This window comes from Artemia franciscana, chromosome 3 (genome assembly GCF_032884065.1).
Source record: "Artemia franciscana chromosome 3, ASM3288406v1, whole genome shotgun sequence".
Lineage (NCBI taxonomy): Eukaryota > Metazoa > Arthropoda > Branchiopoda > Anostraca > Artemiidae > Artemia > Artemia franciscana.
In genome coordinates, this window is record NC_088865.1 from 87,126 (window position 1) to 188,901 (window position 101,776).

At 34.0% G+C, this 101,776-nt stretch overlaps 1 protein-coding gene across 1 annotated transcript; it reads left to right on the forward strand.

Annotated features, from left to right (window-relative positions):
- The first annotated feature begins 23,581 nt into the window (after nt 1-23,581).
- LOC136024714 (endoplasmic reticulum-Golgi intermediate compartment protein 1-like) lies at nt 23,582-80,454 on the forward strand. The gene is made up of 8 exons (XM_065700130.1): nt 23,582-23,645; nt 40,711-40,845; nt 43,261-43,352; nt 53,488-53,619; nt 59,356-59,511; nt 61,816-61,916; nt 67,300-67,422; nt 79,171-80,454. The coding sequence occupies exons 1-8, from the start codon at nt 23,626-23,628 to the stop codon at nt 79,276-79,278; spliced, it is 867 nt and encodes a 288-aa protein (XP_065556202.1). The 5' UTR covers nt 23,582-23,625; the 3' UTR covers nt 79,279-80,454.
- The last annotated feature ends 21,322 nt before the right edge of the window (nt 80,455-101,776 follow it).

A 101,776-nucleotide genomic window follows, 5' to 3' on the forward strand; every position in this document is an offset into this window, starting at 1 on the left:
AGAAACTAGCATATTTTCTACATGCTAACCTAATACCACCTTATCTATTAAATAAAAAGTTTAAAGAAAAATATCTACCAACTTTGATTCATTATAATTGCGCTTTTTTCTAGTGCTACTGGTGATACTACAATGCCAGCAGCATTAGTTTTATTAAAGTTGTTATAAAGCTGTTATTAAGAGTTGTTACTAAATTATATATGAGAATCACCCTATCACTTTCCGCCATTCCGACATAAATAGCTTTACTCCCCCTCCCCCCCCGAAAAAAAGTAATAAATTAGCTAAAGAATCTGATCAGGTTCCCAACTCAGGAAAATAAAACATGGTTTGTTAAATGTGAACGGAAATACTGACTATTAGAACCAACTTGACCAAAATGCACGAACAAAAGGTAGTAACATCAAAATAAATAACAAAAACAACAAAAGAGTTTCATGTTAGTAAGAAAGAAAGAAAGGCTTGTAATCTGTTTCACGGCTTGTTACCATAAACTGTTTCATCCAGATTTTGATTCATTTACACAAAGTTTGATTTGAATTTTATAATTCTGCTGGTTTTACGCTGCACTACAAGATGCACTTTGCACAAATGTCGCGCATTTTTATTTGACCAATATTAATTCATCACAATTCTCCTCTTATCATTATCTGTTATTTCTTTTTAGCAAAAGTATTTTTCAAAATCTAGCGGGGGAAGTGTTTTCTTCCACCTTTTTAATACAAATGCAAAAAAGGCAACATTCAATAGAAATACACTCTCCTGCCATAAAATAATTTTTTTAAATCTAGGGGAGGGTAAAAAAATCCAGCAGGACATGTGAAACCCCCCGCCCCCCAACTGAAGACACTGCATTTTGTAGCAATAAACGAAAAACAAATTGTATATACATATGTAGAGAGAGAGAGGCTTATTAAACAACTTTCGTAGCTCTTGGCTTTTTGGCAAAAGCATTAAAAACAAAAAATATTTACTGTTAAACATAGACGTAAAGAAAAGCCACAAATGGATTGTAATATCGGTTTATCCGTTCACACATAGGAATCAGTTTGGACTTCTGTCGCTATCTGATCTCAGGCGGGTAAGTTCTCGATGGGCTGGGTCTAAACAGCCTGTTCAATTTGAAAGTCATATTCACCACAAGTGTGGGAAGTGTATCCTACAAGCTTGATCACGGTTTCATTATGAAGATAATATGAAAAAAACTTCGTTTTCTTAAAGAGTTAAAGAGGCTGCGTCCCAAAGTCGAACCTTAAAACGTACAGGAATTAGAAGAGGCAGTTGGGGGCTGCCCCCCAAACCCCCAGCTTTTAAAGACTCTTTTGTACAGGTTTCACTCTTTTGTATCACGGTTTCATTATGAAGAGCTACTTTCTATTAATTCTTAAGCTATCAATTATTTTTCGAATAAAACATGCGCAATACCTTGTCTTAATTGGTTCAGAATACTGAACTCCTTTGGCCAGCTCCACTACACTCATGAGTGCTTTTTTTGCCGTCACACTTTCCAAAATCTTCTCCTCTTCTTTAAGCTGTTTTTCGTATGCACTTTCTTTTTTAGCTAAAATAAAAGGAAATTTCGGGAAGAAAAGACATGACATTTTAAATTACAACCAAAAGAAAAAGCTTATATAATCTTATTTTACATAAACATCCAGAAAACATAACAACATGCTACTCTGAAAACTCTATGTCTATAGAACAGGCAAGAGTTTCTGCATAGACTATGACAATCAGTTCAGAGTCATTTGCTTTCAACACTCACAAGAGAGTATAGATTTTTTTTTATGCCTATAGCCTAAAGACGAGCGGCTATATCTAATTATAGAGGTCGCAGTCAGTATGATTTATTAAAAATTATCAAATTAAATATTTAATTTTGATTAATATTGAATAATACATTATTTAAAATATAGATTAACTCAATTAATATTTAATTTATAAGTATACCTTGTATGTCTTGGGGCTCATGCAGCTCTCAGTGAAGTTCTTCTTCTCTAGGGTAAGTAAGGGGATTAGAATTTTGTGTTTCGGGTGTTTCGTGGAAGATGATAATACGAAACATTTTTTTTTTATGACTGACGGGCTTTTTTAATTTAATTTAGCCAAGAGGTACTTTCATATCAGTTTTTCAAAGCTTTATCGAATGGTAAAAACCGAAGAAAATCTCAAAAATCCACGAAAAAAGATATTAACAAAAGAGATATCCCAATTTTTATTTAAAAATAATAAAGAACAAGTAAAGAAAAGCTTCCCGGAGCGACGCTTTTTAGATTGATGAATGCGACGAAGCTTAGAAAGTTTAGGAAGCAATATGCTCCTCAGCATCGTCATTAGTCAGATGTAATTACGAATCTAACACACATAAACTCTTATGACCTCTTCAACAAGTTAGTCATCTACTTAATTCAAGCATCAAGAATCCCTAGGGGCTAAATATCCCTAGGGATATACACCTTTGGCTAGGTATCATAGGAATAGAAAGATTGTAATAGGAATAGAAAGATGTAAAAAACAGAGTCATAAACTGGGACATATATGATACAGTCCATATTCTTCAGGCTTGTTTTCCAATTCCTGTGACACATTTTAGCTAAGATTCCTATTGGTATAAATCAGGGCTTCTTAAACTATGGGTCGCGACGCCATTTGGGTCGCGTAGCAAAATTATGGGGTCGCGAGTGATAAAAATACAATTTAACAAAAATATTTTTTAACTTGTAAAATTATTGTTATAAAGAAAAATAAAAATCATCGTAGATAAATATATTATAAAATCTTCTGGTTTGGAAAGACTGTTTATACCAGCATTTCTATTCCTATCATTATGATATCGTGTATAAATTTACTATGAATCGGAAGGAATTTATTTTTGTCAATCTCTTAAAACCGAAATAATCCTGATAAATATTATCAAAAAAATTTCTAAGTGTTATTTCGAAGAAACTATATAAACATTTCGTGTTATTTTCATTTAGCCATTGTATGATTGTGAACGAAGTGCATGTTATTCCGGATTAGTCAGTTTAACCCTTTCGCGACCGACGGGGCCTTACAATCCAGGCATGTAAAAATCCTTTGGGCGTTTCTTAGTTGATTGATAGAACCAGAATTGAACGATATGCTTCAGGATGTTGTTAAGGTCATAAATTTTATTAAGAGCCATGCCCTTAACATTCGCTTATTTTCAAATCTTTGTAAGAATACGGATTCCAACTACACAACTTTGTTATTACATGCAGAAGTAAGATTGTTGTCAAGAGGTCAAAGTTTACAAAGATTATTGTTATTTAAGGACGAGATCAAAATATTTTTAACTGAACGAAAATGTGAATCTGCTACTTTTTTTCAAAATGACTTGTGGCTATCCAAGCTGTGTTATTTGTCAGATATTTTTGCGAAGTTAAACGATCTTAACTTGTCTCTTCAAGGAAAAAATTGCGATATGTTTACTTCAAACGATAAGATTAGAAGCTTTTTAAAGAGATCAGCATTCTACGAATAAAAATTCGTTCGAAATGTTTTCAAGTGTTGATAATTCTGTAATTGAGAAAATTCATTGTAAAACTTTTATTGCAGAAACCGAATAAATTTAATCTAACGAATAAAAATTTATTCTAACGAATAAAAATTCGTTCGAAATGTTTTCCAGTGTTGATAATTTTGTAATTGAGAAAATTCATTGTACAACTTTTATAGCAAAAACCGAATAAATTTAATCTAACGAATAAAAATTTATTCTAACGAATAAAAATTCGTTCGAAATGTTTTCCAGTGTTGATAATTTTATAATTGAGAAAATTCATTGTAAAACTTTTATTGCAAAAACCGAATAAATTTAATCTAACGAATAAAAATTTATTCTAACGAATAAAAATTCGTTCGGAATGTTTTCCAGTGTTGATAATTTTGTAATTGAGAAAATTCATTGTAAAACTTTTATTGCAAAAACCGAATAAATTTAATCTAACGAATAAAAATTTATTCGAACGAATTCATTTAACGCCACATATTTAAGTGAAATTACTTTCTCAGCTTTAACAAACATTAAATCCCAATATCGTTCAGCGATAAAGAATGTTGAAGAGGTCTTGTGTCCATCAGTTTCTAACATTACACCAAGATTTGATTTGTTATGCAATAAAAAACAGGCATATCCGTCTCATTAAATTTTTGACGTAAACTTTAATTTAATATTTACCACGCAACGACTTGGATATATTCGAGAGAATTAAGATGGTCGGAATCCACTTTTGTTTTTGAAACTATAATAAAAACATTTCTATAACACTTTGTGCAAAATTTCAATTTTAGATTTTTATATGTTTCAAAACGAATTCTAAATTTAAATATTTTCATATGCATATGTATATTGTTACATGATAAATATATCATCAAAAATATTAATTTATTTTTCTTTTATATTTGTTGGGGTCGTTAAGAAACTCGCAATCATAAATGGAGTCGGGAATTACGAAAGTTTAAGAAGCCCTGGTATAAATCATCATAGATACTAAAGACAGTAAAGACATGTGTAGGGAAAATAAAATTGTACATTTTATTGTGTTTTATGCACTAAAGCATAGAGCCTCTTGTATGTCATCTTAAAAGACGAGGAAGCTGTTTCTTATTCGAAAACATATAAATGTATCTATGGAAAGAAGTTGAAGTAGCGATTTCTCTTCCCAACAACAATAAAAGCATGTTAGTGGTGATACAAATATGTTACAATGTAACATACTGACAACGTTACATATGTTACAACGACAAAAGAATTACAACGATAAACGTATGTTAGAAGTACGCCAGTGATGATCAGGAAAAATTCAGTTTAGATGATTTTCTATAATATTATAACTAATTACATATTAGAATTACAAGGATAATGTATGTATATCCTGTATAATGTATCCTGATAAAGAATTACAACGATAAACGTATGTTAGAAGTACGCCAGTGATGATCAGGAAAAATTCAGTTTAGATGATTTTCTATAAGATTATAACGAACACATAATAGAATTACAACGATAATGTATGTATATCCTGTATAATGTATCCTGATAAAGAATTACAACGATAAACGGATGTTAGAAGTACGCCAGTGATGATCAGGAAAAATTCAGTTTAGATTATTTTCTATAAGATTATAACGAATTATATAATAGAATTACAACGATAATGTATGTATATCCTGTATAATGGATATACATCCATTACGGTAAGCTTGACAGCTTACCGTATTTGGTATTAATAAATAAATAAACAAATAATGTATCCTGATAAAGAATTACAACGATAAACGTATGTTAGAAGTACGCCAGTGATGATCAGGAAAAATTTCAGTTTATGAATGAAAATTCAGTTTAGATGATACCCGGCCCTTCTTTCCCAGTTAGTATCCGTGTATAAATCCTCTATTAAGCGTCTTTCTTTTTTTATCCTTTGCAGTTAACCATACTAAATTGGCACAAGATAAATGTTTTTCTTGTTTTTTTTTACTACGCGGGGAACTAGAATACTGCGTCCATATGAGTGGAAGAAAAGTAAAAAAAAACGCGAGATAAAAGAATCAACATAAGAAACGGAAAAAGAGGGAGCACAAAGGAATGAAAAAGAAATTCTTGAGATAATATATTTTTTTTACAGAAAAATTATAATTCATTTCCAAATCCAAGGTATTGGAATCTTTTTTTGACACACTTTTTTTTTCACATAATATACCAACTGTCATTGTAATTTGTTAGGATGAGTTAGGTTGCTGTGAACCAAACGGGTTAGTTTTGTTTATGATTGTAAGTCATAAATAGAAATAATACCACAACATGAATGTTCATATAATTCATCTAAAGCACCTCTTATGGAAATATGATGCCCTTCAGAAACCATCTAACCTAGTCTTATTCCATCGAATCTACGGTGTCCATTGTTTTATCATCCCCTTACCATCAACAACACATGTAAAAGGCTTTTCCAGCACAAGCATACTAAATTATGATAACGACAGCGGATGTATGAGCCTTGTCTACAAAGATGAGCCATGGGGGTCATCTCGTCCCCAGAGGCATAGTTAGTGGAACTTTCGACTATGCTAAACACTGGCTTGCACAAGGATATTTTTTCTAAGGGTTGATTTTTTTCAAGTCTTGTAGATAAATAATTAATGGACCTAAAGGGACCCTTGAGAAAAACAACTCCATTTTGTTCTCTGGTACTTAGGCCTTTTGTTTTCTAACCTTGTGCAATTTTTTTCAGCTCTGTATGTTGATCCAGAAGACTGACATTTGTTTTTCTTGCCAATGCCTGAGCATCATCCTCTGATATTGGTCCGTCAGTTTCACTTGATGATACTGCTGCTTTTGTTTCTTCAGAGCGTACCTAACAAAACACACAATGTCAAAAGTTAAAATATTTTTCAAAAATTACTAGTTAAGAAAGAAGACACGGTATTAGCTAAAACTGAATTGAAGCTGCTAAGACAATGTGGATTGTTTCAATAACTTTTTGTTGGCTTTGTTGCAGAAGTGTTGTAAAGTGTTGCAGTAGCAACATTTTGGCTGTTAACAAAATGCCATAATTTACAAACTCCTAAACACTCTATAATTATAAGCTCTAAAGGGTTTTGTCATAATTTGTGTCAAATTTTAGCTCTATCAGTTTAAACTCTTAAAAAAGAGCACTATAACTGCTAATTTCTAATGGAATAAGCACTCTCCTAAGTTACTTTTATGTCCGCATTTCTTTTAGAAGTCAAAGAAGTTTTTCTTTAAAAAAAAATGATGATACGTCAACTTTATTGTCTGTTATTTATAATAAACTTAAAATCAAGTTTATCGAGTATTTCTTGGCATCCTTTCAATGTTATTAGCTTTAAGACTAAAATTTCCAAGTCCCAAACGACGAAAACTCGCAATCGATTTCCAAAATTACAGCACATACAAAATAAAACTACGTTGCCTTGCCTCAAAACATGACTCATAGCCTCATCCAACATTTTTTATGGTAATTTTATCATCTTATTCTTAATGAAGGAACATTACGTTTCCTTGTCATAAAATCAAACAGTCCCATTTCAGAGCAAAAGGCTGGGCATATATGATCCTCACAGGGCGTTTGAGTCAAATTCTATACATCCTAATTTTTCGAATACCCCTGACAAAACCTGAAGGGTATAGCTCATTAAAACAGAATCTTATATTACATTAAAATAGGGGATCGGGTGAATTTCCCCAAAGCATGGGACATCCATATAAGCTGTTTATATGGCAAAATGAAACTTTTTATAAGCAAGCTGAAACTTGAAATCATATATTGAAGATCTCACATTTTTTTTTTTTTTTTTTTTTTTTTTTTTTTTTTTTTTTTTTTTTTTTTTTTTTTTTTTTTTTTTTTTTTTTTTTTTGCTGTTGCACTGATGATTTCTCTTTTCATTATATGTTAAAGGCATTTGTTTTAGATCTTACTCCCAAAACAAAGTTCTTATACAGAAGGCCTAGAAGAAATGTGATATTAAAATTATGAACGCCAATCTGAATAATCGTAGATTCGAGTGGGGTGACAACCCTACAAGGGTCATATACGCCCTTTTGCTCTGAAGAGTTGTTTCTGACTTTTTGCTTCGACAGTTTCCATAAATTGGTTAGGTCTCATGTAATGATTTGGTTTCTTCCCCCTTCCCTTTCTCCTGTACATAGCTCAATCACAGGTGGGCCTTATAATAGTTTACCTATATTTCATTTCATTTATTAACATCTTTAAATCTGACTCCAATAAACTTGAAATTGGACTAAAAAGAAACCATAAGCTTCTAGATAATTCAACAAGTATAGGAAATACTTTGAATGAAAATAGCCTGGAAAGTGATATATTTAAAACTAGGGGGAAAATATGTCACATGCCATTGAAACCTGTGGAAAAAATTGTGGGAAAATGGCCATCAACCAAAAGATCTAACCATAAGAGCTCGCATTAACTTTTTATCTAATTTAGAAAACCATATTATATTTAATTCCCTATATAAGAGTAAACACAACTCAACTATAGCTTTAGTTAAAAGAAATTCACCACGAAAAAAATATCAGTACCAAAAAAAAGATTATGCATTGTAACTCGGACATTGTAATTCCCTATTCTCTTGCTCAGAATTGATACCTTGTCCCCTACTATAATCTAAGGGCTTCATAAAACCTAGCATAAACTTCCAGATACTTCTCATCAAAACAAACTTTCCTTTCTCACAGCTAATTTACCTTCATCAGCAACAGACTCAGCAACAGCTAACCACTACCACACTTCCACACACTCCCTCATTTTTTCTTGCACCCTTTCCATCAAAGTTGTTGCTTTCAATATAATCTTTAGTTCATCAGTCACCTTCATAGATCTCTATATTTTTTTTGCTCTCCAGAGTCTTGCTTATCGTTATTACCTTCTTCTTTTCATTTTTTTTTTTTTTTTAGTTTTTGGCATATGGATATATCTGACTGCAATATTAAGGGCAACCGTACAGTAATGAATTAAACTAGTCCTACAAAGACCACGCCTACAATGCCAGCCAATTTACCTCAAGGTGAAGTACTAGTGATAGCAACTACTGGCCTTCCAGCTACTAAGAAAAGTAAACGTCCAACAACTACCCTTGGAAAACTCTGGGGATGTTGGTGTAGTGAACAACCCATTAACCATGTGACCGATGATGGATGTGGAGCCAAAAACTTCGTTTTTTTCATAAAATATGTCTTGTCTTAATGCTATCACTATCAACTCTTACAAAGAGTACTAAAACTGCCAACTCCCAACAGAATAAACCCTCTCCTAAGTTCTTTGTTGTTGTGTTGGTTCCTATGCTAGTTCCTCTGTTTTCTATGTGTTCATTCCTCTGTTCCTTCTTATGTTATTCACAGTGTCTGCTGCTGTATTCAAACGTTTCTGCGTTCTGTCGCTCCAGTTTCGGCTCTAGTCTTTGTGCCTGGCTTTGTTGATGTGTTCATTTGCTCATTAAGTCAGTGTATCTTTTTCTTTTTTTATTCCTTTCTCCCAGTGTTGCTTCGTTCTGAAGCTCCTACGTTTTTTCCTGTATTTGTTCCTCTATTTTTTCTTCAATAGACTTTCACCAAGACGTGATATCATCAACTGTTGGCGGTTTTGCTAAGAGAAGTATAGTTGAATTTTTACCCTATTTCACAGTAGCCTCCAAAACTGCAAAACTGTCCAAGGATCCAGCCCACCAAGAACCGGCTCAACCCTACAAGAACCCTACAGTTGGTTTTACATTCTTCTATGGAAACGGTTGTAAAAATTAGCGGCTTCTCGAGCTTCTAGAGTTAGCAGCTCTTGAAAAAAAAAAACATCTTTGTCTCTTCAAAAAAGGTCCTAAATTTCCCGAGTTGGAAAACTAGCACAGTTCACCAAGATTCTTCCCACATCAAAGGAAGCACAAAAATGTGCTTCCTACAGATTGAATTGGAAAATTCAAGAACTGTTTTACAAACTTGCCTAAATTTTAGAATGGAGTGAAAAACCGAAAATGAATTTTTGGGAAGAAATATAACTTTTAAAAAGCATGCAAATAGGCAATTACTATGGAAAATATATTTACAATCATGTAATTTAAGTGGGGGTATAGTGAGGTTTTAGTCAAGTCAAAATTCCACAGTTGTTAAATAAATGATGGTTTTAGTGAGATGGGGTTAAATGTAATGTTTAATTTTGAACAATTTTCATAAATAGAGCAGCCTTACACAGCATGCATATTTTGCAAAGATTAGAAAAGTTTGAATATTTCACAATACTATTTCTGGATATTTGTCAAGTTGGGAAACCAGAGGTGAAGGTAAAAAAAAACAAATTACTACTTTTGCTTCTATAGCTTTGCTTACATATTAGCTTCACATACCTGTGTAATTCTTCCAAGCTTTAGTAACTGTTGTTTCTTTCTCTCCTTTACTGGAATATAAGGAACATAATTATCCTCAGAATCGGAACCACTCGTACTATTTGATGTTTCTCTTGGTCTCTAGAAAATAAAACAATCAGTGAAATCGTTTTCTAATAAAGTTACTTGAATAAATTAGCAAATTTGACTGCCAGGTTTGCTTCGATATAAAATTTTAGAGAAAAAACAAAACAAAAGAAATAAAAAATCAACAGTTCCAGTTCCAAAAATTGTAGGGAGGTATATAGACTAACAACAAGTCCTTTCACCTCTTTGACTTCTTCTCCAGAAAAACTAGCCACTGGAAGCGCTAATCTCCTCCAGTCTGCAAACAATGAATATATGCAATTATGAACAATAATACACTGTTATTGATTGTGGGAAGTGTGAGTACCTGAGCTACCTGTCCCCAGTAGTTTAAGGCCACTAGGCCGGCCGGTACCAATACGGCTCTTCCTACTCATTCCCGCTCTCTTCTGCACAATCACAAACTAAATCACGTCCTTTTAAAAATTGACTTCTTCAAGCTTTAATCTTTATTAAACTATATTTCTCTTCTTTAAGGTATCAATTGCTGCCTTAAATATCTTACGAACAATTTCCCATGGCAGGTTAGAATCCAGGATAGCTGTATAAGTATTTGGAATCTTAGCCAAGGAGCAGAAACGCTTAAGAGCAACAGTCTCCTCACTCTGAGCCTGGCAATCAAATAATATATGCTGGATTGTTTCAGCTGCTGAAAAGCAGATTCGGCATGAAGGGGAAAGATGTAGCTTCCAATTAAATAACAAGTTTTTTAGAAGTAAGGCACCTGATTTCAGCTAATAATATAGCACTGTATTTAATCTTGTATGAAATGGAGATAACATTAATTTACTGTGATTCACTTTGGATCTTTGCCTGATAATATCTCATGAATTGAGGTCAGAGGAAAGACTAGGAAATAACATGGAAGCCTTTGCTGCTAGAGAATCAGCCATATCATTATATTTGATGCCTTTATGACTAGGAACATGTTGAAAATAAACTTCATTTTCTTTGATCTTAAGATTAAGAAGCTGTCTTCTAATATTATATAAATCCTTGTCATTAGCAATTCTATTAATATTTTGGATCAATAGTAATGCTGATTTAGAGTCGGAGAGACAGAGTATATTTTCAGATTCCATGTTATAATTTATAAGTACATCCAAGGCCAGGCGGATGGCACATAATTCAGCAGACAAGATAGAAGACCCCAATGGGAGAAGAGAATAGATATTCAAATTCAGGGATCAACAAACAAAACCAATCAATGAAATCATTTTCGGAGAAAATTGCTCAAGAAACTTAAATGAATGGATCTATGAAAGAGAAACACCCATTTAATAGTTCCAGAATTTTTTATTTTCATTCACATGAGTAGAAATAATCTACAGGTGCTGTTTTCTCATGAACAAGATTAGAAAAAAATGATCATGCATGCAAAACCATCCTTCACAAGAGCAACTGAAAATCGTAAATTTTATCAAATAGTTCATAATAATAAACTGTAAGCAAGGAGCAATTTCGCCAAGTAGTAGCCAAAACTCTAAAAACCAAAATTTTGGTTTTATTTGGTTAAATAGATTGGTTAGAAATTTGACTAAGTAGATGCATCAAGAAAAAAATTGGCTCTTTATGAAAATTCTAAATATATAAAATTCATCAAGTTTAATCACCCATCAAGACAAGTCTGAGAAAAGTTGACTGATTTTTGAAAAAAAAGGGGAAACACCAAAAAGTCAAGGAATCTTAATCCAATTGCAAAATTAGAATTAGTATATCAGAGAACCCTACTATAGCGGTTTCAAGCTTCCACCTACAAAATGAGGATTTTTGCATTTTTGGCCAGCGGAAAGATCATGAATGTGTGTCTATTAATTTTTTTCAGTGGTGATTGTATTGAACCAATGATCCTAGAAGATTGAGAAAGGTCTCATTTGAAAAGAAATTAAAATTTTTAGTGCCCTCTTTAAGTGATCACAAAAAGATTTGAGGGCAACTAGCTCCCCTCTCATGCCCCCTTTCCCCTAAAGTCGTCTAGTCAAAATTTGGAGAAAGCCAAAATTTTAAGGTGCATTAATTATCCCTCTAGGAATGACATGAACCACCACAACCCCTGGGGAAAGGGCTGTTAGATACTAAATTTGTCAATTTTTTTCATATTAGATTTGTTATAGGGGCACTTTTTGGAGGGGGGATTTCCATGAAAAGGTGAATTTTTAGGGTGAACTTACCAGAGAAAATTTTACATGCGTGGAATTTACCAGAATTCCCAAACATAATTCTTTTTATTCCTATTGTTATTTCTTTGGCAACTTAATTTTACATGTGGAGATGTTCTAGGGGAATCATCTGAGGGAAATTTTCAGTAGGACCAGAATAGACAGCGTGATTTTTATGTGGAGAAGGGGGATTTTCGTGGGAGAAATTCTCCATTTAGGAATTTAATGTGGGAGAAATGTTCCAATGGAGCAGGAAAGAGGAGAATATCCTTTAAAAAAATTTCCATGGAGGGGGGGGGATTTGACATGATTTTAAAAGCAACCAGTAATTAAATGCAAAAAAAAATCTTCTTGAAACGAAGGTACACTAAGAAGAATTTACAAATCCTAATTATTCAAATAATTTTTTAAGAGGATTTTCAGTGAGAACAGAATTGTCTTGGGGTGGGATTTTACACAGGATAAACTTTCCATGGAGGAAGTATTTCACGAAAGGGCTTTTGATTGAGGAGGGGTCACATTTTCCAGCATTTCTTGAAAAACTACTACAAATTTGTTGCAGCACCAAGCTGCCTAGGGCCAACACAACTATGAATGCTCCTCCTCCATCCTAATATATTCAAAGCCTCCATCTTTACACCCTCCCACCAAAAAGTTCAAATTTCTCTTAAATTGTTGTTTGTGATATCTTTCTATCATAACCACGGAAAACCTGATTTCTGTTTAGCCCTAGACGGTTGGCCAAAAAGGACAATTTTCGGCAATCTGTGGATCTTCCATCTGTGGAACATGCCCTAGTTGAAAAAACAATCAGAAATAAACACAAAAAACATGTTTTTCAGCTGAAAGAAAGAAGCAAATAAGCAAAAGAAAATTATTCTCTAAATGAGGGGGGCTATATCCTCCTCAATACCTTTCTCTTTATTCTAAAGTTTTGCTCTTTGTTACAGTTCTTTAAGAACAACTCCTGCAACATAAAGGTCATTTAATTAGATTAAGAGGTTTTTTTTAAGTTCTAACAACTTTGTCAAGAAGAGCAAAGAGGCAGGGCCAGTTTACTTTATTTGCAGAATAATTTCTGTTCCTTTTTTAAATTTTAATGTTGCTCTTTATTTTCAGTTGAAAAAGAAATTGGTTTTGTTTTACTGCTTCATGGCTTTAGGGTCAAATTGTATAATTTATGTATTATATGTATATATATATATATATATATATATATATATATATATATATATATATATATATATATATATATATATATATATATATATATATATATATATATATATATATAAATACATATTTTTCATGTTTTTTCGTAAGTTTTTTTGTACCCCCCCCCCCAAAAAAGCTACTAAAACCTGGAAACACCCTTCGTCCTAGGGTTATGATGTTTTAACATACTGCTTAACGGCTGCCCAATTACTGCTTAATGGCTTTAGGGTCACATTGTATAATTTTCACATAAACATATTTTTAACATATCTATCTATCTATCTATCTATATATATAAAAATAAGTTGTTTGTGTGTGTCTGTTGACTGACGTCATGTTTGTAGACTGACATCATTATTAGGATTGAGCTGTATGTTGTCATGAAGTTGTTTGTCAACTGATATCATGTTTGTCGACTGACAAAAAAACAGACTGGGACACAAATGACGAATGGGGTACCGGAACACAGGGAGTATAAATGACGACCAGGACACTCAAAGAGAAATTACAGACTGGGACACAAAAAACAACCGGGACATATAAATGACGACCAGGACACTCAAAGATAAATTACAGACCAGGACACCGGGACACAAATGACGACCGGGACACCGGACACAGGGAATATAAATGACGACCAGGATGCTTAAAGAGAAATTACAGACTGGGACACTAGGACACAAATGACTACCGGGATACTGGGAATATAAATGACGACCGGGACACAGGGACAAAACTAAAACGGGGACGCCAGGGGCACAGGGGGATATATAAATGACAACGGGGACACAGGGAATGTTTGATTAGCAATCACCATCAACAAAGCTCAAGGGCAATCATTAGAATAATGAGGTATAGATCTGAATACGGATTGTTTTTCCTATGAACAATTTTATGTTGCATGTTCAGGAGTTGGTAAACCTGACAATCTATTTATATGCACAAACAATGGGACATCAAAGAATGTTGTATATTCGCAAGTTTTACGTAGTTAAAAACATATATGTGTATATATATATATATATATATATATATATATATATATATATATATATATATATATATATATATATATATATATATATATATATATATATATATATATATATATATATATATATATATATATATATATATATATATTCACAGGTGGGACACAGGGACACAACTACAATGGCGCGTAACTAATATGGCGCGTAACTAATATGGCGCGTAACAACTTACGCGCACGGGGGGGCTTGGGGGGCGCGAAGCGCCCCCACCCACTAGGTGTTGGGGTGGCGCGAAGCGCCACCCCAACAGCTAGTAACAATATACATAAACAAATATAATCATATTTTCATTATTTTTGTAAAGTTCTTTTGTACCCCCCCCCCCCCCAAAAAAAAAACAACAACTAAAACTTGGATAAACCCTTGGTCCCAGCGCTCTGATGTTTTAACATGCTACTTAATGGCTGATTAATTACTACTTAATGGCTTTAAGCAAAATCACAAAAAAAAACTTTTAAAAACATACCTTTTATTGTTGGCTTTTTAACAAGTTGGAATAAAATTTGGGGGTGTGTGGGGGTTGGTTGAGCCCAGCAAATCTCCAACCCTGGATACAGCCTTGGTTAAACTAACCATTCCCACCTACACAAAAATTTACCAGCCTTCCTCCATAATAGCTTATGAAAGCCAGCAATGTCTTATGAAGGATTAAATATAAGATGCTTTAGTACTTTTAAATCCTATTCTAATAAACAACCCTTGTGTTTCAGGAGTTGCTCTTAAAAAAATGGAAAAGCAATCAAACTTTAGCATAAAGAGCAAGGAATTGAGAGGGCCCCCCTTCATATATGGGATAATTTATGTTATTTTTTAGATTTAATGTTGTTCCTCACTTTCAGTTGAAAAAAAACTTGTTTTCATTTTGAAAATAATATCAGTAAATCTAGTTCAACATCCATGACAAATTCCCTCCCCTCTTGAAAAACTCTTCTGTGGAAAGTTCCTCCCATGTCAAATAAACTTCCCCTGTAAAATTCCTTCCAGATAATTTCATCCTAGCTGAAATTCCCCCCTCAATAATTCCCAGATCTCCAAGGATAAAAAAAAAGGACAAAGAACCTCCAGAGCCATTGCTGGCACATAGGGTGTCAAATTGACATTTCAGTTGCTGGGTGTTTTTCACAGCAACAAGTAGCAAGCTTGTCTCCAAACATGCTGAAAATTTCCCAAGGACAATTCTCCCAGAACATTTCCACATGCAAAATTGAGTGGGCAAAGAGAAAATAAGGTAAATAAGGAAAAAAATGTCATATAGGAATTCTGCCAAATACCCTAACGTAATGTTTCCCCTGGAAATTTCATCCCAGAAATTTCCAGTTTAGGAACTTTTTGACTATGCTGAACAAAATAGTTATCTCAAATTTTTGATTGGAGAAATTTGAGGTAAAAGGGGTTTCAGATGGGGGCTAGTTGCCCTCCAATCTTTTGCTCACTTCAAAAGGGCACTAAAACTTTTAATATCTTCTCAGAACAGGATTCTCATATAAGTTGAATCTGATGGTGTGATTTTCATCAAGATTTTTTTACTTTTAGGGGTGTGTCCTCCCTTTTTAAAAATCAGGCAAATTTTTGCAGACTTATAGCTTTGGATGGGTAAAACTAACCTAATGAAACTTATGTATTTGGAATTAGCATAAGAAGCCAGTTCTTTTGATATGAAAATTCTGTTTTTAAAGTTTTGGTTACTTTTAAGCCATGTTACTTCTTATTTACAGTTTGTTACCAAAAACTGTTTGACATCTGCACTATTTGGAACTCCCCATACTTACAAATAAACAAACAAGGGTGTCTAGCTCTAGTCTGCAGAATTACATCCAAAAACATCCTTCCTGATATATTTGCCCACCCCTTGCATCACATGGCTAGAGGATATTTGAAGAAACTTCCAAACCAAGATTGTCCCAATAGAGAAAGAAGCCACTTCTTTAGCCAGAGAATTACAAACCTATTGAACCAGCTGTTATAGGACATAGTACATGTTGAACCAACTGGGAGGTATAAGCAGCAAAATGTCAGAAAGTTAAAAAGAGAAAAAGAAAAAAGAATAAAATAAAATTGGCATTAAAAAGGTTTAAAAGAGTTCTTTGGCACTGGTGATATGTGGGTTTTATGTTCATTTGCTTCTTTTGTTCCCTACCCCTTTTTATATGTTCTCTTTTAAACCTTTTTAATGCCAATTTTATTCTATTCTTTTTTAGTTTTTACCTTCTCAACTTTCTAATATATTGCTGCTTAATATTTTTGACTAATGAATGGTTCTGTTGTTCTGATACTGTTGTTTTTGGCATTGTTTTGCCAGTTTTTTACTTGTTGTAGTTTTTTATGATTTTTTGGCTTTACAACTCCAAAATGCAAAATTGGTCCTTCAAGGCTTGTGATAGACATTTTTAAAATCGATATCTTATCTTATCTCAGTACATCACTGAGGATGTACATTTTAGTCAATTTCCAAAAGCGTTTGACTTAGTTGACCACACTATCCTAATTCGTTTACTACATGATAACTTTGAAACTGACCCACTCTAGTAAATATTGTTATATTGTTCCTTTCAGACAGATCACAAGTTGTAAAATACAAAAATACCTTCTCTAACCCCTTCCCTAGGTACTGTGGAATACCTCAAGGAACCTTATTGGGACCACTATTATTTCTTGTCATGATTAACGAAATTGGCAAGGAATTCCCCCAAAGATGGAAACATGTTGATGACTTGTCGATCCTTGAAGTATGTCATAGGAATATTAAAAGTGACCCCATTGAAATCCTAACCCATTGTTTGGATGAATCCAAGAATCTAAATATGACAGTAAATCCCACTAAATCACAGATAATGACAATCAACTTCTTGAAATCTACTCCTGCTTTTTGCGATCCGATCCCAAGCGAAATGCTAGTAAAACATGTTAAGCTTCTTGGTGTCACAATTTCTAAAGATCTTAAGTGGGAAACACTTGTATCCAACATTGTTAAACAAGCAAATGTTTCAATATCCATTTTTAAGCTACTAAACAAATTTAATTGTCCTAAGATACATTCCCTCCGTGTTTACTTATCCTTTATCAGGCTGTTATTGGAATATACATGTCTGGTCTGGCATTTGCAACTTTCAAGTGAACTTAGTGACAAAATCGAGTCAGTCTAAAAGCATTCGCTCAGGATCATTTACAAAGAAGGCAAAATTCCATACTCCTTCCTCCTTAAAGCTACACGCATTACCACCTTAAAAGAAAGGAGGGAAAAAATTTGCCTGCTTTTCGCTAAATCAGTCATTTCCAATCCCTGTACTGAGGACTTACTCCCTGATTTTCACAATCCCATTAGACTCCAACTCCCCATGTCAGCCTCCTTAGCAATCCCAACTTACTCTCAAATCCATGCTGTTACAGAAATGTTTCGCAAAAGTTTTATACCCTTTATTCTGGAACACCTTAATAATAATTTGTGATTATGTAATTGCCAAATTCCCCTTTTCCTCTATTGCCATTTTTATTGTTTTTTTTTATTTACTGCAATGTTTTTGTAATTTAATTGTTAAGTTTACTGATTTGCCCTTTATCTTTGATGATTTTGCTTTTTTAATTCCTTTTAATTTTATGTGTTTGACTTAATGTACTATTTTGATTTTTTTTTTTTTCTTAGCTTTTAGTGACATATAAAGCAAATTCGGCTCTTTAGAGATTGTGATAGTCTTTTGCAATTAAATATTATCTTATTTACGCATTTTCATAGTTCAATAATTGTTTCTGGGGGGAATTTGTTTTAAGCCCTTAATGGGGCCCCAAAAGGTAAAACCCTCCATAGTAGCCAGAAGTTTAAAAACATGTTTTTAGAAAAATTGCCATTTGAAGCTGATTCAAGAATGGTAATTATTAGTTTCCTCACTTTCAATAGTAAAATGTAATGTAAAAAAAAAACATAGGAGCTTTTAAGAACTAGAAACCCATCAAAATGATGTTATAGCATAATTGACATCAATTTGAGGGGTTTCTAGTTCTTTTTAAAAGTTCCTGTAAATTAGTTTTTGAAATAGCATTTTACTACAAACACTAAGGACAATAAAAATTATGCTGAATCAGCTACAACAGGCAATTTTTTCTCACTAACCAATTTTGTTTTTGAAACATGCTTTCACACTTTTGGGTACAATGGGATGTTTTCAACCCTTTAAAGACTCACAACAGAATTTCCCCTCAATGCAATAATTGAAATATGAAAGAACATAATAAAAGGCATCCAGAAATGTATTGGCTTTCCTCCTGCTAAATAATCAATTAAATTAATGCTGTAAACTATAAATTTACTCACCTTCATTGGGTGTATTTTATATCCTAGATTCATTTCTGAAAAGTTTGGTTCACCCAAATCTGCTACCGGTAAATTTGGATCAGTTTAAATTAGGCCTGCCTACCAACCAAGGAATAACATGAACATACCACTCAAAAGCTTTTTGAGTGGTATCTCTCAATATAATATTTACTTTACTTACAAATTTAACAATAAGCCTATATAAAAGGTTAGAAACAACAATTCTTACTTCATTGTATGCATAATAATTTGGTCAATGTTGATATTACCTGAACAATTGTTTGGGGTCATAAAACTATTGGTAATAGATGCATTTTGACTTTTGGAACATCTTTTCTCTCTTGCAAAACTACCTAAAAACTCACCATTATCGAGTTATTCCAGTCCAAATATTCTTGTATTTATACATATAGAATTGCAATCATTTCTGTTCTCATTGATCAGATATTTGAAACTGTGAATCCGTAATAGTTTCAAAACAAATTTGGGCCATATATTTGCACATTAGGGGGGTGGGGATAAAGCATAGCATATATTAAATATGTAAACTAACCATTGCTATATTTAATATATGCTATGCTGTACCCCCTTCCCCCTAATGTGCAAATATATAATAACTTCATAATGGTGAGTTTGCAGTAGATTTGCAAGAGAGAAAAGATGTTCAAAAAGTCAAAATGTATCTATTAACAATTGTTTCATGACCCAAAACAATTGTTCAGGTAAAATCAACATTGACCAATAACTCCAGTTAATACATTTCTTAAGATTCTAGACAAGCTACTTTTCAGTAATTTTGAAAGTGGTTAGGTTATGACAATGAAACTTTAAGTAATAAATCCAGGGCCAAAAATACACCCTTGGGAGGTGTTGCCAAGCTAATATTCAAACCCTCTTGTGATTTCTATGTCTTAAAAATTTGCCTACTTGACAAGTTTATACCTATTACAATTTGGACAAAAATACATTAAACCTTAATTTTCAGTTTCTTTTTCTCTTGATTTACTTTTAAAATCTAATTCCTGTTGTGTGATTAGGATTTCAACAGTCAGGTCTTTTTTTCTAATTTTAGCAAGTTTATTTGTAGATCTTTGAGACATCATAAATTAGGATTAAGCAAAGCTGTAAAGCTGAAACACTTATTGTGTACTTTGTTTACACAGAAGACCTATTTTCCAAGGTTTAACTTTTGAACATATAGACATTTGAAGGTCAACAAATGTCAGTCCTGGGAAATAGCCTATGTTAGTCTGTAGATCCATGCCTGAAGGCTCCATTTTCCTACCCATTTTCTAAGATAGCCTAGTAAAGAGCAGCTTGGCTAGACTCTTATCATGATGCCAACAGAGGTACATAAGCATTATCTAAAATAAGAGAAAAGGGTATTATCTTTGAGCGTCCAAAAAGGGCTTATGTTGAAATTATGAGTAAACTGTTTAAGCATAAATAGGTATTGAGTGGTATGTTCAGCTATTTCCTAGATCAGAAATCTAAACAGCTCTAAGTTTACCCTGCAGCTTTATAAGTAGCATGAAGCCCTTCAACTAAAGCCCTACCAGTTTATCTTTCAGCCAAAAGATTAAATAAACACTTAACAAATTTAACAAAAGATTTGTTAACTTACCTTTGATGTAGATGCCATACTTTATTGTAAACTTCACTCAACAAACTTTTCTCTGATATTTTTTAGGACGCAATAACAATCTGTCCTCAAGTTAAGACAGCAATTAGCCTTATCCTATTTCTCAAATTTTAAGCATATTTCGTTGATTTAAATAGGCTTGCACAAATCTGCCGAACTGACATGGGCAGGGTCAAAGGGTTTTTCGCCGTTCAGACAAAAACTTTTAAGGTTTTTTTCCGCCGTTAGTAGAAACTGAATTGTTAGGTAACAAATTTTTTTTGTTACTAATACAAAGAAACATAATACTTGAGCTGGAAATGACTTTGATTACTTATGCCTTTGAATACTTGTGAGTGCGACTACCTTTGGTTTTGACAGCTTATGACTGCGACTGTAACTACTTGTTACTATTGCTACGTTACACTTATACGTTATACTATTTGTTATACTTATGCTACGAGCTTACGGGAGTATTTTCTGCAGAATGTTCCTCATCAAGTTCTCACGTGGAAAATCATCCCTGCTGAAAATTTCTCCTGAAACAAATCTAGTGTATTTTCTCGATACAAATATTGTGTGTGAACAATAATTAACTGCATAGTGTACAGCAGGACTAAGGAGCCGGTGTTATCCCCAAAGGCATTTTTATCGGATCTTTCAAGTATTCTTAATAAAATGTCTATCTCAAAATTTTTGTAGTATTGGATCAACGACGCTTCTTGACTACTATGGTCTCTGTGTCGGCCGTGCAGTGCGTTGCTACAGCCGAGTTTGATATCTGGGTTTGGTATTACCAACCTGATGTCAAACCAATTGCACCTCCATATGACTGAATTGACTGCTTTACTTCTAAACTTTTGGCTTTTAAATTTCCTGCCCAATTTTTTGGTTCCACAAATTGTTACTAAACAATTTTTGTCAGCCAATAATTCTATTTTTGTCATACTAACAAAAATTGTTAACTACCAAATGGATGTCCGAAAAAACCTATATTCAAGCAACCAAAACTTGAAATTTGGCATTATTCTTGTGAATTGAATAAAAATCTACATCACTGCGGATTTAGCCTTTTTAGATATTAGTGCTTTATTTCACAAAGCAAACACACTAATAAGCTCTTTTTCTAGATATAATGTTCTCTACTACAAGTTATTTTGCTACATGTTTCTGCTACAAGCCATGCTCTCATTAGCCCTTTGAATCCTAATATTATATGTATAAAGCGTTTAACAAAAAATTCATCTCTTATATAATAAGAAGAATAGATTATTACTTGAGAAGAGATTAAGAGAACTAAGAAAATAAATGATAATTCTAACCAATCGAGGCACACTTGATAATCCAAATGCAGAAAGGATATTTTTAATAAGTAAAGTTCATAACCAAACAAAGTGCAAGCAAAGCATTGTTATTTTCTTTAAAATAGGGAAGTGAAGCATTAGTTTCTTACTCTCAGTATAAAACGTAATGAGGTAATTGTTAAGTATACCTTACATAAATGATTTTGTTTTCCTGTGCCTATAATGGAGTCACTCTGAAACAAGCTTTGAAAATTATAATTATCGATGACTTTCCTCCAAGACCTCAAAATTAAACAAATTGAGAAAAAATACAGATTTTTTGGGTAAAGAAATAGAGAAATAGACCCTGATCTAAGTAATAAGATGTATAATGATTACATGAACACCCTTGACCTATTATTTAGGAAAGCAAAACAGAAATTTATTCGAGAAAGTATCATGTCTCATGGTAAGTGCATAGCACATTCAGAAGGAAGTGCTTTAGCAGCCAATAAAAATGTCCGAACTTGAAAGTACCAACCTAAAAGCGAAAGCGCTAATACCACTGATGATATATCGGAAAAACTTGCAAAATACTTCTTACTTTAGGACAGTATAATACAAAAGGAATCTGACCACAGTTACATGACTTATGTGTTTTTCATTACCTTTGTGACTTTGAATCTGAGGTTGCAATGTATTTGAAACACCTTTATGTATGAGCTGTTGAAGCATTTACCATAAATTCACTTCAAGTTAGTCACTTATGGAATGAAGAGCAACACCACCGGTAGCAATATTATATTATTTAGAAATGTCGAATTAATTCTGCCACTAATCCATCAGCCATTTCTGTCCCTAAATATTCAGAGCCAACATTATAGCATTGTATATAGTAAAGGCCATACGACTCCAATGTTTTATTATTTATTTTTTTCTTCCGAGGTTCTTTATACGGAAGGGGTCGTCGTATAAATTTGAGAGGGGCCTTATTCTATTTGGAATCGGAAGTTATAGTGTCCTTTTTAAGAATCAGAAGTGATCAGACGGAAACTAGCCCTTCCCACACCTTTTTCTTCAAATACATCCAATAAAAATGTTGAGATAGCCATTTCGTTAAAATATCATATAAAAAAAACTCTGGGGTCGACAAAACCCACAGGGCCCATGGTCAGGTGCCCTGGGGGCATATATATTTCTTTTAGAAAGGATGCTCGTATAAACTTCAGAGAAGACTCTTTTCATTAGAAATTAAAAGTTCTAGTTTACTTTTTAAGTCAAAAGAGATCAGAAGATATTTAATCCCCCTATAGCATTTTCCCCAAAACTCATCCGATAAAAATTTTGAGATAAGCATTTTGTTAAAAAATAGTTCAAACATCAGACAATAAAACTCCCGGGAGGACAAAGCACCCCCAGGGCTTGGAATAAACGTTGTAAGTTATGCCGGGGGGCATAGGTGGTTCTTATATAAGGGATACTCGTATAAACTTCAGAGAGGGCTTATTTAATTGGAACTCAAAAGTTTCTAGTTGACTTTGAAGTCAAAAGATATAAGAATTCAGCTAGCCTTCCCAAGCCCTTCTTCTCCAAATACATATGATAAAAACTTTGAGGTAGCCATTTTGTTGAAAATAGTTCAGACATTAGATAATAAGAACTTTAGGGTTGACAAAACCCCCAAGGGCCTCGGGGCAGTGTTTTAAGTTATGCCCTGTGTATATTTGGTTCTTATAAGAAGGATGCTCATATAAATTTATTTTATACTCATTTGATTGAAAATTGAAAGTTCTAGTTCACTTTCAAGAATCAAAAGGGATCAGAGAGCAACTGCCCTCCACGTTTCATTTTTATTTGAAAATACTAGTTTCTTTATTTAATGACCAATATATTTCGGTATTTCTTATTTACCGGCAACAGTGCATTTTCAGCAGAGAATTTAAATTTTTCTAAGTTTTCAAGCAGAGAGATGAAATTTGACGTTAAAAGGTAAGTGCACGCTATTCCAAAAGTATTTATTAAAAAAAAATTTTATGGGCTTATTACTATTACTTATAAAGTCAGGTTTGCAGATTAGTGTCTCTACAGAAAGGGACTTACTAAAATAAAAAGGGGTATTTTTAATTTGCCAATTGTATGCTTAAAGTTGTGCTATAAGCCTAGAAGTGGGGCTGTTAAAAAAGAAACATGGCTACATGTTTATAAATTAGGGGGTAAGTATGGTGGAGCTACAGTTAAAATATGTTAACTACAGTTAGGCCTACTCTGCATCTAGGCTATCATGTAGTAGGCTATCCTAAGAATTGTTATTGGTAAATGTTTAGTTTTGTCAAAAGCTGTTTAAAGTGCATATAACAAGATTCTGATGATTGCCTATTGTTTCTTTTTCATTATTAGAGAAGCACATCCATTTTGTAGCTTTCTAAAATACCTGTCCAATGAGACTAAAAACACAAAAAGTGGGCTTGTTAACAGCTGACATTACCTATAGAGCAAAGCTTATTAGTCCATGAGCCCTCTAGGCAGCAGGGCAAGGTCTGTATTCTATATCGGCTATATTCAACAAAGAGTGATAAAATTGAAATAGAACCTCAAACAAGGTTTATTAAAGAAATATAGAATGCAGGCCTTCCCCTCTGCCTGCAGGGCTCACAGACCAATATGCTTTGCCTTAAAGGTAATGTTACCTGTAAGCAAGCCCACTTTATGCATTTTTGGTTTGCCCCATGGAGGAGAAGGGTCAACCAGAAATGCATGTGTTCCTAGAATTAGAATTTCTAAGTACTATAGTATAGAAACTATGCTGCTTTGCAGCATAAATTCCAGTTTTGACAGCTTGCAATGAAACTAAACATTTAGGCAACCTTGTTTTTTTCAACAAATTTCCTTCTTAATAGCCCCTAATATAGGCTTATACCAGGAAATATATTAAGAACACAATTCTTACATCATAATATACACAGTAATTGTAGTTAATTCATTTTGCCTGCAATTTTGCTATACTTCTCCCCCCTCCTCTCCCTGTCTATTGTGCAATTATATACCAATGTCTAAATTATATATTTCCAATGTGTTGAAGAGGGAAACCAGAAATCTTGGAAAACACAGTGGAGAGATATTACAGGATGAAACTGAATGGGACTAATGTTACAATAGCAAACAAGAAGAGATGACAGGAACACTTGTATTTGCAGGTTTATCTTTATAATAATTGCCATTAAGTAAAGAACAGCAAAATAGATAACTCTGCCACCAAGTCTAGTTTTAGGTTCCAACCTTGTCACAGGTGCCATATGAGCTCTTGCTTAGTTGATGCATGCCTCCAAAAGAGTTAGGGATTTACCTTGATTTGTTGAGCCAGTTTATTTTCATAATTTGATTTTAATTTTTACTGTTATGTATAACAGGAGCAGATCCAGGATTTTCCTTAGGGAGGGGGCACATAATAGGCTGTTTCTGTAAACTTGTGAACAAAAAAAATATTCACAATTAAAAGAGAACGTCAACAATTCTGTGTTGTAGGTAGCTAGCAGAAATAGTCATAAATTTGATCTAAAATCTGGTGAGGGTTTAAGTTCTGCTGAAATTAAAATGGTATAGAAATATTGATACAAAAATAGTAAGTTATAAAAACCATCCTGCCATAAAAAAAATAATAAGCTGTTCACCTTCTATAAAAAAAATATATGACATTCAATATTTTCTGCAAAATAAGTGACTTGAGCTTTTTATTATAAAAAAAAAAATCTAATTGGTATTGTAGCATCTTTTATGGTCATTCACTCTTGTTGACAATTTGTATAGGTCAAAGTTAGGTGACCATTTACCATGTCACCTAACTTTATGGCATTGCTTAGTAACAATGATAGTGATGATAAAGAGTGGAAAATGAGGATAAAGATACAATTTGTATATTTGTAAAAAATATATTAGACATTAGATACTAGTTCTTTTAGAGGGTAAAAAGTAACAAGTAACAATGATACTTAGTAACAATGATAGTGATAAAGAGTGGAAAATGAGGATAAAGATACAATTTGTATATTTGTAAAAAATATATTAGACATTAGATACTAGTTCTTTTAGAGGGTAAAAAAAAAAAAACAGAACAAAGAAATAGAAATGTATAGGAGACATTTCAAATGAGGGTTTTAAGTATAGGCAATAAAACATCAACTAATCCATGTTTCTTTTTAAAAATAGTGTTTAATAAATGGTGTCAACTTTGACAAAATCTCGAAAATTTATTAGTTATAAATTTTATTAAATTTATTAAAATTTTACTTTTCATAACAATGAAGTGCATCTTTCTGCTTTTTAAAGTTCTATATATTTTGCTTAAATTACTGAATTAACAATTTCATAAGAAAAAGTCTCTGTTACTGTTCTACTCCCATCATATCTATTTATTAAATGGTTGATGTCTACCTCAATATTTTGGTGAACATTTATAATGGCCAGTACTGTCAGTCTAGTCCTGTCAGTTTAGAGCTCTTTGTTAGTATTTCCTCTTCTATTCATCCTAAAATATTCAAAAAAGACCAAATTCATCAAAAAAATAAGAACTCTATTAAAGATACATGTAGGTATGTGCTTCAAACTAAGTATATGAGTTGAAATACAAATAATTATGTGTTTACTATCTTTGTATTTGATAGGTATAGATTGGTGATTTAAATTCTCTGGGTTTCAAGCTGTTAAGATTTCTAATTATTATTGTTTTTTTTTTTTAATCTTGATATTTTCAGATTTTCAATTCAAACACTTAAATCTTGATGTGTCTGTTGAGCACAAAAATACAAATTTGAAATTTGACTCAGATTTAGCATTAAGTAAGAGAATTGTCCTCTAAAAATTTTGATTCATAAACAACTAATCATGGAAATGTGGTTGAATGGCATGTGCCAAAACAAGTATAAAAATCCTCAGTGGTATATATAGCAGTTTAGACAATTTTATGGACAAACATATTCAATTCCTTTACAAAACATAAATATATTTTGTGACTGGTTGGCATTGAGAAGATGAGAAATTCTGAGGTAATATTGCAGTTGTATTATGTGTCTGTGGTTAACCCAAGTTTTGTGAATTTCCCCTTTTTATCTTTTTTTTTTTTTAATGTTTGAGAAGAATCAATGCCATTCCACTGATCCAGACTGAGAATTCAAAGACCAATCTATAGCAGCTAGATAAAAAAAAAATGAATAAACACATAATTATTTGCCTTTTATTATAAACATTTTTTCGACAATCTATTCCTCTTAAATGATTGCTGCAACCTTTGAAGGAGTATTTTGCCTCATATACTTAGTTTTAAGTATATACTTACATAAACCTTTATTAAAGTTTAAAGAGTATGAGCTTTATTTTAATGTTTTAGGATGAACATGGGTGATTTGTCATACTATGTAGAGCTTTCATTAGATGAAAATAGGCAGTAAAGTGGCCACCATTTGCTTACCAAAATCCAAAATTTAAATTTTAATAATTTTTGTACTTTTCCTTCATTTACTTCCTATTATACAAATCCCTTAAAAAACATCAATGTTGTGAAAACCACCCTGCTTCACAAAAAAAGCAAACCCAAAAAACCAAAATAAACAGCCAAAAAAAGTATTGATATTCTTTGCCTCAGTGCTATAGCAAGACTCGAAAACTAATTTTTGACAGTAAACATAATTAAATATTTTGCTTTTCAGCCCTGTTGTGACAGCATAATCCTGAAATATCATTTCGACAGCCTAAAGAAGATAGGATTTTAAATTTCCCTCCTTGGTATTACAAAATGAAGATTTTTGCCTCTCAGTTGGTTTTTGTGGTAAAACAGACACAAAACCCTTGATAAACCTAAATTTAATTGTATACTTTTTGGCAGTAAATACTTGTGTGGCAGACTTTACAAAGTAACTAAAACCTTATTTCAAGCTTGTTTGCAAAAAGAAACAGTCTTAATAATTAAAAACTTAATAAAAACTAAACAATTCAAAATCAATTACAAAAAAATAACTTTCATCCCAAACAAGAGTAAGTGGACCCAACCACATGTCCACCACTACATTGGGGGAAGGGGGCACTACAGTATAATCCATCTGATGCTAGTATATCTCAATTCAGCTCTAAGTAATAAAGTTTTGAAGATTTATCAAGATGTCTCAAGATTAAAAACTAAAGGTCCAGTTAATACATGCTAAATCTCTACATACAGCTTTATAATCAATAAATGAGCAATGCTTATAAGTAGTTTGTTCACTGTAATATCTTTGGTTTAGTTTAATGGTTAATGGAAACCCAAGCAAGCACCTACAACAAGAACATATATAAGCAAGCAATAATATAAGCAAGCAAGCACCTACAACAAGAACATATATAAGCAAGCAAATAATTATAAGCACGGGCATGGACGTTAATAAGCAGAGCTTCAAGCACGGCAAGTCAATATTCTGCATCCTCCTTCTTTTGTTGATAACATCAAAGGTTGAGCCTGGTGGGTGGCTTCGTAATTCGCCCAGAACGCGTGGTGCTGCGTAGCAGCTGTCTTGGTCGTTGGGTTAGGTGTGAAGGGGATCGTGAAGGAGACTCTGCAGTGGCAGTATCTGCTAGTGGTGTAGCAAATCTTTCGGCGGGTGTAGTTATAGCACGAGGTGGCGTTGGGAAATTTGTGGGACTTGACGGGATGCTATGTGGATGTACAATTCCTATTTGGGCTTGAGGAGATATGTGGGATTGATCTCCAGGTATGCTGGGTTCCGGGGATGTTGCTTCAAACTGCGGCTTGGTGGACATACTTTGGTTTCCCTCTCTGATCTGTCGCCTGTTCTGTCTGTAGACCTTTCCATTCTCTGTTTGAAGAATGTAGGATCATGGCGCATATTCGTATTTTTCCAGTATCAGTGCTTTCTGCCACCTAGCATTGTGGTTGAGCTTCACCCACACAGTCTGATCCTTGAGCAGTGGTTTTAGGTCCCTTGAGTGTCTATTATACGACTCCGTTTGTAGTTTCTGTTGTCTTTCTCTGGCTTGTTGGAAAGATGAGGGTGGGATGACCTTGGAATTTAAGTGTCTGGGAAGAACGGGTAAAACGGATCTGAGTTGTCAGCTCATCAGCAACTGTGCTGGTGAGGCTAGCCCATCGACTGGTGTGTTACGGTACTCCAGCATGGCTAAGTACGGATCGGACTGGTGTTCTACGGCTTTGGACATGATCCTTTTTGCCGTCTGTACCGTTTTTCGCTAAATCCATTTGACTGTGGATAGTTTGGGCTTGACGTTTTGTGGTCAATGCTCCATTTGTCAATAAAATCTCTGAATTCCTTCGACGAAAACTGAGTCCCGTTGTCTGACGTCAGTGTTTTCGGGATTCCGTGTCTGGTGAAGTGGGCTTTCAGTTTGGTGATCACTTGCTGTGATGTGCTAGTTGTTAGCTTATCGACTTCTATGAACCTGCTGTAATAGTCAGCAGTGACTAAATACTGAACTCCCATGAATTCGAAAATATCCGTTCCAACATGTTCATATGGATGTGTGGGGATTTGAGATGTCATCATACTCTCTTTGACTTGGTTTTGTGCCATAGTACAACAAGTACTGCAGCTGCCAATCATGTTCTCAATATCTTTTGTAATGTTTGGCCAGAACACTACCATCCTGGCTCGTTCTTTGGTTTTGACCATTCCTAGATGGGAAGCATGTAGTTGGTTTAAAATGTCATTCTGCAGTGTTTCTGGGATTATGATTCTGTCGCCCTTCAGAATCACGCCATCGATGTATGTTAGTTCATCTCTGTGATTCCAAAACTTGAGTATTGCAGTGTTGCATTCATGGCGATGATCGGGCCATCCCTCAGTGATGGTCTTGACCAGCACTTGTAGGTTTTGGTCAATCCTTGTTTGCTCTATGATTTGTTGGATTGTGTTGTCGCGAATTGGGACAGATCTGAGAAAGCTGAGTACTGCAAATTCGGAGTCATGCTGTGTGTCTGGATCTGTTTTGGGCAAGTGTAATCTAGAAAGGGCATCTGCAACCGGAATCTCGGAGCCTGGGCGATATATGACTTGTATGTCATAGTTCTGAACTGCTATCATCATTCTTTGAAGTCGTAGTGGAGCCTTGGATATGGGCTTCTTAAGTATTGACTAAAGAGGCTTGTGGTTGGTGGTTATAGTGGTTGTTCTACCGTATGTGTATTGGCGGAAGTATTTGCAAGCGTATGTTATGGCTAGCATGTCTTTCTCAATTTGCGAATACCATTTTTCTGCTCCGCTGAGGGACCGGGATCCAAAGGCAACTGTTTTGTTGTCGACGACTAGTTGGGCCCCTAGCCCATGTTGAGAGGCGTCCACTATGACTTCTACATTTCTGCTCTTATGGTCAAAGTATGAGAGGTTTTTGTAGATTGAGGCTTGGATTTGCTTCCTTGCATTCTCATGCTAGGTTGTCCAGTTGTAAGTTTTGGATTTAGACAGTTCACGGAGAGGGTGGTTTAGAGTGGAGAGGTTTGGGATGTATCTTGCTAAATAATTGTACATGCCTAGGAACACCTGTAACTGTTCGTATGATTCTGGTGCTGGCATGTTCGCAATTGCCTTTGTCTTCTCTGGATCTGCTTTGATCCCTTCAGTGGTCAGCAAGTGCCCGAAGTATGGAATGCTTAGAGCATCAAAAATACATTTATCTCGGTTGAACCTTACTCCCTTTTCTCTGGCTCGCTGTAATACCAGCCTCAACTTAGCATCATGATCTTCTGTATTTGCTGCTGTTCCAGCAATGTCATCTATTATGAGTCCAATGTCGAGTCCTTCGAAGACTTCCTCCATCTTCCGTTGGAACTCGTCCTGTGCTGATTTGACTCCAAATGGGTATCGCTTCCAGCGATATCTACCAAATGTAGTGCTAAAGGTGGTTAGGAGGGATGACTCCTCATCTAGTTCCATGGACCAGTATCCTTGTCTTGCGTCCAATTTAAAAAATGTATTAGATCCTGAACATTTTGCTGCTACATCATCAAACAATGGTATTGGGTGGTAAGGACGCTGCACCCATTTGTTTAGGTCGACAGGATCTAAACAAATCCTAAGAGATCCATTTAGTTTTTGGACGACTACAATTGAGTTTACCCATTCAGTTGGTGTAGTTGTCTTCTCAATGATGCCCATGACTTCAAGGCGATCAAGTTCTTCTTTGAGTTTTTCTTGTAGGGCGAATGGAACTCTTTTTGGTGGTTGTACTGTTGGTACAGATCCTTCTTTCAAGTGGATTTTACACTTCCCCGGGAGTTTTCCTACACCTTCAAAAACATCTCCATATTCCTCCAGTATTCTGGCCGTTTCGGGTTTCATTGAGGTTGCAGGTTCGTTCTGTACATTCAGAATGAATTTGATCAATTTCATATTCTGACTTGTCTTTTTGCTAAGGATTGGCTTGCAATCAGTGTTGACCACATGAAACTGGTGAACCTGTTTCTCACCTTCCTTGTAGCAGATGCATAGCTCTACAAACCCCAAAACCTGTAATCTTTCTCCGGAGTAGCTTGTTAGAATGTCTTTTGTTGGTTGCAAGCGAGGTTTAGGTACCATGCTATTATAGTTGCTGACCAGAAGAACATTTGCTTCAGCTCCTGTGTCTATTTTGAAGACTAAGTCTAGTTTCTGGTCAACAATTCTTATTACAGCATCTGGCCTATCTGCATGTTTCACTAGCATGCTGTTGACAGTGTCAATCATGAACTCACTTGCACTTGTTCCTGCTTCTTGTTGGCTTATTTCATTCACACTTTTGCTTTTACATACTTTGGCGAAGTGATTCAGTTTGTTGCATTTTGAACATGTTTTGCCCCTGGCTGGGCAGTTATGATTCTTGGTATAAGGTGCACCACAGAAATAGCATTCCTTGTTGTTGTACTGTTTCTTCAGGGCATCTATCTCTTGTTTCATCATTTGCACTGAAGTCTTATTAGCAGCTGTCATTTGCGCTTGGGTTTCCTGTACTGATTCGATGGCACGGCAAATCTCTATTGCTCTGGCAAGGGTTAATGTCCCTCCTTCACTTAGCAATTTCTCTCTAATCCTGTCACTCTTAACTCCAAAGACAAGACGATCTCTTATCAGGTAATCTCTGCTGGTACCAAAGTCACAGTCATTAGCAATTAACTTGAGGTTGGTCACATATTGTTCAATGTTTTCGTTACCTTGGTCTCGCTTGTGGAAAGTAAATCTTGTCACTATGGGGTTTGATATGGGTTCAACATGGGCTCCGAATTTATTAAGGTACATTTGAACCCTGTTTGTCTCGGCATCTGTTAGAGTCCATGTGCTGAAAATGTCTCTTCCTTTATCACCAACCCATATCAATAGATACGAACACTGGACAGCCTGGGATTTGCCTTCCAGTGGTCTGGAGAACATTAATTCACAGTGTTGTCTGAACCTTTTCCAGGCCGATTTTAGGTTCGTCGATGACCAGTCCAAGGACGGATGTGGTGTGCTGTCCATGTTTACTGTTTTACTTCTGACACCATGCAATATCTTCGGTTTAGTTTAATGGTTTAATGGAAACCCAAGCAAGCACCTACAACAAGAACATATATAAGCAAGCAATAATATAAGCAAGCAAGCACCTACAACAAGAACATATATAAGCAAGCAAATAATTATAAGCACGGGCATGCACGTTAATAAGCAGAGCTTCAAGCACGGCAAGTCAATATTCTGCATTCACTGTGAATAATAATTATAGAGAGAATTGTAACATGGTTGTTTTTTTCCAAGGGGGGGGGGCAGGTAATCATTGCTTATCAATATCTCAGGACTAGAAACAATAACTAGGTCAAGAAGAGATGAATTCTGATTGCTACAAGTTCTTGTAGGCTCGTATAGATAATGTTTTGATAGACAAGATGCAAAGGGAGAACCCATAGTTTGTGTTTTTGATGGCCCATATCCATCAATCCATAAAATTTCAGTTAGGATGAAATCACCAACTATAATTCTCTCAAAAGATTTGATTTTTAAGATATCAGATACCATTTCCAAAAGGGTATTTTTGCTAATAATCTGACCTGGAGAACTAGGGCTATGATATGCAGATCCAAAGCATGTTATATTCTTGTCAATAGTTATAGTTAAACACACTGTTTCAATCCCAGGTCTATAATTGTTTGTGGGAATAATAACACCTGCCTGTAGCTTGTCCCTTACAAAAATAGCCACTCCTCTCCTACAATCAGGGTCCAATAAATTTGAAAAAAGTTTACAATCATTGATGCTGACACAAGATTCTGTAAGTTTGGAATTGTTAAATTTGGGGCACACTTCCACAATTACAAGTATATGAGCTTGTTTTTTTTTAAAAGAACAGAGGCGGCCTTGCTCCATTTATTTGAAAAACTGTCAGCATTGGTACTGATAATTTTTAAAGACGTTTGGCTGAGGGGATGGTTTCAAAATATTTCTGGGAGGTGATTTTGATATTAAAAAAAAAAAAAGTCAGAGAAGCTATTCATAGGTATCTGGAAGGAGCCAAAGGACAAAACAGGACTTCCAGTCATGATGGACTTAAAAAGGATGATTCAGAAAGTTTATTAATACTTAACAGCTCTTTACTATTGACTGTTTTACTATTTACACATCTTACAGGACCGGTAGAAGGGCATCTAATAGACCATGGCCTGGTGGGAATGCCCTCCACCTGGACAGATCAAGTATTTTGTAATAATCTTTCTGCAGTTGATTGTCAGGTTTGGCTCACCTAGCTCAGTCTGGCGCCTGAGTTCAGCAGCCAAGGATTTTCTTTTTTCCTGGTCCTCCCAAGATGCATCTGCCCTAAACTGATTTTCTTGTCAGAGTTCATATGATCTTTGCAAGATACGTTTTTTACATCTAAGTTTTGGACAGAGAAAAGGATGGGAGGGGGAGGACTTGGGGTGGATTCTTGGTGACTTATACCTGTCTGATGGGTTGCTGGGTGGTTAAGGGCTTATTGGTAAGCATAATCCATCTAAAATTGCTTGTGCTTACATCAGTAATGACTTACTGCTCTATAAGATGTTTTATTACAAACTCCTTATTGCTGTCTATTCCTGACTGCAAGGGGATATCAAATGCAACTATGTTGTATTTCCTCCTATCCCTGTCTTTTTCCTGTCTGGATATTCTGTGGATTTCATCTTCAAGGAGGGAGTCAATAGTCTGTTTCATTTTTGGTGTTTCCTGCCGCATTGCTATGCAAACATGTTCTTTGACCACTGAAAGAGTGCACCTATCAGCCATGTTTTGTTCTTGGTCATTAACATGCTCTTTGACTTCATCTATCCTAGCAGTAATGTTATTTTTGAGCTGCTCTACCATGTGCTTAACTATTTTCGCAATAGCCCACTGCATATCTCCAACACTCGACATTTTTGTAAAAAGTTCATGCTCTGGGACAGACATTTGGACAGGCAGTCTATGCAGAGCCATTTTTCACATCCTGGGACAGGCAGTCTATGCAGAGCCATTTTTCACATCCATCACACAAAACAGCTTTAGAGTTTGGGTCAAGACCTATTTTGCATCCTGTGCTAGCGACTTGGTTTGACTACACAATCTCCGTTTGCAATCACGTTTAGAAGCCATGCTAATTTGCGATGGGGTCTTCAGAGCTTAGGGGGGAGGATTTTGATTTTGAACCAGTAGGGAGTGCATATACTTGAATCACCTATCCTCAGTAGTTTAAGGATGGATATCTGGTTGGTACCAATATGGCTGTTCTTGCTCTCTTCAGCATAGGTTTCTCCAAACATAGAAGATATAGAGTTGCTGTTGTGTACAACTGCACAGTACCAACTTCAATTGAGTGTATTAGATGGTTTGTATGACAAGCTGCATCATCCTCCAAGCAGACTCTATTGTCTTCCAAGAATTTTATGGTAGTGAGGGCTGGAGCTGTGTTGGGGTTTGGGCTATTCAGCCTTTTCTTAATCTTGTGACATTGTGACATTATTTTTTGGCATTGGATGCTCAACCACCCTGCAGAGCATGGCGGCCTGTCAGGGGGTCCACTGAGAAGCTGGATGTAAATTTATTGTTCAGCAAATTTTCAATGTCCTGTGGATCTGGCTTTTTTCGCTTCAGGGTTGAGCTGCAATGGAATAGTTTGACGAATCCTATCTTTAAGATTAATATAGATGCATAGATACAGATACATATCTCCAGAACCTCTTTGGGTTCTCCTTGATGTTCAATGCCAAGTTATCCTCATAGTCAGCTATCAAGTGTCTAGTCAGTTACGTCAGTTTATTCCTTGCTCTTTCAAAGTGATTTCAGCGGCGTGTACATTTGTATTTCTTATACTTTGAAAAATATTTCATCTCGTGGTTCATAGCCCTTTTAATAGGCCAGTTCAGGTATAGCTGTGTTTCTGGTGCCTTCACAAATGAACTTGAAGTGCATGTCCTCTCAGCTTGGAGCAGAGGGTTCTTAAAAATTTTGCCAGACTAGCTCAGTGTCTCCCTTGGCAATCATTTAGTCCCATTCTACTGCCTGTATTATCTCCCTAATTTTGCTGTAGTTGGTGTAAGTTTGTTTAGTACAATTGTTTGTTTGTTGACTAAGAAGCAAGTCAAGGCAGATGCCGACATGGTTTCTGGCACCAATAAGAGTGAGGTGCTCGTTGTTCACTAACAGTCCTGTGTTGTTAGCGATTGTCATATCTAGTAGGGATGGAATTTGATTATTCTTATACCAGGTTGGTTGGTTTATTACCTGATATGGGCTACTGCTACCCAAATATTCAGCAGTTGTATGATATTTTGTGGCTGGGCACCTTCAAGGATTTTTTTGTTTCTCTTGAATTGAAAAAAGGCCAGTGCCATACCCAAATCCATTACTGTTTTTACCATAGAGGTGTAAAGCTCTTCTATAAAATGTGGGTTGTAACTGAAAAACATTCTTTTAATGGTACCATAATGTTTCCCCGTGTCTGCAGCAGCTGACAGATTATGCTGTTAGAAATTTAGCTGAGAGTTGACCTTAACACCAAGATCATGCTCCTCCCCTGCTGGTGTTGGATTAGAATGGCTGCTTAGTTCAATTAGCTGTTGATTCAATGAGAAATGGTGCTTGCAGTTATTGTTTCATATGTAGAGCACCTAGCATTTTCAGCATTTATAATTTATTGGAAACAAATTTTTACAAAATTGCTTTTTTCCTTTTATCAATCAACCCATTTACCCATAAATTGAATTAATGCTGAGAAGATCAAGAAACAGAAAAAACACGTGGGAAATATAATAATTTGGACTATGTATTTGGACATTTTTTTTTGGGGGGGGGGGAATATAATTGAATTACCATCAAAATTTGTTAACTATAATTTTTCTGCATATTATTAAGTAAGAGTTGTTTTCTTAACATGTTTTATTTTTCAGTAACTCCAATTTTAGGCTTATTTTAGAAATATAGGTGATAAAACCAAAAAAATAAAACAATAAAATTATTACTATATAATATGCAGCAAATTTGTATTAATGAGATCATCATGTTCTGTTAGTATTCCCATTTTAAATGTATTTCATATATTATTTTTTATCCAGTATTCACCACAGTCATTCAGGCTACACTATATATCTTGATTCTGCACAGCATAGCCAATTTTAAACACACTCAATAGAAACTATTTGAAGTTACCAAAGTACCCCCTTCTCTACTGAAAATGATGCATGCCACTCAGATACATGGTGAATGTGTGTTGAACTCTCATGGGTCAGAGATTGCACTGGCAGATGCACTGTCTAGGCTGCATTTGACTCAGACAGATGACAAAACTCAGAAAAAGAATCTGAGCTTGCAGTGCATATCTTCTTTGGATCAGCTCCTGTCAAAGAAAACCGAGTAAATGACATACGAAATCCTTAGATTTGTTCTAAGCCGCGATTTAAGGTAATTTTTTAAGGTAATACCAAACAAAACCAGGAGACAAAAGTCTTGGTAGATGTGGTCAACAAAGATTAGCCAGGCTGCCCATCAGTGTCATATGGGAATTTTTGGAGTGAAATAGTACACATTTACTGTGTATTGCTCAACAGTAATTGAACAATAATTTCCAGGAACCTAAGGGTTAAGCAGTTGCACAACTCCTGTCTGGGTATTGTAAAGATGAAAGAGCAAGCCCAAATATGATGTATTTTGGCAAAATATTTTTAAGGATATAGAAAGCACAATGCTCAGCCTTGAGAATGCATGAAATATCAACCTGACCATGCATTAGAATCAATGGTTTCATTCCCAAAACTGTCTTTTCTATTTCGAACATATGGAAGGAGACCTGTTTGAATTTCCAGGACAGAATTATGTAGCTACTTTCAACTATTACTGCCAATTCATTTGAGTTGATTTCTTTCCCACCACTTCTTCTCAATTAGTTACAACAAAACTAAAGATGTAGTTTTTTAGACATTATGTTCCACTGACCTTCATATCAGATAACAGTCTTCTGTTTATTATCTGAGGAATTGTAAATATTCACCACAGATTGGGACATCCAATCTACACTACCCATGATCAAACAGACTAAGCAAAAATCAGTCCAGATTGGTGAGCATGGTACTTGAATGCAAGAAAAACCTCTACTTAGCTCTTCTGGAGGACAGAAACACTCCTATTGACAGTCTAGCATTACCAGCTGAACTACTCATGAGTTGCAAGCTTTGCAACTCATGACTCACACTGGCAAAAAGGAACCATTTTGAAGCAACATGAACCATCTCCTCACTCATTATCTGTGAAATGGGATAATGTGCACTGGTAAACCTGCCAGTGTAGCTGGTGTTTTTTGTTTTTAAAAAGACTCGAACAGGCTCTTGATTTCAACTTGCCAAGTACATATTCGAATGATCAAGCTCTGAATTGAGAGGGAACAAACAGAAATATGCCTTTAGCATCCCAGGGACAACAGCCACCTTCAGGGTCAGAGGAAAATCAGAGCTCCTCCCAAGAGGTCAACATTAACATAGATTCTGCAAATTAGGAAAGTTGCTGTTCAACTCATATAAACACAAAGAAAATAGATGTAGAAAGTAAAAGATGTAAGGAGCAACAATAAATCTTGAAAAAATAGCAATTATTCCATACATGAATGGGGCTTTACCCTCATGTACCTCTTTCTCACTAAGCTAAAGTTTTTAGTGCTTCAAAAAATCTTCCTGTCCCAATTAAATGGCCCTTGTATTTCAACAGTCATTCTTATAAAATTGAGAAAGAAGTCAAACTTGGGCATAAAGAGTAAGGGGTAAAAAAGAGAACAGTCCCACTGTTCATTCATGGAACAATTTCTGTTTCTTTTAAGCTTTAAAGTTACTCCTAACTTTCAGTTCAAAACTTGTTTTTATATTTACTTTTAATTTAAGCCAGTTATGGGGGGAGGGGGCAAAAAATTTGTCTCCAGCCAATGTTGAGAGAACAATTTTGTATTATAAAATCCTTTGGAACTTATAATTTATGCACAGTTAAGTTCTGAGATAAATCAAAATTCTATCAAAATGGCATATCTGCGCTACCTTGGGAATAGTTTGAGTTTTAATTTGGGACTTCCAGGGAATTTTCAGAGAAGCAAGTGAGTGGTGAATTATGACTTGGGGGATGAGGTAAGCTAAATAAAAAAACACTATATGCATCCAGGTTATCAAAATATCATATCTGCTTTTCTGGGAGCAGGAATAGGCCTTTTGAATTGGATATTGAAAGGTATAGTGCTCTTTTATAGAGTCAAAACTTATTTCAAGGTAGCTAGCCTTGCCTTTTTTTGGCAAACCCTGCATCCCCCAAGACATTAGCTCAAAATTATGAGATTCTCACTTTTACTCAAGAAGTTAAAAGGTTCAATAGAAATACTTTTGGGAATGACCTGACCTCTATAGTGCTTTGGTTACGGGCTGTAAATTGTGCAAGTTACCAATTGTTTACATGTAGAATTTATCTTAAGAATAACTTTTGAGATCAACTTGAAACCTTCAGAGAATCCTGAGGAGGAGGTCAAGTGGACCTCTGGTTTTGATCCATGGGAGGATTTAGAGGTATATCAAAAGAGAGTATGTGGATCCATACCATTAAAGTAGTATATATGCAATATCTTGAGAACAGATTGGTGTATGTAGTTAAAAACTACAGGCACTCTCCTTGACAGAGGTGATTTATTAATTTCAATAATTTCCCCATGTAAATCCACCCGTAATTCAATAATAAACTAATATAAAAATTCGTTGGATATTGTTCGATATAAATTCCAGCAGTATATATATATATATATATATATATATATATATATATATATATATATATATATATATATATATATATATACTTTTTTTTATTTTTCATATGTGGTAATTGACAGCTTATACTTACTTACGACACGACTGCCTGTCCATGGATTACTCTTTATGGTTGATTGTGTATGGCTATGCTGTTTAACCTATGTGATTGTATGGATGAGTAGGGTTAAGGCCTCATTCAAGTACTGATCTATATTAATTACTAATGTAGGAAAACAATCTTCCTTTTCTCCTTCTGTCTTTTTTTCTTTTTATGTGTGTTTGGGCTGTTGCATTAGAGATTTCTATTTTCATCATATATGTATATATATATATATATATATATATATATGATAAGCATGTTCTGGAGTTACTTAGTTGTTTTTTTCATTGGCATATATTGCAGGGGTGATACCTAGCACGGGGATACCATAGGGAATTTATAGTTGGCATGCCACTCGCCTGTATAGGGAATTTAAAGTGTGGAAACCCTATAGGCAAGTGTGTATTCTCCTGATGAGCTCTTGTGTTGGGTTGTCGCCTCTGAATTATTTGTCTTTTTTATTGTTCTTAATATTTGGTAAATGACAACTCATACTTACTTATAACACGACTGCCTGTCCATGGATTATTATTTATCGTTGATTGTGTATGGCTATGCTGTTTGACCTATGTGATTGTATGGATGTGTAGGGTTAAGGCCTCATTCAAGTACTTCTCTATATTAATCACTAAAGTAGGAAAATAGTCTTCCTTTCTCCTTCTGTCTTTTTTTTTTAATGGTGTATGTTTATTTTTGTGTTTCTGCTGTTGCATTGTTGATTTCTTTTTTCATTATATATATATATATATATATATATATATATATATATATATATATATATATATATATATATATATATATATATATATATATATATATACATATATATATATATATATATATATATATATATAGCTTTATACATATAATGAAAAAAGAAATCACCAATTCAACAGCACAAACACATAAATAAAAAGACAGAAGGAGAAAAGGAAGACTGTTTTCCTACATTAGTAATTACTGTAGATCAGTACTTGAATGAGGCCTTAACCCTAATCATCCATACAATTACATAGGTCAAACAGCATAGCCATACACAGTCAACCATAAAGAATAATCCATGGACAGGCAGTCGTTAGTTCCAAATCCATGGTACGTCATTTACCAAATATGAAAAACAGTAAAAAAAAAAAAAGGACAAATAAATCAGAGGCAACAAAGGCTTATATATAATTTAATATATATTTTTTAACTTTATAAAACATGAAGTTATATATAAACTTATTTTTTTATGGAAAGTTGTTGTAAATAGCCATGTGAATTGTAAAAATATGAAGTTTTATGTATAAAAAATACATTAATAAAAAAATTGTATTGTTCAAAATGTATCAAACTTCGATTAAAGGGCAAATGACTGCTCTTTTTTAGGGAGGTGGTAGCCCAACTCAAATCTCCTATAGTGGTAGCCCAACTCAAGTCTCTTAGAGTGTCAGTACGCTTTGAATTTGACTTAGCATCAAAAACGGACATTTTTCAGTGCAATATCTGTTTGTTTCAGATTTGATTCCTTTGCTCTTACTAATTTTCTGTAAGTTTTTATACTGCTTCTTGCTTATTGTTGGATTTTTTTTTTGATTTAACCAAAAAAAAGATGATGCATCTATTGGTTTACTACAATAAAAACAAAATGGGTAATTGTATTTATAATGTTTTTTTTTCTTTTCTTCCAGGTTGGACATATATAGAAAGGTTCCCAAAGACTTAACTCAGCCAACTGTGACAGGGGCAATTATTTCAGTATGCTGTGTCACTTTTATGTGTCTAATGTTTTTGTCTGAGTTTCTTCGATTTATGTCTGTTGATGTGTAAGTTATTCTAATACAGATTATTGGACCCAATTAGTAAATATTTATGTGTGAGTAGTTGGACCAACTAATCAATCTTTAACATGGCAGTGGTTAAATAAACTTCTGCCTCCACTTCTGCCCACGTGTCTGAACCTTGATGTACATGCGCAGAAGATTTTTCCAGTATCGTGGAATGCCTCATTAAAAGTTTAGACAGTTTTTTTTTTATCCTACTTTTGACATAAAACAGAGGGGAAATATTATTGAAAGCTTATGAGTCTAATTACAAATTGATTTTACGAAACAAATTAAAAGTAAAAAAATATGAAGTTTAAATTAAAACTTCAGTTTTAATTAAAATTCTAAATTCTAATAAGTGTTCCGTTAAAATTTGAAAGAAGAGCTTTAATTAAATTCAAATTAAAACTTAAAAGAAAAGTTTTCAATTAAAGTAAAGTTAGAACAAAATCAAACCTTCAAATTAAGGAAAAGTTAAAATTAAAATTTGAAGGACATTCCTTTTATTAGATTAAAATAGAAATAGAATTAAAACTCAAAAAGTTTTAAATTTAATAAACTTAAAAAGAAGGAAGTTAAAAGTGAACTGAAACAAAATTGAAGCTTAAAAGGAAGATTTTTACATGAAATTAAAATCTAATAAATATATTATAATTACATAAAACTTAAAACGAAATTGGAATCAAAATTTTAAAGGAGGAATTTTCTGATTAATTTAAAATATACTTCACTTGCGAGAAAAAAAATGTTTTTTTATTTTTTATTCTGCAATTTTACTTTGTTAGATCAGGAAAGTTTTCTTCAACCTTTTAATAGGTAATTCCTTGGTCGAGTTTTTTTTTTTTTTCAACCTATCAGGAACTATGCCTAGCAGAAATAACACTTGTATCCAGCCCGTCTTGCTGTTGGAAAATCAAGATATGGTAAATCTTTTTTGTGGATATAAGCAATGACAAATATGATATCATATTTCAGTTGAATAAAAAATAAAGCAGTTATGTAGTTTTGGGACTTTTTCGAAGACAAAGTTTTTGAGTAAAATCTTAAAAGCGAACATTTTGGTTGAATATCCAACAGCCCTCATCAGAAAAAAGTAAAGCTAAAGTAACGCATAAAAAAGTATAATTTATAGGCGTTATTCAAATTTGGGCTCCCTCATTTGTATTTCTCGTCCCTCTACTTTAACACTCGATGCAAGTTTTAACATTCTGGGGGGAGGGATACATGCCCCTAAAACCACCCTAGATTTGTCTCTTAATTTATATAGGATTTATCGCCACCCAAGTGACGTTACTGTATTCTATATACCGTTACATTCTGTTTTCGCCTTTCCTTTCTGCTTGAAAAATAAGTTTTGTCAGCCAGTTTTGTAGCTACCAGCCATTTTTGTTGGTTTGAATAGAAAATTAAATTAGTGCTGCATGTACCGAAAAGAAGTTAACTCCATTAATATTCTGTTTTTGTTATTTTGTTAATATAATTGGTCTTCAAAGAGTCGTCAATTCGTAAAAACATGAAACATCTCTTACATATCCATAAAATGTACATATTCTAGGGTAAGTTTTGGTGCAGGTATACCTGTATATTATAGTCTATACCGTTCTGTTTTCTCTTATTATGCCTAGAAATAGTAAATTAAGTTCTTTTATTTTTAGGTTAAGTTCTAGTATTATCAGGTTAGTGTTAGTAAATTTAATATTATCAGGCTAAGTTTTAGTATATCATATTTTGTGCCCTTCTGGACTCTCTAAATATGCCTAGAAATAATATATAAATTTATCATTGAAAAAATTGATAACATAGGCTGAAAAACCACTCATTGACAAAGTGCTTGAAATTGCAAAAACAAGTGGTAAACCACGGTATTTAACCTAGTGGAATAAAAACAGATGGCATTTAGCTAAGACAATAAAAGTCACTAATCTGGCTATTAACTAAAACAGTTACCTTGTTAACTACATCTGATATTTCAAGAGGCATTATGTGACATTTTTTGTAAAGCTCAGATTTGCAGTTAGACGTTTCAAGCTAAGCAAGCTCTATCATATGGTTAAATCCGTGTAGTATATTTCATAAATATATTTATATTTCTTAAGATATTAAAAAAACATGCTTAGAAGTTCGCTACATCTTCTTTTCTTACTTGCAGAAATATTTGGGATAGTAGAATTTTGATATTATAATTATGTGCATCTTGTCTTGGGTGCATTATAGTAATTTTGTTTTTCGATGTCAGTAAGTTTGGATATCAGTGATGGATAAATAAAGCCCTAATAGAACAAACTAATTACTATTGATGGTCAAAATCGTTTGGTGTCTGATAAGATGAGCTCGAGCCCCGTCATTTCCATTTTGTTTGCCTGTTTGTATAAATTTAATAAATTGACTTTTAATTCATATACTTTTTCTTTGTAGAGTCTCAGAGTTGTTTGTTGACAGCCCAGGATCAATAGAAGAACGAATAACAGTATTTATAAATATATCACTGCCCAAGCTTAAATGTGAATGTAAGTTGTATGTTTACTAACATCGTAGTTTATGTTTTTGTATGTTATCTTTATACATTTTATATAGTTGTGTCTCCATTTTTGGCTGCTCTTTCTTTTACGTTTGACTGATTTTTAAAAATTATGGTTTTCCTTAAGCAAGATTAAGACTAGAGACAATTTTTATGGCACTTGGTATTAACCAAGTGACATATAGCAGTCGCCAATTCTGTCGGTCTGTCTGTCTGTCTGTCGGTCTGTCTGTCCCGGTTTTGCTACTTTAGGCACTTCCAGGTAAGCTAGGACGATGAAATTTGGCAAGCGTATCAGGGACCGCACCAGATTAAATTAGAAATAGTCGTTTTCCCGATTTGACCATCTGGGGGGGAGTGGGGGCCCGGTTAATTCGCAAAAAATAGAAAAAATGAAGTATTTTTAACTTATCAGCGGGTATTTGGATCTTAATGAAATGTCATGTTTGGAATGATATTGTGTCTTAGAGCTCTTATTTTAAATCCCGACCGGATCTGATGACATTGGGGGGAGTCGGAGGGGGAAAACCTAAAGTCCCGGTTTTGCTACTTTAGGCACTTCCAGGTAAGCTAGGACGATGAAATTTGGCAAGCGTATCAGGGACCGGACCAGATTAAATTAGAAATAGTCGTTTTCCCGATTTGACCATCTGGGGGGGGGGAGTAGGGGCCGGTTAATTCGGAAAAATAGAAAAAATGAAGTATTTTTAACTTATGAGCGGGTGATTGGATCTTAATGAAATTTGATGTTTGGAATGATATTGTGTCTCAGAGCTCTTATTTTAAATCCCGACTGGGTCTGATGACATTGGGGGGAGTTGGAGGGGGGAAACCTAAAATCTTGGAAAACACTTAGAGTAGAGGGATCGGGATGAAACTTGATGGGAAAAATAAGCGCAAGTCCTAGATACATGATTGACATAATCGGAACTTATTTGTTCTCTTTGGGGTAGTTGGGGGGGGGGGGAGTAAGTCTTAAAAATTAGAAAAATGAGGTATTTTCAACTTGCGAACGGGTGATCGGATCTCAATGAAATTTGATGTTTAGAAGGATATCGTGTCTTAGAGCTCTTATTTTAAATCCCGACCAGATCTTGTGATGGGGGCGGGGAGTTGGGAGGGGGAACCTAAAACTTGGAAAACACAGAGTGGAGGGATCGGGATGAAACATGGTGGGAAAAATAAACACAAGTCCTAGATAGATGATTGACATAAACGGAACGGATCCGCTCTCTTTTGGGTAGTTGGGGGGGGGGGTTAATTCTGAAAAATTAGAAAAAATGAGGTATTTTTAACTTACGAACGGGTGATTGGATCTCCATGAAATTTGATTTTTAGAAGGATATCGTGGCTCAAAGCTCTTATTTTAAATCCTGACCGGATCTGGTGACATTGGGGGAAGTTTGGGGTGGGGAGACCTAAAATGATGGGAAACGCTTAGATTGGAGGGATTGGGATGAAACTTGGTTGGAAAAATAAGCAAAAGTCTTGCATACGTAATTTACATAATTGGAACGGATCCGCTCAATTGCGGGGGGGGGGGGGGGGGTAATTCTGAAAAATAAGAAAAATAACGTATTTTTAACTTACGAAGGAGTGATCGGATCTTCATGAAACTTCATATTTAGAAGGACCTCGTAACTCTGATATCTTATTTTAAATCTCAACCGGATCAAACGTAATTGGGGGGGGGGGCAGTTGGGGGGACCGGAAATCTTAGAAAATACTTAAAGCGGTGAGATCAGGATGAAACTGGATGGGAAGAATAGAAACCTGTCTAAGATACGTGACTGACATAACTGGACCGGATCTGCTCTCTTTGGTGGAATTGGGAGGGGGGAGGTAATTTTGAAAATTGAGGTATTTGTAACTTACGAAAGGGTGACCAGATCTTAATGAAATTTGATATTTAGAAGGATCTTGTGCTATAAAGTTTAACTTTAGGTTCTGACCTTCTCACAAGTGCCAAATGAGCTCTTGGCTCTTGGCTCTTCCGACCTCGTACCATATGAGCTCTCGGCTCTTCCGACCTCGTCCAAATGAGCTCTTGGCTCTTCCGACCTCGTACCATATGAGCTCTCGGCTCTTCCGACCTCGTCACAAGTGCCATATGAGCTCTTAGCTCTTGTTTTAAATATCTTTGTTTTGGGTTAAATAAATTATTTATCTTATTGGTCTTAAGCAGACAAGTGAGAAGGGGCATGACTGTAAGAACTTTATATGACATGGGAACGTCTTCTAATCAATGAAACTTTAGTGAATATCATGATACTACTGTGAGAAACACTTTTACTTAAGAGCTGACTTTAGTTTAGCGAATTGTCTTCAAGAACAGGTTTCCCAATTCGATAGAGTAGTCCTAATTTTGAGAACTCACTTAAATACAAACTAATTTTAAAGGCCTTCTAATGCTTTTAAACAGAACTTTAAAGAACACGTTTGTGTCTTTTTCACTTTGTATCTTTCTTTAGGGTATGCTACAATTTATTTGTCTCAATTAAAGATGCACTTAACTCTGCGCTAGCGCAACATATTCAATACGCTTTAAAAGCTTAAATAACTTTTTTAAAGTTATAAAGCTATAAAGTCTATAAAGCTATAAAGTTTATACTATAAAATAACTTTTTTATCCTATCATTTTTTATCCTTTTTTTTTCAAAAAAAAAATTGAAAATTTTTCAGGGGAAAAGTGAAGAATGAATATGAAGTGAAGGATTTCACTTCAACTTGCTTTAACAAAGTAAACAGAAATCGAAATCTTTTTTAATATTTGAGGTGCTAAACGAATGTGATAAAAAGATTCAGCTAGTCTATAAAGCTATAAAGCTAATTCTATAAAGTTTATACTGTAAAATAACTTTTTTATCCTATTATTTTTTATCCTTTTTCTTTTCAAAAAAAAATTGAAAATTTTTCAGGGGAAAAGTGAAGGATGAATATGAAGTGAAGGATTTCACTTCAACTTGCTTTGATAAAGTAAACAGAAATCGAAATCTTTTTTAATATTCGAGTTGTTAAACGAATGTAATAAAAAGATCCGGCCAGTCTATAAAGCTATAAAGCTAATTCTATAAAGTTTATTCTATAAAATAACTTTTTTATCCTATCATTTTTTATCCTTTTTTTCAAAAAAAAATTTGAAAAATTTTTCAGGGGAAAAGTGAAGAATGAATATGAAGTGAAGGATTTCACTTCAACTTGCTTTGACAAAGTAAACAGAAATCGAAATCTTTTTTAATATTCGAGGTGCTAAACGAATGTGATAAAATGATTCGGCCAGTCTATAAAGCTATAAAGCTAATTCTATAAAATGACTTTTTTATCCTATCATTTTTTATCCTTTTTTTCAAAAAAAAAAAAATTGAAAAATTTTTCAGGGGAAAAGTGAAGAATGAATATGAAGTGAAGGATTTCACTTCAACTTGCTTTGACAAAGTAAACAGAAATCGAAATCTTTTTTAATATTCGAGCTGTTAAACGAATGTAATAAAAAGATCCGGCCAGTCTCTAAAGCTAATTCTATAAAGTTTATTCTATAAAATAACTTTTTTATCCTATCATTTTTTATCCTTTTTTCCAAAAAAAATTTGAAAAATTATTCAGGGGAAAATTGAAGAATGAATATGAAGTGAAGGATTTCACTTCAGCTTGCTTTGACAAAGTAAACAGAAATCGAAATCTTTTTTAATATTTGAGGTGCTAAACGAATGTGATAAAAAGATTCGGCCAGTCTATAAAGCTATAAAGCTAATTCTATAAAGTTTATTCTATAAAATAACTTTTTTATCCTATCATTTTTTATCTTTTTTTTTTTTTTAAAAAATTTGAAAATTTTTCAGGGGAAAATTGAAGAATGAATATGAAGTGAAGGATTTCACTTCAACTTGCTTTGACAAAGTAAACAGAAATCGAAATCTTTTTTAATATTTGAGGTGCTAAACGAATGTGATAAAAAGATTCGGCCAGTCTATAAAGCTATAAAGCTAATTCTATAAAGTTTATTCTATAAAATAACTTTTTTATCCTATCATTTTTATCTTTTTTTTTTCAAAAAAAAATTTGAAAATTTTTTCAGGGGAAAATTGAAGAATGAATATGAAGTGAAGGATTTCACTTCAACTTGCTTTGACAAAGTAAACAGAAATCGAAATCTTTTTTAATATTCGAGGTGCTAAACGAATGTGATAAAAAGATTCGGCCAGTCTATAAAGCTATAAAGCTAATTCTATAAAGTTTATTCTATAAAATAACTTTTTTATCCTATCATTTTTTATCCTTTTTTTCCAAAAAAAATTTGAAAAATTTTTCAGGGGAAAATTGAAGAATGAATATGAAGTGAAGGATTTCACTTCAACTTGCTTTGACAAAGTAAACATAAATCGAAATCTTTTTTAATATTCGAGTTGTTAAACGAATGTAATAAAAAGATCCGGCCAGTCTATAAAGCTATAAAGCTAATTCTATAAAGTTTATTCTATAAAATAACTTTTTTATCCTTTTTTTCAAAAAAAATTTAAAAATTTTTCAGGGGAAAAGTGAAGAATGAATATGAAGTGAAAGATTTCACTTCAACTTGCTTTGACAAAGTAAACAGAAATCGAAATCTTTTTTAATATTCGAGGTGCTAAACAAATGTGATAAAAAGATTCGGCCTGTCTATAAAGCTATAAAGCTAATTCTATAAAGTTTATTCTATAAAATAACTTTTTTATCCTATCATTTTTTATCTTTTTTTTTTCAAAAAAAAATTTAAAATTTTTCAGGGGAAAAGTGAAGGATTAATATGGAAGTGAAGGATTTCACTTCAACTTGCTTTGACAAAGTAAATAGAAATCGAAATCTTGTTTAACATTCGAGTTGTTAAACGAATGTAATAAAAAGATCCGGCCAGTCTATAAAGCTATAAAGCTAATTCTATAGAATAACTTTTTTATCCTTTTTTCAAAAAAATATTTGAAAAATTTTTCAGGGGAAAAGTGAAGAATGAATATGAAGTGAAGGATTTCACTTCAACTTGCTTTGACAAAGTAAACAGAAATCGAAATCTTTTTTAATATTCGAGGTGCTAAACGAATGTGATAAAAAGATTCGGCCAGTCTATAAAGCTATAAAGCTAATTCTATAAAGTTTATTCTATAAAATAACTTTTTTATCCTATCATTTTTTATCTTTTTTTTTTCAAAAAAAAATTTGAAAATTTTTCAGGGGAAAAGTGAAGAATGAATATGAAGTGAAGGATTTCACTTCAACTTGCTTTGACAAAGTAAACAGAAATCGAAATCTTTTTTAATATTCGAGGTGCTAAACAAATGTGATAAAAAGATTCGGCCAGTCTATAAAGCTATAAAGCTAATTCTATAAGGTTTATTCTATAAAATAACTTTTTTATCCTATCATTTTTTATCTTTTTTTTTCAAAAAAAAATTTGAAAATTTTTCAGGGGAAAAGTTGAGGATGAAGATGAAGTGAAGGATATCACTTGAACTTGCTTTGACAAAGTAAATAGAAATCGAAATCTTTTTTAATATTCGAGTTGTTAAACGAATGTAATAAAAAGATTCGGCCAGTCTATAAAGCTATTCTATAAAGCTTATTCTATAAAATAACTTTTTTATCCTATCATTTTTTATCCTTTTTTTTGTCTAATATTTTAATAGTTGGAAATAAATACAGTTTGTTTGTTTCGGGAATGATGCGAAAGTAAATGATTCATTGGTTAATTAGTTTTATTATTTAGTTTTTATTTATTGCTCCGTAATCTGGTTTATGGAAAGCGCATTAGTGAAAACCCCATGACTCAAAATGTAAAGAACATGTGAGACATTTGGTCAAATTAAAAGGACTTGCTACTTAAAGGATTGTTTGATGTGCTGCGTGCTGATTGTTTGATGTAAATAGTAAATAGTAAAATAAAATAATCGTTTACAACAAAAAATGGCAATAGTAAATAGAAAAATAAAATAATCGTTTACAACAAAATGGCAGCATTTTGTTTAATGCGTTCCTATTTTACGCCAGCTTTTGGCGAAAAATAAATCGTATACTAAATAGTAAAGTAAATAGTAAAAATAGTAAATAGTAAAATAAAATAATCGCTTATAACAAAAAATGGCAGCATTTTGTTTAATGCGTTCCTATTTTACGCCAGCTTTTGGCGTAAACTAAATCGTATACTAAATAGTGAAATAAAAATAGTAACATAAATAGTAAACAGTAAAAATAATAAATAGTAAAATAAAATAATCGTTTACAACAACAAAAAAATAGCAGTATTTTGTTTAATGCGTTCCTATTTTACGCCAGCTTTTGAACTAGGAATTCCTACTGCATTTTTTACATAAATATAAAGTGTTTTTTTTTCACCGAACTGTTATGACAACCGACGGTTCAAAATAAAATCAATAGATTGTTTAACCTAGATTTAATATATAGCAAGACATTCTTAGCTTCTAGGCTCATGTATGGGATAGTAACAAAAGTAGTTTCAAATTAATTACAAGATTTGTCTCCTAACTTAGACGGGACACTAATTTTGAAAATGTGTTATACAAATGGTATTGTTACTTGTCATATATAAAATAAATTATAAGTTTAATTAGACATTGTTTGGTGATAGCCAGTCAGGCTCGGGAGGTTCCGATAAGTGTGCTAGAAGAGGATGCGAAATAATTGCAAATACTTTATAACGACAGGTGTTATGACAACCGAATCCGTACCATTAATTTCAAGTTGAATTCTATCGAAGACTCTAGCAAAAACGGTACTTATAAATTGTTAAACTAGTAGGTGCAAGGTACTGACATTAATTTTTTCTTCTTTCTGGTGTTAACTCTTGAGTTGGTAGAAGGAGGTAGAAGATGTTGGTGCTTGGGACAAGAAAGGAGAAACTGCCCGACACGTATTATCAGCAGAAAGCAGTGATCTTGGAGGGTTTTATTCTTTAAAGAATCAAGAGTAGATTATGATTATCATATTTTTTCCGAAGATATTTAGCTGCTCTTTTAACAACTCCTTCCACATCCTTACTTAGATATTTATTGTTACGAATCTGAGGGACCCAACGGGATATGCATATTTTAGTTGTGGATGCATGTGCGTTAGATGTGCTGTTCTTAGCTGTTTGACCGGGAGACCCAAGCGGTGTATTGAAATAGAGAAATGGATTACCCTGTTTCCTTTTTGAACTAGTACTTGAACAAGTTCACTAAAGCAGCAATCGTTGTCGGAATTAACTCCAAGGACTGCCTGAGGAAACTAGCAAAAATCAGGAAAGATGGAAACGATGGATCACGAAAAACCACCGATGTTACGGCATCTCCAAAAACCAATGTGTCAAGGTTACCTGTGGCCTTGGCAAAAACTGGGTGAGTTGGTACAACTAAAACATCGATGAAGATGATGAAGAAGGGTCTAAGATTTGCGATTTGGAATGTATATTCGTTAAAATGTGACAGGATGCAGGCTTTTACAGTCAAAGAAGTGTACCGATATAACCTAGAAATTATCTGCCCTGTATGCCATTTTGAGCTGATTGATCAGGAGACCCAAGTGACGCATTGAAGTGCCATGTTTCCTTTTTGAACTAGCTCATGAATATATTATGATCACTAATGCAGCAATTGTTGCTGAAATTATTTCTTAGGAATGTGTGCTGCAAGAAGCGAAAACCAGGAAGCTAAATCTCGTTTTAGGGGACTAAATCTTAAAATTTTAGTTTTGCTTCTGTATACCCGAAAACTATATGTACTATATTCTTCTTTGTATTCTGCTAAAACTACTACTACTACAACTAACAACTCACTACAGCATCGATCTGCCTGAGGCCAACACAGCTACCCACGCTCCTCCTCCATCCCAATCTATTCAAAGCCTCGCTCTTTACGCCCTCCCAAGAAGTTCCCATTAACCTTAAATATTTTTTTGTGACATCCTCCCACCCCAACCCGGGATGACTTGCTTTCTGTTTAGCCCTAGATGAATACCCGAAAAGAACAATCCTCGGCAATCTGTCATCCTTCATCCGCAGAACATTTCCTAGCCACCTCAACTTTTCTCTCATTATACTCCTGGAAAGCGGGATTGAACCACACTTTTCGCTCAGCCTGCTGTCTTAAATACGGTCAGTCAGCCAGGTACCCAAAAAAAATCCGTTGGCAATTTCTTTGGAAAACATCCAGCAAGCATTCATCCTTTTTTGGAGCGCCTATGCTTCAGAGCCATATTTGACCACTGTCATCACTGTAGCTTCAAGTATTCTAATCTTGGTTTGCAGACTTATCTTCCTATCCTTCCAAACCTTTGTCCGCTGTGAAAGAAACACCTTGAGCCTTCGCTATTCTACTTTTAATATCTTCACTCCGCCCATCGTCTGCACTAATAATACTACCTAGGTAAGTGAAGCTGTCCACTTGATCAATCTTTTCGTAACGCAGCGTTACCTTGTCATCTTCACTTATTCCTAGCCTTACCGACTTAGTCCTCAGAACATTAATTTTTAAACTTAGTTTATCACCCTGAAGTTGCAAAACCTCTAAAAAGCTCATTCATTTTGCTCATCTAGGATACTTAAATCATCAGAACAATCTAAGTCCTGGAAATGTTTTCTTTCTTAATTTGATTCCGTGGTCTCTCATTGCCTTTCATGTGCTCCTTAAGATAAAGTCCATCAAAATTATGTATATAAATGGGGACAGAACGGAACCCTGCTGATTGGGGAAGAGTCCTTTTTCTTGCGACAAAATGTTTGCTGATAATCTGACTAATTTGAGTGGTTTGCGATATTGCCAATTATTGCATTGGTTTTGATATGGCAAATTATACTTATTTTCAGTATTGAACGTGGCAACACTGGTGATAATCTGACTAGTTTGGGTGTTCTTCTATTCCCATTTTGACAAGTAGCAATTCCGACAACGGCGTCCTGGCCTGTAAAGTTGAATCTATGGATGTATAACAGTTGTGAGACAAATCTATAATTTATGTTATCCATTAATTTATTAAACAGTTAATATATAATCATTGACGCATTGAGTTAATTTTTAAAACTATTTCATTGAAGTGTTTTTTCATTAATTTAATAATTCATAGTAGTAAATTAATTGTGTATTACTTAAAACTACATAAAAAAAAGTCTATTAAAGTACCTGTGTAAGCATGTTCTTACAATTATAAAATACAAATATTAAAAATCATATATTCCTTCAAGACTACCATAAACAACTGTAAAAATCAAGATCTAGAACCTGTTTTCTTTCAGATTAGGGTTTAAAGTAAGGGTGCGCGGCAAAACTTAGTTTTGGGATTTGAATAGAAATGATTAAATATTTATAGAAAGGATTAGTTGTTTATCGCTTACTAGCTTACCTGTCGCGTGTGGCTGTGATTAGAGCTTTAAACTTAAAAGTATTTGAAAAATTTGATTAAGATTGTTACCCAACCTACGGGTGTTGTTGCGCGAAAATATTTGAAAGATTAACAGTGGCTTTGGGAGGGGGGGTTAAATTTTATAAATAAAATCTTAGAAACGATTAACTGCTCCTCAGAGTCCTGTAGTATGTTCTTCCACTATTGCCAAATTTCCATGCATTTCTCCGTATCCAGTGGGGCTTATGGGATTTGAACACACTCCTTTCTCCCCTGAAATTTTTGTCTGACTCGTAAAAAAGTAAAAAACATGAATAAAAACAAATTTTTGATGCGTTTTTAAAGTTTTTCCTTTTTAACCCCCCCCCCCCCCTTCCGAAAAAATTATTTTGTCGATCTAGTTAAGTCACGACTTTAAGAAAGTTTTTAGGGCCTTAATTTTTGAAAAGTATTTTTCTTATGAATGACTTCACAAATACTTGGAATAGTTATAATGGATTTTGCTGAGTGTTTGTGCTAAATGTTTTAAAAAGCATATTAAAATTTCATTGGATTGTCGATAGTACGTAGTAATTTGTTGGTAAAGGTTTTAATTGTAGTTTGTTGTTATGTTAAAGTAATTTGTTGCAAGGTTTGCCAAGTAAAATAAAATGAATTTTGTGAAAGAGATTTGAAAAATTGTCTTTCTTTTTACCAAACAAAGCTTGGTACCCTCGTATCTATTGTTTATTTGCGTGCTATTTACTGATATATCTCTGTAGTTGTTGGTCTGGACATCCAAGATGATTCGGGTCGTCATGAAGTTGGTTTTATTGAAAACACGAATAAGCGACCCATCAATAAAGGAGAAGGATGCAATTTCGAATCTACCTTCTATGTTAACAAAGTGCCAGGTATGTCTTGCCTTTCTACAATAATTCAGTAAGAGTTGACACCGGTTTTCATAGCCATGGGGTATGATTGAAGGGTTGGGTCTATTGGTAATATGAGTTTCATTCTGATCTATGCGCCTTATAACACAAAGCCTTAATATGTGTGAAGCCATATCCAGAATTCTTCTTTTTAAGAAGCACGGAAATTAAAAGTTGATGGTTAAGATGCTGAAGAACATCAACGTCTTGTATCAGGGGCGGATCTTGAGCAAACTCTTGGGGAGGGGGAATGAGACAAAATCGCCAATAATTGACTTAACCTCTTGGGAGGGGGTCTCTTAGGCCCTCATGGATCCGCTAGTGTCTTGCATCGATCAGCAGCATGGGAGATAACTTAAAATAGACAATTCAGACTCGGTTATGATTTACCTCACAAAATTAACCATTTTATGTCCACGCGTAAAATTGAGTCGGCAAAATGAAAGATTGGATTTCTGGCAAATTCCCCCCGTGTAAAATGTCTACTAAAAAGTTCACCCCCTAAAAACTTTCCTCCCCATGGAAAATTGTCCCCTTGGAACCCCTCCCCCCAGTAGAAAATATGCCCTCCCCCCAAAAAAGTGTATGAATACCTCCCAATAACAAATACCACACATAAACAATGGGCACATTTTATAACTAAAAACCTTTCTCCAGGAGCTCTGGGGGGATTTTTTTTCTTCACAAGTATAGCTATTGGATCTTTCAAATATGCTGGACAGAATAGCTGTCTCAAAATTGTTATCGGATGATTTTGGAGAAAAAGGGGCGTGAGAGGGGGCCTAGTTGCTTCCAATGTTTTTGGTCACTTAAAAAGGGCGCTAGAACTTTTAATTTCCATTTGAATGAGCCCTCTCTCAATGTTCTAGAACCACTGGGTTGGTGCGATCACTCCTGGAAAAAAAACTATTAAACACTCATTCGTGATCTTTCTTCTGGCAAAAAATACGAAATTGCACATTTTTGCTGGATAGGAGCTTGAAAACTATTTAACAGGATTATCCTGAATCTGGCGGTGTGCTTTTCATTCGTTTTTTTTCACTTGTAGGGGGGGGGGGGGTGTTTTCCCCTTTTTCACAAATGAGGTAAATTTTCTAAGGCTCGTAACCTTTGATGATTAACATTAATTTAATGAAATCTATATATATATATATATATATATATATATATATATATATATATATATATATATATATATATATATATATATTCGGAATCAGCATTGTAAGCCCATTATTTGATATATTTGTTGGCGTCGCAATTCTGTTTTTAGAGTTTCAATTGCTATTTAGCCACATCGCTCCTTACTTACAATTCGTTACCACGAACTGTTTGATATTATACAATTTTCCTCTAGAATTTTATTGATGTTTGAAGAAGAGAGAACTGCCTTTAACAAAAGAATGAATATTGAAAAAGTACCTCATGGGTACAACCAACGTATTCAGCTGACGAAAAAAACTTTTTAAAAAGCTTATAATTAGAGTTAATATAAAGCTTACATATATAATTACGAACACATACAAAATTATAGGAGCCTAAACTTTGGGTCTGCGAACTGCTTAATTTTGCGATGACTTTGTAGTAGTAGCGACTGTACTACTGAAAAAATAATTCAAATAACGTTCCGGAAAAAAAGTGACGAAAAGTTAAATATTGCAAACAATTTTGAAGGTTTACAATATAAAATTATAATTGCAAACAATTATAAAAGCTAATGTGGCTAAGGTTTGCCTCCGCAAGACGTAGAGACAAATATGCAACGAGTTTGTAGCAGTATCGGCTGTGATTCTGAAAGAATTTGAATAATTTAAAAAAATTGGCAAATGTACCAAAAAAATCTGCTAATAGTCCTTAGAAAATTTGCAAAAAGAAATTTATCGCCAAAAATTGTGAAGGTCTGTAATATAAGCTAAGGCGACTAAGCTCAGCATGTTGCTAAAATCGGTAACGAGTTGTGACTGCAATAGTTGAAAAATAGAATTTGAATAGTTGTTTGAAAAAATTGGATAAGTAATTGGCGAATTGGCAAAAAGAAAACCCCAAAGGAAACCTGCAGTTGTAATTGTTAGATGTAACGAACTTAAGGATTAGCTCTTCAACAAAAAAAAATCATAAATAAATTATCACACAAAGATACCGAAGGAAATAAAGTAAAGCATCATTCCAAAAAAGCCCCTAATAGGTAGGCTAGCCTATTTTTTCCTAATTTGAGCGTAAATGCCAGTAGAAGAGTAGGAAGTCTACCTACTGCCAATACCATAGCGCTTTCTACAATCAGACTACTAGAACAAAATTATAGATGGCTTCCTAGTCTGTAATATAAAATTATAATTGCAAATGCAAATAAAAGCTAAGGTGACTAAGCTCAGTAGGTTGCCTCCGCATTTTTTTTGCAATTATATTAAATATTGTTGTTTTAATCATTAAATTTGTTTTGGACTTAGCTGAACATTCGAGAGATGCAGCGAGAGTGGAATGTGAACAAGGTATGCAACGTGAAGTTATTGCTGTTATCATAGGAAATAATCAGCCTCCATAGCTGACAAAAAAAAAATCATACCTTCAGTTCCAAATACATCTTTAGCTTAATAAAATATTTGTTAGAAAAATTGAAAACCTACTATAGGACATTCCATATCAGGCATAGAATAGGGGGTTATGTAAAACAAATATAATAGAAAAAATAATAGCTAAGAGATAAATCATAAGTAGTTGTTTATATTTATTCTATGATTATCAGAAAAGAAATAATATTTGATAGAAATGATAAATAGGAAATAGAATCAATATTCTGATAGTTTGAAATTAAAATTGCTTGTTTGTTTTTGTGGCGTGAAAAAAAAAAAAAAAAAAAAAAAACAGAAGCTCGTCAGGGTGGAAACGAAAAAACACTTAAGCCATCTAGCTTTGACAACTATGTTTGACTCAAAGCTGTCGTTGAATTTTTCTCAGGTACTCTAAGATTAAAAGAGAGTAAAGGAATAGATTTTTTTCACTAGTAGGGCTACTAGCCTGTTTAACCTATCAGAACTTTCTCAAGCTACCCTAGGCATTCTTTGTGTAGGCTGGATTTCGACTTTAAAAATAATTCCCTTAGATGGGGTTTCCAGCTGGTGGTTTCAGTGGTGCAGTTTTCATTTTGATCCAACACTATGGTTTCAGCAATACCATGTCCTGGAATTTTGTTTTTTTTTTGGGGGGGGGGGGAAGGGGTTCTTGTTCTAGAATTTTTACAAAAAAGCCTTAAAAATGAATTAAATTTTTATTAAATGTATTTTTGTTACTTTTCTTACGATATGAGCAAAATAAAAATTCAATAATTTTGTTTTTGCAATAAATTTTTACCATTAAGATTTACGGAAATAACAGTTACCATTCCTGAATCAGCTTCAAATTGAGACTCTCCCTCACTTGATAGGCTCTTTTCAAGAGATGTTTTTAAATTTTTTGGTTACTATGGGGTAGATTTTGTTCTTTAATAGGTTGCATCTGACGTTGCAACTATGAGTAATTGTTGAAACAAAATGATGATTAATTGTAATTGATTATTTATCATTTACAGGTAAATTTTTGTGTATAATCACTGTAGAGATTTTTACTTTAATTTAATGAAGAAACAGAGAAACGTTTATTTCTTTTCATTTATTGAAAAGACTTATTTTATGTGTCTGTGGTAAAAAAAAGAAGTATTTTGGCTGGATTTTTATAAACCTCTTATTTCATCTTACCTGAATTCATTTCGTTTTCTGTGGAAAGGATGAAGATAATTTATTTTTCTGTATTTAGAATATTTAAAACACTATTTTACCAAAAAATAATGAAATCCTACATATAAAATAAAATACATAAATTAAAATTTATTAAAAATAATAAAGTAAAATAAAATGTTATTAAAACCATTAAAATAAAATGATGATTTTCTTCCTTAAATAATGAAATTTGGCCCATAAAATAGAATATATAAAATGAATTTTGTAAAAATAGTAAAATAAAATAATTACACATACAAGAAAAGATTAATAAAAATAAAATTATTCTATAAACGAAATAAAGAAAATAGTTTCTTTTAAAAATGATAAGTTTTTATCGTGCTTTCAATCGAGCAGTTTCACGAAAGTTCTCTATTTAGTTTTCAAACAGTTCGTGGTAACGAACTGCAGTAAGGAGCGACCCGGTTCAATAGTAACTGAAACTCTAAAATACGGAATTTTTATAACAATAATTACATCAAAAGAATCGCATTTTAATGCTGATTTTATTTGCTGCATTTAATGCTGAATCGCATTTAACGAAATAAAGAAAATAGTTTCTTTTAAAAATGATAAGTTTTTATCGTGCTTTCAATCGAGCAGTTTCACGAAAGTTCTCTATTTAGTTTTCAAACAGTTCGTGGTAACGAACTGCAGTAAGGAGCGACCCGGTTCAATAGTAACTGAAACTCTAAAAAACGGAATTTTTACAACAATAATTACATCAAAAGAATCGCATTTTAATGCTGATTTTAAATATGTAAGTTTCATTAAGTTTCAAATATTAATTAGTTGCAATAGTTAGTTAATGATTAGTTTGCATGCTAGGTTTTAGCACAGGACAACAGAGCTTGTATATGTTATTTCTATCCTTTACTTTATAGTCTAAATTAAAGTAAATTTGCAATTTACTGCAACTATTTATTAGTTGCATTATTTAGTTATTTATTAGATAATCCCATCAAAAGTTACGAGTCTGAGAATATTTGCATTATTTTATAAAATAGGGGAAACACCTCTTAAAAGTCATAGAATCAAGCGTATCAGAGGACCCTACAGTAGAAGTTTCAAGCTCATATAGACGCTTTCAGTGGGATTTTTTGGTTGGGGGGAATGGGTTAATGGGAGGGGGTTATGGGGGGGAACTTTACATGGAGGAATTTGTCACGGTGGAAGAGAATTTCCATGAAGGGGGTGCAGGTTTTTTTTCAAGAGCAATGAAAAAATAAATATGAAAAAGTTTCTTCAACTGAAAATAAGGAGGAGCACTAAAACCTGAAACGAACAGAAATTATTACGCACATGATTGGGTTCACCTCCTCCTAATACTTCACTCTTTACACTAAAGTAATTTTATTGATTTCAACTATTTATTCTACGGCCTTTGTGATTCATTAAAAGTTCTAGTTGCCTTTTTAAGTAACCAAAAAATTGGAGGGTAACCAGACCTACTCCCACGCTCCTTTTTTTCGAAAAATCGTCCGATCAAAACGATGAGAAAACCATTTAGCCAAAAAGAATAAATTAATCTGCAAATTTCCTTTTAATTATTCATGTGCAGAGCCAAAGTCAAAACATGCATTAATTCAAAAACTTTCAGAAATTAAATTAAAAAACCCGGTTTTTTTTTAACTGAAAGTAAGGAGCCACATTAAAACTTAAAACGAACAGAAATTACTCTGTATATGAAAGGGGCTGTTCCCTCCTCAACGCCCCGCTCTTTACGCTAAAGTTTTTTACTGTTTTAAAAATTAGAGTTGTGAGAAAGAGTCAAACTTTAGCGTAAAGAGCGGGGCGTTGAGGAGGGAACAGCCCCTTTTATATACGGAGTAATTTCTGTTCTTTTTAAGTTTTAATGTCGCATCTTACTTTCAGTTAAAAAAAACTGTTTTTTTTTTATTTAATCTATGAATAGAAGTGAACAATAAGGTTTTTTTTTTAAATAATAGGTAATTTAAATTTGCAGGAAATTTCCATATATCAACTCATTCAGCTGGTAGTCAACCAACTAGTGCAGATTTTGGTCATCATATACATTCCCTCCGTTTTGGATCCCTCATGCCTAGTCATATCCCTGGGAATTTTGACACTTTAAATGGAAGGACCAAGGTGGATCAGAATGGTATACTTTTTAAAATCCTTTTCCCAAGGTGGATCAGAATGGTATACTTTTTGAAATCCTTTATTGAGTGGATGAGAGAGAGAGAGAGAGAGAGAGAGAGAGAGAGAGAGAGAGAGAGAGAGAGAGAGAGAGAGAGAGGTATATTATTAAATACAAGAAAATACAAAATAGAATTCAAAATTGAATCACAATACACTTACACTTATTCCCCCTCGAGAGGCTGCATGGCCAGGGATACAACGGGGATAAAAAATTCAAGCAACAGCTACAATATAAGCAATATTTATAAGAGGAATGCATTATAAGCAAAAAAAAAAAAAAAAAAAAAAAAAAAAAAAAAAAAAAAAAAAAAAAAAAAAAAAAAAAAAAAAAAAAATAGACAGCATCCCTGAAGCCTGAGAGTCAAGCGCAGAGAAGACAGCCACACACCATAAACAGAACACAGGGGACATCAACTCCTCAGGGGGAGGTGAACCCTCTCTCTCTCTCTCTCTCTCTCTCTCTCTCTCTCCTCTCTGTAAGGAGTAGCAGTTGCGACTAGTTGCAGTAGCATTAGTAGTGACCCAAGTTGCTACTCTTAGTTGCTATTCTTAGCAAATTGCTACTCTTAGTTGCGTTTCAAGTTCCTACTCTTAGCCGTTCCTGAGATATCGCGGATTTCTCCTTTTGATAACCTAAACGCACATAAAGTCTTTTGATTTAGTTCAGTAATTCTCTACGTTTCACTTTAATACCTTTGATTTTTTGGCTCACTCAGGATTAAACTATGCCCCTTTCCCAATGTTAAATCCTGCGTGCAAACAATAGGCAAATTGCATAATTTATCACTCTTGCCCCAGGGGCTGGGGGGCATGACTTCCCTAGAGGCACAGTTATTAGACCTTTGAGTATTTTGAACAAAATGGCTTTTTCAAAATTATAATCACTGTTAGGGCATCTGAAAAGGGCGAGGAAGCTGATTTTCCTCTATTAATTCTCCAAACACCCTCTCAAAATGCCCTGAAAGTTTCGACGTAATTATCTCAGCTGTTGATGTTGCTGATACGCCCTTTTAGCAACCAGCATGCACATAGTGGCTTATGATTTAAGTCAATCATCTCCTGAAATTATTTACAAGTAGGAGCTGTTGCAGCCGCAAGCAGTCGTAATAGCAAATAGGAGTAGTCGCAGTCGCAAGCAGTTGCAGTCGGAGTAGTAGTAGCGGTAGTGATGTCTTTAAAAGTTCCAAGTTCAAACCCTCAGTTATTCCTAAGATAGTACAGATACATCTTTTTGATAACCTGGTTCACTTAATGTCTTTTGACTTAATTTAACATGCCCCTCAACATTACCTGAAGTTTTACCTTAATACCATTAGCCTTTTCGGAAAGACCCAAGATCAATCATTCTCTCCTTTCCAAATGTTAAATGCTGCATTTGAACAACGGGCACATTGCATAATTTATAACCCATTGTCAAGGGGCTGTTGGGGGCATGGCGTTCCTGGAGGCATAGTTATTAGACCTTTTGACTATTTTGAATTAACTATATTTTTCAAAATTTCGATCAATGTTAATGGGGATGGGGAATATAAAAAGGTCAAGGAATGGGACTGGATGCCCTTTGATCGCTCTTCAGAATCCGCCCTACGCTGCCAAACTTCCAACTTATTGCCCTCAGGCGTTCCTGAGATATTGCTGATATGCTATTTTGGCTACCAGCATGCACATAGTGTGCTTTGATTTAGTTCGATATCCTTCTCAAAACTTGGATCAGGCTTGTCCCATTTTCCCTCTTAAAAAACCTTATAGCTGAAAACGGGGGAACTTGTATAACTTAAAGCCCTTATCCCTAGGACTGTGGGGGGCCATTTTATCTGAGGAGGCATAGTTATTTGGAGTTCAGAATGTTTTGCACTGAATGACTATCTCAAAATTTAACCATATTTCTTTTTTTTTGGGGGGGGGCACCTAAAAAGGGTGTGGGACGAGGCTGGCTGCTTTCTGATCACTTTTGATTCTTACAAACAGCACTGGAACTTTCTATATCCAATCGAATGAGTCTCGCCTGAAGTTTCTATGACCACTCCATTTGTGGCTTCAAGAAAAAACTTTAAATAATGCATTGACGGGTTATGGCTTCTTACTATAGGCTATGCTAGAGTGTTCACTCTGATCAAATAAAGACCCAGTGATAATGGTTAAACGGAAGTTTTACTTCAAATTAAATATTAAGCGAATATTACGTAATTGTAGCGCAATTATATGTATGTGTATTTTGTGTTTAATTTGTGTAACAATATATGTTTAATAATACTTTTTGTAGAGTGGGCCTCGCACGATTATATAATGAAAGTAGTGCCATCTGTGTACGAAAATTATCATGGAAGAGTATCCCTTGCATATCAGTATACATACGCTCATAAGGTAATAAATTTATGTTTTTATTTACCACATAACTTAATAAATAGATGTTCTTATTTACCATATAAGCTAATAAATAGATTTCTTTTTACCACATGCGCTAATATGGTGATAAATAAATATTATTATTTACCCCAGGTTCAACAGAGCTAATTGCAATTAATTTCAATAAATAATTAAATAAGTGTAATTATTGCACCCTATTGAACGCATTTTGAACATCAAAATTCCTTGTAAGAAGAATGGAAAAAATCTTGTAAGCCCATATAACCCTTGAAACTAACCAAAAATATTGTTAGCTTTTACTACGAAAGATATACCAAGGAGAGATCTGGAAGAGACACTGGAAATGTTTTGAGAGAAAAAAAATTCATCAGCCTTAGCACTATATACCATAAAATATAAAATATCTAAAAGGGATCTTAAAAATATTGTTAGAAAACAAATAATCAGCCTTAATCATCTAGAAAATCTAGTGGGAATGCTGAAAATGCAGTCAACTTTATCGCTATGTAAAACCAAGCTGAATTTTTCAGCTTTACATCACTACGAAAAAGCACCTAGTAAGTTTAGCTGAAGTGCTATAGCAAAGAATAAAGAAGTAAATAAAAGAAAAACGAGAATGGAGTTTTATAAGGCCAATAAAAATACTGGACGAAACAAAATGGATATTTTGAAAATACGACCGCCTTTCTTCTTCTGTGCTTTAAGAGAAACTTTGAAGAAAACGTATTCACGCTTCTTAAAAGAAATTTGGACAAAACAAAGTGGATAAAAACAACATGGAAAGTAAACAGAAAAAACAAATAAAAGTCAAAATTGGAAGACTTAAGAAAAAACAACTAGAAACCAATGTCAAAAGAATAAACAGAGAAAATAAAAAAAATAGCAGAATTGAAAATTGAAAAGCCGAAAATTCTAATTTTAAAACCCAGCCACTCACCCAAAATCTACGACTAGCTTAAAACGATGCTATTCGCAAAATACTAGATTAGGGATTGAATTGATAAAAATGACAAAATTAGCCAACTCAGAAAAATTATACGCCAGATTCTGTCTAATTCTAATTAGTGCTTCTTTTGCACTAGTCCTTTTCGATTTCAGGAGTTGGAGTAGGTGTCCCCTTGTAATTGTTTAGTGTCTAGAAAATTTGGAGAACTACTATAATATTGTTTATAGAAAGCTTTATTTCTCTACGCATAAAAATCTAGAAATTTTCTGGATATCTAGATATCTACACTCTAGTATCTACAACGGAGAAGTACTAAAAATATTGTTTATAATAAGCTTTGCTTCTCTACGCATAAACATTTAGAAACTTTCTAGATATCTAGATATATCCATTCTAGTATCTAGAATGGAGAACTACTAAAAATAGTTCTTTATAGGAAGCTTTACATCTCTCTGCATAAACATTTAAAAATATTCATGATATCTAGATATCTTTATTCTAGTATCTAGAATGAATAACTAATAAAAATGTTTTGTCATCCAAAGCTTTACCTCCCTCTGCAGAGACATCTAGAAACATTCTTTGTATCTAGATATCTCCATTCTAGTATCAAGAATTCAGAACTAGTAAAAATATTTTGTTATCGAAAGCTTTACCTTTCTCTGCATAAACATCTAGATACATTCTTGGTATCTAGATATCTCCTTTCTAGTATCTAGAATGGAGAACTAATAAAAATATTTTGCTATTGAAAGCTTTACCTCTCTTTGCATAAATATCTAGGAACATTCTTGTTATCTAGATATATCCATTCTAGTATCTAGATTGGAGAACTACTAAAAATATTTTGTTATCGAAAGCTTCACCTCTCTCTTCATAAACATCTAGAAACATTCTTGGTATCTAGATATCTCCATTCTAGTATCTAGAATGGAGAACTGCTGAAAATATTTTGCTATCGAAAGCTTTACCTCTCTCTGCATAAACATCTAGAAACATTCTTGGTATCTAGATATCTCCATTCTACTATCTAGAATGGAGAACTAATCAAAATACCTTGTTATCAAAAGCTTTACCTCTCTGCATAAACATCTAGAAAGATTTATATCCATTCTAGTATCTAAAATGGAGAACTACTGAAAATATTTTGCTATCGAAAGCTTTACCTCTCTGCATTAGCATCTAGAAACATTCTTGGTATCTAGATATCTCCATTCTAGTATCTAGAATGGAGAACTACTGAAAATATTTTGCTATCGAAAGCTTTACCTCTCTCTGCATAAACATCTAGAGACATTCTTGGTATCTAAACATCTCCATTCTAGTATCTAGAATGGAGAACTAATCAAAATATCTTGTTATCGAAAGCTTTACATCTCTGCATAAACATCTAGAAAGATTATTGGTATCTAGATATCTCCATTCTAGTATCTAAAATGGAGAACTACTGAAATTGTTTTGCTATCGAAAGCTTTACCTCTCTCTGCATAAACATCTAGAAACATTCTTGGTATCCAGATATCTCCATTCTAGTATCTAGAATGGAGAACTACTGAAATATTTTGCTATCGAAAGCTTTATCTCTCTGCATAAACATCTAGGAACTTTCTTGGTATCTAGATATCTCCGTTCTAGTATCTATAATGGAGAACTAATCAAAATATCTTGTTATCGAAAGCTTTACCTCTCTGCATAAACATCTAGAAACATTCTTGGTATCTAGATATCTCCATACTAGTGTCTAAAATGGAGAACTAATAAAAATTGTTATTGAAAGCTTCAACTCTCTGGATAAACATCTAAAACCATTCTTGGTATCTAGATATCTCCATTGTTGTATCTAGAATGGAAAACTACTAAAAATATTTTCTTATAAATAGCTTTACCTCTCTCTGCATAAACATCTAGGAACATTCTTGGTATCTAGATATCTCCATTCTTGTATCTAGAATATATATCTACTAAAAATATTCTGTTATCGAAAGCTTTGCTTTTCTATGCCTGAACATCTAGAATGTATAGAACTACTAAAAATTTTCGGTAAAAACTTGCCTGATAAGACAACATGACAAAAATGTTACTTAAGCTAACCTTTGTTGTGAATATTGAGGTTTCAAGATACGGTTCACAAGCAATAATTTTGACGGAGCGAATTTTATTCGTTTTTCTAATTAATTTTAATCGTTTATCCGTTTTTAATCGTTAAATTTCATTAAATAATTAATATAATTATATTAATTAATATAAAATATATTTATATTTATATATTAATATTTTAAATTTAATAAATTATTAATATATATTAAATATATTAATTAATATATTATATTAATTAATATAATTAATAAATTTATAACTAATTAATTAAAGCATTTGAGCTGTAAAGCATTTGAAGAATATAAAACATTACGTGAAACATCTAGAAGAGAAAGTAAAAATATAGTGAGCGATAAAAATGTCACTAGCTTTAAGTCTGTATGTAAAGCATCTAGAAGAATGTAAAACATTACGTAAAACACCTAGAAGAGACAGTTAAAATGTAGTGAGAGATGAAAATATCACCATTTTTAAGTCTTTATATACAGCATCTACAAGAATATAAAACATCTAGAAGAGATAGTAAAAATGTAGTGAGAGATAAAAATGTCACTAGCTTTAATTTTTTATGTAAAACATATAGAAGAATATAAAACATTACATCAAACATCTAAAAGAGATAGTAAAAATATTGTGAGGGATAAAAATGTCACTAGCTTTAATTTTTTATGTAAAACATATAGAAGAATATAAAACATTACATCAAACATCTAAAAGAGATAGTAAAAATATTGTGAGGGATAAAAATGTCCCCAGCCTTAAGTCTTTATGTAAAGCATATAAAAGAATATAAAACATTACATAAAATATCTAAAACAGATAGTAAAAATATAGTGAGAGCTGACACGTACGCAGGGGGGGGGGGGAGCCTTCGCCCCCCCCCCCCCCCGAAATTTTGTGAAATGTTTAATTTCCCCATGGTTTCTTAGGATTTCTGGCAAAAGTAGAACAATTATTCTAGAATCTAGAGAATATTTATTCAAGAATCTAGATACATGTGTGAATCCTTTTTTGGGGATTTTACAGCATGCAATTTTCTGATCAAGTCACTGCCCAATTATTAATCCATTTTCTGTCTAACTTTTAACCCTCTTTGAAGTAATTAGCAATTGTATTGTTATTTTATTTTTTTTGTAAAGAGAGTTTGCTTTCCACAGCAAAATAGAATTATCCTTGGTATTAGGGCGTTTATCCCCCCTTTTCAGTATGAAGTACTGGTTTTAATGGATCAATTTTGGAAACTATCATTTTTCATTAAAATCTACGTTTTTGCAATAGAAGAACTACCCCCACAGCACCCATATTGCACTGTAAACCCTAAAATTTCCCTTTCAGTTGGATATAATAGATTAATCACTGGTTAAATCGCTATGAACATAATCTGAGCGTAAAACGTACTTTTGAGGCTTCAGTCTTCTTTCCCCCCATCCGTTACTATACTACAGATTGAAGTTAACCTGTTTTTTCTGATATACGTGCTTTTTCCATTACTAAATAAAAAAAGTGCTACTTTATATCTGCTATTTCGAAGGTTTTGCCCCCCCCCCCCCGAAAAAAAAATCCTGCGTACGGCCTGATTGAGAGATAAAAATGTCACGAGGTTTAAGTCTTTGTTTTAAATCTATGTTCGGATCAGGTACTTCTTGATTTATTGAAATCAAGTATTCATAGAAATTGTATTCATATTAATTGTATTCACATAATTAATTGTATTCATATAAATTGTATTCATATTCATATTAAAGTATTCATATTAAAGTTAATCTGTATTTTCCGATATACGTGCTTTTTCCATTACTAAATAAAAAAAAGTGCTACTTTATATCTGCTGTTTCGAAGGTTTTGGCTCCTCCCCCCGGAAAAAAAAAAATCCTGCGTACGTGCCTGAGTGAGAGATAAAAATGTCACGAGGTTTAAGTCTTTATTTTAAATCTATGTTCGGATCAGGTACTTCTTGATTTATTGAAATCAAGTATTCATAGAAATTGTATTCATATTAATTGTATTCACATAATTAATTGTATTCATATTCATATTAAAGTATTCATATTAAAGTTAATCTGTATTTTCCGATATACGTGCTTTTTCCATTACTAAATAAAAAAAAGTGCTACTTTATATCTGCTGTTTCGAAGGTTTTGGCTCCTCCCCCCGAAAAAAAAAATTTCCTGCGTACGTGCCTGAGTGAGAGATAAAAATGTCACGAGGTTTAAGTCTTTATTTTAAATCAATGTTCGAATCAGGTACTTATTGATTTATTGAAATCAAGTATTCATAGAAATTGAGGTGGTTTCCACAGAACCCTGTAAATTTATAAATATGGTTTTGTCTTTACAGAGTTATGCATCCATTGTGGGTAATCGGTTTATGACACCCGCTATTTGGTTCAAATATGATCTGACGCCAATTACAATCAAATACCATGAAAAAAGCTTGCCTTTCTACGCATTCTTGACAACGGTAAGTTATTTTTTTTTCAATTTATTAATAATTATATCGATTTTATTTTTTTATTACTTTTTGTGACAAATCCCAACTAACCTGTTTTACTGCACAAACTGCAAAAAAAGCGAAAGTCTAGCCAAAACCAGATACATGCGGCTCTGAAAAAGACTGCGCAGAAAAAGAAAATCGAAAGCTGCATCTAGATAAAGCTAAAGCTACTCTAGATAAAGCTAAAGCTACTATAAAATACTACAATAAAGCTACTCCTTTTCGGCCAACCGTCTAGGGCTAAACAGAAAGCAGGTCGTCCGGGTTTTGGGTGGGAGCATGTCATAAAGAAAAATTTAAGAAAAATGGGAACGTTCTGGAAGGTTGTATGGAGGGAGGCTTTGAATAGATTGGGATGGAGGAGGGACGTGCGTAGCTGTGTTGGCCTCAGGCAGCTTGGTACTGCGGTGACCTGTTAGTAGTAGTAGTAAAGGTACTATAGTTAAAGCTGTGCAGTAAGAAAGGTCTGCAGTTGAAAGTGAAAGTGGAGATAACTACAGCCAAAACTATAGAAACGAGCATATACAGCTAAAAAATAGTATTTGCTAATTATCTAGGTTTAAAATAAAAATTTTGCTGTCTCTTCATGCCTAAGACTAAGTTTTGTCCATTTACCTTATTAAAATTATGAGATTTGGTTTAATTTGAAAATCTGTAAAAAAGACAATATTCCTTTTTTCTTTAGTCAAGTTTAAAACCTTCTCTTAGAAAAAATCTGTGAAATGTCGAAAATTCTTGCCTAGTGATCTGAGACTAATGAATCCCAAAATTTAAGTTTCTTGTCACACCTGCAGGCTTGCCGCGAAATCTTTTTTTCAGAGGTAACTGTATTTTTTTTGTGAGAATAAAATCACTTAAGGAGCACTGGGGAACACTTGTTTTGTCAGCTTTTTGTTAGTCAAAAGTTCACATAACGAGTGTGAGTAGCCTATTTCTGATCGTGACTGAAAGGTGATTGTTGCTCAAACTTGACAGCCCTACCTCTACAAACCTGTGGTAGTTGCATTGATTACTTTAAATATTTTTAACATCAACCGTCTGGTGGGGCAGGATTTACCAATAGGCACGGACGTAGGGCCGCATAGTGCCAGGAGGAATAATAAATTATCGGTGAGTTATAAATTTCCTCACAAAATCTGGACTGATATGGTTTATCGTCAAAGTGCAAGATGCACTCTGCCACTGTGCCATTTGAGTGCCACAGTGGCACTCTGCCACTGTGCCAACAGAAAAATGATTTTAAAACAACCGGAATTTCGTGGCCGGTAAAGGGGATTTTGACTCTCAAATTTGACAGGCCTACCTCTACAAATCTATGGTAGTTGTATTGGTTGTGAAAGGTGCCAGGTGTAAAACTTATAAAAAAAATGTATAATTTTACTTGTATCTTTTTTATTTATATACAAAATCTGGACTAATATGGTTTATCGTCACACTCTGCCACTGTGCCATTTATTAACAGAAAAATGATTTTAAAACAACCGGAATTTCGTGGCCGGTAAAGGGGATTTTGACTCTCAAATTTGACAGGCCTACCTCTACAAACCTGTGGTAGTTGTATTGGTTGTGAAAGGTGCCAGGTGTAAAACTTATAAAAAAACGTATAATTTTATTTATAAAACTTATAAATAAAAATGTATAAAAAAAAGACTTTACGTCTTTTCCATTAAGATTCTTAGCTAACTACTGCAAAAATATTGCATGTGGAATTGCAATTGCAAGCACTACTACATTAGTTACCATTTATATTAGCAACTATTAATATCCGAGTCCTTTACTATTAATAGCCGGTATCTTAAAAATTGCTCAGTTTTTAGATTTTAATTAGAATTTTCAAATTTAGCGGCTGCATGCCTTAGCTTTGCAGCTGAAGTTATGACATCAAATTTGTCCTGTTGGGCAGGACTTTAAGTCTAAATTAACATGATTTTAGTCGGAAAGATTAAGAGCTAAAGACATCTTTCCAGAAAAACATCCAGACCTTCATAACTAAAGCTTGGCAAAACATTTAGTTCATAATTTAAGCGTTATGTTTAAGTATAAATAAAATAAATTTAGATAAAAATTAAGGTCCCTCAGCACAGGAAGTATCCAAATAGAAGGGCTGCTTCTTTTAGTTAACGACCCTGTATTAATGTTTTGCCAGTTTTTTTTATTTTTCTTATATGCCTCAAATTTAAGGTGATTTATGATTTTTCTGACATGTATTAATTGATTTGTACACTCGTATCAACAGATTTTGTATGCTAATACAGAGATTTGCACGACACATTTGTCGTGCCATATTCTGTAAGCGTATTTACCTGTTAAATACGTAAATACGCTGCAATATCTATTTATATAAATGAACACGAATACGAAAATTAAGTGAGAGAAAGACATTGAGTATAAGAAACTAATAAGATCTAGAACCGCCACCTAACAACACTACTTTAACGGCCACCTAACAACACTACTTTAACGGCCACCTAACAACAATACTTTAACGGCCACCTAACAACAATACTTTAACGGCCACTTAACAACACTACTTTATCGGCCACCTAACAACACTATTTTAACGGCCAACTAACAACACTACTTTAACGGCCACATAACAATACTACTTTAACGGCCACCCTGAAAAGTAAAAAAAAAAAATTATCACTCTTTAAAAGGATCGCCTGGAAAGGATCCAATACCGAGCTCTTCTGGTAGTGTCTAAATCTCTCAAAGTCCCTTATTGCTCCCTTTGAAAACAATTTTTACCCTGTGCATCTCCCTTCGTGGCAATGGCTCCTGCGACAAGTGGCTCAACCGGTACCTAAAATTAAGCCGGTACCAGTACTGTATATGCGTTACGCAAGCAGTTTCCTTCTTTCGTCCGTCGAGATTTTTAATGCTGGACTCACTCTTTAATAATTGTTCATAGATAATTGCTTAAACCACATTGGCCTGCCATAACACAAAGAAAGAAAACGACCAGAAATGGATTGTTCGTTAGTATCCGTCGTTGGCAGTTCAATTTTGTTTGGATTTTGTGCAAATTTCGGATATTGACGAATAACTCGCTTTATTGTTTGTTAGGTGTTTGATTTTAATTCTTTTAATTTTTAGTCTTTTATTGAATTTTGTCTAATTTTTAGGCGTTTTTTTTTCATTGGTTTTGTTGTACTTTCCGTACTTTTTTTTGCTTCTTGTTTTTTCCTTGATCTTATTAGTTTGCTCGCGCTCAAGAAGAGAGTCGGTTGTCCTCTCGAAATATTCGCTTTCTGTTTTTTTTTCTGTTTTTTCATTTGGCCTTTAAAACCCCATTTTTGATTGTTTTCTTTCTTTGTGGAATTGTACACATTTATTTGTTTTATCTCGTTATTCTTCTTATTCGTTTTTGAAGTTTTTTTCTTTAATATTTAAGCGTTAGTTCCAAAAACGTATATGCTGCATCTTCTTAAGCTGAATGGCGCTATTTGCTTTCTCTTTTATTCTATTTTTAACCAATTAAAGTGTCAGAAAAATGGTTTGGATAGAAAACTATGTTTTCTTGCACTCTCTCTGGTTGATTTGCTTTCTGCTTTATCCATATTAAACCAATAAAAACAGTTTCAAATCTCAGTATCCTAGAGATTAGTTCTGTTGTTACGAAGTTAGGTTTTAGTTTGACTCTGTGATATTTTGAATCAACGTATAAATGTATCTTTAGGCAAGTATAATATAAATATATTCTAATATATATTAAATATATATATATTAATTATATTTTATTATATTTTATAAATCTATATATATATATATATATATATATATATATATATATATATATATATATATATATATATATATATATATATAAATGAGTTGTTTGTTTGTGTGTCTGTCTGTCGACTGACGTCGTGTTAGTCCGCATATGACGTCTGAATTATTTCATCATATACCAATTCAAAAACGAATGTATTCAAGCCGAAGTAGCTGAGTTGGTAAAGCGTTATGTTCCAGGTTCTAGGTCCGAGAGGTTCCAGGTTCGAACCTTGGCTTTAGCATTAATACAAAAGAAGAAAAAAAAACTAAAAAAGGTAAAAACTACAAAAAAAAACTAAAAAGAAAATACTAAAAAAAAATTAAAAAGCTAAAAAACTAAAAAAAACTAAAAAAAGGTAAAAAACTAAAAAAAACTAAAAAAAGGTAAAAACTACAAAAAAAACTAAAAACTAATAAAAAAAAACGAAAAAAAGGAAAAAAACTGAAAAAAAAGGAGAAAAGGAAAACTGAAAACTGAAAAAAGTTGGGGGGGGGGCAAAGCGCCCCCTCCAACTAGGTTTTGGGGTGGCGCGAAGCGCCACCCCAACAGCTAGTATATTTATATATTTAAATATATTTTATTTATAAAATATATATTTTAGATATATTATATGTATATATATATATATATATATATATATATATATATATATATATATATATATATATTATTATGTATAAATATACATTATTATGCATAAATATATTTTATTATGACAAGAACTGCCACTGATCCACGTGACCGCGTAAGGTGTTTGGTAATAAAATCGTTTATCGTTACTGGCCCCATCATAATTCATTTATTTTGAAAAAGTTGAGCATTTTTAGAGAAAACATGTTATTAGAAAAAAAGTGAATACTACAAGAATACGAATAACCTGTCACTAAACAAGTTGACTAACCAAGTCACCTTGTTAGTAAAACAAGAAAAAAATAGTCCGCAACACATTTCCTAATCCATGTGTTGTACCGCAAACCTTGTAACAGAACAGTTTCAACAAATGCTCAAGCCTCGAAAAGAGCTAAATATATATTTGTTTTATTTATATATATTATATTTATAAACATACATATTATATATATTTATATTATATTTTTTCATATATATTTTTTTAATTTATGTTTATTTATTATATTTATTTATCGTTAAGTTAGGGTCAGACTTAAAGTTTTGACGCTTCTAGGCCCTATCGTTTTTGCCGCTCCGTTTTTGCGAGATTTTTGGGGAAATCTGCAAAAACTTGTATAGAGGAAGCACTGAACAGAACGCAACTGATGAGCCAAATATACTAAAGAGAGAGGTGATCTCTCAGTTCATCTCTCAGATCACTGAGAGATAGGCCTAGGAGCTTATTCCCTTATATCACTTCATTTGATTTTTACAGCCAAAATTAATGCGCCGATGCGAGACCATGCCAGAGGCATTGTTGCCAAGAAGCGGTGGAAAAGTCCAACTTGAAACTAGAGGAAAAAAACAGTTCTTTCTTTTTTGGCTATAGGGCGTATCTTGTTTAGTCCAAACACTAATGTAGTGCATTAGCCAAAAAAGCTGTTTCTTCTAGGAAAGGTGTAGAAATACAAACACAATATTGTACAATCGATGAAATTTGCATTATGATTTGTAAAGATCCTCTCAGTCACATCTCTCAGCTGAGAGGTGATCTCTCAGCTGACATTCTTGGGAGACATTTGGTAGTTTATAAGTGGACTCGGAATTCCTGTGTTGCTTTAAAATCATTTTTCTATGAGTAGGCAGTGCGGCACCAAAGCACCTTGTGTTTTAACGATAAATCGTATCAGTCCAGTTTGTGTTAGGAAATATATCACTCAGTGATAATTTATTGCCTCCACCCGGCATTGTTCGCCCCTACGCCCGGGCTTATTAATATATCTTTACCTGCCTGACGGTCTGTGTTGAAAATATTAAAACTAATATCCTATGTGTGTAGTGGCTGATTCAGGGAATTTTGAGTAATTAGTGCATAGAAGCAAGTCAAAGACAAAATCAAAGCGATGCAGAATGTCGGTGTAATATTGGTCTATGGATGATATTCTTTCATATGATTTTTTTTTTTTTTTGGTTTTTGATTTTTTTTTTTTTTGCACCACGATAGATCGGATTAAACTAGTGATCGTTCTATAGTTGAAAAAGAGTTTTATCAACCGAACTTCTAAAAAGATTACCTTTAGATTACCTACTGGACCAAAATGAGTTGCTTCAGTTAGATTACCAACTGGACCAAAGAGAGTTGTTTCAATATTAGCTAACAAGAGGATTATTTCGCAACAGAATCGTTAACTTAGTTTCAATTTTTTACAATTTTTCCTCAGTTGCTCTTTGATGTTCTCATTGAAGTAACTCTAATAGCTTCTTTTCCCTAGGTGGATCAGTAGCGACAATTGTATTTATTACTAGCTGTTGGGGTGGCGCTTCGCGCCACACCAACCCCTAGTTGGAGGGGGCGCTTCGCGCCCCCCCCCAAGCCCCCCCGCGCGCGTAAGTCGTTACGCGCCATATTAGTTACGCGCCATTGTAGTTGTGTCCCTATGTCCCACCTGTGAATATAGATATATATATATATATATATATATATATATATATATATATATATATATATATATATATATATATGTTTTTAACTACGTAAAACTTGCGAATATACAACATTCTTTGCTGTCCCATTGTCTGTGCATATAAATAGATTGTCAGGTTTACCGACTCTTGAACATGCAACATATAATGGTCCATGGGAAAACAATCCGTATTCAGATCTTTACCTCATGATTCTAATGATTGCCCTTGAGCTTTGTTAATGGTGATTGCTAATCGACCATTCCCTGAGTCGCCATCGTCATTTATATGACGATTATATGACAAAAGGGACCCCGGCGTCCCCTTTGTAGTTATGTCCCTGTGTCCCGGTCGTCATTTATATTCCCTGTGTCCCGGTCGTCATTTGTGTCCTGGTGTCCCAGTCTGTGATTTCTCTTTGAGTGTCCCGGGCGTCATTTATATTCCTTGTGTCCCGGTCGTCATTTATATCCCCCTGTGCCCCCCGGCGTCCCCGTTGTAGTTGTGTCCCTGTGTCCCGGTCGTCATTTATATTCCCTGTGTCCCGGTCGTCATTTGTATCCCGGTGTCCCGGTCTGTATATACATTCGCTTTTTAGTTTTGTTTTTCTCCTTTATTTTTTTCCTTTTTTATTTTTTTTCTTTTTAGTTTTTTTGTAGTTTTTACCTTCTTTTTAGTTTTTTTAGTTTTTTTTTTTACTTATGTCCTGGTCGTCATTTATACTCCCTGTGTCCCGGTGCTTTGTTGATTGCTAATCGAACATTCCTTTTGTCCCGGTCGCTTTCTCTTTGAGCGTCGTCATTTATTTAGATTGTCAGGTTTACCGACTCTTGAACATGCAACATATAATTGTCCATGGGAAAAACAATCCATATTCAGATCTATACCTCATGATTCTAATGATTGCCCTTGAGCTTTGTTGATGGTGATTGCTAATTTAGTTTTTTTTAGTTTTTATCTTTTTTATTTTTTTTAATTTTTATTCTTAATTTTATTAGTTTTCTTTTTCTCTTCTATTTTTCAGTTTTTTCCTTTTTTTTAAGTTTTTTTTTTAGTTTTTTAGTTTTTTTAGTTTTTTAGCTTTTTTATTTTTTTATTAGTTTTTAGTTTTTTTTTTGTAGTTTTATTCCCTGTGTCCCGGTCGTCATTTGTATCCCGGTGTCCCGGTCTGTATATACATTCGTTTTTTAGTTTTGTTTTTCTCCTTTATTTTTTTCCTTTTTTATTTTTTTTCTTTTTTAGTTTATTTAGATTTTTAGATTTTTTAGTTTTTTTATTAGTTTTTAGTTGTTTTTTCTTTTTAGTTTTTTTGTAGTTTTTACCTTCTTTTTAGTTTTTTTAGTTTTTTTTTTACTTATGTCCTGGTCGTCATTTATACTCCCTGTGTCCCGGTGCTTTGTTGATTGCTAATCGAACATTCCTTTTGTCCCTGTCGCTTTCTCTTTGAGTGTCGTCATTTATTTAGATTGTCAGGTTTACCGACTCTTGAACATGCAACATATAATTGTCCATGGGAAAAACAATCCATATTCAGATCTATACCTCATGATTCTAATGATTGCCCTTGAGCTTTGTTGATGGTGATTGCTAATTTAGTTTTTTTTAGTTTTTATCTTTTTTATTTTTTTTTTATTTTTATTCTTAATTTTATTAGTTTTCTTTTTCTCTTCTATTTTTCAGTTTTTTCCTTTTTTTTAAGTTTTTTTTTTAGTTTTTTAGTTTTTTTAGTTTTTTAGCTTTTTTATTTTTTTTATTAGTTTTTAGTTTTTTTGTAGTTTTTGCCTTTTTTTAGTTTTTTCAGTTTTTTTTTTAGTTTTTAGTTTTTTACCTTTTTTAGCCTAACCAGGATTTGAACCTGGGACCTTCATTCTCCGTTCTGACACCCTCTCTCATCGAGTGACTACTCCAGCATGTTCATTTTGGTGTTTTAAATGGTATATTATTAACGAAATCACCTGATCCACAGACAGACAGACAGACAACTTATTTTTATATATATAGATTATTGACGATGGTTTTATTTGTTTTTGGTTTAGTGTTTTTTTTTTCTTTTTATCTTGTGGTGAGGACGCCTAGTTTAGATACAGGCGAAATATCCGCGAAATATTTTAAACTTTCATCTCTTTTCTCTCTGCTGGCCGCAGTCTCGTTTGAGTTTTTTTTTTTTTATTATTAGTTTCATCTCTCTTTGTTGTTTGATGACATTCTTCGTAGCGTTGGTTTCTGGCAGCATTATTTATGGTTGAAGCTCTCTGAAATTAGTATAAAGAATTAGTTTTATTATTATTATTTGCAGCCATTTCGGTACTCTTTCTGGCCATATCTGAAACTAGACAAAATGAACCAACTTTAACAAATTTTCTTGCGTCCACCTGATGCAGAATGTAATTGAGGCAAGACCAAAGTCACTATTTTATGATTTGGAGTGACAATAATTTTGAAACAAAATCTTTACAAAACCCTTCAAGGTTTTCTTCAAAATTTTTTCAAGTAAAGGTTCAAAAACCGTTTATAGTGACGAAACTGGTTTAAGAACTAGCAGCTTTTTTTATTAAAAAAAATCAATGAAAAAAAACAACTGCGAAATCACTGACAAACTTAATAACCACACTAACAAAGCTCGTTGGCTCATTACTAATATATGTAAGAAAAAAATTTGGCTCATTACAAATATATATAAGAAATAATATTTATTTCTTGCATTACAATATGTAAGAAATAAAAACAAATAAATAAGGCTTAATACAAACATAATAAAAATGCAAGAGATTGGTAAAGATCACAAATGCACAGAGAGGTAAAGATCAAAGATACAAAGAGGTAAGAGAGAGAGGTAAAGATCACAAATGCACAGCAGTTGTCACCCACAAAAAATCAAACTTAAATAAAGAGCACGTGGAGCTAACAGGGAGCAGCAGATTTTAGAATGGAATCCAGAAATGAATCCAGCATAAAACCTCACTTATTCATTTCTGTTTTGTAATGAATTGGAATTTGAATTTAATGAGAAATTACATGTAATTGGAAATAAAATTGAATAAACGTGATTGGAAAATTGTTTTCTCAAAATACCCAATCTACCCTTCATAAATTAAGCCAGGTTTTAATTCGTCAAGATTTATTTTTTAACAAAAATTAAGCTTACAAGCTTAAAAAAATTATTTTTTGAGGTAAGTTTTAAGAAGAAGCGGCAAATATAAATGACGTTGTCATAACGTCATAACACCGGTATGACTTAAAAAGCGTCATCATAGCGGGAATCCTGGGTCTAGGTTAGTGACTGGGTAAAAGCAATATTTGTGAAATTCCCCAAGATAAAAACCTCCTTTAGACATCTAGGATAATGTACAACTTACCAGAACCTAAAAACTAATCTAAAGCTAGAATAAAAACTAGCAAATGCAACGGTGTAAAGTAAATGCGACGGTACAACAGTAAATATAGATTTCAAAGGGCCCGTCAATCGGATGGATTGAAATTTCTTGCATGACTTTTTCCAACAAGGTGTGACAAATTCGCCATTTTTTAAACATTTACTAGACGCACATTTACTTACAGCCATATCAGCAGTATTTTTTTTTTTTTTTTTTTTTTTTTAGCTATATTAGCTGCTAATTCGTAATCAGGGAGCTTCGAAACCTTGATGACGATTTATGGAGAGAATTATTAGACTCTGTTTGTAAATTATGCACTTAATGCCTCTCACTATCTATTTATTATCATAATATATATATATATATATATATACATATATATATATATATATATATATATATATATATATATATATATATATTCATATGTATATATATATATATATATATATATATATATATATATATATATATATATATATATATATATATATATATATATATATATATATATATATATATATATATATATATATATATATATATAAATAAACCCAAAACTTTCAGACAAACGAAAAAGACTCAGGGAAAGAAAATACTCTGTGTCACTACATCACTGGTTGATTTGCAAAAAGATGATTTGTTTTTGTTTATATTTTATGTTTCTTCATTTATATTTTTCTTCCCAATTTAAGTTTAACGAATATTTTACAAAGACAAAGTTTAAGAGTATTATAAACATAAATTGTCCACTATAACAATAACAAAATATCTCTAATGTCTAATTGTGCAAAGCTACTTTAACAACATGATTAGTAATTAGTTTTACGATTTCTAGTAAATTAAAAAGAGGGAAATCCAGTTTTATCTTAAAACAAATCCATGCCCCCCTTTCTTTCTTCACTTTTGTGGTTTAGGCCCTGCTTTTGGATGATTGTTTAGATTTTAATGGATAGGTGGTGTAACCGCAGAATCGTGGAAAAGAAAATAGGCCAGATTTTACAAAATTGCGTAGTAAAATCTTATCATTGATAGGGAATGAATAAATACCAGTTACTTAGAATCTGCCCCATATTCTTTTTTCCTCTCTCTGTTGACTAACCGTTGGAGTTATCCTCTTTTTTTCAAAAGCAATAACTATTTATTGCCAACTCTTGACTTCAAATTTCGTTTTTCACTTGCTTGTTTTTTACCTTGAAAATCCTACATGAATCTCGGTTTGACAGTTTTTAATTAGGCCATGACCATGATTAAATGTAAATTCTATAGTTGTGAAGTCTCATTACATGAATTATGTACCTTTGATGTCCTGCAGGAATCTTGGTTTGACAGAAGTTTGACTTAATTTGACATTAGTACTGGACCACCATTAAATTGTAATATTCCAATTACCATTGTTTTTTGCCCAAAAATCATTTATTATGTTGCTATACTAAAACCTGGGCAAGGGAGTGGTGGTATCCCACAAAGATTGGCCGAAAACTTTTTTTGTTTTATGTTACAGAAAAGCTTAGACTTTATACTGTGTTTTTCTATTTTTCGTAAGTACTTTTTCAGTCAGTTTTTTCTAATTGTCTGATTATGCTATAAATATAGAATTCTAATTACCAGTATAGTTCGGCTAGCAGCTGTTTGGCTAGCAGCTATTTACTATGTAACTGCAATCATACCTACGAGCGAAATATGGGAAGGTTTCTATCCCGTAGGATTGACCAAAAGAATCCATTTTTATATTTATGTTACTCGAAATTTTTGACTTTACTTATCGTTTTTTTTTTCACTTCCTACTTCTTTTTAATTTTTTAACATAAAAGTGCTACAATAGTCTTGTTTTTAGAAGTAATACTCAACCTTGGATCATAATTAAATCGGAATATCTTAATAATGGAAGTCTAATTACCAAAATTATTTTCCCTGTCAGTCAAAAAATATTTTTTATGTGACTATAAAACAATTAATTTTGGTTTGTGTTTATATTCCCTTTTTCTCTTTCAGGTTTGTGCTATAGTTGGCGGTACTTTTACAGTAGCTGGAATTATTGATTCATTTATTTTTACTGCTTCAGAAATTTTTAGGAAGTTTGAGCTTGGTAAACTTAATTAATTTTATTTTAGTGTAGTTATACGTACTGTATTTAGTTATCATTACCTGTATATGTCAGTCTAACATTTTTTTTTTAACATCTTTTTTTTATAATCAGTGTTTTGCTCAAAGTACTAAAAACAAAATTATCAAAATTAATTTATTTTCTGTGGTTGGGGTAGTTTTTCAAGTTTTCAGCCTTTGGGCCTCCTAGTGCATTCCTTATATTACTGGTGGTAAGATGGATCTGTTAAGGCCCATAATTTAGCTGTTTTTCTTTCTTTCTCTTTTTCTTTTTTTCTCTTTTGTATTTTATAGAAAACAAAATGTTTGGTTTGTTTTTTATTTATGTTATTATAATCCTGAACCGTTTGTTTAAGTTCTTGGTGAAATTTCCTGAATGTAAGAATGAATATCTAAGAGTAGCAAAAAGGTAATCTCTCCCTCTCTCTTGATTTTCTATTGCATGTTATCTCACTTGCTGCTCTGCATTCCCTTTTACTATTTTGTCAATTTTTTTTTTTGTATTAGAAAAATGGTAACAAATTTAATTTAAGCCACAGAAATTCGAACAAATACTTGAAATTTAATTAATAACATTTATCACATAAAGAAGACTTCCTACTTACTTCCTTTATGACTTTTTTAAGAGTTGAAACAAGTCGTACTTACTTTAAGTTTGTTTGTTTACTTAAAACTTTCTTAAGGCTTAAAGTAAGTCTTGCTCAATTTCAGTTTACTTATTTACTTTAAGATGTTCTTAAGACTTAAAATAAGTTTTACTTGCCTTAATTCTACTTATTTACTTAAGACTTTCTTTGCTACTTACCTTATAAGAAGCAGGGTTTCCCACATAGCTCCATTTTCATTTGGGTTTGACATTTTGGCCCTCTGCCAAACCCTTGGTCTGTATTTTTCTCGTTTTGGATTTTTTTTCTAATTTTAATTAATTGCATAGCCTTCTATTAATAAGTATTTCAGTAAATTATTTGTATGCGTTTCTTCTGGAGGTGTGAGAACAATTTATGAAATCTAGAGGGTTGTAAATATGAAAAAGGGCTAGGAGTTTTTAACGCAGACAAAGTGTTAAAAGATTTTGTGAAAGTGTTAAAGTAATTGTTAGTAGATCTAGCATATTGAGATCACGGACAAAGCTTTTATCCTTTTTCTTCTTATTTTTTTGTACTGCTGCGAATCTAAAAAAAAATAAATAAAAAATAAAAAAATAAAATAAAATTTGGATGTTATTTTTGCATCTAATACACTTCTTACCTTTACACCAATATTTTTAATTGATTGTAGCACTCCAAGCAGGAGATCAGATATTTACAGGTTTTTTCCCCAAATCAAAGCTGCAATTTTAAGATTGTCAAAAATTGTAAAATATTCCACCGACAACTTAACACCGTTGTATCGTTTCTATCTAGGAGTTTTTGATGCAGACAAAGTGTTTAAAGATTTTATATTCCGTTCTTGTAATTGTTAGTTCTGTCTTGTATTAGCCTTCTAAAAAAAAAACTTTAAGCTCTTTTTTGTGTTTGTTTATTTAATCCCTACTCATTTACATTGTTAAGTTTTAATTTTTTCTAATTTTATTCCGTCCTATTCATTCTCAGCCTAGAGCAAAGCTTCCATGGTTCTAGACTAATCGTGCCTTTTCCAGTGATTAATCTTTATTTGCTTTCATTATTGATTTTATTTACTTTTTTTACATTGGTTTTTCAAGAGCAGTACCTTTCAAACGAGTGCATTCTTATCTGATAAACTGCTTTTCTAAATCAAGGGGGAGCAACAAAAATATGTCTTCATATGTGGTTGCTTCAAAATTATTTTAAATTTCAGTGGACGGGGTGTATAAGGGACTGATCCTCTTCGCTTGTAAAGAAAATTTCTTCAAAGTCATCTTGAAATTCAGGAGGTGGAGGTATAATGAACTGTTTCTCTTCAGTTCGGGCTACTTCAAAATTATTTTCATATTGAGGAGGAGGGGAATGATGAGCTGTTTCCCTTCACTTGTGGTGAAAATATTATATCAGTAGGGGAGCTGCTCTGATATACTGTCTAACATTAAAGTGTTGAAACATTTTATTTGTCAATCTTGCTAAAATGTCTTTACTTGAGGGTGCTTCAAAAACTATAATTATTTAATTAAATTAAATTATCAATTAAATTAATTAAATATGTTAAATTATAAAATTATTACGATTATTTAATTATAAAATTATAATTATTTAATTATAATTAAAGTCTTGAAATTCATTGAAAAGCACTGAAAAGTCTATAGCTGGGCTGGAGGTTGTAGAGGCAAAGAGATTGTCCATATTTGCGTTGGTACTTGAATCTGATAAACTGACCAGAAAATCTGCGTGTTGGGGAAGGGGGAGTTTCCGGTTCAACTCCCTTCCTCTCTATTATGAAAAATCTTATAAAAAGGAAGCTTTTCTGTTCATTATTAGCTGAAGAAATTTGACTTAAAAGACAGTGAATTTTACCTCCCTTTCGTCAACGGTCCTATAAATCAAAACGGGTCATATCACAAAGAGCTCCTAAAACGGCCAAATCACATTAATGACAATTCGTTTGAGGTGAATTCTAGCGTTTTCCTGGCAGGCAAGCAGAATGTTTTTAGGAATCGCCTTTTCCTTGACTTTAAAAAGATAATCCTTGCTACGTTTGACCAAAAAAAAAATCGCTCTTTCTAGTGACGTAATTTTTATTAGAACTGTATATCTCTATCGCTCTCTCTAATGACGTAATTTTTATTAAAACTGAATATCTCTATCGCTCTTTCTAATGAAGTAATTTTTATTAAAACTGAGTTTCTCTATCGCTCTTTCTAATTACGTAATTTTTATTAAAACTGAATATCTCTATCGCTCTTTCTAATGACGTAATTTTTATTAAAACTGAGTTTCTCTATCACTCTTTCTAATGACGTAATTTTTAATAAAACTGTATATCTCTATCGCTCTTTCTAATGAAGTAATTTTTATTAAAACTGAGTTTCTCTATCACTCTTTCTAATTACGTAATTTTTATTAAAACTGAATATCTCTATTGCTCTTTCTAATGACTTAATTTTTATTAAAACTGAATATCTCTATCTTTGGCAAAAAACTGGGGAGGATTTAGCTTTTTTTTGTCAAAGATTTCGATTAAATTAGGTGACGGTTTTTTTTCTATCATTTATTCGGATCTCCTATCGGAGCTCCACAAGTTATGGCAAGACCGCAATGCCAGTTCTCAATTGTTTCGCCACACAAACTAAAAAAGTTTATAATAGGTGAGATAGAACGATACTCTAAGGTACTCTAGGCCCTTAAGAAAGGCATATAATAACCTATTCTGGAGTTAACCTTATCGTGTGACAGTTACGTCACTTGCCGAATAATAATCAACTATTACTATTAGTGATAAGATTATTGTTGAGATTATTCATTAGATTAATTTGTGTCGAAGGTCAACTTTGTTCAATTCACTTCGCATCCATTAGCACCCAATTTGTCGAAGGGTTTAATGCAATATGCTCGTTTTCTTGAAAGATTTGTCTCTTTTAGCTGTTTCAGTTTTGAAAATCTTGTATTCTACAAATTTAGCAGGATCTTACATATATATTTTCCCTTTTGAAGTAAGATAATTTACCAATTACCGGCACATTAAAGCATGGTTTCGGTTTTAGACCAAAATAGATTGACACTCATTCTTCTCAAATTTAAGAAAATATACCGTCTTAGAGTGTATTTAAAAGTAATTTTAAAATTTTTAATTTTCTGTATAAATAGTAGTGAGATCTTATTAATTTTTCCAAAGTAGATGTTGTCAGATATCTATCAACCTCCGGAAACCACAAAAATGCTCAAAATTATGAGGATAACTTTTCTATAATTGATATAGCTAAGAAAGTGCCAGGAAATGATAGCCCGTAGGTACATTATCTTAAATGGTGAGACGAAAACTGGGACTCAAATATTTTGAATCTGAATAAGCTTTTTTTTTTACATTACGAATTTTGAGTGGGAAAGGTAAAACTGTAAGGAAGTATGAATCTAAACTTATGTGAAACTACAAGGAGGTATGAATCTCTATCCCATATGACGTGGATTGTAATTTTTTGGTGTCTTGAGCTAGAAGTCACATAGATTTTGAACTGAACCAAAATCATGACCAAATGTCTATGTTTGTACGTGTAACAATTTGGCTTAATTTTTTCCACGCCGAAGGTTGCTTAAGTTGACAACGGATTTACTTAATGATCTTTGCAAAAGCTTGTGACCGCAAGACTTTGTGGACAGTGTAGCATTCTTTTCAAGTCTTCCCCACAGTTTAGCGTAAAAAATAGGGAAATAGTTTGCTTAACAAATATTTTTGCTAAAAACATAGCTTATGTTTCTGAAAATTTTCTGCCAAAAGTTTCTGACAAAAAAAGACTCTATGTCAGGTTACTAGTTCGCATTTTACTAGGTTAGAGTTCCTTCCTTTCTGTAATTTGGACTTAGTTCTTTACTATAATTTCAAAAGAACCTGAATTCCCGCTTATTTATTCTTCTATGTAAAACTTTAAGCTGAAAGAACAAAATATTTTTGACCCAGAAGTTTTTTCCAAGTAGTCCCTCTGTTACTACTGTGCTTTTACCATTAAAGCTAATTTTAAAGTGTTTGATGAAGATGTGCTTTAATTCGAATTCTGGTTTGGTTATCTTTTTTTTTAATTTGTTTGATAGTTTAGACTTTTTAATAAATTGTTTACTATTATTGTTTGTTGTCTAAATTCTAAGGAAAATTAATATCTCAAGTAAAATGGAAGTATTTTGTAGTTAGTAGGTGTATCTAATGTGTGGTAAGTTTCCTAGAACGCTTCAGAAAAAAGTTGGATTCAGTCTCTTTAAGGTGGCAAGGCTCTTAGAACGAACTAGAGAAGGTGGGATTGAGGCTCTTTAAGGTGGAAAGATTCCTAGAACGTAATAGAGAAGGTGGGATTCAGGCTCTTTAAGGTGGCAAGACGAACTAGAGAAGGTGGGATTCAGACTCTTTAAGGTTGAAAGATTCCTAGAACGCACTAGAGAAGGTGGGATTCAGGCTCTTTAAGGTGGCAAGACGAACTAGAGAAGGTGGGATTCAGGCTCTTTAAGGTGGAAAAATTCCTAGAACGCACTAGAGAAGGTGGGATTCAGGCTCTTTAATGTGGCAAGGCTCTTAGAACGAACTAGAGAAGGTGGGATCCAGGCTCTTTAAGTTGGAAAGATTCGTAGAACGCACTAGAGAAGGTGGAGCTCAAATGACCGAACCTTTGTTTTTTTGTAATTAAAGATAATTACGGTAAATTGCCTCTGCTTTTATTTAAGTATATCAGTAAACATAAACTTATATAATCAGACTATTAGTTACTACGGAATAAATAACTTTCAAATCCTATCTTAGGGCTATTTCGACGCATCTAAAATAACAAAAGGAAATTCTAATCGTGCGTAGACATCTTCTGACATTTCACAGGTTGAAATTGTGATTTAATAAACGACCTGTTTCGCAGTTTGAAATTGCAATTTAACAAACGACCTGCCACGGATAAATACAAACACAGAATTTGCCAAGACCCTAATAATTATACTGCTTCAAAAGGGTAGCTTTTTGATGAAACCAGATTTTTCTTATCGAGTATTAATTCTGTCAAAAAGCTGCGTTTTTTAGCAACGTTTGTTTCGGACTTGAAGTACTAAGGCTGTTGAAGAAGAAATATAATTGTTTGGATTGATTATGCAGAGATTTATTGTCCATTGACCGTTGCCTATTTGAATGTAATATGCTGACGTCTGCACAGTTTACCCTACGATGTAAACTGTTGCAATGGTTCAAACACCACAAAATCTCACTATCAGGTAAGAGTCTCGCTGACCATACCTGCACACAGAGCACATAACTCAATGTATATCCTCTTATAAATCAACTCCTAGTATCAAAATTTGGAAAAAAAAATCCCGAAATTCGATTTTTAATGAAAAGATCTCTAAGTTCAGTTATGCAGTCTTTATTCGTAGCAGGTACATAATTTCGAAAAGCAACAAAAAGGTTGAATGAAAAATCAGCATAAGCTGAAATCATGTGAAAACAGCCAAAGAAGGTATAGCTTCAATTGAAGGTAAAGTTGTCTTTGGAAATCAACAGATTACTAATTTAGAATTCTTAATTAAGAAAGGTGGTCAGATTCAGATAATTATTATTTTTTTCTAACAGGTGTGTAATTCACCTCTCAAAAACTCAAATGCCAAAGGTATCCTTCGAGTTGCAGCCATGAGATACCAGAAGAAGAGGACAAAACTTAATACGACTTAGCTACCGAGTAGACCTCCTCTTAAGTTCTGACCTGAAGGGGAGGTAGTTTTGGCAGCCGCAGTGATGAGAAGTGGCTTACAAATCTTCTTGGATTCCATAAGCACCTCTGAAGGCATAAGAGGACTATTACCTAAGTAAAGTAGCAACAGGAATTTGTCTTAAAGGAATCCTTGGGAGTTCCAAACAAAAAAAAAAAATCTTGAAGCCATCATATATTTTCAGAGTAAATCTTCAACACCTTGCTGAGGAATGAAGAGAGGATTTTTGCCTTTACTTGGGTGCTTATGTGTTTAAAATAGCTAGTTAAAATACTCAGGTATAAAGTACTTTCAATGACCTTTTGCAGGTGAGATTTACAACAAAATACATTCAAACTGACTCAATAGGTGCCCTGGAAAATGAAAAGACAGAAGCTAGTCAGTGGATATGTGTTTACCCCTATAAATCACATATTTTGACCATTAATCTAAAATCAATGTTTCTTCAATCATTTCCACCAGAAACTCAAGTCACGTAAGCCCAGCTTTACTTGTACTTATTTGTAGCTTTAGTTTAAGGTGGCAAGCATGTAAATATAAAATTACTCTCTAAGCTGGTCGTTCACTTTCCCTCCTGTCGCATTGCAAAACATTCTTTCCCCCAGAAAAATTCCCGCTAAGAATTAGTGTAAAGAGCGAGGCGTTGCGGAGGGGACAACCCATTTCATATACGGAGTTATTTCTGTTCGTTTTGAGTTTTAATGTCGCTCCTTACTTTCACTTTAAAAAACTAGTTTTTTTTATTTAATGTAACGAAAAGATTGATCGAATGTATAGCTTAACTTACCTTGATAAAAGCATTAGTAATGACAGTAGGAGCAGTTAAGATGTTAAAATTAGAACAGCTATAGCTGAGGGTGTTTTTCCTCAGTTAAAATAAGTTTGGAAGAATTGGAAGATAAGCCACAAACCAAGATTAGAATATAGAAGAGATATTAGAATATTCGAATTGAAAATGGAATAGTTGTGGGAAAAGTCAAGTCATGGCCAATTGTAGAAAAAGCCAAGACAGATTGTCCAATTAAGTGGGCATCAAGTCAAAATAAATTTTACCCCTTTGATTGCCGTTGTTACAGTGATGACGTTGGTCAAATACGTTTCCAAAGAACAGACGCTCTGAAAAGCAGATTGAGATTTGCTACATGTTTTACAGAGAAATTACCAATTAATTTTCTGGAAATCCGGCTGACTGACCGTATTTCAAACAGTAGGCCGTACAAAAAATAGTTCCATCCTGCCTTCTTGGGCTTTAATGAAAGAAAGGTAGAAACGACTAGGTAAAATTTTTTGGATGAAGGGTGACAGATTGCGGAAGACTGTCTTTTTCGGCTAACCGTTGAGGTTGACCAAAGAAGGAGGCACCTGAGGCCAAAACAATTACATATATTCCTCTTCCATCCCAATTTATTTGAAGCCTCTCTCTTTGCAACCTCACAGGAAGGCCTCATTTCCTTTAAATCTTTTTTTGTGACTTTCTCCCACCCTAATGGCGCATAACCTGTTTTCTGTTTAGCCCTAGACGATTGGCTGAATTAAATCTGCACAGGACCTCTTTGCATTGATAGAGACTTTGTGGATAAGAAAGAAAAAAGAATATGGCCATCGTTCCTGTAAGGCTATGCGAAAAAATTCTAAATTAGTACAAGATCTTGCCGTATTAAAAGAGACTTTGAGAACTATACGGAAGCCATATTGGATGTGTTCATATTGATTGAATCATTGATTCATTGAAACTAGGTCTACGAGGACTACGTGGAAGCGATATTGGATACGTTCATATTACGGGGACTTCAATTCATTAAATTCTTCGTAAAATTCTTGTTTTTGCTCCTTTCTCTCCCCTTCTCATATTTTAAAAGAAACAGAACCCTTTAAATTTTTTTTATAAATTACCTTTTTGCTCTCCCCTCACTAAGTGAGTTTACTGGTCATCCAAGCTCTTCTGCTCTTTGTATGGCCTCTGCTCCTCATCCAAGAAACTTTTTTCAGATTCAACAAACAAGAAAAATACAGAATCCAGGGCATTGTATTTTTCCTTTATTTTAAAAACAAGAGTTAAGAGCTCATTTGGCACTTGTGACGAGGTCGAAATAGCCAAGAGCTCATAAGACATGAGCTTTAGCAAAATTCTAAGAATCAATAGATTAATTTGAAAGGAAAATCAGAGGCTTAATGCCGGTCGGGCTTTAAAATAAGAGCACAGAGACATTTGGAGACGGTTTTATACAGCTTAATCACTAATTTTTCACGAATGACCTAGACACTAGTCTTTGACTCATGACTGGAAAGGCTATCAAGTAATTTCTGAAGCCTTGCTGAATTGTTCACTTCAGATGGTAACTTATTTATTATAACAGTAACGTCATCACTGATTACAGAATTCACCGCTGCAGCTGATGTAAGCTAAGGACAGTATTCAATGTAACCAGCCAACTTAGTCGAAGTGACATTAAGCAGTTGCTCACATGTATTACCTACAGATGAAAGGTGAGATTAAGCCACTGCTGGAATATAGGGTACATGGGTCGGAAAGTAAACTACCGAATTGAGGACTTTGGCTCTATTAGTATCACATGTGCTGAAACTATCAAAAATGTTTTCAGATTATTCAGTTTTGCCTTGTGCCATCAAAAAAGTCCAAACCATAACGGATAATATCATCTTTATGAATTCCCGTGTTAAAACTCATTTGCACAAAATTCAGCATCGGGGAAATTATAAGTTTATCTGGATTGTCCGTTTCTCGCATATATAAGCTCATAGGTTATTGTCGACTGCATGGCATCATATTTATTTCTTCTTTGTACAAGTGTTTGGAAACTAGCTACTCTTGAAAAGTAGGAAAGCTTCCATTTGCTGGATATGAGTTTGGTATAACAGTTTCAAAACTGTTGTATGTTTTTTGTTGTTTTTTTTTAAAGTGGGAAAGATATAGATGTCACAGCTTCAAGCTTGGAACCTACAAGTCCATAATACGGAAGGCTTTTGGCTTTCGGTGACCCTCTTATGACAGTGATGAAGAGCTCAGAACATCTGTAAATCCAATGGAAATAGAAGGTATCATAACGCATGAAAATGGATCAGTATTACCAAGACTAGGACAGAATCCAAACATTGGTATAAAAAGGAGAGATTTGTCCCCAGATAGTGAAAATGGTGTAAATACAAAGTGTAAACAAAGGAAAGCTGCAGCACCTCAAGCAGAATACACTAACAAGGATACACCAAGCTTGCCAGAGCAAGAACAGTATAAAGTGCTAATAGAAATCGTAATTGCAGAAAATGGGAAAACATTTCCCCCTGATCATGAAATAGCAAAGTCAATCCAGACAACATTGAAAAATTCAAAATTTGAGCTTGAAGTAAAGAAAGAAAGAAAGAATATGTTCTTATATCTACAAGGGGAGAATGATAGTGAAAATATTCTTTCCATTAGCACACTCTGCAACATATCTGTAATAACTAAACGAATACAACCTACAGTAAGAGGAATAATTAAAGGTATCCCTCTTAACCTAACCATAGAGGAAATCAAGGAAAGCTTACAATCTCCTACAGCTGTACAAGACGCTATAAGGCAGAAGAGATATAATAAAGAATCCAAAAAACTTGAAGACAGTCTTGCTATATTAGTTGTATTTGAGGGTAGGACCCTACCACCAAATGTTTGGTGCTTTGGAAGAAAGAGGGAGGTATACCAGTACTATCGCAGAGTACTTCAGTGTCACAAGTGCCAGAAATATGGACACACTCAAAAAGAATGCAGAGCTAAAGAGTCAGTCTGTTTGAGGTGCTCAGAGAAACACCAATCAGGCCAGTGCCCACTGAAAACAATAGACCCAGCAATTAGACAAAAATCATATTCATGTGCCAATTGTGGCGGAAGCCACTCATCAACATCCAACTTATGCCCAGTAAGACAACAAAACCAAGGAATCCTCCAAGTGGCCGAAAAATATCAAACAGGATTCCGTATGGCACAGGTAGCCTATAAAAGCTATGCAGACGTTCTAAATAAGAAGAGATTTCATAATAATAAGTTTAATCAGACTGCACCAAACCAAACTACTGAAAGACTCATTGCATCATCAAAAACAGAAGTAGCTGAAAGGTTAGTAATTGGTCTACTTTGCAGCCCAGATCTTATAAATTTATCAAGCCTAAGCTTACCAGCTCGAATTGAAAAACTCTGCAAATTGGTAAAAGAATTAAATTTAGGGGACCTTAATGAACAAAAGATTTCAAGTGTCTGTTTACTTAATAGAGCCTCATTAGGTAACCACCATGGCCCTTAAAATACTGTCTTGGAATGCTCAATCTATAGGAAAGGAAAAAAAGGATATTATTCTTGACCACTGCCAGGAAAATTCTATAGATATAATATGTATCCAGGAAACTTGGCTACAACCCCATATGAGAATGAACTTTAGAAACTATAATGTCATCAGGAAAGACAGAACTAATGGCACCAAAGGAGGAGTAATTATTTTGTTTAAAAAATAACATTCATTTTACTAGAATTGAGCCAAAAATCGAAGAAAACCCTCAATGGAATTTGGAAATTACTGGATGTAAAATTATTCAAGATAATGGCAGTTTTTTAAATATATTCAATGTATACAATGCCAATGGAAGCAATCCTATTGTTGGAGACATAATGAAAAAACTACACCAATTGATCCCAAATAATGAGGACCTAATTATAGTGGGTGATTTCAATGCCCACAGTAAAGTATGGTGTAAGTGCGATTTGATTAACCCATCTGGAAGAAGCTTGGAAAAGTTGCTGCTTGATACCAACATATGCCTGATAACACCAAAAGGACTACCCACCAGATGTAATCCCCTTTCTCAAATTAGAACTACAATTGACCTGATTATGACCAGTCCTAACATAGCAGGTATGACATCCATTTGTATCCCATCTGATACTTTACTATTTAGTGACCATTCTCCTATCCATTTGGCAATAGAATCTAATAGACAAACCAATAGGAGATCATTTTCAGCAAGTCATGGTAACAGATTCAGGTTCCAGGTAAAAAGGGCTAACTGGTCCCATTTTAAATACAATTTAAATCTAATTCCCATAAAAAATATCTTGACTACAGATACCCTTATTGATGACAAAATCCTCCTATTTCAGAATAAACTATTAGAAATTGCAAAGACGTCTATGCCATTTACTGCAAGCACTAATAAGAGGGTAAAAAGCAGCATTTGGTGGAACAGAGAGTGTGAAGAGTCAAAAAAGGAATATAAGAAACAAAGCAGAATATATTCGGCTGCAACTACTTTACCTAATCTGATTCAAATGAAAAAATCATATGCAAAATTTAAAAAATCAGTTTCAGCTGCAAAAAATAAAAGCATCAGAGATTTTATGGAGCACCTTGATTTCAAAACTCCAGCAAACAAAGTCTATTCCTTTGTAAGACACATGATGAACAAGCCCTCTCCAAAAAGTAATAATCCTCCTATGATTTACAACAACATTCCTCTTCTCACTGAAGCACAAAGAGCTGAAGCAAGCTTAGAGTTCCTCAGCCAAACTATGGGTAAAATGGATCATGATACAACTGGAATCATTTGCCAAAACTCAAAGATCAACAGACTCTCCAGAAGAGAACTACATGAGCCATACAATAAGCCATTTACACTAGCAGAAATACAACATGTTATATCTTATCTTCCAAAAACTGCTCCGGGATCTGACATGATATTTCCTCAGTTTATTTCCAATCTCAATGATGAGTGGATATCATGCCTGCTTGACTTAATCAACCAAGCACGGGATATTGGCTATTTCCCAAAAATATGGAAAACAGCAACTTCAATAATGATTCCTAAAGCCAGTAAAGATAGCTCAAAGATTGAAAATCACCGCTTTATAACACTTTTGCCCGTTTTGGGCAAAGTGTATGAAAGACTTATTAAAAGGAGATTGAATTGGGAAATAGAAAAAAGAAAGTTCCTCAAAGACGTCCAGTGTGGCTTTAGGAAGAATAGAAGTACCATTGACAACTTGGTGTGTTTCCAACGAGATGCCACTTATGCTATACAGAACCAGCTAATAATGATTGCAGTATTTTTAGATGTTGAAAGTGCCTTTGATTCTCTCACCCATAGACAAATTTTGAATGGTATTATTGAAAGTGGTATACGTGGAAGACTATTAAAATTTGTCAAGAGTTACCTGGAAGACCGGGAAATTCACATTAGAGTAGGAAATACCATATCTACCAGCACATTGAAGGTCAAAAGGGGTGTGCCACAGGGCTCAGCACTAGGACCTGATCTATATAACATCGGCATGTATGATATACCACTAGATGATGGGACATCCAGAGCAAGCATATTTGCAGATGATAAAGTCTTTTGGGTCACAGGAAGAACCATCAGTGAGGTCACTAAAAGCATAAAAGCTGTATTGCAACAACTAGAGAATTGGGCAGCCAGTATTGACATCAATTTTTCTTTACATAAAACCAAAGGTATGCTTATAACTAGAAAAACTGCTATAAGTGCTCCAACATTGACTTTAGGAGGTAGGAAAATTGACTATGTTAATCAAATGAAGTTTTTAGGCTGTATTATTGATAGAAATCTAAATTGGAATCCTCACATATAATACACCAAAGCAGCATGCATCAGAAGACTAAATGTTATGAAATCATTAACAAGGTCCTCTTGGGGTAGTAGAGCAAAATTCCAGATTGAATTTTACCAAAAGTATATTCGATCAAAGCTTGAATATGCTGCAGCAATTTATCAATCAGCTCCACAATCAACCCTTAAAAGACTAGACACAATCCAGAATGCAGCTCTGAGGATTTCCTTTGGAGCAAGGAACACAACACCAATTCCATTCCTGCTATCAGAAAGTGGCCTAGAAGACCTTGAAACAAGAAGAAGTACTACAGTGTTAAAATATATCAAGAAACTATGGGCAGCTGACAGAACACATCCAGTAAAATCAAGAATAGTAAAACCAGGTATCTTTATCACAGATAACAGCCAAAAGAAACGCAATCAGAAAAATATTTTTGAGAAAGCCATTGAACTCTGCTCTCAATTTGATTACTGTTTAAAAATAACAGATATGCTAAAGGTCCCAGAAAACAGGCCATTACCTCCTTGGGAACAGAGTCATCTTGAGTGTGTAAATAATATTGGTGAAGTATCCTGGTTCAATCTTGCAATCAGCTTTAGATTACACATGGCCAACTTATTTAGCGACTTTGTACATATATATACAGATGGATCAAAAATTCAACATGACACACCAGTTGGGGCTGCATTTGTAATCCCTAAGCTGCAAATTACAAATCAATTTAAGTTACCAGTTGAAAAATCTGTATTCCAAGCAGAAGTTATTGCCATTAAGAAAGCCTTGGAATATATAGGAACCAATCTTCAAAACTATCCAAAGATAGTTATATGTTCAGATTCTAAAGCCTCTATTGATGCCATTAGTAATGCAAATAGAAATAGGATGTCCATAATGGAAGTAATTGCTTGTTACTCTATGTTTACATCTGTCTGCAAAAAACACAAAGTAATTCTACAATGGGTACCAGCTCATGTTGGGATTGATGGTAATGAAAGAGCAGACAGAGCTGCAAAGCAGGCCACAAAAATGACAGGCCCCTTTACTTAATTTGATTCTCCCATGGAAGTTAAGATGATTGACAAAGTAATAAAGAATCTAGATAAATTTTCGTTTGAGGAAAACCGGAATTTGTCAGGCAACTATTTTGTCACCAGCAAAACCACAAGGAGGCATGAATTAAAAATATACGACAAATTAACAAGAAAAGAGGGAGTTATTTTGTTTCGGCTAAGATCCCAACATGCAGGGGTTCAATCCTATCGTGCAAGATTTTTTGGAGAGGATGAAAATTGCAGATGTTGTAACAACGAAGAGACAATTGCACATGTTCTTCTAGATTGTGATAATTATCAACATCAAAGACAAAGTTTTGTAAAGTTCCTTACTCAGAATTCTATGCAATGTAATATAAATCTTCTTTTGGGTGGAGTGGCTGACGAAAAACTTAGTATACAAATCTTTCGACTAGTAGTTCAGTTTCTACAAAATATAGGAGTAGACAAGAGGATATAAACTAGTGTGCTACTTAAACCTGTTAGATGATGTGTATCAAGACGAGACAATATTAGTGAAATGTTTAATTACTGTTGACCCATTTTAGCTTTGGGAGGCAAATCCGCCTTCCCTTGTATTCTCAACCTTCCAGGATGATTTATTTAGAACCATTGAATGAGGACCTAAGTGACATCTGCAGTCAAGAAAGGTCCGAAATCGGCTGCTGCTGCTGCAACTAAGGTAAAATTTTCCAAACAAATTTGTAATGTGAGGGCCAACTGCTATGCAACGTCCCAGCCCAACGCAGTTATGTACATTAGCTAAGTTGCTAACTGTTTGTTTATAACTAACCCCTATTATTGAGTTGGTTCAAAACTGGGTACTGTACTAACCCATATATGTGGATTCTGTATTACTACTCCACATATGAGATAGTTCTAGCCCTTAGATGGGTTAAAATATCATTTTCATTTCAAAAAACTTGCTTTTTTTTTATTTAATCTTGAGAAGGCGTGGGAGTTATCAAAGACATAATTTCCAGAGTTTTCAACAACACAGAATAAAATGGTTATCTCAAAATTTTGATTTTATGTGTTTTTGGAATTGAATGGCATGCAGGGAAAGGAGACTTGTTATCCTCCAATCACTTTCGCCTAATAAATAGGGCAGTAGCCCTTTCCTTTTCCAATTGAATGAGTATTCTTGAAATTTTCTACAACAACATCTGGCCATCTCAAAATGCATTACGGGAAAATACAAAGTTTCAGGGGTGGGGATATCACCCTGGCTAATCATGATAAAAATAAAATTTTGAAGAAAGGATGAAACAAGGACAGAATAAACCCAGTGAAAAACATTTAAAAAAAATAGCTGTTTATTGTCCTTGTTTTATCCTTTCTTTGTGATTTTATGTTTTAATCTTAAAAATGGCAGTGCAACTTTTGATTACTAATCAACCCCCCCCCTTCCCTCTCCAAAGTTTATGCATTCAGCCTTTATGCCCCCAGAACATAACTTACCTTGTCCTGGGGACTGTGGGGGGTCATCCTCAAAGACTTAAATTCCAGTCCTTTCAGTTGCATTCAACAAAATGACTATCTCAAAATTTGGATGTGTTTAGAGAAATGGTGGACAAGAGAGGGTGGTTAATTTCCCTCCAATCACTTTTGAGTATTAAAAAGGGTACTAACCCTTTTGATTTCCAATCAAATGATTTGTTTTCAAAGTTTCTACAACAACAAATGGCCATCTCCAAATTTCTATCCAATGCATTGCAGGATAATATGAGGTTAAGATGGCACTACAACTTCCAACTAGGAATCCAATAAACCCCCTACAAAATTTGTACAATCAATTCTTTTATACAAAATACAAAGTTTATACAAAATACTTTTACTAAATAATGATTTTTGAAAAAGGGGAAGTACCTAGCAATTTTAAGAAATCCTAAATAAACTACTGCATAAGAAAAGTGATAAGAGTAAGTTTGGTAATTATCAAGACATTAGTCTGGTCTCTGTAGGTAACAAATACTTAGTAATATGATACTTTTTAGACTAAGATTTTTTATATACCAAGTGATAAGAGAAGAACAGTGCAGTTTTAGAAAAGGTAGAGGATGTACCAACCAAACTTCCAACCTTAGGTTAATAATTGAGGAGAGCCTGAGTTATCAAACACATTTGGTCCTCAGTTGTGGTCTTCGAAGTTATCTTTTTTGGTCTTCAGTTTTATAGATTATGATCATGCGTTCAACTCTGTTGATGGAAGAGCTTTAGTGAAGGTATTATCTTTGTATATTATACCAGACAAACATATTAAAGTGATTAGTGCTATGTACAAGAATAATACTTCTGTGGTTAAGGTAGGAAATGAGGTTAGCAGCTTGTTTAATATCAAATTGGGAGTTAAGCAAGGTTGTGTTTTATCCCCCTTAGTATGGATCAATTTTATAGACTTTGCCTTAAGGAGCACAAGAAAGGCAATTTCAGAACATGGAATCAACTGGGAAGGAAAAACATCCGTCCTAAATGAATGTTTGAGCAAAATGAATGAGCTTTAATAGGTTTTGCAAGTTTGGTGTGCTAGAATAGGTTTAAAAATTAATGTTAATAAGACAAGGTCACTAAGGCTAGAAATATGACAAGATGAAAAGGTGAAAATGGGTAGTAAAAAGATTAATTAGGTGAACAGCTTCACTTCCCTTGCCAGTATTATTAGAAAAAACAGTGGGAGCACTAACTACGTTAAAAGTAAACTACCCATGGCTCAGGGTGTTTTTTTTAAGTTGAAAAAAGTTTGAAAAGTTAGGAAGATAAATTTGTTAACCAGCATTAGAATTTTGGAAGCTAAAGAGATGACAGTAATCAAATATGGTTCTGAAGCACAAGCACTCCAAAAACTAGATGAAAATGTTTTCCACAGATATTGCCAATGGATTGTTCTGGGTAGCCAGCTGACTAACCATGTTTCAAACAATCAACATTAAAAAATACAGTTCAATCCCACTTTCAAGAGCTGTAATGAGATAAAGGTTGACTTGTCCAGGACACATTCTGGTAATGAAAGATTGCCATAGATAGTTCTTGTTGGCCAACCATCCAGGGCTAAATGGAAAGCAGGTTGTCTGTAGTTGGGATATGAGGATGTTATAAAGAAGATTTAAGGGAGATTGGAAGTTCAATGGAGGGTATAAAGAGGAAAAGAGGAAGGCTTTGAATAGATTGGGATTGAGGAGAGTGTGCAGCTGTGCTGGCGTCAGGTGCCTTGGTGTTGTGGTGAGTTGTTAGTAGCAGTAGCAGTAAAACCATTAATTTTGTTCAAGTTCTGTTGGTAACACTAGGGTATACTAGAAATACTTGATAGCATAAACTCAAATTATATTCTCTCATGAATCTTTCAAAAAAGAAGTACATGACGACATTGCTAGCATAATGTCAACTGACAACAAAGGCCTCAAAGAGATTCACAAGGAACTTGCCACAAAATGCAATGTTAGCAAGGTAGAAGCAATTGTTGACTTGGCAATGACTGCACAAGTGACAGAGCTTGTACCAGATGGACTAGATGAACACCTACACCACACAGTCAGAAGCAAGCAAGACAAGCAGCAATAAAAACTCAACATCAGCAGATACAGGATTTCAATCCAAGCAAGTGACAAAGACTTCCTTGCCAAATATTGACATACTGCTAGCATAATGTCAACTGACAACAAGGGCCTCCAAGAGATTCACAAGGAACTTGCCACAAAATGCAATGTTAGCAAGGTAAAAGCGATTGTTGACTTGGCAATGACTTCACAAGTGACAGAGCTTGTACCAGATGGACTAGATGAACACCTACACCACACAGTCAGAAGCAAGCAAGACAGGCAGCAATAAAAACTCAACATCAGCAGATACAGGATTTCAATCCAAGCAAGTGACAAAGACTTCCTTGCCAAATATTGACATACTGCTAGCATAATGTCAACTGACAACAAGGGCCTCCAAGAGATTCACAAGGAACTTGCCACAAAATGCAATGTTAGCAAGGTAAAAGCGATTGTTGACTTGGCAATGACTTCACAAGTGACAGAGCTTGTACCAGATGGACTAGATGAACACCTACACCACACAGTCAGAAGCAAGCAAGACATGCAGCAATAAAAACTCAACATCAGCAGATACAGAATTCCAATCCAAGCAAGTGACAAAGACTTCCTTGCCAAATATTTCCAGGATACCTACAAAATAGCAACCAAAATTTTCACTGTGAAGAGATTACCAGCCTAAGCCCTCACGGCTGGGCAACCACTGCAACACCCACCAGTCTTATTCGTAGTAGCCGGCTCTACTGAAAAGCAGCTTATCCTGGATGCATCCTACCAGCACAAATCGACTCTAGAGCAACAGTTTCAACGAAGGTTGCAACACCAGAAAAGCCCTGCTGGAAAAGATGAAGAAGAGACTGGCATGCAGAGAAACAGACCTAGTGATTAAAAAAGAAAAATCACAAAAATGGGCAAACACAAGCAATTCTGATAGCAAGCTGCTTGAGCATGGAAAATAGCCACTACCTCCTACCATTTCAGCCCCCCCTGTAAATAGTTTATATGTGAGTAATAATAACATTGTAAGAGCAAACTTCTGTGAAAGTAAAAAATAGTGAATTAACAGTTATGTCCCCATGCCCCTCTACATTGTCCCTCAATAGCTGCTCTGTGTACCTCAGCTGTAATCCAGCCACTTCAACTGTAAGTGAGAATAATAGTGTTTATAACCAAAAGTTGCCCAGACACACCCAAAAACTTGTAAACATTGTGACAGCAAACATTGATGTTATCACCAACAAGATGCCAGAACTGGTAACACGGCTCAAACTAAGTCAGATAGATATTGAAGCTCTGTCAGAAATTTGCCCCAGGAATTCCAGATTTCAACTGACAGAAGACTCAATTTGCCCCACTGGATACAACATCTTGCCATGGGTTAAAATGCTGAAAACTGATCTTGAACTCAACAAATATCATTTTAAAAGAAAGGCAAGACAAGAGCCAGTTCTATAATCTGTGAAGTGAAGCCTTCACTTCACTGAAGGAAAATCAGTTCAAGAAGAGTGGCTTTTAGTTTTGAAAGGAGAAAGTCTGTAAACTAATCCACCTGTGAATTAGTGCCATCCAGTAGGGAGAGTAGACTCACCCAATGGGGCTAGTTCCAAATTATTTTTTAATGAACCCAAGGGGTCAGTCCTAACCAAAAAAATAGTTAATATACATGACTAGTCCGGCAGTTCTAGTTTTCTTGTTTAAGTAGCAATGAATTTTGTTTTATTATGAATACTTGTTGTCCCCTGATGGGGGACTCTTAGTTCATATGTACATTCTGATGACAAATAACTAGTCCGTTCTGGTGACAAATAACTAGTCCGACTAGTCCGGCAGTTCTACTTTTATTGTTAAAGTAGCAATGAATTTTATTTTATTATGAATACTTGTTGTCCCCTGATGGGGGACTCTTAGTTCATATGTACATTCTGGTTCATTAGTTCATATGTACATTCTCTTTTGTGCAGATTCAGGAGCGATAAAATCTTACATCCTGTTATATTTGGCAGTTATTGTGCACTGGAACCTATTATCGCCCACCAGTGTTTACAAGTATTACAACAAACTAGCTGAAATCTGGGTAATTATATAGTCCCCAGGTATACCTTGGTTGTTTCTAATGTGTTACATTTCATTTTGTGGCTTACATAACTAAAAGACTACAAGAGAAGCAAAGTAAGCCAACTGTGTGTCAAAAGGAAAATAAGTGTGTTTCAGCATGTCATAATACCACCACTTGATTATACTGCTCAACAAGTTTGCAATTTTAAGGGAATGCACAAAGAAGCAAAAACATTCTTAATTTAGGATTATTTAGGATTCATAAGTTATAGTTAAGAATAATACAAGTGAAGACAGTTATTGACGTTAGACCTACATGGGTCCAGGTTGTCCAGCAAAGCCGTAGCCTATTGCTGTCTGTGATTTTGCTTAATACTATGTACTTTACAAAAGAAATTCACTTTTCCCAGTGTGTTTATTGAAATTTATACATTACAGAACAATGGACATTAGAAAGTATATGAAGGTTGTGCCAGGAAATTCTAGTCAGAAAACAGACCAGTCACAAGAAAATGACAGTACAATACAAGGAAATGAAGGTGAACCAGTTAGAGAGGTTAACAGCTCTCAGAATAGAACCAGTGAATCAGTTAGTGAAGATTGTGACTCTGCTGAATCAGATACTGAAAGTAATGACACTGGGGATGAAGCCAGTGATCATGAAGAAATGACAGACGAAAGTGAAGATGATAATTGTGAACTGGTAACCATAACCAAACGGAGAATCTCTACAAAGAAACCATCTAAGTCTGGGAAAATACAGAAATTCAGTGCAAAATGGATGGAAGAAAAAGACCTGCAGGGCTGGCTCCAAAGGTATGCAAGAGACAAAACAAAACCTTGGTGCAGGTTCTGTGAAAGGACAATTACTGGGGGGCTATCTCATTTACGTAGACATGCAGTGACTGCAAGTCACATGTCTAAAGTTGATTCGATGAAGAATCAAGTGATTATCGTTGACGGACAAGGCAAAGACCTTGTTTTTTCCGGAGCAGCGAAAGAAAGAGAGATAATAAGCCGACAGGTGACAGCTTTAGAGTTGGCTATGTCAGCCTGGGTAGCCTCGAACTCGAAAGAGATGAGCATGATGGATAGCTTACCAGCACTACTGCAGAAGTTCATACCTGATTCGTCAGTAGTGAAACGTCTTGCATGCGGAAGGACAAAAACAACGGGGCTAATTAAAAACGTGATTGCCCCGTATGCTATCAGCCAGCTTAGCTCAAGATTGCAAGAGTCAGTATATTCCCTAATGGCTGACGAAAGTACTGACAGGTGTGGTACCAAGTACCTTGTAATAATTGTACTATATTACAATGGCACAACTTGCGAAGTCAAGGAAGATTTCCTGGCTATCCCAGAAGTCGAGGATACAACAGCACCAGGCCTGAAAAACCTGATCTACAAGACTTTAAGCGAAAAGAAAATATCACTTGAAAAGTGTATTGGTTTTGCATCTGATAATGCAAGTGTGATGCTTGGGAGGAACAACGGTCTTGCAGCCCTCATAAAGAGAGATATTCCATGGCTTGCTGTTTTGGGTGTATCTGTCACAGCTTTGCTCTGTGCTCTGCTTCCGCTTGTGAGAAATTGCCTATAGAGATCGTCAGATTCAGCAATGACATATACACCTACGTTTCGAATAGCACGAAACGTCTACGCGAGTTCAAAGAATTTCAAAAGTTTTGTGAAATAGCCGAGCATGCACTGCTATACCCGTCCGCTACTCGCTGGCTTGCATTCGAGGCCGTCTCACAGAGACTGGTGGAAAAGTGGACTGACCTGACACTATTTTTCACTGAACCTGCGATTGCAGGTCGTGATCAAACGGCTGTGAAACTTTATGCAGCTCTGACTGATCCTGAAGTCAAACTCTACTACCTGTTTCTCAACTATGTTCTGCCTATTGTGAACCGGTTGAATGTCGAATTCCAGAGCACAGAAGTGAAAGTTCACAAGCTTTTAAGAAGAGTGGGGGACACTCTTACCGAACTGGCAAGGAATTATATCAAAGATGAGCTTTTGGCCATTCGTTCTGTCTTTGAAATAGATTTCTCAGACCCCAGAAACTTCAGAACTATGGAGACAGAAATGCATTTTGGAGCTGAGTTCGAGCTCTTCGCAATTGATCAGATAGACAGTCGTAAACTTCAAAAGAGGCAGCTAGCTACGGCAAAGAAGCATTGCCTTGCATTTTACATCAAGTTGTGTTCTGAAATAAAGCGACGAGTGAACAGTGAAGACCCCTTGCTTCGAATGCTTGACTGGCTGTCGCCGGAAACTGCGTTGTCTGGTTCGGTTCCTTCTATAATCCCTCTTTACCGCATGTTCAGGGACTGTTTCAGTGGTTTGGTGAATGTTGAAGTCCTAAACAGAGAGTGGAGGAGGCTACCACTACTGAAGAAAGACTTGAAAGAAGGGAAAATGCCAGTTCTGCAGTTCTGGAACTTGGTATCCACCCTCAAGGATGGAGTTGGAGATCCCGCTTTTACCGATCTACCCATATTCATGAAGGGTATTATGTCTCTGCCTCACAGCAGCGCTTCGGCCGAACGTCAGTTTTCGGCATTAAAGCTGATTCGGACACCACTCCGAAATAGATTACTGCCAGAAACGATTTCTGATATGATGCACGTGAAACGAGAAGTTCCGAATCCAGAAACATGGGATGTTCCTGCAGAACTGATCAGGAGCGCAAAGAAATGGAAGCCCTGATCAGCCAAGTAGGACGTCTTGTTTCGTGGCACCTTAATTTGTCTGTGATTGTAGAGAGATTGTAGAATACCTGAAGAAAACGAAAAAGGCAGAAATGAAGTAATTTAATATTGTTGTGTATAGGACTTCCGAATTTGTGACTGATTTATCCGTGTTTGATAACCATTCTGAGCCTGTAAGTGA

What these genes read in the sequence shown, in the direction of transcription:
- LOC136024714 (XM_065700130.1), top strand. Translation starts at nt 23,626, where the DNA reads ATGAAATTTGACGTTAAAAG. An exon ending in ATGAAATTTGACGTTAAAAG is followed by an intron (nt 23,646 to 40,710) that starts GTAAGTGCACGC and finishes CTTTTCTTCCAG; the next exon opens with GTTGGACATATATAGAAAGG. An exon ending in AGTATACATACGCTCATAAG is followed by an intron (nt 61,917 to 67,299) that starts GTAATAAATTTA and finishes TTGTCTTTACAG; the next exon opens with AGTTATGCATCCATTGTGGG.